Source organism: Aulonocara sp. 'chitande type north' Nkhata Bay, linkage group LG18 (assembly GCF_057382095.1).
Source record: "Aulonocara sp. 'chitande type north' Nkhata Bay isolate Kocher_YH1m ecotype deep benthic linkage group LG18, A_spYH_male_GT1.1, whole genome shotgun sequence".
In the NCBI taxonomy this organism is placed as follows: Eukaryota; Metazoa; Chordata; class Actinopteri; order Cichliformes; family Cichlidae; genus Aulonocara; species Aulonocara sp. 'chitande type north' Nkhata Bay.
In genome coordinates this window covers 33,434,558-33,578,736 of record NC_141361.1, presented here as the reverse complement: position 1 = coordinate 33,578,736, position 144,179 = coordinate 33,434,558, and the positions used below count along the sequence as shown (strand labels likewise).

General features: G+C 42.6%; 3 protein-coding genes across 10 annotated transcripts in view; 1 reads left to right on the top strand and 2 right to left on the bottom strand.

The window, feature by feature from the left end:
- The window catches only part of jmjd1cb (jumonji domain containing 1Cb), a 123,703-nt gene extending 98,721 nt beyond the window's left edge, over positions 1 to 24,982 (top strand). For all 3 annotated transcript variants that reach the window (XM_086272461.1, XM_086272460.1, XM_086272462.1), the window contains 24 exons: positions 1 to 211; positions 1,018 to 1,569; positions 1,639 to 1,981; positions 3,434 to 4,346; positions 4,450 to 4,650; positions 7,572 to 7,735; positions 9,434 to 9,596; positions 10,008 to 12,432; positions 13,433 to 13,634; positions 14,244 to 14,458; positions 14,542 to 14,694; positions 14,839 to 14,928; positions 15,054 to 15,178; positions 16,688 to 16,922; positions 17,037 to 17,254; positions 18,810 to 19,148; positions 19,246 to 19,414; positions 19,502 to 19,592; positions 19,703 to 19,833; positions 20,560 to 20,682; positions 20,939 to 21,078; positions 21,182 to 21,358; positions 22,810 to 22,941; positions 23,543 to 24,982. The exon at positions 1 to 211 is cut by the window's left edge and continues 60 nt beyond it. In XM_086272461.1, the coding sequence (XP_086128587.1) occupies positions 1 to 211; positions 1,018 to 1,569; positions 1,639 to 1,981; positions 3,434 to 4,346; positions 4,450 to 4,650; positions 7,572 to 7,735; positions 9,434 to 9,596; positions 10,008 to 12,432; positions 13,433 to 13,634; positions 14,244 to 14,458; positions 14,542 to 14,694; positions 14,839 to 14,928; positions 15,054 to 15,178; positions 16,688 to 16,922; positions 17,037 to 17,254; positions 18,810 to 19,148; positions 19,246 to 19,414; positions 19,502 to 19,592; positions 19,703 to 19,833; positions 20,560 to 20,682; positions 20,939 to 21,078; positions 21,182 to 21,358; positions 22,810 to 22,941; positions 23,543 to 23,635 (7,605 nt within the window). In that variant the 3' untranslated portion in view covers positions 23,636 to 24,982. The remainder of the gene's footprint in view (positions 212 to 1,017; positions 1,570 to 1,638; positions 1,982 to 3,433; positions 4,347 to 4,449; positions 4,651 to 7,571; positions 7,736 to 9,433; positions 9,597 to 10,007; positions 12,433 to 13,432; positions 13,635 to 14,243; positions 14,459 to 14,541; positions 14,695 to 14,838; positions 14,929 to 15,053; positions 15,179 to 16,687; positions 16,923 to 17,036; positions 17,255 to 18,809; positions 19,149 to 19,245; positions 19,415 to 19,501; positions 19,593 to 19,702; positions 19,834 to 20,559; positions 20,683 to 20,938; positions 21,079 to 21,181; positions 21,359 to 22,809; positions 22,942 to 23,542) is intronic.
- A 31,308-nt stretch (positions 24,983 to 56,290) lies between these two features.
- Positions 56,291 to 62,222, bottom strand: cyp26a1 (cytochrome P450, family 26, subfamily A, polypeptide 1). The gene is made up of 7 exons (XM_086272657.1): positions 61,599 to 62,222; positions 61,168 to 61,392; positions 58,975 to 59,256; positions 58,668 to 58,817; positions 58,446 to 58,580; positions 57,072 to 57,218; positions 56,291 to 56,976 (listed from the first exon to the last, which is right to left on the bottom strand). The coding sequence occupies exons 1-7, from the start codon at positions 61,785 to 61,787 to the stop codon at positions 56,638 to 56,640; spliced, it is 1,467 nt and encodes a 488-aa protein (XP_086128783.1). The 5' UTR covers positions 61,788 to 62,222; the 3' UTR covers positions 56,291 to 56,637.
- A 10,077-nt stretch (positions 62,223 to 72,299) lies between these two features.
- Positions 72,300 to 141,790, bottom strand: exoc6 (exocyst complex component 6). 6 transcript variants are annotated; one of them, XM_086270547.1, is made up of 24 exons: positions 141,633 to 141,790; positions 120,652 to 120,823; positions 116,081 to 116,128; positions 115,852 to 115,942; positions 111,755 to 111,800; positions 108,389 to 108,442; positions 108,041 to 108,191; positions 107,795 to 107,953; positions 106,817 to 106,885; positions 105,922 to 106,005; positions 105,244 to 105,290; positions 104,958 to 105,078; positions 103,752 to 103,823; positions 103,574 to 103,671; positions 103,128 to 103,233; positions 102,893 to 103,002; positions 102,676 to 102,787; positions 102,465 to 102,599; positions 101,846 to 102,025; positions 101,103 to 101,132; positions 90,194 to 90,335; positions 88,264 to 88,337; positions 81,780 to 81,892; positions 72,300 to 78,165 (listed from the first exon to the last, which is right to left on the bottom strand). In XM_086270547.1, exons 1-24 carry the CDS (start codon positions 141,773 to 141,775, stop codon positions 78,039 to 78,041), a joined length of 2,484 nt encoding a protein of 827 aa, XP_086126673.1. In that variant the 5' UTR covers positions 141,776 to 141,790; the 3' UTR covers positions 72,300 to 78,038. The 6 variants fall into 6 exon arrangements, with proteins under 6 accessions (XP_086126673.1, XP_086126671.1, XP_086126672.1 ...); XM_086270545.1 differs by lacking the exon at positions 141,633 to 141,790 and adding an exon at positions 140,846 to 140,991; XM_086270544.1 differs by lacking the exon at positions 72,300 to 78,165 and adding an exon at positions 80,913 to 81,188.
- Between the last annotated feature and the right edge of the window lie 2,389 nt (positions 141,791 to 144,179).

Here is a 144,179-nt window from a genome sequence, read left to right as displayed (position 1 = left end):
AACTCTAAAGCCTCACAGGGCATGCTGGCCTCCCAACAACTGAGCCAATCGCAGCAGAGTCAGCAACCGGCCAGCCAATTACACCACTCGCCTGGTGGCAGCGGGCGGGAGCAGAGAGAGCAGCGCATCTCTCGTTCTTCCAGGAGGAAGGGATCAGATAGCAGCGTTCCAGAGGAGGAAAAGGACCGAAGAGAAGAGCCCGCAGGGCGAGGTGAGTCGGGTTTCATCACAAGAGAGCTAAAACATGCACACACGTGAAGGCGTTTCATGGAAGCCACTTAAAACTCCAGTTAGTGGTTGTGGTAAAAAGCCCAGTTTCATGTCATATTGAGAACAATAAATCGAGTCAAACAGAACAAATATCATGCCTGTGTCTCAGTGAAATCACAACAGCATAAATGCTCACCTTTCACAAAGTGACTTCACCAGAATGTGATGTCACGGTGGCTTTCCCCATCTTTTATGTACAGTCTATGACCTTAACCTAACCTATGGAAAAAAGAAGCAATTTTTGGTCGCTGTGCAAAGGTTAGCTTAACGTAAGACTCGGACCAGACGTTAGATGTTAGATGTATTATGCACCATCATATTTAGTTTGTAGGTTTCTGTTCAGGAAAGTTTACTTTTGCGCCTCACCCATGTGTGTGGATCTGACCCAGTTTAGTGGCTAAACCAGTCCAACCTCTCACTGGCTCTGCGGCGATTACGGTCATGGTCAGACTGAGGTTTTACCTCCAGTGCTGAATATTAAAACTGTGCATTCTGACAGCCCCTAACAACATGATGATTCAACAGTCCAACATATTAACAGAAAGTTGTGTGTGTTGTGACTGTGCAAGTGTTCTTGTCTCTTTCCTTAACATCTGAGCAGCAGCTTGCCTTTGTTTGTGATACTGAAAATGTTTCAAATGTCTGTAAAGGAACCCAGCTACACGACGATCTGTCCAAAATAAATCTGTCGCTACCACGAGTCTCACACAGGTGCAGAATGATCCCACCTGTTTGTCGTTTGTTCAGAGCCCAAGTCCAAGGTGAAGCAGTCTGCGAACAAACGCAGGAAAGGTGACGAAGATGAGAAGAAGGCGGGTCCAAAGAAGCCGAAGACCGACATGACATCCGATCTGTCCGAGAGCAGCGACTCAGAAAATCCTCACAATAAGAGAGCCGCCCACTCCTCTTGCTCATCTTCTTCCTCCACCTCCTCATCTTCCTCCTCCTCCTCCTCTTCCTCCTCCTCAGAGCCCAACTCTGAGAACGAGCTAAAGACTCGCAGCGACGTGAAACCAAGTGCCATTTCTAAAATGGAGGAGGACGAGAAGCCGCTTCTGCAGGGACCCGAGACCAACGATTCCTCGTCTGTCATTGGCCGCCTGTCTCCATGGGCGGAGCTTCAAGCAACAGAGGATGTCAAAAAGAGCGTAGTGAAGGAAACGAGCAAAATGTTATCAAAGGAAGACGAGGAACTGGTCGCCGTAACGCAGATCACCCAGTCTCCACGGCAACAGACGCCGCTGATGTCTGATGTTGTCCAGGGCGGCGTTCTGGAGAACAGCAAGAACACTGTGAAAGGTGAGCTGCTGCAAGTTTCTCATCTCTGACGACGCTTCAGTGTTCTTACTTTGTTGTGTTTTGTTTTAGCGTCGTCTCGATCCCAGACGCCGTCGCTGTCCCACCTCCACAGCGCCGGTGTGATTGACATCACAGATGACGCCCAGGCCACCGTGCACCGCGAGAGCTCAGAGGCTGTGTCGGCACTGCTCGCTTCCGAAAAGGCCGAGTCCACGGCCCTTTCACCTTACCTCTCTCTCAACCCTTCACCCGTCTCATCGCCTCCTGTAGCGCCGTCTCCCTCGCCATCGGAGGGAGGCCGCAGGACGGAGATGGAACCTCCCGTGCAGCATCAAGGCATCTTGGGAGGCGGCGTTACGGCGACTAAGAGCGTAAGCAGCAGGCTGGAGTTTGCGTCCTCTGAGGTCATCAGGTGAGTGCAGACAATGTTTTAAATATTTCAGCTCACGTGTTTTTACCTGATGCTGGGACGGCGCCCGAGCGACATGGACGCCTGTGACAGAATGAAGCGACGTACGAGTTTACATTGATACAATAGCTGTTATCTCAAGGTCAGGGGTCAGAGGTCAAGGTTTCTGAAAATCTGGTGACTGCGATAATGCGAGATCAAGGCGACATATTCTATTGAAATTCATCCCGTAGGTGTGGTGCCTGAGCTGCGGCTGTAAAAACATTAATGTGGTGGTGATCCAGCTGTGGAGTGGGACTACTTTTCCCAGGGCCTTTTCCTTACTCCAAAACCAGGAGTTGGACATATTTCCGGTGCTGTTTGATCGTAGAGCTCAACAACAACAACAACAACAACAACAACAATCTTTATTTATAGAGCACATTTAAAAGCCTTGGGCATACCAAAGTGCTTTACATAAAACAATAAAAAATAAAACAGTTCACACATCAAATACATAAAGGTAACGAATTATGTTCACAGATAAAAGCCACCAATAAGAGTAAACTGCAGCACATAGGTTATAGCAAGGTAAGACTGCACCACCATGATAAAAGACACCAATAATGGAAAGAAAGCAGAGAATTTAATACAATAGGTCAATAGGTCACTGCAAGCAAGCTCAACCACTGCTGGATTTGTGGGCCTATTTTAGGAGAGTAAAACACCTTTTTATATTAAAATATTAACACAGTGGATCTCTGGTCATCAAAACTAGAACCACATCTGGCACAGCTGTGATCGCGGCCTGCTCTGGCTCCTAGCTACTGCACATTTGTGGCTTTGTGATTCCCTAAAACCTGCAGATTGAGGGAGATACTGAACTTTGTTTTACCTGGTATGCATAAATATATATTCTTTACGTATGTGTTTATTCCTCCAGTGTGCTTTGTGTACCAAAAGTATTGCTCACTTAGCCAAGATGTAGGGCAGCGCACTGGATGGTGGATGTCACTGTTAAATAGAGCAGCCCACTAGGACCCCTCTGTGTTTGCATGTTTTTGCCATTCATGTAGACTCTTTCTGGTTACTGTAGGCTCCAGTGCAAAGACATGAATGTTAGGTTCCCACCTTCTCTCGCCTTTTGTAGCCTTGAGATAGACTAGCAGCATGTTTAGGATGCACCCTGCTGTTTCTCCTGTCACACTCGGATAGACCTGTGACTAGGCTAACAGGAAGTACATGGATAGATGGAAAATGACCTGGTCGGGTCAGGGTTAGACAAAGTGGACTGAGGATCTGAAACTGAAAAAGAAACGTGTCCCAGTCCTGGATCGTAACTGAATGCAATCACAGAAACCTGCCCTGGACCACATGGTGATCTGAGGACTTCTCTCAACGTTTAACTTTATAGTCTTTCAAATATGGTCAACATCATACTTGCTTCTTACTTTTCCTGCTGTGCTTTTTTCCCAGGCCTGTCACATCTATAGCTGAAAATGTGTTGCTGGTGGAAAAGGAGAAAAATGTCCTTCCTCACCATCATCTTCATCAGCAGCAGCACCATACACTACAGTCGTTCCACGCTGGCATGAAGAGTCCCTCTTTATCTGAAGAGACAAGAAAGCACCCTCAGCAGCAACCAGCCCCCCACAAGATGAACACGGTGCTCCCCCCTGACATATCTAAACCTCAGATCAGCTCCAGCCCAAACCCCGGCTCAGCTCACCTGGACTCCCTGAAGCAGAAATCCCGCCCCGACAGCTCTCAGAGCCCCTCCTACCCCAACGCAAGTCAAGCTGATCTCGTCAAAGCTAAGGCCCACGCAGGCCTGGCGGACATCTCTAAACCTAAACCTAACACCTCCCCCGAGGTATCTAAACATAAAATGCTGAGGTACTCGGATACTTCCCCGCCTCCACCGTCTCGTTTGCCAGTTAAAATAGAGTTGGCAGAACCTCCGCGGTCTGGCTTCAAGCCAGTGCGGCTAGAGTCGGGCGCGGTCAGTACGAGCAGCAACACAAAGAGTCCGCTGATTATCAAGAAGAATGAGCCCTTCACTGTTTACAGAGACCCAGCTCTGGTTCGCTCCGACGCAGAGAACTCCGCCTCTGCAACAGTCTCATCCAATCACGTGGCAGCCTATCTCCATCCCCACCTGCACACGTTGCACTCCCCCCACTCGCCCTGCCTTACCCCTGCGTCACACCCCCACGCAGCTTCCCATCTCCTTGCTCCTGCTCACACCTCCGCCCTGCCTCACCCACACCTTTTGCCTCCCACTGTGCTCCCAGCCATGGCCCCTCCTGCAGCATCTCTCCACCCTCGACTCGACTCTCCGGGAGGTCTGGGTCACCTTGCTCTGCCCCACCAGCAGCAGTACCTACAGGTGTGCCTCCTGTGTGCTGCAGTCCTGTACTGTGGAGAAGAGTAGTGTCTTTGTCTTTTTACCCTCATTAAAGAAAAGCTAAAGATGCGTCTGTGTGTTTCAGGGCCAGGGCCACCATTCGCCATCTCTTCTAGCCCAAGCTCACAGCGGGGCTGCAGGACTTGGTCTGTACCCAATCCTGTGGCAGTACCCCAACGGAACGCCAACGTCCTACCCACCAGGGCTCAACCTGGGTGGACCCACGGCTAAGTGGGTCCACCCTGAAAATCCTGTTACTGTGAACTCTGAGGCCTCTCTCAGGAGGGTAGGTGTACAGGAGCACCCATGTCAGCGTGTTTGTGTTCATATTTCCACTGGTGAACAAAGATAAAGGATGTGGTAAAGGCGAAGGAAAGATTTGGTTGGCAGAAAGAAGAAGTGTCACCTTTAAGCTATAGTCTGTTTCTGTTATACGACAGTTCATTCAACAGGATGACACGTGTCCATATGTCCATATTTATTTTATCGAGATGTCTGTTTCCAGCGTGCTGACGCTTACAGTGATTTACTCGTTTTGATGTTCAAAAGTTCGCTGCTGTGGTTTCTAAAGGCTGGTTTTTTCTTTAACACTGGCAGATGCTGTTGCTCCCCTGGTTTCCTATAAGCCTGTTGGCCGTGAGCATGATGTGTGACACAATAATGAAATAAGACGCTCACCTGTAAAGCCCAAATGCACGTCGCTGAGCTCTATGGATGGATCTGTGAAAGTCTGCACCTTCCTAAAAATGCCAGCACTACAACGCTACATTGATCCTAGTAATAGCAGTAGTACAGAGCTTTGTGATACCGAAGCCTGCCACCTTGTGGATTATATTTTAACAACATACAACTGGCTGGTGTGAAAGGAATTATTCTTTTAGTATTTTAATGGTGTGTAGCGCTTGTTCAGTTTTATGTTTTAGTCGTCTAAACCATAATTAACAGGTCAGGTGAGCGATCTGTTTCTGGAGCTGGTGCCAAAGTAACACCAGTTGTGTGTTCATTCAGGAACGTAGACTTTAAACTGACAGCCTTGAAATGTCCACTTTCACATTTAGCATCAGTAGAATGGGTGTAAAAGAGCGATATAGCATCTGTTTCTGAGAAATGCAGACGATTACGATGCACCTTACACCTCCAGTTATTTCTCATTTCCAGCAGGAGCTTCACTGGTGACCAGAGGTTTACGTGACCTTTTGCTGTCTTGCTCTGTGACCTCAGTAAAGACATGTGACTTATAAATCACAGGTTGTTAGCTAGTGAGCGTGCAGCGTCCCTCAGATCCACAGTTCGTGTTCCCGGGATTGTGACGCGCTGACGATGTTTGGTTTTAAAAAGCTGAGCAGACTAAAGTCCTCCCTGTGTGGAGTGGGTTCACCGGTGGGTGACATCGCAGTGACTAGTCCAATCCAGGGAGAGTTTCTGGCTTCAGGTTGCATTAGTCATTATTCGTAGTCCGTGGAGGAAACCTGGGGTCGGACCCCTTCATGTGGAGGCTGATGACATCCAGCAGCTTGTTCCCTCCATCTGTATTCCAGAGTTTGGTGTGATTGTCAGAGTTTGAGTGTGATTATTAGAAAGTGCTGTGTGTAGGTGTGCGTTGTTGAATGTGACTTAAAACACTCAAAGCAACAACACAAATATGTTTTAGGTGAGCAGAAAAGTGGAATACAAGGCCTTTATTATCAGTCCATATCAGCCCATTAACCATTTCATGTTGATTAGAGGAAACGCACAATCAGCCGACAACACCTGCCACCTTCTTCTTTTATCTTTCGGCCGCTCTCTTCATGGGTGGATCGTTACCTTCATCTCATCCTGTCCCTAGCATCCACGCCCCTCCTTTGAGCTCCTCCCCTGATCAGCCCTGTATAGTGATAATACACAACCCTGCATGTGTCTCTAAAACGAGGCGCGCTTCCAAAGGTAAAAACACATTCGTTAACCATGAAGTGAAGGATGGTCAGAGCTGAGGACGACTGACGTGACACCTTTAAACTTGACTAAATATATTCAGTAGTTTTAGTAAACAGGCTGCACAAACATGTTCCAATCATATATATGAAACATGCTGTGAGAAAAAAACTATCTAAACATTTACAGTCAGTGTGATTCATGACATGTTTTAACATTATTGCTGTTAGGTCAGACAAACTGGCTGTCTGTCAGTATCTTCATATTCATAGCATATCATGTGATACTTAACGCACGATACGATATTATTGCATTTTTTAAAAATATTTTGCGATATTCAGATTCTGTACATAAAGGTAAACTTTATCAATATTCATTTTATCTAATATCAAAGTCTCACACTCAGTCTTTCTCTCATTTCAGTTTTATTGTTGACAAACTGAACGGTTTGTATTACAGTCTAGTCCAACTTAACTGAATGCAACCATCTGGTACAATTATAGCTATTCTGAACTATGCAATATGAAAACTATGGAGCCCCTTCAGCATCTGAAGAATTTGAAAGTAAATTAAAACAAAATATAATTTTACATTAAATAAAAAAGTTTTAAACGTAATTAAAATAAAACATGTCTTAAATTAAAATAAGTAAACTGTCATGTTTATTGCTGCCAAAAAAACAGTTAAACACATTTGGACAGTGTCAGGATTCTTGCTCAGAAAAAGGATCAACGTGCTCTGAAGTCAGAGCACAAAAACCTTTTTTGTAACAAAATATCGATTTCTGCTGTCCCTGCATCGATACATTATTAGCAAACAAAATATCACGATACTACACAGTATCGATTTTCCCCCACCCCTAATGCATTTACAGTTCCTGTATCGAGTATTACTGGTTAAAAGTAATGAACTGTGTTACCCACACATGCGCCGAGAGAGCCTGAACCCTGTTCAGCTGGAACTGAAAGCTCATGTCAGGTTCGTTCACCCAAAGGTGAATTACAGCATCTGTTAAAGATACTTTCCACTCAGGACCCGAGACTTTTATTTTCATACATGTCCTGGTTGAACTGGATTGTTCGTCATACTAATCAAAGCTGAAATAAAGCTGCTTTTCCCAGCTGTGTTGTTGGACCTCTGATGAAGAAGCCTGTGTTAAAAAAGCTACCGGCCAATCAGACGCGAGTGTCTAAGGCACATAATAACCTCCCCCCATCATTGGTTGGCCACATGTTTCCTCACGTAGTTTTTTGCCATGAGCAGAATAACAGTGGTGTTTTTGTTTGTGTGTAGAATGCTGCCAGTCCATGGCTCCATAAGACTGCTGCTGCTGACAGTTTGGGAATGCTGAGCCACGTTCCTGTCCGGCCAGCCAGCGCCGATGCCCACCGCCCCCCCGTCAAGATCGCCCACACGAGCCCTCCGTTGTCAAAGACCAGCATGGATCTTCATAAAGAGTAAGCAGAAAGATCAGTGCTGTAGTTAAAGCTGCACCGTCGCTCTGTCACCAAACCCGCGTTAATACTGATGAAACCTGGAATCATTGTTTCTCTGCATTTCAGTGGAAACTGAAAATATGAACTTGTGAAAACAAAGAGCTGCTGATGTTTGATGGGTTACACCCTGCAACACCAGATGAATGAATGACGTCCGTGACACAGACCGACAGTCCCACAGTAGCTGATTTGTGTTTCCCACCTGTGTTTGTGTCCTATGGAGGGAAAAGCTCAAAACGTTAGAGGAGGTGATGGCGAGGTAAATCAGGCTCAACTTCTACAGATCAGAGGACAGATTATGGATGGTTGGATTAAGTGTTGACTTAAAAACACTTAATTAACATAAAGATCGTAGTTTGGCCACGTTGCCATTGTGACTTGTTGTTATTGAAGAGTGGAGAAAATCCACGCTGAGGAAAAGAACTACTTCCTGTCAAACCAGACGGTCTCGCAGGTCACGGTACTCTAAGGAGTCTTTAAGTTTCTTCATTCTCCGTACAACACAAATGTTTGTGTTTCACTTCTTACTGAACCTCACACATGAAATGAAAACGTGCACTGAGGGGAAGCAGGAAATTCTTTGGTGGCTTCAATATGCATTAAAAAGTTAACTACTGTGGGTAAAAAGAAGCACAAAATATAGGAGCCGCTGAATATTTGCTTTGGACATTTGAACTCCTCTTTACTTCAAAAGCTCCGTGTTCAGAGAGCTCTCACAGAGCAGACCTGAGGTGGCTCTGAGCTGCAGGGAATACCTCAGATGAAGTGGCACTAACGCCGTACTGAAGCTGTCATGAACCGTAGTTCAGCACACAAGCTGGACCCAGAAGCAGAGACACACGCCAGGGTGCACGCAAAAAACTTTATTTTAACTAAGGGTGTCCCGGAAGGGTCAAAGGAAAACACGCCAGGTAACTAGAGAACCAAGGGACCGGGAAATAACTCAGGAACGCCGTAATCGGGACTGTGGGAGGCTGCAACAGAAAGAGGAAGAGGCTTACTGGGGAACGGAGAAATAACAGCATACGTGGGTAGAGAATTAATCTTACGGTCCAGACGGGGCCGTGGGAACCGGAGGGAGGGCTGAGGGTCCGCGGGGAAACTCCAGGTGAATAGAGGAGACGAGTGCCGGTAGTGATCCAAAAACTCCAGGCGGGCAGGAGAGGGCTCCAAACACGCCGAGCTGTTACCTAAGCGCACAAGGAAAGGGTTAGCGTTTGTTCCAGCAAAAGAGAATTTCGCAACCACCTTCACGTGGAAGCATGTTACCGCTGAGAGGCGACTAACGGACTGGCGTGGAGCAGCTGGCAGAGCTGGGTTAAATGGTCCACCTGATCGCCTGGGATGGGATGCAGGTGTGGAGTCGACAGCCACACGCGTGGGCATCCCATCAGCTCCTTGGACACCAGCCGCGGACCATGACAGAAGCAGTCTACCCAGAATGCCATTCATTCAGCAGCTTGTAGCCACCTTACACAACCAACATCACTGACTACCCAACACAAAACATGGCTGAGGTTAAACCATCCATCAGTTGTTTCTGAGTCATGAACACTGACCTGCACACACACAGTTAGATCTTTCCAGTAGGAGCAGTTGTTGAAAAAGATGGTAAAAGCTTGTTTCATGAAGTTGAATATCTGTCCTGTCCGTGTGCAGAGATGTGGATAAGAAAGGCTACGTGGATCCCATGAGGACAATGACACTGGCACAGCTGAAGCAGGAGCAGACAGACAGAAGTCGCACTCCAACAGGAAAAGACGTCCATCTGCACCGCCTTTACCTGGATCCCCACAGCAAGGCCCGTCTGACGAGTCCACAGGTACGTGGCTGCTCGCACACTCTCCTGATAAACACTCACTTTTAAAGCAGATGGAAGAAAGGCGGGTTGAGAGTAGCGGACACATTCAGGCATCAGAGTCGTATATTTGTCTGTCATGTGTAAATATTAAAGCACATGGGCCATATCAGCGCGCTACCCTGTTGTTATCACTTTGTTAAGAAGCAAAGCTGATGCTGCACAGACACTTTCAGCTAAGCTTACATGTCAAATGCCTTTGCAGACATTTATTTTCCACTTGATTAAAGTCTATGGATCGTCTGGCCCTTGCTTCCCGTTTCTCAGTGTAGCCCTCATTTAAACTGACTGTGATGGCCGTGGTCTCTGTTTTAGTGACAAATGTAGGAGAAAGTGTGAGAAGCGTTTCTTGCAGCGTTTCTGTTTTCTTCTCAGGAGGCGCTCCAGGCAGCAGACCGCGCCTGCAAATACAAAGAGGAAAACCGTCAAATCCTGAAGGAGAGCATTGAGGTCGCTCCCTTCACGGCTAAAATACAGCGCTCCGTCGACCCTGCGATGGACAGGGACAGAGAGAGAAGCAGAGATTCGAGCTTTTGTGTTCGGATGCCGGGTCTTCCCTCGCCAAGCCCCAAGACTAGCCACGCCCTCACTCATACCATGCAGTCAGAAAAGAGCAACTATTACACCACGCTGTCTAACAGTGTGGTGAATGAGCCTCCCAGACTCTACCCCTCCAAAGATGTCGGTCCTTACTATGACAAAGTGTCGATGGGGGTCCCGGGGGTCGTGGCCGGTGTTGGGGCCGCCGTGCAGAGCCCAGGAGCTCTGTCGATGAGCAGCTACCACACCAGCTCCAAAAACTCCCTCTCCAAGCCCCCTCCTCTCATCAAGCACCAGCCGGAGGGAGGAGAAGGTTTAGCGGGGAAAATCACGGAGCAGCTCAGTCAGCAGGTGACCCTCGTTCAGCCGCAGCATCAGCTCCACGCAGGCGTAGACAGGATAGACCGTCGCAGCCCTGCTATTTCTCCTCCTTCCTCCACGTTGTCCTCTTCATCTTCAGCCTCTAACCAACACCATCACCATCATCACCTGCAGCAGCAGCAACAGCTCAGGGCAATGCCATCTCTCCACCGAGCACCTGTCTTCCATCCACCCACACAGCACGCGCTGGAACGCAAAGAGGCTGCAGAGAGGGAAAGAGCCGCGCACGGTGGACGCCTCTCTCCTCCAACCCTCACTCCCATTCAGCCAGTAACTGGTAGCAAAACATCAGCAGAGCAGCAGAAGCCCCCCACGTTGCTGCCAGAGCTCAGGGACATCAAAGGTCACGGGACTGCTGCTGCCATCACCTTTGTGGCCTCTGCCACCCCCGGAGAGATGGCGGCTCCATCCGCAGATGGGTGCAAAGGCAGAGACTTGATCGAGGAACGAGGAGGGGTGTGCTCTGGAGATAAGGGGTTCTCTAAAAATAAGCCCCAGTCGGCAATGGCATCGGTCATTGTGCGATCGTCTATAAAGTACGACAGTCCCGTTGGTGCTAAGAAATCTGGTGCTCTTATCCACAAAGAGCTCCCCCAGGGGAGGTTCTACACATCGAAGTTTCAGGACGAATGTCCACGAGAACCTGCAGCAGGTAGGGTCATCCAGCCTAACTTGAACCTGGAGGGTTATAAAAAGACTCCTGTGCCAGGTGTGTCAGGACCTGTGGGAGCCGGTGCTACAAACTCTGTGTGCAGGACTGCCATTTTAGTCTCCTCAGCTTTTGGCTCTCAGAGTAAAACCAGGAGCGCTACTCCTGAGCCAGTTTACTCGGCTCGATGTGACTTTGCAGCGCTCAAACCTGGCACTGGGGGTCGGGTGCTCTGCCATATAAGACCAGAGACGGAAAAGGAGCTCCAGGAGGGCTTTGGCTCACACGCATCTCCAGGCGTCTCTCTGAATCCTGCGAGTGTAGCAGGAGCACCCCGCCCCAGCCCAAGCCTTACCCCAACACCTAGCTCAATCTCTGGCTCGAGTCAGCCTTACGCCTCTTCGTTTATCCACCTCAAGAAGCACAAAGCTGCTTTAGCTGCGGCACAGTCCAGAAGCAACCTTTCTACTCCTCCCTCGTCAGTCACAGCTGAAAATTCTTCCTTAACTGTGGATTCCACTGAGAAAACCCCCATTTCCAGCTCCCCGCCTCCACCTGCTACTAGTCAGGCCTCCTCGGTCTCGTTTGACAGCAGCAGCAATAGCTCAGCGAGCAGGAGTACCACACCAGGCAAGTCAAGTCCCCTGCTTAATGGCCAGTCCCTGGGATCAGCCTTACCGAGCTCTGCGCAGCCCAACAACTACCACAAGCTGAAGAAAGCCTGGTTAACCCGGCACTCCGAGGAGGACAGGAACACCGCTACCACTACAAGCTCCAGTATGAAAGTGGAGAAAAGTCCGAGCACCACTACCACAAGCAACACAGCAGCCATGTCAGAAATGATCAAGCCCTGTACCGTCAATCTCAGCGCCTCCACCTCCAACGAGGTCGAGATGAGCAAAGACATTGGAAGCAAAGGTGACAGAGACAGACAGCCTGAGGACAAGTTGGCCGGAGCTCCAGGAGGCGGGGAGGAGAGAAAAGTGGGGTCAAGGAGGGTGAACAAACGCACATACGAGTCTGGTTCGGAGAGCGGGGGAGATGATTCTGACACCAGCGAGAGCAAGATGGAGGGCCGAGCCAAGCGTCAGCCTAAACCGACCTACAAGAAGAAGCAGAACGACATGGCCAAGAAGAAAGGAGACAACGACAGAGAGGAAGACGACGTGAAGCCCAACGGCATCTTCAGATCAGCCCGAGAGAAGACTAAACTCAAACTGGCCAGCAGCAGTAAGTCCTCGCTCGTGTCTCGCTGTAGGTTTGTGTCACTGCTGTTAGGGAGCATGCAACAGTGTTTTTGTCACAGCAGTGCAACTGGGAGCTGTGGGGGTAACATTTACACAATGAATCAGTGTTAGCCAGAGTCTCTCACGTGTTCTCGGGAAGCTCGAAGGAACAAAACTGTGTAACAGATCAATGAATCCTCCTCCTCCTGAACATAACACGGGCTATATTTGCAAAATGAGCAGCTGCGATCATAAACTCAGGGAGTAGTTTCGCCGTGCTCATACTCACGCACACTCTAAAGAGTCTGAATATTCTTTCTGAGCACAGCTTTAGTATTTCTGCATGGCTTCACTTTCCAGAAGCATCATCGTGCATGTTATACAGAGTCCAGGTGAAGGTGTTGTTTGATGTAACAATTACATTTATAAATGAGTATAGGTGTCTGACACAGCCTGCAGCTCAGCCTGGCAGGTGCAGTAAGGTTTCCTTCATTATGAGCTTCTGCCTCTTTTCTGTTATTATTCTTTTGTAAGTATATTTAAACTTTCGTGGCACTGCAGGGACTGCTCTTAATTCTGTTGTTACAGTGACAGTGAAGATATTCTGATACACAGGAGTGACAGTTATGACCTCCCAGCTTTAGCTTCATTATCACATAAAAGGTTGTTTGTGTAGATGCTAAACAGCATGTGTGGCATGAAGCACCCATGTGACTGCTGGTCTCATATGTTCTATCAGAGGATATAATATTCATTCTGCTTGGATGCTTTTCTTAATCAAATGTTATTTATTGAAGTCACATTACTCAGAGTGATTTCTGTAACTTCAGATGAGAGAAAATGTGGCAAAGACGTGAGCGCGTCTCCATCTACGCCCTGCTTATAAAGAAAATGTCCTCTTTTATCTGATGTATTTTCTGTGTTTCTCTTGACGAGCAACTCTATGTTAATATTTAAAAATGAAGCGTAGTCACAGTTAATGATTATGATGTTATGCATGTTAGATGGGATCCCTCGCTCTGTGCTCAAGGACTGGAGGAAAGTGAAGAAGCTGAAGCAGACGGGAGAGTCCTTCCTGCAGGATGATTCATGTTCAGAAATTGGCCCCAACCTGCAGAAGTGTAGGGAGTGCAGGGTGGTCCGCAGCAAGAAAGGGGAGGAGCCCGCTCACTCCCCCGTCTTCTGTCGTTTCTACTATTTCAGACGGTAAAGCACTCACTCTATGAACTCTCCTGCTTTATCTGTGCACTGGCTCCTTCGTAGAGTGCCACACCTGCTGAGATTTACCTGAAATGATCCGTCCAGGTCATATTGATGTTGTTGTTTCCTCTGTGGTAATAAAGTCTTTGTTTGAAGCAGGCTGCCTGGGTGTTAGACAGTTTCACCCATCCTGGCTAACACGAGTCAGACTATTGAACTTTGTGTGTAACAAGTTAACAGTTGTTTGTGACATCAGGCCTCTTTCGTGCTTCTGTTTGAGAGTAAAAGCGGCTTTAGTGCGTGTGTCTGTTTCTGGAGTCTGGCACTTTAATGCTGGATTCAGAGTAACGTCATGTTTAAAACTACATGCGCTTTAAAAACATGTCACACTTTTGGTTTTTTCTCAGCTATTTGATTAAGACTGTAAGGACAAAATAAGCAACATTTGTTTTTTTGTCACCAAAAACACGTCCGAAACCAAAATACAGTCACGCACAACCTTGTTTGAACATTTTTATAGTAGATGCGCTTCTTTCATCAGCTTCCTCTTTGGACAGCCAGCCTACACGTGTGCACCACCTTACTGAGATAGCCTTCATGTTTCTTCTCATCTAGGCTTTCCTACAGCAAGAATGGCGTCATCCGGATGGATGGCTTCTCCACTCCAGACCAGTTTGACGATGAGGCCCTCAGCCTGTGGGTCCCGGGGCCGATGGAGCAGAGCCACCTGGACCAAAGCACAGCCAAGTACATCCTGAGCTTCATAGGAGACAAGTTCTGTCAGATGGTAGTAACAGAGAATACTGCATCCAGCTGGATTAAGAAGGATGGTAAGTTTTCTCAAAAATAGTGTCAGCGTTTAGATGAACACGTCTTAGCGTGTTTTCCTCTGAACCTTTATCGTGTGTTTCAGCCAAGCTGGCGTGGAAGCGAGCAGTGAGAGGGGTGAGGGAGATGTGTGACGCATGTGAAGCCACACTTTTCAACATCCACTGGGTCTGTCAGAAATGTGGCTTTGTCGTCTGCCTAGACTGCTACAAGGCCAAGGAGAGAAAGAGCTCCAAAGGTCAGTGTGGCTATTTGGACAGTTCACCAAAAGTCAGAAGCGGTTGAACCGGAGTCTTTTTCAGCAACATGCGCGTGTATGTAACCTTTCTCTCCACTGTGTCTGAGTGTGTTCACTGCGGGACTTTTTTCTCTCTATGATCAGATAAAGAGCTGTATGGATGGCTAAAGTGTGTTAAAGGCCAAGCCCACGACCACAAACACCTCATGCCCACCCAGATCATCCCTGGCTCAGGTACAGTCCATCCTAGCTCTTTGTGTTGCTATTTCCCTGAACAACAGCTGGTGTGTAGTTTTATGACTGAATGATACTTTGCAGCACAATTATTTAATATTGTGTGTTTGATTTTGATGTTTCAGTGCTGACAGACTTGGTGACGTCCATGCACGCCCTGAGAGAAAAACACAACATAAGCTCTCACTGTCCCTGTGCCAGCAAACAGAACCTTCTCACCAAACTGCCTGCCACCAACGGAGTCTCACAGGTACCACACCCTCTTCCAGTCAATGACATCCTGACTCACTGTCAAGACTTTCTGAAGAGGTGCTGAATTTAAAATGTGCAGAGTTCAGGTCAGAAAAACCTGTTAGCTGTGCTTTTGTGGCAGGTCGCTCACTGCTGAAAAGCAGCATAGTGCGATGCTGCCTGTGATTGTTAGTGGTGGTAATGTAGAGTGAGATGGGTGCATGGCCCAACACGCTGAAATGATCATGACATGTATGTTGTTCAGTATCACAGGACCCCGGGCTTTGGATTTCTTCAGGTTTGTAGTCACATTTCGATATAGAGATAAAGGCCTGTGTGTTTGCTCAGCAGTGCGTACACACTGCAGATCTACTTCCTCTGACATTGGATTTGTGTTACATTGAAAACGCTTGTTCTCTGCCTCTGACTCATTTCATTAATTTCCATGATACAGAGCAGAACATGTAATTCCACAGGATGGTGCAGCAAGTCAGTCTGGCCTTGACTGCAACACAAAATGATGAATCGCAGATGGTTTATTTATACAACAGCAGGCGCCTCAAGGTGCTTTATACTGTAAGGTAGACCCCACAATAATACATACAGAGAAAAACCCAACAATCATATGACCCCCTATGAGCAGCACTTTGGCGACAGTGGGAAGGAAAAACTCCCTTTTAACAGGAAGAAACCTCCAGCAGGACCAGGCTCAGGGAGGGGCGGGGCCATCTGCTGTGATTGGTTGGGGTGAGAGAAGGAAGACGGGATACAGACATGCGCTGGAATGATAGCTCATAAGACAGATATGTTAAGTGGGACCACTGGAACATGAGTGCTGTCACCAGTAAACCACATTTGCAAAGAAAAGAAAAGATAAAATGGGATCAAGAGAAAAGAATAGCTTTCACCAGTGGGCATGACTCGTAAAGCAAAACAATAGATGATAGATATCGATCGGGCCATTCACAGCTGTAAGCACTGACCGTGTAACGTCATTGACAACGTTTTCTAAGTGATAGGTAGGGTGGGGGCAGTCTTTTATGACATTGTTATGATGCTACCTTTGTGGCACAGACTAGATCAACATGTGTGGGTCGCTGTGGTCCACTGCTGAGTGAGAGACACAGGACCTGCAGCCGACACCAGCCACATCATGGTTAATAGCTTTTACATACAGAAATGGCATCATCGGTCCATCAGTTCCTGCACTAGAGTTAATCATAGACTGTGGTTTAGTAGTAAGTGAACCGAAAACAGGTGCTATTATCTGGGCTCTTCTATCTAATGAATGGTGGACTTTAAGCAGGCTTAACAGTAGTTTTCTAACAGCTTTGTGGTTGAACTAATAATACAGTAGCTGTGTGTGGTGATCATAGCTATCTATTAACCCGTAACCCAGGGGATATCAATACTGTGGACAGGCATTTTGCTTGGTCACTGTTTAAATAAAGTTTATTCTTCCTCTGACATGAAGGCTTTGTGATTTCATGCAGTTAAGTGAGTTCATCCAACTGTTCCTTCTGTCCAGGTTCTGCAGAATGTTCTGAATCACAGCAACAAGCTGTCCCTGGTGAAAGCTGAGCCAGGCTCTCTGCAGACCTCTGACCTAGGAGGAGTTAAGTCAGAAACTAACGGAGGAGGTGGTGGAGGAACCAGTCCAGGTAACGACGGTGCAAATGCTCCCATCACCCCGCCAGAGTCCCAGTCGCCTCTGCACTTCCTGGCAGACTTGGCAGAGCGGAAATCCAGGGAGGAAAAGAAAGGTGAGAGGAACAGAAGCCACAAATTATTATTAATAATCCGTCCACACCATTAACTCTTTAAGTTTAAATGTTTCGCTGAATGTGTAGTTTGGCTCCGTCCTCTTTTTGTAACAGAAAACAAAGAGTCGGTGGTGCTGGGTAAATCTGTGAAGGAGGACAAAGAAGGGGACAGCCTGGAAGTCCTGCAGCAGTGCAAAACCCCCTCACTGGGTAACAGTACAGAGCAGGGCTCCACACTCAGAGATCTCCTCACCAGCACAGCAGGGAAGCTGAAGCTGGGCTCCACTGACGCAGGAATTGCCTTTGCACCGGTCTACTCCACTGCTTCACAGGTACACAGAGTCTGCTGTGTTCAGTGTTTAAATATGATTCATACAGGTATAGCCACTTAAAATGGCCTAAACAGCAGATATGGCGATGTCTTGTGTAGCCACCAGGGGGAGCTGTGTGGAGGCACATGCATTTATGTAGCTTGTAAAGTGTACAGGCATTCTGTAATTATACCAGAATCATAACATTGAGCCTAAATACTGATACAGACATCTGTGTGTAGCAGATCAAATACAGATTGTGCAAACTGAACAAGCAGGATAGGAGACAGGAAGTGATGCGTGCACTCTGATTATTGGTGACTTCTGATAATGAAAGCATAAAGTGATTATTTAACTGCACTGCTAATGTTCTTGCATAAAATGCAGAAACTAAATGTGAATCATTCATTTCTGGATCCTGAATGCAGCAAGTTTTTTTCTGCACATCTCTGATAAATCGCTGCAATAATTTTAAGGCCAATATTTTTCAGGGACAGATAAGAGCCCAGACTATCATTAGGTCAGTGACAAATATGCTCTCCATGCCTGGCAGTGGTTCTGAACACTCGTACACAGCCCTCTTTGCAGGAAGTATTTACAGAACACTGTTATAAAAATCATTTTCCCAAACTTTATGACGTTTTTAAAATTAGGCCTGTATAGATCCTCAGTCATCCAGGTCATGGTAGTCTGAGGAGCTTGGAGCAAAAAGTGACTGGACTGGAAGTTTCAGCCGAGAAGCTTCTTTAGTTCTAATCGGTTCTCTGACAGCGGTTTCACCCCAGACCTCTGCTGATAGTGACCCATGACTTTCACGTCGTGGTTCATTGGATGAGCCACATGATCAACAGTGGGTCAGCCACCCTCTGAAGAGAGGGCTCCCACTAGGACCTAAATACCCCGGAACTCTCCACCATTTGGTCTTAGAACTGAAGAAGCTTTCTGGATCAGAGATGAGACGCCTTCAAGAAACTTAAAGAAGTCAGTTCTCTTTTCTTTTCAAGCTCCTTCTTTCAGGAACTGAATCAGAGAAAGACCAACCTTCAAACTCTCTTATAGAAAGTTACAGTGACAGTCTCCCCTCGCTTAGTCACAATATAGACAAATGATGGGTGGCTCAAGACTTTTGCACAGTTTAAAGAAATTTAAAGGATACATTAAGTTGTAACCCAAAAAACAAATGCAGGACATGCTCACAATTCAAACAGGAGTCTGAACAAGTAACAAAGCAGCAAACGGTAGGATAACTGATCACCTCCACTTCTGTTTTTGGATGTAAGAGGATGTTTGTGTGCAATCATTTATTTTTTTATTTATTTAAGCTGCACCTATTCTTTTAGATTTTTGCTCCAAGGAGCCAGACTTTTGTGTAATTGTCTAAAGCGGCCTCGAGCCATAGTTCTCCCGTCTTTCTGAAACTCTTTAAAGTTTATCTTTGGACATGGGCTGCTTTTTCAGTCCAGTCCTACCCGACCACTTCCCATGTCCCAGCATAATGTAAAGAAAGGAAAAAGAAACAGAAGCCACAGGTTTTTATTTCCTGTAATATGTGTGATCCTCTTTCCTTTTTCTGTAGACTGGGAAGGGTGGGCGGAGCATGCCCAATATCCTCGATGACATCATTGCTTCGGTTGTAGAGAATAAAATCCCCGCCAGCCGCCAGAACATCACCACTAAGTTGTCAGTGAAGCAAGAGCCCATCACCCTAAGTATCAACAATAACGCCCCAGCTGAGGAAGCCAAAGCAGAGAAGAAGAAGTCAGCACCTGTTACTGCAGCAGAAGCGGAGGACTCGAGCAGTCAGCATCCAGACATCCCTCACTGCTGGCTGAACAACAGACGGCTACTGTGGCTCAGAGATCACCGCAACCAGAACAACTGGAAGCTCTTCAGAGAGTGTTGGAAGCTCGGACAGGTGCACATCCGTGTACAGCAAGTCGGTTTAGCAGTGCTCCACTAAGCTTCATCACCCTGGTGTTGAGATGCATTGTGTGTCTTGTGTGTTTGTGTAGCCTGTGCTGGTGTCTGGGATCCATAAGCGACTGAATGCCAGTCTGTGGAAGGCCGACTCCTTCAACCAGGAGTTTGCAGACCATCAGGGAGACCTCCTGAACTGCAAAGACCAGGTGCTGTCCAACTCTGGGATCAAGGAGTTCTGGGATGGATTTGAAGACATCACCAGTAAGTTCATCTGCATTTAGTCTTGTGAGCATTACTATGGTAAACCATCAGTGACCGAGTCTGACTGGATCCTTTGCAACTGTTCAGAGCGACCAAAGTCCAAAGATGGCGAGCCCATGGTTTACCGACTGATGGACTGGCCATCTGGAGAAGAGTTTATGGCCCTCATGCCTTCAAGGTACACAGCACCGGTGTTGATCCTCAGACTGCTTTTAAAAACAGGTCTGAAGGTACGTAAATGACTCAGTAGTGACGACGAAGCCGTCTAAATACAAGTATTCATTGCAGATATGATGACTTGATGAAGAACCTGCCTCTGCCAGAGTACTCTGATCCAGAAGGGAACCTCAACCTGGCTTCTCACCTGCCTTCATTCTTTGTCAGGCCAGATCTGGGGCCAAGACTCTGTTGTGCCTATGGTAAGAGGAGCCGTCAGTTTATATCTAGCAGTGCCAGATTCTGCTCATCAGAATCAACTTTCTGGGGCTCATCGTGACATTGATTTCTTTGTTCCTACAAAGAAACTTGAAAATGATGCTGAGTGTGTCAAGGTTGCCTCCACGTTCCCAGTTGGAGTCGAGGTTTCCCAGAAAACCATTTTCTTTGAGTTGAAAGCCCTCCCACCAACACTAGCTGTTATTTTGAGTTTCAGTCCCCAGGACATAAAAACTACACATTTAAAGGTCTTAAATCGCATCTTATTTACCAGCTCATTACTTTTTTGGCATAGGAGCAGGATGACCACATATATAATATAATGTGGGCGATCGTGGCTCAAGAGTTGGGAGTTCGCCTTGTAATTGGAAGGTTGCTGGTTTGAGCCCCGACTCAGACAGTCCTGGTCGTTGTGTCCTTGGGCAAGACACTTCACCTACCGCCTACTGGTGTTGGCCAGAAGGGCCGATGGCACGATATGGCAGCCTGGCTTCTGTCAGTGCGCCCCAGGGCAGCTGTGGCTACAACCCTAGCTGCCTCCACCAGTGTGTGAATGGGTGGATGACTGGGTGTGTAAAGCGCTTTGGGGTCCTTAGGGGGGACTCGTAAAAGCGCTATACAAATACAGGCCATTTACCATAATACTCAGAACTATGTGTATAAAGTTCCACACATGCATTATTTTAAGTGCTCTTATGGTGTCACTGTAGGTGTAGCTGCATCTCAGGACCAGGACTTTGGGACTGCAAAACTCCACGTGGAAGTGTCCGATGTGGTCTCTGTTCTGGTCTATGTTGGAATAGCCAAAGGCAATGGAGTCCTGTCCAAAACTGGTAAGGCTGGTGAAACGTGTGAGGGCTAACAGGAGCTGTTAGCATTACCTGAATCGCTGGCTGAGAGAAACTTTGTCAAAGAGTCAAAATGGAGAAAACTAAACATGAGTTAATCTGTGGTTTGTTTACTGTATTATGTCATAAACTAAACGACTGTTAGTTTAGATTTTTGAGAGCTGAATGACATAGATACAGTTTGACAAAGGTCGTTGTTAAAAAATGATAATACATGAACGACGAGTTTGTTTTTCTGAAGGAGTGTTGAAGCGTCTGGAAGAGGAGGATCTAGATGAGGGGGTTCGAAAGAGATTAAAAGACTCGAGTGAAACACCAGGGGCGCTGTGGCACATCTACCTCAACAGAGACATGGACAAAGTCCGAGACTTCCTGCACAAGGTCGGCACTCGCAGAAACACACTCAAAACGTGAATTTAGTGAATTTCAGCGTAGCGCTGACCTAGAAAACCCTTTTCCTCCCCTTCAACAACAACCACCTCAGCTCTCTAAGGAGCAGGGTTTGGACGTGTCGCTGGACCAGGACTCCATCAGAAAGCACGCATGGTACCTGAGCAGGAAGCAGCGTCAGCGGCTGCTGGATGAGCATGGCGTCCAGGGCTGGACAGTCGTTCAATTCCTGGGAGACTCTGTCCTTATACCTGCAGGGGCCATGCATCAGGTATTTACCACACACACACACACACACACACACACACACACACACACACACACTGATCACTAACTGATAAGGACAACACGTCCAACTCTACCAAATGTAATGCAGCAGAAATGAAATCAGTCTAATAGTCGGCGGCCTCTTTGTGAAGCGCACAATTAAAATAGAGGAAGTGATGGTGTTTGATGTTTCATAGTTTAAACTGAATGCAGCGTAGTTGACATTATTTCTTATTATTCTTATTGCACAGTGGAGCTTTCACACAGTTTCACACAGTTTGGGTGATGGTGTGATTGTACGTAATATTGTGGCAGCAGATGGTTTACACAAACTAGTCATTTTGAGTGTGCCTGAGCTGCTGCTGGGTCAGGTTTCAAAGACGTCAGGCTCTGCGTGCGTGGCGTTTAGGGCTGCCACGATTAGTCGACTAGTCACGATTACGTCGACTATCAGAATAATCGTTTGTGGCAGCCCTAGTGGCGTTTCAAACAGTCATCAGCTGTGAGGACTGGTTACTATAGTAACTAACTAACTAGAAACGCACACTCAGACACACAGCTGCCAAACAAGATTCAAGTTTTGAAACAACTGCTTCCCTACAGAAAACTCTCAGGAAACGTCTTTCACCGTGAGTGAAAGACGTTTCCAGTCTACAAAATATCCCGTTGTTACATTATCATATCTGTAGTGTTTATCATGGTGGTAACAGTGTAAAGACACATGGTTGCCTGTGGGGGAGAGACGGGGAGGAGGCTGCGCTTCATCTCTGAGAGATCCATACATGCTGTCTCAAACGTGACTGGGTGAAAGAGGACAATGGAGCTACGCTCTGATGTATATAATATACATGTAGAGCAAAAGGTTTGGGCGGGAAAGAAAGACTTCTGTTTCAAATGATTCTCCACGCCGTCTTTAGAGCAGGTCACATGATCATTCCGTGGCAGGAAAAATCTAATTTTTCTTAAAATTTATACTGATGTTGTGAAAAAACCATAAAAGCTATCGAAGCATGGTTTTAGTCAATAACAGTCCAAAGTCTTGTGACCCATGTGATGTTTGAATGATGTTTCTGTGATCAACTCTGGCCGAGCAGTAGGCCTTCAAAGTGGCCTGCGTTTGTGCCTTTTTCAGATGTGTTCCCATTCAAATGAATGGGGAACAATTAAAAATCTATTCGTTTTGGGGAATTTTGCAAAAACCACCAAAATCCCCGGCACACCGTACCCAATCGAGCCGCTTGAAACGATATATGGAAGCGTTGTCTCAAAGCTACGACGCGTTTCGCTGCAAAGGTTTAGGCAGACTTTTGTTGTGATTTGGCGCTATATAAATAAAATTGAATTGAATTGAATTGAAAGAAGAAAAATAAGAAGAAGAATATTAAATCTGCATAGGCACACTCAATTATCGATGTGTTTGGCTTATTTTTACTTGATATTCTGTGATTGTTGCAGGTCCAAAACCTCCACAGCTGTGTTCAAGTCATCAATGACTTTGTGTCTCCTGAGCACGTGGCTAACTCCTTCCACCTGACCCAGGAGCTACGACCCAACAACGAGGAGGTCAACTATGAAGACAAACTACAGGTAATACAATACACGCCACACAAAAAGCGTCAGCAGAACACCGAGCACAGCAGTCTCGTTGTGGTTAAAGCTCTGTGGCTGAGTTAGACTCCGTCTCGTCTGTATTCTGCTGCGTTTGTGTTTGAAAACCAAAGCGAAGTCTGTCAGAGGGGCAGTCATCATCAGAGGGATCTTATTGTGTCAGATAACGACATGAAAATGCTCCACAGTGGGAGGTCAAGTTCAGTGACTCTTGGTGAAGCCTAGCAGCTAGCAGTTCTACACGAGTCAGTCAGAGCAGCCATACCTTCACTGCTGCTGCACGCTTGTTATGAAATATCCACACAGGGGAAAAAAACATTTTGGGGGGGCAGACTGTGAACACAGCTTTTAATGCTGGTTGGTTATATGGCAACCTATGGGAATGGACTTGTTTGTGGAGCCTCAAGGGGTCCTCAGAGGAACGGCAGCTTCTCAGGTCCAAAGGTTGCTGCTTGGCAGTACTGGGTGTGTGTCTGCGATTTGACAGGCTGCTTGACGTTTGAGATTTGAACATAAGTCTTGTAAAAGAAATGGATGAGGTCCAGCACTTACACCGTGTCGCCTTGCTGTTTCCCTGCAGGTGAAGAACATCCTGTATCATTGTGTGAAGGAGGCAGCGAGTTCCCTTAGAAAGAGCGGCTCTGAGAAAGACGACGAGGAACACAACTCATGATGCCCTCTCAGCCTCGTTCATGCCTTCCACAGATGGCTGCGACTCCCATCAGCACCTCGCCCTTTCCACACCCTCCTCCTTCTGCCATGGAGGGCTGTGTCACGTGACCACAATAAATGGCTGGCTCAAAGCTGGTCATGTGATCCAGAGGACCTCACAGTGTGACCCACATTCATGTCACACATCCAGTGGCCAGTGAGAGGCACTGCCGCCCTTGTCATCACCCCAAACCTTTAGTGCCAAGAGGAGACAAATTGAAGAGCAGCTGGGCTGAGAGGGCTGAAAGCCCCACAGGCTCCAAACACAAAGCGAACGCTGGCTGGGAGCCTCACTAGAGCCAGTGTGATGGAGTGAATCAGCACTACAAACCTCCAAACGCGTCTGCATCCAGCTGAAATGCAGTTTCCACGGAGGCTCAGACTGTCGTAGCAGCACTGGTGGAGCCGCGCTCACTGCTTTGGACGATAAAGGCCAGGAACTCTAACCTATGGCAGCAGCTAACACAGCTGATGGCGTCAGCATCACCAGCAGCATTAGGATCAAAACTGGCATCTCTGATGTTTCGAAAGGCAAAAAGACACACGAGGGCGGAAAATGCAAACCAGAAATCTCAGCTGTTTTAGTCAGTAGCCTCTGCTGCTCCCTCGTTTCTCGTTCCTTCGTGTCGTTCTTGTCCTTTTTTCTAGTTTTGTTGTGCTTTTTTTTCAGGATTTCTTTCATCTAACCTTGTTTTATCTCCTCTGTGAAGATGTATTTATTTCATAGCTCTATTAAATGCAGTGTTATTGAAACAAAATGCATTATGTAAATGTGAGTTGTACAGTTTGTTTTCTTTTGCTGTTTTTCAGTTGTAATACGGCTCTACTGTGATGGAGGACACACACACACACACACACACCAGCTAATGCCTGTACTTTGGGAAATGTTGACGCTCTACAGTCCTCATGCCATAAATACATTTTCTGAAAATGACCTGCCAAACTATTGTAGACTGTGTAAAGTTGTATTATGTAAAGGAAAAAACAAACGAAATGGCTTATACACGTCAGCATTTTATGAAATAAGTATTTGCTGTAAAAATGAGACATTTACAGAAAAGATGTAATTTATTTAAGAAAAGAATTGATTGTCTTGTTTTTGTTAGGATTTACTATGGTGACATTTTGAAGTTAAAACATAAAATAAAGAAAAAATGAACTATAATATGTACATATATACATCCACTGAGGTATTTTTTTAAAACATGGCTTGCTTCAATTTCAAATTTTAACTTGCAAGTGTTACATGCTTTGTACATTGAAGTTCAAAAGGGTTTTACATTTTCCATTAAAATGGATTTATCTAAGATTTGCTTTTGTGTTTTTGATTGAGGGCTGAGGGTGAACGGGAGCTGTTCACTGGGTGCCGTCTCCTTTTCCCGACCTCTGGGTGGGAGAACTGATAAGGACAAACGACGTCACAGCGGTTTCCTTAATGTGACACAGATGTGTTGAAACTACAATGTGCAGAAGATGTGCATCTTAATTCGTTAATTCATTTTATGCAGGTCATTCAATCCAAGCAGCCTGTGAATATTTCACTGCTATGCTGATGACACCCAGCTCTATCTGTCCATGAAGCCAGATAACACACACCAATGAGTTAAACTGCAGGAATGTCTTAAAGACATAAAGACCTGGATGGCCGCTAACTTTCTGCTTCTTAGTTCAGATCAAACTGAGGTTATTGTACTCGGCCCTGAAAAGCCTAGAAATAAGGGCGTAGATTTGGTGTTGGCGTTGGTGGGGACGGATGATTCGACCACCCAACCTGCCCCGTTTCTCTTTTTCCTTTTTGTCTTTGCTTCTTGATAAAAGGAGAAATATACTTGCCTACATATGCTATTCTACCTGCTTTTAAACCATTTAAAATTACAATTCATAGTTTTATGTGAATTATATAATGTTAAGTTACTATTAAACAAATGACTAAGTATTTTAGGCTTTAGTTTATTTCAGCCACATTCCATATAAATCAGGTATCATACAAAAGTAAAAATAGCTTCAAATACAGTCGTGACAATAAAAGAATATGACTTTAAGACTTAACAGCATTACTTCAGTTACACCAACATCTCTGACACATCAGCACTAAGGCAACACTGAGTGACCTGCTGGGTTTGGTCCATAAAACTGCTCGTCTAAGATGACCACAGAGTCAAAGATCTCTCAGCAAAGTTATGCAACATTTTGGGCTAGTGCATTTTTAAAACAATTTGTGCAAACTGCACTACAAGGTGGAATATTTGCAAAATCATGACTATTCATGACATTTTGTCTCAAAGATGAACCCTATGAATACGTCAGTGCCATTAGGATGAAATTATTGTGTCAGCAACATTAGACATATAATTCTAACAGCCTCTGTAAACTAATATCCGGGCTGCTCGAGGCTCCGTTTTCTCTGACAGCTTCAATCAAAATGAGAAACGCTGCTCTGAGACTGAGAGAACGAACAGTGCTGCCTGCTGTGCAGGTAGTTTCCCAAACACGTTCTTCATGGTTACATACAGTTTCAGACTGATGTGGGCCAAAGCCTGGCACAGCCTGTAACGTTATTGTGACACATTTTATGAGTGAGCTTGGCTTTAAGTGACTCACAGGTTTCTTTGAAAAACACTTTCTTGTATCCAGGTTCTTTGCTGCCGTCCTCCTCTCCTCCTCCTCGCAGAGCAGGTTTGCCGCTGCTGAAACAAAACAGAGCTCCCTGAAAGGCTCAGCCAATCACATTGGCCATATTTGTCACATGACGTAGGACTCCAGTAGAGAAGTAATTTCACTCTTTCTGCACCGCTGGGTGACTGAGACGCTGACAGATCGGTTTTTCTTTCTATCGGGTTTGTTTTTCTTTATTCGAGGAGATCAAATTATGGGTGGGGACATGTCCCTTCCGTCCACGCCAAATCTACGCCCATGAAATATGGTATCTAAGCAGATTCTTACTCTGGATGGCATTACCTTGGCCTCCAGTAACGCTGTGAGGAACCTTGGAGTCATTTTTGACCAGGACATGTCCTTCAAAGCACATATTAAACAAATATGTCAGACTGCTTTCTTCCATTTGTGCAACATCTCTAAAGTTAGAAATATCCTGTCTCAGAGTGACGCTGAAAAACTAGTTCATGCATTTATGAAAAGCCTTCAGCTGATCCAAAATGCTGCAGCAAGAGTTCAACTTCTGATGCAGTTGCAGGACGCATGGTGCAGCTAGTAAGACAGAAGCATGAGCATACACCCTGTGCGCATTAGTATACAGTACTTCCATTTCACCAGAAGAGGACGCTACGGGTCAATCCTGAAGTTATTTGGAGGTTACAACTGGATTTATGGAGGGTAACTGTACTTTTTATTTTACTCTTTACTATGGAGTGAAACCCACAAAGACACGGAGAATGTGGGAACCACAAACCCTTTGTTGTGAGGTGACACTGCACATGCTCAGTGGCACACGGCTCCACTGAGCACGATGAGAGTCTACAGAACTCTGTGTTCAGTAATTCTAGCAACTACAGAAGAACATTTGATTTCCACAAATCAGAATAAAGGGAATGAAATAAATTCATGAATCTTCACTAAATGAGGCTGAATGTCAGCACTGGGTAAGTAATTACCACAGTGATTACCATCGCAGCTAACTGCCCTGAGAGCGCAGACACGAGGAATCCCACACTCAGGTTCACAGTGGGAGCAGTGTCTTTTAGAGATAGTTATACTCATGCATATTCCTGATTAGGAAGGTGTTAAAATAAATTACTGCAGGTAAGAGCTTTGTCCTGGGTTAAACCTCTGCAGCTCTGATTAACATGTGGGTGCTCGTCCTCAGCCCGAGCCATGATTTCTACTCTGTGACCAGTTTAGTTTGAAAACTGAAGGTCACATTTGTGCTGAAACCAGTAGTGTGTGTGCGTGTGTGCGTGTACGTGCATGTGCGTGTGTGTGAGAGAGGAACAGTGCTGACTTGACTGATGCTGGGATCACCTCCTATTCATACTGAAGTGGAAACACACACGCGATCCTGCTCTCCATTACATAAGCTGAAAATGTGCTGTGTGTGTGTGTGTGTGTGTGTGTGTGTGTGTGTGTGGAGTACACTGAGGCAGAAGTTCATCACTGGGTTCAGAGAAAGGTCACTGTCTCTCTTGCCTTTTTGCTTTTCGTTTCTCGCTCTGTTTTTTTAAATTATTCTTTTAAAACGTTTTTTCCATTTGCAGTTTTTGGGGCATGCGTGTCATTACGGAGCTTTACTTCTTTCTTTCTTGTTTTGAAGCCTTTCCAAAGAGTCGGCCCTGTAACCAGAGGAAGTGTGTTCAGGGTTCAGCCACAGGTTACTTGTAACACAACTCCCCCCCAAAAGTGAGTCGTCCCCTATAGACAGCACTGTCAAAGTGCCTGAACAGCATTAAAAAGCACGTTTGCACACACAGATGAACAATGGTCGGGATTTTGTTTTCTTTTTCCAAATGATGAGTAAGACTTAAAAGTAACCACGAGTCATAACTTCCACTAATTCCGGTTACTGTCCGGACTTTTCCAACAGGATTGTGCTGCTGAGTGTCTGTCGTTACAAACAACATGCTGTGTGGTACAGACTATCAAGGAAGATTTTTACTGAGTGAAGCTATTGTGTTTTGTTAGTGTCTGTGCTCTACAGCTGATAATTTCCACCCCAGTTTATATCCAAATATGCTTGTTTCAACGTCATAAATGTTAACGTTCACCGCTGCCGGTACTTTAACGCCGAGGCTACACAAAGCAATAGGTGACGTTACAGTTGTTACATCCATGCTCTATATACTCAGCTGCTTCACATAGTTTGTTACATGTATAAATAAACATGATGCATTTCTATCAGCTGGTTCACAAACATTTGATCAGAGTTTAGTAGTTTCCAGTTCCTTATGCTCTGACCCTGAGCTTGTCAGGACTCATACTCCTAGATGTTAGTATTCGTAGCATAAGTGAAGGACTTTTAGTTTGATTTTGTGTCAAACTTTCTGGCTTTTGTTCCACAGAACTTTTTTATTCTGTTTTTCTTTAATAACTGCATTTGTATTTAAGCAGAAGTACATTATTCTTTTAAGTCTCCATGGTTTCCTCTTTTGTCACATGCACCCACAACAGAAAACCCTTTTTACTTACATTTCCATCTCCCCTCCAATCCCCAAACCCACAGATGTATTTAATGAAACAACATTTTAAGACTTATTTTCATAGTGTTTGGCCAAAACACTGTGACTTGTTTTTCCTTTGCTTTCTGTGTGTATCTGTGTGTGAAGTGCTTCCAACTGTCAGTGTGTACAAATAGCAGCTGTTCCTCAAAGTGAGGTGAGGTATCATAAATTGTGAGTGTTGACAGCAGGCAGCCTGCTGCTCCCCCCGTCTGTGCCTGCAGCACACACATGTACCTGAACATGAGGTCATCTCATACAGGCTGCTTCAGTCTGACTGTGAAAGCAGCAGGTAACAAAACCAAATCAGAGACGATGCAGATTAAAAAAGAGATGATTCAACCAAAACCAACCAATCATTGCTGAGGAGCCTTAATCGAGGCTCTGAACCCACCCGAGGCTCTGCTTGATATTGTAAATGTGGGCACTTCACCTGTGATTGTCTGTCCTTTCACTCCTCACCACGTTTTAACCTTTACTCTTCAAACATTGTGAGAACCTCTGCTGTCAAGATAAGATAACACTGTGATGAATTTCTTTTAATGAGTTGGAGTGGGCGATCGTGGCTCAAGAGTTGGGTGTTCGTCTTGTAATCGGAAGGTTGCCGGTTCGAGCCCCGGCTTGGACAGTCTCGGTCGTTGTGTCCTTGGGCAAGACGCCTCACCCGTTGCCTACTGGTGGTGGTCAGAGGGCCCGGTGGCGCCAGTGTCCGGCAGCCTCGCCTCTGTCAGTGCGCCCCAGCTGTGGGTACAATGTAGCTGCCATCACCAATGGGTGGATGACTGGATATGTAAAGCGCTTTGGGGTCCTTAGGGACTAGTAAAGCGCTATATAAATACAGGTCATTTACCTTCTTTCTTTCTTTTTCTGTTTTTTTCTTTTTCTTTCTTCTATTTTTCTTTAATTTTTTATTTTCTGTTTTTTCTTCTTTTTTCTATTTTTCTTTAATTTTTTCTGTTTTTTTTTCTTTTTTCCATTTTTCTTTAATTTTTTCTGGTTTTTCTTCTTTCTTCTATTTTTCTTTAATTATTTCTGTTTTTTCTTCTTTTTTTCTTTTTTCTATTTTTCTTTCATTTTTTCTGTTTTTCCTTCTTTTTTCTTTTTTCTTTAATTTTTCTGTTTTTTTTCTTTTTCCTTTTCTCTTTTCTGTTTTCTTTTTTCTATTTTTCTTTAATTTTTTCATTTCTGTTTTTTCTTCTTTTTCTTTTTTCTATTTTTCTTTAATTTTTTCTGTTTTTTCTTCTTTTTTCTTCTTTTTTCTATTTTTCTTTAATTTTTTCTGTTTTTTCTTCTTTTTCTTTTTTCTATTTTTCTTTAATTTTTCTGTTTTTTTCTTCTTTCTTCTTTTTTCTATTTTTCTTTAATTTTTTTCTTTTCTGTTTTTTCTTCTTTTTTCTATTTTCTATTTTTCTTTAATTTTTTTCTTTTCTGTTTTTTCTTCTTTTTTCTATTTTCTATTTTTCTTTAATTTTTTTCTTTTCTGTTTTTTCTTCTTTTTTCTATTCTCTATTTTTCTTTAATTTTTTCTGTTTTTCTTCTTTTTTCTTCTTTCTTCTTTTTTCTATTTTTCTTTAATTTTTTCTGTTTTTTTTTCTTTTTTCCATTTTTCTTTAATTTTTTCTGGTTTTTTTTCTTTTTTCTTTTTTCCATTTTTCTTTAATTTTTTCTGGTTTTTCTTCTTTCTTCTATTTTTCTTTAATTTTTTCTGTTTTTTCTTCTTTTTTTCTTTTTTCTATTTTTCTTTCATTTTTTCTGTTTTTCCTTCTTTTTTCTTTTTTCTTTAATTTTTCTGTTTTTTTTCTTTTTCCTTTTCTCTTTTCTGTTTTCTTTTTTCTATTTTTCTTTAATTTTTTCATTTCTGTTTTTTCTTCTTTTTCTTTTTTCTATTTTTCTTTAATTTTTTCTGTTTTTTCTTCTTTTTTCTTCTTTTTTCTATTTTTCTTTAATTTTTTCTGTTTTTTCTTCTTTTTCTTTTTTCTATTTTTCTTTAATTTTTTCTGTTTTTTCTTCTTTTTTCTTCTTTTTTCTATTTTTCTTTAATTTTTTCTGTTTTTTCTTCTTTTTCTTTTTTCTATTTTTCTTTAATTTTTCTGTTTTTTTCTTCTTTCTTCTTTTTTCTATTTTTCTTTAATTTTTTTCTTTTCTGTTTTTTCTTCTTTTTTCTATTTTCTATTTTTCTTTAATTTTTTTCTTTTCTGTTTTTTCTTCTTTTTTCTATTCTCTATTTTTCTTTAATTTTTTCTGTTTTTCTTCTTTTTTCTTCTTTTTTCTATTTTCTATTTTTCTTTAATTTTTTCTTTTCTGTTGTTTCTTCTTTTTTCTTTTTTCCATTTTTCTTTAATTTTTTCTGTTTTTTTTTTCTTTTTTCCATTTTTCTTTAATTTTTTCTGGTTTTTCTTCTTTCTTCTATTTTTCTTTAATTTTTTCTGTTTTTTCTTCTTTTTTTCTTTTTTCTATTTTTCTTTCATTTTTTCTGTTTTTCCTTCTTTTTTCTTTTTTCTTTAATTTTTCTGTTTTTTTTCTTTTTCTTTTTCCTTTTCTCTTTTCTGTTTTCTTTTTTCTATTTTTCTTTAATTTTTTCATTTCTGTTTTTCTTTTTCTTTTTTCTATTTTTCTTTAATTTTTTCTGTTTTTTCTTCTTTTTTCTTCTTTTTTCTATTTTTCTTTAATTTTTTCTGTTTTTTCTTCTTTTTCTTTTTTCTATTTTTCTTTAATTTTTTCTGTTTTTTCTTCTTTTTTCTTCTTTTTTCTATTTTTCTTTAATTTTTTCTGTTTTTTTCTTCTTTTTCTTTTTTCTATTTTTCTTTAATTTTTCTGTTTTTTTCTTCTATTTTCTGTTTTTCTTTAATTTTTTTCTTTTCTGTTTTTTCTTCTTTTTTCTATTTTCCATTTTTCTTTAATTTTTTTCTTTTCTGTTGTTTCTTCTTTTTTCTATTTTTCTTTAATTTTTTCTGTTTTTCTTCTTTTTTCTATTTTTCTTTAATTTTTTCTTTTCTGTTTTTTCTTCTTTTTTCTATTTTTCTTTAATTTATTTCTTTTTTCCCTTTTTTTGAGCCTTTACCTGGTCCTACCTGGTCTCTTTCCTCTCATGGTTATGATGGTAAGAAAACCCTTTAAAACGTGGTGTCCACTGAAGCTTGGTGGTGTGAGATGCTGGGGTTTAGTGACACAAGACACAAATAAATCACTGTAATGTGATTCAATTCAATTCACTTTTATTGAGAACATCAGTCGCCTCAAGATGTTTTCTAAGTTCTAAATTTGGATGTGAAAGGAATAACTTGGAATGGTTTTAAATCTGGTGGTGGATTTTTGGGACACCTTCATCTTCAGTGTTATTCATCAAACCTGTCAAATTACACACCATCAGTTTGCAAAGCAGAGTTTCTTAAATTTCTCGAGCTCTAGCTGAATTAACTTTGATGACATTGCTGTGACATCACATGAGTATTTGAAGTCATTTGTCACAGGATGCCTACAACAATAGAATAAAATCATGTTTAGCCACCTTTGTAGGAGCAGTTTTACACAATAAGATTGATGACGTTTCGTAAAGGTTTAAATTATTACTTCGTTTTAGGGTTAAAATTAGAAATATTTTAGCTTATCATGGTTTGAGGTAGCACTCACATAGTTATGATGATTGAATTTTGGATAGGAAGGGATTCATTTCTTTACAAAGATAACAAAATTGTGAGTGTATTTGTGTGGCTACACTTCTCTTGGACTGTTTTTGCAGTAATCGTTGGCACATTAACCATTTGCACTGAAGCGCCTTCAGTTTTGCACCATTTCTCTCTGAATCTGAGCAGAAAGTAAAGGATTGTTCACTTCAGAATTCAATGCTGTGGAAGAGAGCCAGAGATTAATAATAAGTAATGATTCAATGCAAAGAGGTCTGTTAACACAGTGAGTGAGGAAGAAACACCCAGTGCATCATGGGAATCCCCGGCAGCCTACGTCTATTTCAGCATAACTAAGGGAGGATCCAGGGTCACCTGGTCCAGCCCTAACTATATGCTTTAGCAAAAAGGAAAGTTTGAAGCCTAATCTTGAAAGTAGAGATAGTGTCTGTCTCCTGAATCCAAACTGGAAGCTGGTTCCACAGAAGAGGGGCCTGAAAACTGAAGGCTCTGCCTCCCATTCTACTTTTAAATACTCTAGGAACAACAAGTAGGCCTGCAGAGCGAGAGCGAAGTGCTCTAATAGGGTGATATGGTACTACAAGGTCATTAAGATAAGATGGGGCCTGATTATTTAAGACCTTGTATGTGAGGAGCAGGATTTTGAATTCTGGATTTAACAGGAAGCCAAAACAGGAGAAATCTGCTCTCTTTCTCTAAACTTGTGATGTATTTACTGTTTCTTTTGAAACATCAGGGAGGTTAGAGGTGCAGTGACCTTTGGAGGCACTCCATGTCTCTCGCACTGAACTCATTTAATTGCTTTAAAAAGGTGGATTATATATATATTTACACCACCAGCTGAAATGGCACTAAAGCGCAAGAACAATGTCTGTGAGCATAAATTATCTGTCAGTTGCAGTAGGTTGATCTGTGCATGGATTCAGTATTGTGTAAATGCAGGAGCACAGAGATCCCAGACCGCTCAGTGGAAGATGCAACAAGTGGTAAAGAGAAGAAAGTCTTTGACTCTGAAAACCCTTCAGCGATGTCACAGTAACAAAAGCAGTTACTAATGGGTCAAACACAACTGGCTGGTGTGGTTGTTGCACTCGTTCTGTGGAAGCCCTGCACTGAAACATGTCAAACACAGACGCTCGCCCCACTGTTCTTGCTCTCTTTTCATAAAATGTGTTGACTCTTTGTGGCTCAGCCTCACAGATTAATATACGTGGAGGTTGCAGCCTCCCACCATGTCTTCACCAACGTGAACACGCACAAGGCTTGCCAGACACACCTGGGTGTGTGTGTGTGTGTGTGTGTGTGTGTAAGCATGCCTCCATTTGGGTCACTGAGGTTTGAACCAGAGGTGTGTTTGTCATTCATCACACAAACCAGCTCTCCAATACTCTCTGAAGCATTCCTTCTGTCACCATATTCCACAGTCCTTTAAAATTCAGCAGCATAAAACAGCATATTGGAAACATGCTAGCTGTACAGCTGTAGGTGCCAGGAAGAGCGCTGTCACATTTCAAAATGACACGATCTCCTTCCCACTGTCGCCAAAGTGCTTGCTCGTAGGCGAGGGTTTTTCTCTGTATGTATTATTCTACCTTACAATCTAAAGCTTGCCACGACCGGTTTGGTCGTGGGTCAGTGATGGTCTGGGGGGTCATATCCATGGAGGGACACCCCACAGGGCTGGGGGGACTCCAGGCCTCGAGGGCCGGTGTCCTGCAGGTTTTAGATGTGTCCTTGATCCAACACAGCTGGTTTAAGAGAGTTCTCCTGAGGCCTGGTAACGAACTCATCATGTGATTCAGGTGTGTAGACCCAGGGTGAGATCTAAAACCTGCAGGACACCGGCCCTCGAGGCCTGGAGTCCCCCCCGCGCTCTACAGGATGGGAAACAACAACACCCTGGCTGCCATTAGGTGGTGCAGTGTGTTCCTCCTGCTGAGCAACAATGTCTGACCTCATGCGGTGAGAGCATGCAGGCAGTACCTGGAGGATGAAGGGACTGATGCTGTTGACTGACCCCCACGCTCACTTACCTCACTCCAATAGAACACCACGGGGACGTTATATTTCGGTACATCTGACACCCCCGTGTGGGCCAAACATACTACTGAGGAATATTTGGATTTGTTGCAATTTCTGCAAAATGGACGAGTCGGCTGCATAATTTTGTCTATTTACTTCCCGGGTCTTTAATTCCAGTCGTCTGCAGGTTGATCATTTCATTTCCATCAAAGGATGTCGCATCCTCTCACTCCTGACACATTACTCGACATCAGTACTGACAGCATGATTTCATAATGTTTTTCACCCCATTTACATCTGATGTGTTTTCAAAGTGCCCTCCAGTGCAGCTGTTGATCGTTTCATTAATACCAAAGCAGCTGAAACTGATTAACAACCCTGCTAATGACTGCTGAGAGGTCAGTATCCCAGAGGCACGACTGACTTAATGTTATACTCTGATTATAAATTTCACACACAGATATCTGAGAGATGGTTTTACTTTCAGATTTCGGCTGCCTCGTGCATGTCAGATGAACTCTAAAGCTTCTATTGCCATCTTTTTGTTTCAGACCATGTGACCATTTAAATACAGTACAGAGGTTCGTGACAGGAGTCATCAAATACACAATATTTCATTGCAGGCATTAAAAACAAGGTACTGGTTCCTGTCATTTCTTAGCCATGTTAAGGCCAATGTCTTTGTTTTCTTCTGGGAAAGGGTGTGTGTGTGTGTGTGTGTGTGTGTGTGTGTGTGTGTGTGTGTGTGTGTGCGTGTGTGTGTGTGTGTGTGTGTGTGTGTGTGTGTGGGCAGGAGAAGCGGCAGAGGGAAAAGGCAGTGGGCGTTGGATGCTGGGTGGGGGTTAAGGTTGCGTGGAGAGGGTTGAGGTAAGATTGGGGTGAGGGTTTAAGTTGAGGGCAGAGGGGAAAGAGAGGAGAGGAGGCGTGTGCTGTAAGGGTTTAATTGGAGGGCAGACGGGAGACTGCCTGCGTGTTTCTGTCCTCTGAACGACCCCCTCGACTTCTTCACGTGAACCACGGGGGCCCGTCCCACCATGTGGAAGTATGGGTGTGTGCCTGAAAGCAGTACAGGTGTCATCATCTCATATGTGTGAATAAAAAACAGATGAAGCTGTGACAGGGTAGATATATTGTTACTGTACCCAATGTAAATGCATGTCCCAGTAATTACAGTATATTCATTTGTCCCTTGATTAAAAACATGAAAGCAGACGTTTAGTTATTTGAGTATGTCCAAGCTGGTAACTGCACCGCCTCTGTTAGGGTGTGTTAGGGTTAAGTAAGCAGAAAGTCTGAAAACCAAGTTATTGTAGGAATCATTATTATTCTGCTGAATCATTTGACATGTTTCTACCTTAATAAAAACAGGTAGGACGTTTCAAAACAAGCCACTGTTACAGGCGATAGATCCCACAGCCCACCAGCAGCGGTGTAAAGCTTTAATGCTACCATAGACAACAATAAACATGACTCATTACACCGTCTGTAATATGAAATGTATTATTGTCATGCTTGCAGTGTCATCAGTCCTAAACAATAACAAACCACAGATGCAGCACGAGTGTGAATGAGGTCAGGAGCTCATCTCTGTGATCGAGCTTTGAATAAAGCCAGTTTGTCCCCTGGAAGCCCTGCACACACACACACACACACACGCGCGCGCGCGCGCGCGCGCACGCACGCACGCGCACACACACGCGCGCGCGCGCGCACGCACGCGCGCACGCGCACACGCCACACACACACTCACTCACACGCACGCACGCACGCACGCGCACACGCCACACACACACTCACGCACGCACGCACGCACACGCCGCACGCACGCGTAATCACTCAGAGTCACCTCAGCGCCTGCTGGGCTGGCAGCCATGGAGCAGACTGTCAGTTTCATGCTCCACAATGTTTTACTGGGACTTCCTGCAGAAATGTGACTCCTGCTGGCACTGAAGCCACGAAGCACTGCAATGGCAGTGTGTGTGTGTGTGTGTGTCTTTATTTTCATTTTTATGTTTTTAGTTTTCTTCTGCTGAGTTTATAAGTTTGCTCACTTACAAAGAAATGAAGAGTCTCTACTTTTTAAGTCAGTTTCATTTAAATGGACGGAGACAGAAAATCAACCAAAAATCCAAAAAACCATTAAAGTTATAACCAGATTTTCACGTCACTGAGTGAAATTAGTGTTTGATCCCCAAACAAAACAGGACTCAGCACTTGGTGCAGAAACCCTTGTTGGCAGCACAGCACTTGTTTCTTGGTCATCAGCTTTGCTCACACATCACGATTCTGGCCACTCGTCTTTACACAAACTCTCTTAATCCTTCAGGTTTCTTATCTCGGCAACTCAAAGCTTCGGCTCCGTCCACGGGTTTCCAGGACTGAGGAATGAAGAATGGCTGGATCACTCTATGACCCAGCGTCAGAGTTCATAGCCCGTCCTGTAGTCGTCCTGTGTTTCCATCTCTGTGCCTCAGTACTGGGATGGTGGGTTTTTGAGTCTTACTCAGCATTTCTGTTTCTCCAGGCGCAGCGTGTTGTGTTGATACACAAGAGCTTGATTTTGGTTTCATCTGAGCAAAGCGCTTTCCCTCAAGCCTTCTCCTTTGATAGAAAAAGAACACAGCCTTCATATTTACACAGTAAGAGTACATTCATTAACACACTGACCGCAAAGTTCTGTTTCTTCAGCCGTTACACAGATTTCAGATTTACACAGTGAGATAGTTTGTAATAACGCAGCTCCTCTCTGGATAAATGCTGCACGCTGAGCCTCAGTGCTCATTTCTACCAGAGGTTCTCCTTTCACATGTCCTTCATCCTCCTCTCACTGTTTTCATAGAGAAGCACACGAGTAAAACCAGAGCTCGCATTGATATTATTTTGTTATTAGGCCTGCATCCCTCTCTCCATCACACTGTCTCACTTGGTCTGCTGATTTTTGAATTTGCTGCTTTTCATAGAATGCTAGTTAATTAATTAATTGGCTGGGATATGAATATATTTACATATATTATAATGTTAATAAATCACATACTTTGTAAAATACTGTCACTTTCTTTCTTTACATACATACACGGCTTTTAGAAAAGCCGTGTATGTATGTAAAGGCTGCTCCCGTCTGTCAGTGGGAAGCAGTTTTACGCTGGCTGCACTTCCTGACACAACTGCAAAAGGAAAGAAAATGTCAGCTATCACCAGGGTCTCACACCCTGTCTGTGTGTTATCATGCAATGCAGAGAGTTTCAGTTTTCACTGAGGTACAGTATTAAAGCTTAGAACTTTTATATGCCAGTACCTCGTTGAACAAAGAGCTGATATTGCTGTGATTATGCACAAGAACATATTGTCAATATTTGTGGGGACAGTGCAGTCCTGTTGCACACTGAACCATCAGCTATTATTCTGACCGCCTGTGGCAGCAGAACAGTAAAAATACATGTTGATTTTTAGACACAACTCTGTTCCTTTCACTTTGCCTGCTGCAAACAGCTCTATACGCATTAATGTCCATTCATTTTCTTTCACTTATCCGATTCAGGGCTGGAGTTTATTCAAGCTTTTATGGTACAATGTGGACAGATCGCAGATCTATTGCAAAAAGATGTGGAAGTGAAAACTTTCTGTGACAAACCCTGTTAGAGGAGATGCCAGCCCACTTCAACAGTCTTATATGCCTCACTGTAACCTCCCTGCTGCTGCCATCCACCCAAAAATCAGTCTGACTATTGAATTGTTTTTGCATATAAATTTACTGTGAAGCAGGCTGACACTGAACTACACAGTTTTCTCTTATTGTCTTTCACCAAGTTTCAGCAAATGGAGGCTAAATACACAGATTTTTAGACAGATTATAGTCATAGGAGAAAACAGGTAATATGGACGAAACCACTAACAAACGCTACAGAAAGCACCCAATTGACCTGCGAGAAGATCAGCAACACAATATGATACAGAGAGAAGCTGAACAACGAGGCAAAAGAGTGTTACTAGGAGGGACTGATCCATGTGATTCTTCAGTTTAGACTGAATTTAGGAGCCACTGAGGCTCAACTTCTCAAAAACCATTCGGGTCAGGCCAGGCTCACATTCATGCGCGTGGCACTGAGCCATGGCTCTGTGATACATGCATCTCTTGCCCTGCAAACACACTTTGCATATACTTTATTTTACTTATATTGAATACTATTATACTATATTTAATTATCCTCTAATATTTTTTGTCTTTTTCAATTTTGTATTTCACTTTATATTTTTTCATCTCACAGCACTGCACACAAATGTATAAAGCAAAACTTTGTTACCTGGTCTTTAATGTCGTAATGTAATGGTATATTTAAATATACTGTCCTTTTATTATCATCATCGGCTAATAACGTCTCTGGTTGGGCCTCAGAGGGATCATTTCCTGTGGCAGAATCACATCGCCTGCAAAACGCCAGCGTTTCTCATCAAAGGCCAGCTTAGATGAGAAGCACTGGTGTGGTACCTGTTATCACCAACTGGAAGTTTACGTTTTGTTGAGACAGCTAGCACAAAGAAAGCCTGGCTGGGATGACCATGGTTCATATTATAACCCCAGGAAAGAACAGAAAGACGGGAAACAGGTAGCGAAAAATAACAAACTTAGAGCAGGAAGTGAAGTGCAAATCAAAAATATAGAACTGGAACCTGCTGGAACAGTAAATCAACTAAGCTGATGGTTAAAGCTCCATAAAACTAAACGAATGAAATAATAAATGGACAAAAACATGGAAAAAAACTTTAAACACTAGAAAAATAAGATAATACTAACACTTTAATGAGCATGTTTGTCAAGCAGCTGGAGTGGACACTGTGTGTCACCGAATATGGGTGATTTATATTTATTTATAATGTTTTTCATTTGAACACATCAAGGTAATGTAGGTTCGTAGTGGTGTGCATGGTATTTTCCAAATAAGGTGAGAATAAACAATAAAAGACATTTAGTGAACATGTGAGATGAAGTTTGCAACATAACAGAGTAAATTATTATTATTATTATTATTATTATTATTGTTATTATTATTATTATTGTTATTATTATTATTATTATTATTATTATTATTATTATTGTTATTATTATTATTATTGTTATTATTATTATTATTATTATTGTTATTGTTATTATTATTATTATTATTATTATTATTATTATTATTGTTATTATTATTGTTGTTATTGTTGTTATTATTATTATTGTTATTATTATTATTATTATTATTATTGTTGTTGTTGTTATTATTATTATTATTATTATTATTATTATTGTTATTATTGTTATTATTATTATTATTATTATTGTTGTTGTTGTTGTTGTTGTTGTTGTTGTTATTATTATTATTATTGTTGTTGTTGTTGTTATTATTGTTATTATTATTATTATTATTATTATTATTATTTTATTAGCTTACTACTACTTTCTTACTATTTGTTACACGCTCTCGTCTTCTACCTGTACACGTACAAGTAAAAACAAACAAAGTGAAAAAGTGTTTTTTTGACTGAATAGAGAGTTGTGTGTCTTCACGTGTGCATGAACTACTTCTGAACTCACTGTGGCTGTAAATGAGCCACACACAGCATGCACGTGCATACTCACTGGCACATTTGTGTGTGTGAGAGAGAGAGAGAGAGAGAGAGAGAGACTGTTATGTACATGTGAAGTTGGTGTTTAGTGGTTGAACAAATGGTTCCTGGCCTGCTGTTCCAGGCTCTGACTGCAGTCACCACACAATCAATCACTTGGTGAATGCTGATAAAACTGCAAAGCTAACATACACTGGAACATTTCAGGTGCTATAAAATAAAACCTTTTCTTAGAATTTAGTCTTGTAGTTCTCTGAGTGGACCAACAGGCCAGCCTACTGTACCAACTGACCGACTGTACCTCAACAGTTTCATAGTGAGGGAGCTTAAACTTGCTAGTTACCGCTGTCTGAATCAGCTGTCAGTTTAGTAGCTGAGATTACTGGTCTGGTACTTTACAGTAACATGGCAGCCCCTCAGGTTATGTGTTAGATATAATTTTAAATAATTATTAAAGGTAATTATGGTATTGTCATAATTACCTCCTGCCCATCAAGAACCTTTACATATATCACTCAAAGTAATGTAGTCCCATGACGTCATTTGTGTTTGACATGAACACTCCACCAACAATGGATGGTGTACTGCTGCCTGGTGTATGGCTTTTTCTCAGTATTGACAAAATGGCGTTTTTGATTTTTGTGAACGAGACACTTGCATGAATCTTCTTCTTTTTTTCTTTTTTTTTCTTCTTTTGACTCTTCAAGTAACGCAGCTGACTAGCCAACCAGTGGCATGGAGTCTGTTGATGTTACATTATCAAATTTCCTGGGATGACTTGGAAATCTGGCCAAGTAGGAACTAAGAACCAGGTACTACCACCTGATGGAAACCCTAAAAACTGAGTGAAGCCCAGCCGACCCGAGTGGAAAGGGGCTACGTACTGGAGCCACCTACCTTCATACTGTTAAATGACTCGTACTCACCTCAACTATACCAGCATCAACTGGCTTTTACTGTTTCTCATGTCAGAAGTTTTTATTCATATCATAACAGTTTTATTACCTGAACCTAAAGGGGAAGTTGCATTACATTTCAAAATAAAAACCCTGCTGCCAGTAAGATGTATAAGTGACATTTCACAGAGACAGAATGAATTATTAATACTATGAACCTGAGGAAAGAAATATAAGAATGAACGATGCAATTGGGGAGGGCGAAAGTTGGATGAAGAACAAACACATTTCATTAGAGGGCTGCTAGTTTGAATTTCTGAGGCCTGTGGAGTCTATCCCTCCAGCTACAGCCTGCTGTTCTGCTCAGATGTGTGAAGGGTGTAAAATCACTTCCTGTGTTGGAATGGTTTTGACCCCATTGCTTCGGTGGGAGGGAGGACTGAAGGCTGAGGCCAAAACTGAGACAGACATGGACAGATGAGATGAGACGGTGGATGGTCCCAACTGGAAAACCAATCAGAGTAAAACAGACTAAAAGAGAAACGAGGAGGAAATGTTCAAACACAGGTTTAGACGCTGCAAGCTAAATGTTAAAATATGGAAGTTATGAAATCTGGAATACGTGGTGGCAAAACAGCATTTCAAAGTCCCAGGCTGCAGATGTAGGAGCTGTGAGGTCGCAGTAAGTAAAATTAGCTCATCTAATTTACTCTATTTATGTCTTTTTTTTTTTTACTAAACAAACAACAGCAACAACAAATGTGATCACTCTGTGACCTGCAGTCAACCTATGTCCTGCTAACTTGTATTTATTGGCCATTAAAGGCCAATAGTTCACACTGAGGCTGACACCTCTGATGTATAGGCAAATTGATCACACCATCCAAACCTTCCACAGTACACACACCTATTGCCCACTCCTGGCACAAAAGACAGGGATGGATGTGCGGGGAGATGGATGGATCTATGAAAGCTACAACCAGATTGGCAGTCGAGAGAATATCAGCATCAGTGACATGCTGAAGCACAGTAAATAACTCATGTAAATTCCATACATGATGGTAAATATGTGGGAATTTGTGTGTGTCCTTTTAACTGTGTGTGTCAGGGTGTGTGTGTGAGCTTTAAGTGGTGAGCCATTAGGCAGGAGTCAGGCCGTCTAGTTACTTCTATTGTTCTCTTCTTCCTGGTGACCTGGTGTGAGTGATGTAACAGCTCCTTCTTTTTATGTGCACAAGGGACAGGAAGGGTTTTTCTCTCATCTTCACTCCTCTCAGAACAGCGCTGACCTCTGTTCTGTTTGTGCACCATGTACGATCCTCCTGTGCCGTTTTACTGATTCATTCCCACCAAAACTCCTCGTCACAATGTCAAGGTCCCTTCAACTGTGCCACCGCTGACTCATAAAAGACATGAAATATACAGTATGTAGTGTTTTTCACTGTTACTGTGTTTCACTGTTACCGTGTTTCACTGTTACTGTGTTTCACTGTTACTGTGTTTCACTGTTACTCTGTTTCACTGTTACTGTGTTTCATTGTTACTCTGTTTCATTGTTACTCTGTTTCATTGTTACTGTGTTTCACTGTTACTGTGTTTCATTGTTACCGTGTTTCACTGTTACTCTGTTTCATTGTTACTCTGTTTCATTGTTACTGTGTTTCACTGTTACTGTGTTCCACTGTTACTGTGTTTCACTGTTACTCTGTTTCATTGTTACTCTGTTTCATTGTTACTGTGTTTCACTGTTACTGTGTTTCACTGATACTCTGTCTCATTGTTACCGTGTTTCATTGTTACTCTTTTTCACTGTTACTCTGTTTCACTGTTACCGTGTTTCACTGTTACCGTGTTTCACTGTTACTGTGTTTCACTGTTACTCTGTTTCATTGTTACTCTGTTTCATTGTTACTGTGTTTCACTGTTACTGTGTTTCACTGATACTCTGTTTCATTGTTACCGTGTTTCATTGTTACTCTTTTTCACTGTTACTGTGTTTCACTGTTACCGTGTTTCACTGTTACCGTGTTTCACTGTTACCGTGTTTCATTGTTACTCTTTTTCACTGTTACTGTGTTTCACTGATACTCTGTTTCACTGTTACCGTGTTTCACTGTTACCATGTTTCACTGTTACTGTGTTTCACTGTTACTGTGTTTCATTGATACTCTGTTTCGTTGTTACTGTGTTTCACTGTTACTGTGTTTCACTGCTACTGTGTTTCGTTGTTACTCTATTTCGTTGTTACTCTGTTTCATTGATACTCTGTTTCACTGTTACTGTGTTTCACTGTTACCGTGTTTCACTGTTACTCTGTTTCACTGTTACCGTGTTTCACTGCTACTGTGTTTCATTGTTACTGTGTTTCACTGTTACTGTGTTTCACTGTTACTGTGTTTCACTGCTACTGTGTTTCACTGCTACTGTGTTTCACTGTTACTCTGTTTCGTTGTTACTGTGTTTCACTGTTACTGTGTTTCACTGTTACTGTGTTTCACTGCTACTGTGTTTCACTGCTACTGTGTTTCACTGTTACTCTGTTTCGTTGTTACTGTGTTTCACTGTTACTGTGTTTCACTGCTACTGTGTTTCGTTGTTACTGTGTTTCATTGTTACTCTGTTCCATTGTTACTGTGTTTCACTGCTACTGTGTTTCATTGTTACTCTGTTTCGTTGTTACTCTGTTTCATTGTTACTCTGTTTCACTGTTACTCTGTTTCACTGTTACTGTGTTTCACTGCTACTGTGTTTCATTGTTACTCTATTTCGTTGTTACTGTTTCACTGTTACTGTGTTTCACTGCTACTGTGTTTCGTTGTTACTCTGTTTCACTGTTACTCTGTTTCACTTTTACTGTGTTTCATTGTTACTGTGTTTCGTTGTTACTCTGTTTCGTTGTTACTCTGTTTCGTTGTTACTGTTTCGTTGTTACTGTGTTTCACTGTTACTGTTTCATTGTTACTGTGTTTCATTGTTCTTGTAAAAGTGGCAATAACGATATATTTTATTCTACTCAGTATGCAAACATTTGAAACACCAGTCTAATGTTACAAAATAATAATAAAAAATGTTTTGGGTAAAAGAATGAAATTTAAGGTATTTATATTGTCAAATGCCAAAACAGGCCAAATGTGATGCGAGGTCTGTAAAGGTTAACTCTGTTAGACGAAATAAGGTGTTTTTAAAAAAATAAAACTAATATCACAGTTCAAGCAGGTGTAAAAGAAATGTCTTGCGTGTCTTGCTTGTTTTAGTTCCTGCATCTCTTTTATTCCTGATCACCTTCTAGGACCTTTTTTCCTGTCTTTGTTTCAACATCTTGTATCTCCAAACACTTCTTCCCCTTCACTTTAGTTTAATTTATTTGCATTTCGCAGCTCCAACACTGTCCTATCTTTTGTTGTTGTTGTGTATTAACAGCCTAAACCTGTGCCTGATCTTTTTATGTGTTTTTGGCAACAAAAACACACACAGTCGGGCGTGCTGCTACTCTGAGGTTAGAAGAAGGTGAGCAGGGTTCACGTGCAGGCCAAATGACAGTATGAGCTGGAGGGAGCTGAGGAGGAGGGAGGGGAGGACTGGTGTCGGCTAAAAGACTCATTTTGGTTCCTGCCTTGGATATTTGGCTGCATCTTCTTTGTACCATTAGTTTCATATATGTGAAAATAATAATATACTACATTATTTTTACACACATTTTTACACACATAAACACCAAACAACACATGCTCCATTTTGTTGTAGAATGATTCACTGGGCTGTTGTGTAGATATGAGTATGAATATGAATGTGGTTATGAAGTATCCTTATCAGGCGTTTACAAGCAAAGAATGATTTACCAGTGTGGCGTTCATATTTTACAGTGAATATTGGGATAAGGAGTGCCACACACAAAACATGACTACGTGCTAAACTTTTTTTAGGCAAGGATTCAAGGATTCAAATTGTTTATTATTATTTATTCATGTGTCACAAGAGAAAATGCATTTCTCTGTGCAATGAAGTTCTTTCTTTGCTGTCCACCCACAGATCCCAATGAATATATATAAATGCAATCCAGTTCAGCACTAATTAAGTAATATTATCATATATTAATTATAAGCATATTATTATGAACATAAGCAGCTTCCTCTGCTGCTCTGTGTGCACAAGTAGATTGCAGCAGCTCGTCCACACTGATGTGAGCCTGCTGAGGGATTTCAGGCATGACCAACTTGAAGGTCTGACTTGTCTGGGCAACTAAAGCTACATGCATCACATACTGACGTGGATTATCAGTGTTGTCACTAATCTAAGCTGGTCACCGAAGATTAGACTCACTGATTGTGGTTAGAATCTCTCTTTCTGCTCTTGATATGTGGCTGAATTTGCAGAAACATTTTTGCAAAACATTTTGTTACAATGACCTCTGACCTGTTGGATGTACTGTAAAACATGAGTCATTTTGTCAAAAATTCTTACTTCATATTTGAGTCCATGTGAATGTTATTTCCTTTTCAGAGGCCTGTATTTCAGACCAGAGACTCCACCTGAGACTAAGAGCAAAAGGTTAAAGAAACAAAGCTCAAGCCCACCAAACCAACCATGTCATACAGCTCTGTTACTTTCAGATAAGAAGAAAATGTTCTATAAAGCTTGAGACGCTCGCCTTTCATTGCTGAGCCTCTTAGTCTTATTCTGGCATCTGGCTTTCTTGCTGCAGCTCGTCCTGTCAAACCTGCAGCTCGAAGTCTTCTCTTCACAGTAGAAACTGAGACTTGCTCACTACAACCACTATTAAGCTGTGCTTGAAGCTGTTGTCCTGTGAGCTGCCTATCACACAAGCTGTTAACTCTCAGAAACTTGTCCTCTGATTCAGTCTTTGGGTCTGCAGACCTCTTCCTGTCACAGTTTGTTTCTCAGTGCGTTTGATGGTGAAGGAAACTGTACTCACTGACACTTTGACTTTCTCTGTCAGGACAGACCCACATTTATAAGTGTTATGATGGTCTCTCTCTCTTCCACTGTTAATGGTCTGTTTCTCACCATTTTTGTAGCAACACACTGCTTTCTGCAGTTGCTCATAAAGTCATATTGTTCTGTTGCAGAGCACTAGCTCTGTTGCTTGTAGTAGTTTAATGGTGCAAAAATGGGTTATGAAAAACTTCATTTTTTGTTTTCCATTTAATTTAAGGCACTTTATATTGTAAACACAATAATACAGAGAAAACCCCAACAACCAAATGACCCTCTGTGAGAACCCAACACGACACTCCACACAGTTTATGTTCATGATGTGAGTTTTCTTTTATTTACAATGTGCTTCACACACAGGCAGACTATTTTAGCCACATGTACCTAGATCCAGTCTCTTCGACTCCACGCACCACTGCACTCCAGGTCCACAAAGTTACAGTTACTGAGGTAGGGGAGGCATGATCACACAGTCAGGTCTTTGGTCTGATCCCTGGCAGTGCTTGTACGAATGAGGCATGTTGTATAAAGTGCTCTGAGTGTTCGGGCAAAGTAGAAAAGCACTGTATAAGAATCAGTACATTTACCAGCTAATCTGACCTTCTCATGTGCTAATCTGCTCACTCCCAATGAAATCTAAACATCTTCTCTGTCTTTTTTACTGTTGCTTGTTTACCTCCAGCCCATACGCAGCACAGATGTTTCTGTACACTGTGCCGGCCACTTGGTTATGGCGTTCCATGTATGCCCTGCTGCAAGCATCTTGCACCCTGCTGTTATGTGCTGGATTGTCTCATCTTTACACAGCCTGGGGTCTTGCCTGGATATATAGTTATAGATACATATGGAAAAAGTGTGAATCCAGACTCCTTAATTTCTTTGTTTGTGTGATTCTGAATAATATTACAATATTGTTTTCCTGCACTGGAGTAACTGTAAAGTGAATTTTCAGCTTACGAGAGCTGTTTTAAATTTTTACGCGTGATGTCAAATTAATCACCAGACATGAAGCCCCATGAAAATACAAACATGATCATATAAAGTACGATGTGAATGAATATACCTGCCTTTGTATATTTTACACAGAGAGAGTAGAAGATGGTAGTTAATTCCATCCCATAGTGCAGGCCCCAAACATGAACTGAATGTCTTTAAGGTGAATCCAAAGGACCGTGTGAAGATGTTACACTTTGGCTTCAGCCTGAATGAATGGTGAGGAGATGATGAGACGGAGCAGGTGAGGTGAGGTCAGGGGGTCACATCCCTGAACTTTACAAGGATTCCCTACTTCCATGAGTCCAGGAGCAATCTGACATGTAAAAGACAAAGGGAAGTAAAAGGCACAAATGGCGCTCGTTCCCCAGTGCCGTTAACGTCTCCCCAACAACATTAACATCCAAATACCACACCCTGCCTCATAAACGATGAAAGGCTCCCTGATGTCTACACTCAAAGGAGACACACACGGGACCCTCCCTGTCAGCAGCCAATCCCAGTTTAACTTTCTCATATCCTGAATCTTTCCATGCCACATTACTCCAACACACCCCATGCATAGAGCGCATCCACCTGCTCGCATAAACACTTTAGATGATCTAATTATCCAAGTAGGAGGTCGTAGGAAGGATCTAACAGGTCTATGTCACATTTCAGAGACCATCAGTCCTTTGATGAGGAAGAAAGGCTGCGGTCTGTGAACTCTGCAATAGAACCGTTGCATCAGTCTGCCAGGAAGAATCTCCCATCCCCACATATCTGCAGTCGTAACACAGCCACAGTGACGAGGTCTCAGCCTCAGGGCTCACAGGTCTACTGTAGAAGGACCTTTGCTTTAGACACACCGTCACATCCCAGCGCTGCAGCAAACGTAGCATCTAAGAAACAGATGATAAAAGTGTCAAGCACCAAACAACAGCAACACCTGCAAACGATAACAAACTATAGAGTATAGTCTATACACAGATATGTGACTGCGCTAAGGTCTTACCCAACTTAAATCCTTTCTTTTAGTTTTGATAAGAATTATTTGAAACTGTAAACTTTATTGTATCTCAGCATAATACACAACTGCTGCACATGAAGGTGCACAGGCTGCCTCCTGGGTCAACCATCGTCAGCCTCGTCTCCACTTTCTGTTGTGAGTTTCGGGTGCAGGAGAAAGCTTGCTCCAGGATCTCTGACAGAGATCTTTGAACTTGGCCCAGTGTGTTTCAGGGCAACAGGCAGCCACGGAAATCTGCACACCGCAATCTATATAACACAGTGACAAGGCGAGGCTGTCCCCATCACAGACCAAGACACTTCCACTCAGTCCACTGACAGTGTGGAGTGAGCAGGACATGCTGTAAATGTGTTACAAACCACGTCAGGAACATTAAAGTATCAGAGAACAGGTGAAAATGTTTTTTATGTAGAGTTACTGTAGTTTACTGTAGTTTTGAATTAAATGAATAAAGTAAAAATCAAAATACATGAAAATAAATGGTTTTCTTTTTTGTATGATAATTGACATTATGAATTATGAATACTTCCACTACACCTGTGTGGTGTTTGTTCTCCCCGTTGTCTGTTCCCTCGAGTTGCTGGTTTTAATGGTCTGTTCTTGTGTCAGCTGGGCCCTGCGACCCTGTGCTGGATAACCAGAAGAAACCCGATGGATGCTGAAAGTGCATTGAATCAATCAAACTGTCTAATGTGTCGCTGACTTCAGTTTGCACAAAAGATGTTCAGTGTTTCATTCACATGATGAGCAGTAAGTGTTATAGTACAGTATTTGTTTTGCTGTTGGTGAATTGGATGGCTGGGATAGCCTTTATGGATCTACTTTATCCCAAACTGTGAAGGCCCTCTGGTCCCACTGGACAACACCGATGAGACAAGGCTTCATGTTTATGCTCAGTATCCAGAAACTGAAGACTTTTATTTCTTTTAGTGCGTGGCTTCACAAAAGAAAGAAATAAATATAGGCAGCTTTAACATTTTGATATACGTTTGCTTAATAATTAAATGTAAAAATATTTAGTAACTTTTCCACTCATGTCTCCCATGGCAGTGATCTATTAACAATAATAATTACAACTTTAAGTATTTGTATTTCAATACAAAAGAATGTATAATCAAAACAACAAATAAGAGGATACATTTATAACAAGTAATCAAAGTAACTTTACAACATAAGTGGAGTATTTACCTTTTTGTATTTTTCTCTTGCAGCGTATTAAAAACATCCTGGAGACACTTCCTTTGTATCACTGTTCCACGTCTTTATTCTGATTCCTCCTGAAGCTGCTTCAGATACTCTTTGCTTTGCTGGAGGAACCAAGAAGATTTTCACAGACGACTGAATCATTATCATCAGTGTGACCACAGACTGAAACACGTGCTCATGTATCCTCTCTGTCTGCACTTCATTACGTAGGAGAAACAGAGCTGTTCTACTTGTGTATAAATGTTGACGCCACAGGCAGCTCCCAGCTCAACTCTCTGACGTGGATTCGTCAACAGTCTCACAGATTTTGAATAATCACACCGAGCCACTAACAGCCATGTTAAAGACACCATTAACATTTGTTACTGGGCACTCATACCACTCCACAGCAGGGACTGGGGGCTGTGAGACGCTATGTAAATGCAGGTCGACAAACAAAGTGCTCCCATTCTTACAATGACTTTTCCACTACAGCCTGACTCTCGGTGACCTTGGTCATCAGACCAAATGGCTGAGACAAGAAGAATATCCTAAACAGATCTGATTAAGCACATCCAATAGCACTTGAGAGTGATTTGCACTGGATAAGGTCGTTTAGACAGGCACACTGGCCCCACGTGAGTCCTAATACATTACAAATATATCACTTTTCTTTAGGTGGATGACTAACCTAAGAGTAAATAACTGTCTGGGTCTCATGTTGTTCATACGTTTCATACATGAACACAGAAGGAGATCATTTTAATAGATGTGAACGCAGAGAGAGGACGACACCTACAGTCATTCGTTTTGTGTCACTCAATGCTTCCCTCGCTGTTTCAATCCTAAGCTGCTTCTGCTCAGCTAAAGCGATGTTTGGGACTTTCAGCCAATCAGTCAATTAAAACTGATGATTTATTTATTAGTCAAGATTTAAAAATCTTACTTGGTTTTCATATGTATCTATTTTCAGTCATCTCAGCTTTAGTAGCAGGAAGTTATGATTGTAGGGTCCACCTTACAACATAAAGCACCCCGAGGAGACTGTTGTTGTCATTGGGCGCTGTGCAAATAAAACTCAATTGAACTGAAATTAATAAGGCCTGTAATTCTTTTCTTTCTTTGTTTTGTTGCCATATTTTTCATGTAGCCTGTATCTGACAACAGCATAATGAAACTGGGAATTCTGTTTTTGGTCTTCCAGCCGTAAAGATTTAGTAGCCCCCTCATGGCCACCCCTGTGTGCTCCATGGATGAGACGCTCAGCAGGAAGGATGCATGTGCGACAGCTATTTGCACTCTTCACATGGGCTCAGTAACACACTTCAGCAGTTTGTCTTTGTTTCCATTTTAGTTTCATGCCTTACAGCTGTGCCACAGTAGAACTGTACCGTGTAGCTGCTGCTCGCCATTACATCAGCACATTCACACAGAAAAGTGTTTAAATCAATTATGATTAACATGAACAATTTAAACATGTTAAGAAAAGGAACTTATTTACATGCAACTCGTGTTGGTTTCATGCAGCTTTTTCCAGCTGTCGGCCTGCTAGTGGACAAAGTCTTCCAGCTGAATGCAGCGTAACAGCCCCTGAAGATCTCGATCAAAAAGCAAATACACTCTCAAAACAGGAGCTTTTGTACCATTAGGCCTGAAACAGCTCATTAGTGGGGCAGTGACATTTAGCTGCTGTACTCGTAACAGGGGCTGTGATTTGTTCCCAGGTCAGTGACAATTCTGTACTTTCATGGTACAAAAATAGCTTCATGTCCAGAACTCTGCTGCCCGTGTTCTCCACCACATCACCCCCATCCTGAAGCAGCTTCATTGGCTTCTGGTCGTCAAACATGGCATCACTTTAAAAATACTTCTGTACACATTCAAGGCTATTCGTCTTCCCTCTGATTTGGTTCACATCACCGTCTCGGTGCCTCAGATCCTCTTCTTCTCTTTCTCTCTTCGTTGCTTCCCTTCGTCTTCGGGGGGCAGGGCTCTGCTCCTCGACCTTGGAGTCCCCTTCCTCCTGATCTGAGAAGGATCACCTCATCTTCTCTTTTTAGGTCTAGACTCAAAACCACATAAGCTTTCCACTCTGCTAACTTTTCATCTGTTCCTTCTGTTATGTTTCTCATTGTTGTGTCTATTCCCTGCTTTTATGCCGACTTTCACTACTTTGCTCCTTGAGTGTTCTGAAAGGCGCTTTTAAATAAAATGTATTATTATTATTTATAAACCACATCAATCTTCTTATTGCCTCCTCAAAGCTTTTTCTGTTTCATATACTGAAGAACCGCTACGGCCTCAGGAAGACTGAAACCCACAACCTTCCTTCTTTAATGCAACAGCACACATTTCTGCTCCACCAGGCAGGATACAAGACAGTAACAGCGCTGTGGATAAACATAGTTTGTTCATAGCAGTTTTGGGGAGTGTTGATCAAATTCCGAGTTATGTTATCCGTTTTCCTGGTAAAATCTGAAGAAAGGAGCGGTGACTGGAGATATTTGCACAGCAGTGTTCATAGTAATACGAGTAAATACAGACTCCTCCTGCCGTTCTTTGGCATTCTTTCCTGTTGTGTCCTTTTGCTTCCACACACACTCGTGTATTGTTCACGGTTGTTCAGTGTGTAAAGGTGCTGCCTTCAATAACACGACTCTACCAACTATTACAATGATTTACTTTGGACTGTTTCAGGCCTCGGGATCTAAATGAAAGCAAGCGAGCTTTAAACCTCTTTCAACGCTGTGTTGTAAATTCACTAAAATGGTCAAAAATGCAGACAAAATGCCCTTGGCCGTGCAGAGTTTTGTTTCTGCTGGGTGATGGCGAACAATGGTGGGGAGGAAACGCTCTTTAAAACGAGAAGAGGAGGCAAAGTTCAGAAAAGTTCATTCACATCGTTCGAGGGCTGGACCAGCAGCGATAGGATGGTCGGACATAAAGGTGTCAGCAACAATTTACTATTACAATTTGGCCATTAAGCTGAATCTCTTATCCACGGTGACTTACACTAAGTACAACAGTTCAGCATTTGTGGATCCAATGATTGCAAGAGGCACAGTAATAAACAAGGGCCAGGGACAACAGTACAAAGCTAAGAAGTCAACATGGTATGGAGGGAGGCTGGTTGTAAATCAGAATGGCACCAGAATAAGAATCAGCTCGTGAAAGAGGCCAAACCACATTTGCCAGTAAGGCTTCCATTGAAGTGCAAAAACTCTGGGTCTCATTTACCGAGCAAAGTGAAGACTGCAGAGTTACAGATACACGCAGCCCAAAGTTTCACACACTCGTCAGACTGACGACGCTCGTCACTGTCGTTTGTCTGACACGAACCATCAGGTTACTCAGAGAATTCGATTCCATTTGATCTACACAGCACGAAAACACAGTCGCCTCGAGGTGCTTTATATTGTAAGGTCGACAATAATACATACAGAGAAAAACCCAACAGTCATATGACCCCCTGTGAGCAGCACTTTGGTGACAGTGGGAAGGAAAAACTCCCTTTGAACAGGAAGAAACCTCCAGCAGAACCAGGCTCAGGGAGGGGCGGGGCCATCTGCTGTGATTGGTTGGGGTGAGAGAAGGAAGACGGGATAAAGACATGCTGTGGAAGAGAGACAGAGGTTAATAACAGATATGATTCAATGCAGAGAGGTCTGTTAATACATAGTGAGTGAGAAAGGTGACTGGAAAGGAAAAACTCAATGCATCATGGGAATCCCCGGCAGCCTACGTCTATTGCAGCATAACTAAGGGAGGATTCAGGGTCACCTGGTCCAGCCCTAACTATATGCTTTAGCAAAAAGGAAAGTTTGAAGCCTAATCTTAAAAGTAGAGATAGTGTCTGTCTCCTGAATCCAAACTGGAAGCTGGTTCCACAGAAGAGGGGCCTGAAAACTGAAGGCTCTGCCTCCCATTCTACTTTTAAATACTCTAGGAACAACAAGTAGGCCTGCAGAGCGAGAGCGAAGTGCTCTAATAGGGTGATATGGTACTACAAGGTCATTAAGATAAGATGGGGCCTGATTATTTAAGACCTTGTATGTAACATGTGTATGTTACACCAGAGTTTATTGTCTTTGGAGAAATTTACCTTTAACAACCAAAAGAAACACGTCGTGTAAGATAAGCGAAGGAATCGTAATTCTAGTATTAAATCAGATGACCACATCTGACTGGTAGTGATAGTGGGGATACAGAGAGAAAAGGCGAGGGGAGAGCACACGATGTGCAGTGCAGGAAAGCATTCATAGATACATGACAGGAGATATGTTTGAGGCATGGTCCTGGTCCTGTGAGCGTGATGTGAGAGGCGTTGGTCGGGTGTGTGGAAGTGTGAAAGGAGCCAGTGGCTGTGCTTCTTTTCCCCTCACGTAGTACAACATGAGAGAAAAGAGCAGCTGTAAAGCAAAGTCATGGATTAAACACATAAATGTACCAAAGTTCAAAATGTCTGCTGAGGGGTGTCAGGATCCAGGAGGTGAGGTGTGGCGATGCAAAAGAGCTCGAGGAGCTTAGAAAGAAAAGCGTCTGGACTTCTTGAAGTTTCCTTGAAGACGTTTCATCTGAGAAGCTTCTGCAGTTCTTAGAGCAGCTGGTCCAGACACTCCTCAGACTACGATCCTCTCGATCAGTGCTCAAAACGGTTAGGATTTGTTTTAAGCACAATGAACTCTCTGTGCTAACCAGATAATCTGATCATTAGCTCCTCTGCTAGCTCGTAATGTGTTCTTCGAACAATCGTCTGCAATGTCGGCTGCAGTAGCTGCTGTTTCTCACTTTTTGACATAAACACACTTAAACAGTAATCCTTTAACAGTCTGTTATCATGAGTGAAGACACATGAATGCTATGATACTGGACTGCTTTTATTCTTCTTCTGTAAATCTTTACTGGCTTGGTGCCCTGAAAGTGAACCGACCAGTATGAACTCTGGTTCACCCTCTGGCTGCTCATCTGCCAGGGTCATCAGGGCACATCGTTGCTTTGCCTGCTTGTATGGATTCCAGATTTTTCCTCTGTTGCTTTCTTCCTCGCAACAATTGATAAAGAGGTGTGTGTTTGTGTTATCACTACATTTACAATCACTCTTACATCACACTCACTGTTTTTGCCTTTAACCCAGACGTTTTACATTCCCTGGATTTCAATGTAAAAATATGCAATCTTACAATAAATTGTATCAGATGTAACTTTAAAAAATCGAGCCAAAGTAAAACTGTGTTCCTCCTGACGGCCAGCAGCAGGCAGAAACGGTCAGGTTTTAATAGAAGTCTGAAATCTGTGACTATGATAAACACTTTGCTGATAGATTTTCAGTCTCAATCATTTTGAATAATATAAGAGTAAACACACTCTGCTGGGTCCACTGCAGTAGCAAAAAAGGACAATACAGCAGGCGATGCAACACATCAGTGAAAGTTCCCGACCTCTCAGTGTGTTGTTTCATCATGTCCACTTTCAGAAGCTCTCAGCTGATGGGTGGCATTGTTGTGTCTGTGTCCATCTTTTATATACAGTCTATGAATAGAAAACACAAATAGTTAATTTTAAATAGTCAAAAAAATGTGTTTAAATAGAGATAAATAAAAATAACCACATTTTAATGAATATATAAAAATCTACATTTATTGTATGTAAAAGCAAAGCATTGAGGCAGCACTGTGTGTCAGAGGTAAACCAGCAGTGAGCTGGTATTAGTCATCAGTCTGGTTAAACCAGATGCAGAGAGCAGCTTTAAACTGTTTGTTGGAATAGGAGTGACTGGCTGTAACCTGAGGGAACTCTACAGGGTCTGCTGCAGAGCAGAGGGTACTGGAGGACCTGGTACGTGAGAATAAGTGTTGCTGCATTTGATCGCAACAGTCTACTTAGAGAGATGACACCAAGGCTCATCTCTCCAAGGGCCCCAGAATGTCCAAGACGAGGCAGGTGGGAAGTGGGCAGACAGGTAGAGAACTGGTAATACTAGTACATTAGCTGGTTTTGGCACCCAGAGAAACACTGGTTACACAGGGGGAAGCACAGGACACTGCAGAAATCCAAGGAGACCCGATTAGCACTATGTGGGAAAAGACAGGCTGGAGGAATTCTGCCTAGAAACACCATAAGTGGAAGGATGGCCATGGCAGGAGGGCTGCACCCACGGACGGAGCAGAGACTGTGTTGGCTGAGCGAAGTCACAACAGACGCTAACAAATGCAGAAAACACAAAAACTATGTTTTTAAAAAGTGTACATATCTGCCTGAACTGGGATATGTGGTGTTTCCTTTCTGTTCAAATGTCATTTCAATCACTTCTCTATGCACACGACGATTTGGAGGGTTTGGAAGAAATGACTCCATTTCTGTCTGAATGAATGACAGATGAAATCTCTTAGAAGTAAGTGTGTTTTGATGAACAGCTGATTCTACGCTGACGTCAGAGTCAAGTGTTTTCAAGGATAACAATCAGGTGTTAGAGAGAAAAGAGACTAAATCCAAAGTATGACCTAAACACGTTTAGAAAGATGATTTATGGCCACAGCATCTGGACTCCACCAGCCCAGAGTGTACGAGGAGGAAATTAATGACCACTGGACGGCAAGAAGACAGCCTCTTTGCAGTTTTTGGTGGAGAAGCATCCCAGCATAAGAGCATGTCTAACATGCTGGAGCAGGATGGCTCATCACTGAGAAAATGATGGAACATGGAAATATCCCAAAGCTGCAGAGTTTTGTTTCCAGCTCTGAGTCTCTAAATGTAAACCTTGAACCAGCACTGAGAAGTCAACCTTTACGAGACGCTGACAGAATACTGGTTTAAACGATGTAATCCCATTACATTTTAAAGTCAGACTTTTGGGCCAGGTTTTTAGTCTAACTTTATAAAAGACGAACTAAAAATCCACAGTCTACATATCCATGATGATTTTCAGTTGTGCTTCCATAGATTTATTTTCTGCCTCATTATGCACTCATGGAGGAGGCTGAACCTGTTATATAATAACTCGAAACCAGAGTTACAACCAGCATCATGGACATTACAAAAGCCCATGTAGCATAGTGAGCTTACTGGTGCACAGACACTCAACAGCATCTAACCAGACATGTGCGATCATTTTTGGTTCAGTGAAAGACGAAAAACAAACACTTCTGCAAATTTGTTTTATTAAATAAAACCCAAACATCAGCTGAGGTCCAATAGAAAGGCATATTTATATTAACAGACACATTAAATATGTACAGTCCTGTAGACACAGCTCACAGGTCCAGAGTGCCTCTCATTCATTTTGCTCAGCTCAAGAAAAAACACAAATCCAAAGTATAAATAGTAGAATATAAAATTTGCTCTTGTGTAATCTACACTATGTACAGTTAATGCTTAAACACTGACACCAAGCTAAAAGGAACATCCTCCTGTTCATGTGAGTGAGTCTGCAAACAAATCTTTTATGACTTTTGGGGAAAATAAAAATAAATCTGAGATGTTTATTCGGTTTAATTTTGTACATAGCTGGTGAACTTGGTTGGCAGATTGTCTTCGGGATAGACAGTAGGTCCTGTTTTCATGGTTGGAGGCCCGTTTAAAAGAGTCCAGTGACACTTTGTTACCACCTCCACCAGGAACACCTTCAGCAGAACCTTGGCAAATTCCTTCCCAATGCACATCCTGGAGCCACCACCAAAGGGGATGTACTGAAACCTGGAGGAGTCCGCACACGGATCGGACATGAAGCGCTCTGGCTGGAAGTCTTCTTTGTCGGGGAAGATCTCTGCCACATCATGAGTGTCGCAGATACTGTAGACGACGTTCCAGCCTTTGGGAATCTGGTAACCCTGAGGAGGCAAGTGGAAATCATTAGTGAGCCGCTTCTGTCATGAGTCTAAAAGCCTCCGTGTTCATGTTACTTATGAAATTGTTGCCAGCTTACATTGAGCTCAAAGGTCTTGAGGGCCACTCTGAAGCCTCCAGGCACAGGAGGGTTGATCCTCAGCGTCTCTTTGATGACACAGCCTGTGTATTTCAGCTGCTCCAAGGACTCGATGTTCAGGCTCTGTAGGTCCATGCCCTGCGCCGCCTGAACACAGAAAGCGATATCCAACTGTTCTGTGAAGCTGCAAAGTCAGCTGCCCGTCTTTGTTTTCCCTCAGTTTTCTAAGCTTAGTCAATGCGCACAACAAAGGAACCCACACAGCCACAGGAAGAACTCCACAGAAGAAGTCTCCAAGTGGGGTTCAAACCAGAAGCCTCGATGCTGTGAGGCAGCAGTGCTAACCACTGATGGCCACTTGAGGTTCTTCAGAAGCTTCAGTATGGATGGAGCTCCACAGTAGTTCTGTGATGTGCAAAATTATTGAAGTAACTTTATTATAGTTTAATTTAACCAGAAATACAAATCTTGGGAAATCTAAAGCATCAGACTGGACAGCAAAGACTCGGGACTGTTATTACACAACAAGTCAAAGCTGCCATATAACCTGCATCATTATACCTGCATTAATAACATTCTTTACAGCATTATTTCATCTAATAATATTTCTCACAGTATTGATACTGCATTACAGCTGTTTATTGAAGATGTCCATTTGAGGATCCTTCCATTATGTTAACTTTTATTACAGGTACGGTCAGAAGTATTTTATACACATTGCATATCTGTGCTTATTTTGAGTTGATGTTCAGTTCATTAAGGGTTTTAAGCTTCACTGGCTTGACTGTCCAGGTGATCCATGCTGAGGGAAACTAGAACATAGAAGGATAACTGCAATGCATGCTTACAGTACATATAATACATATAATCTAGGAATAGGCCTGAGCAGAGGCCCAAATGTTTCCAGCTTCTTGTTGCAAACCTGTTGCATTTTATTCTACTTGGTAACAGATGACTGGAGGCGATAACCAGCCCTCAGACGCTCTGAGGGCTTAAGATTATTACTTGTATGGAAGCTGTTATCAAAATGAGAAGTTCTATGTCTGCTTATAGCTATTAAAGATGTACGACTAACTGTGACTAATGCCTGGAACCTATTTTAATCTGTCATTGACGCCATGGGGGGCGTGTACCCCACTGCTTTATAAGTGTCCACAACATGTATTTGGGTCAGAAGACATATGTTGATGTTTTCTCCGGGCTGTTAATAAACTCATCGTTTGATTGCACTTTTCTGGGGCCTCCGTGGTTTGACACTGCTCTACATTGATCGATTTCGTGACAAAGCTCAGCACCAGGTGATAGATGGGTATGAAAGTCCAGACCTTGTTTTTACAAAATAAGCTAAAAACAGTCCCTGTAAACAAGCTTTACCTTGTCCTCGAGCTCCTGTCTCAGTTTATGCACTACTTTGGGGTTTAGACCCAGGAACATGACCAGAGAGGTGGCTGTGCTGGCTGTGGTTTCATGCCCCCCAAACAACAGCTCTGTGGCAGACTGCTTGATGGCCTGCAAACAGAAATACACTTACAGTGGCTCATATGGACAGAAATCGGTTTTGCAGACGTGCGTTGCAGCAGGTGACCTCCTCATTACCTGCATGCTGATGGGCTCTTTGTTCTTGTTGCTGCTGTCTATGAGCTGCTGCAGGGCGTCTCTGGGTTTCCACTCCTGGTCTGACTCCTGCACCTTCTTCTTGATGTTCTCCTCAATCTTAGAGTGGATGAAGTTCCTTGCTTTCAGACCCTGCAGGAGAGGAAGCAGGAAAGGTGGGAATAGAGGGGAAAACATCAGATGAGGGTAGGCGAGAGAAGACCTAAACGATTTCATCTTGTCCGTAAAGTTTTGCTATTATTTGGACTAACTGTACAATTTTAAAATATTGGCATTTCATGCTTCTTACCCTGTACAGTCCACTGAAAGGCACATCAATGGGCAAAGAGAACAGGTTCTTGATCATTTCCTCGAAAGCCTCCACCAGCTCGTGCTCATTGGTTTGAATCTGCTCCGGCTCAAAGCCCAGCAGGACCCTCATGGCAATGCGGAACATCAGCCGCTTCATCTCTGGGTAGACCAACACGCAGGAGTCACTTGCCAGCCATTCCTGCACTGCAGCCTGAACTTCCTCCTGGATAACGGGGATATAGAGCTCTAAAGCCTCCCTGGAAAAGGCGCGCAGGATAGCCTGAGGGGGCACAGGAGTGATGATGGAAGAGCAGACTTAGTGAGACCATTTCACCTCAGTGCCGGTGTCAAAGACAAGTATTCTGTCCTTAAATGTTTTTAGTTAGGCAATATGCCAGAAATAACATTACAGCTCGACAAATCAGCAGCTGACATCACTTCATTTACACTGATTCCAGGTCAGTGTGTTAGCAAAACTTGAAAAAGACGATTTGCATCTGGAACCAGTTTCAGAATAATTATGCAGACAAATGCAAAGCAGCTCAAGTCCGACTTTTAATGTTTAGATATGGTTCCAGCTCAATGCACTTTATATTGTGAAAGACTGTCACATTATTCCCCCTGCCAAGCTCCTGGCAGATGTGCAAAGAAATCTTTTAACAGGAAGAGATCGCCAACAGATCCAGGCTCACAGAAGCAGCTACGTAGAACGACCTGCGACCAAATGGGGGGTGAGGGGGAAAGACTAGAGCAAAGAGGAGAGACCACAGCGAGACTGAGGACAAAGACGTGCAGAACATGAAAGAGGAATGAGTCTATAGCAGCATAACTAAGCTGGTTCAGCATCACCTGCTAGAGTCCTGATTTTAAGCTTTATCAAAACAGAAACATTCAAGCTGGGTTTCAAGAGCAGGGTGGGTGGTGTGGGGTGCACAACTCCGTGTGGGCCTTCTGCTCGACAAAATCCAATTGGTCTAAAAATGCTATGGTCAAAAAACCTCGACCACACCTCGCTGAATAAAGCAAAAACATTTGGGGTCCAACAGCCTGCCGACCAGTTTCCAGCATTTTGCTTTATTACAGTTCTTGTGACATTCAGCACGCCTTCACCTGATCCCGGCTCAGCTGGCTTTTACTTCTCGTTACTCTTTAGTTTTACTATAATTATTTGCATGTTTTACATCACTGCTTGTTGCAGCTTTAATGCCTCAGCACATCTGAAGCTTAACCTAAATTATAAGACTCCTCCGAGGCACAGTGCGTGCCGAAATGTGGGTCGCACGTGCGATTCAACGGGTTTCAGCTATATTCAGAGACTGCTATAAACCATCTATGGACATTTTTATTTTATTTCTTGGCATATTTGCTTAAACAGAATCAATGTTAAATGAAAATTGCATTTCCCCCTCACATTTGAAAAAGTAAGCATTATTGTGAACTACAACTATAGACCTTTCAGAGACCATCACTGGGTGTCTTTTGGATTCTCTCTTTATTAGTATGTGCTCAAATGTGGGACTTTACAGGACACCAACTAGCAAAAACGTTTTGATACAGCTGTCCCAAAATACGGATCCTGATTCACTCTTTTGAGAATCTGGGGCTTTTATGTTTACAGTTTAAGATATTCATGTTCAAACACTGCCACAGATTTCAAAAACAAACAGAAACATGCAGGAAGTAGGTGGATGGAGCATTCTCTGGAGGATTTGATATGAAGCTAAGATTGCAAAAAACCAAAGTCTAAATTCTAAACGATTTTCGATTCGATTCTAAAACAAATTAGAGACAGAAAATGTTCTGAGAATGTGTTTGTATGGAATGACCCTGGTATTAGAAAGACAAACTACATTGTGTCAGGAGACATCAAGTCTCTGCTTTCATAAAATGACAGAAAGTTTCTTTAAAAAACAAAACAACAACAAAACTCACTACAATGACACTGCAGCAGTAGCTGTCAAATCTGGAGGTATAGTGTGACAGATATGACCGTGGCATGATGATATTGAGCTTCAGCACCTGGAGGTAACTGGTGCCATGTCACAAACCTGAACAGAACCGAAGTGACCGAGCTCGAGTTTCCCGGTTTTTGTAGAGAGGAGACGCATTTGTTCAGAGTTTGGACGCAAACCCGATGTAACCCCCCCGCTGTAGCCAGTGCTCCCTCTACGGAAAGGTCAAAGTAACTTACTTTTTTTTTAGTCTTGTGCTGAGCTCCGTGCATGTTGGAGAGCGTCTCCGTGCCCAGGATCGCGCGAACAGAAGCGGGCCACTGCGCGGACACCAGCCTGTGCTCCCCCAGGAGGATCTGCTTGACGTTATCCGCGCCAGTCACGCGCACCGTGCGGTTCCCGAACAGGTGTGTGCGGTAGATGTAACCGTACTTCTCCCGCTTCATCCGAAGAAATGTTTTCCTCTGTGAACATATGGCCACGCAAACAAACTGTCACGTGTGGATGGTTTTACCCTCACGCACGATACATTAAATATACATGAACACATTTATGACAGTGGGTTCATTTTAATTCTACACTTCCCATAAGCTCCGGGAAACCCAAACTTTCACGCTTAAGTTGAATATAATATTTCATCCTCCGCGTGATGACAAGAAGCAGCGTTTACCTGGAGGAGGAGTTGCAGCGTCTCTCCAATGAAAGGCAAGCCCATGGACCCGGGGGGCAGCGGGAAAGGGCAAGTCGGGTCTCTGCATCGGAGCGTGTAAATCTCCCACAGCTTCACGGCCAACAGGAATAGCAGAATGGGAAGCGCTACGGTGCACAAGAACGTGGTCAACAGTGCATTCACGACCATGTTGCAGCGTCTCGTGGGCCCGGTGAAGACTTCAGGTGGAGCTCAGTCTGCGTCTGGGACTCCGGTGTGCCAAGCCGCAGTTTTTATAGGCTGGCAAGCCCGTGGGCAGCCCATTACCTTCTCCTCCCTCCGATAAATTAGTTCACGCAAAGTTCATCTTTAATTGTGGGTGTTGCTCGGCCCCGCCTCCGACCTGTGCTGGCCGACTCGCCTCACCATTTGTTCCAGAGGCCACGGCTTTAGTCCCTACCTCCTGTTGCACGCACACAATCCACGGCGGATTTCACTGAGAAAAGGTGATGATTCCCACCGAGACAATGGAAGTCCCAAGACGCCTTTGTTGGCAATAAGCAGCTACTTTACACACTCATTACCTTGGCTTAAGCCCCGCTTGTAGGAGCGGTAATCATGCGCCGAGTATTCAGGAGCAATGACCTTTCCAATTTTCAGAAAATGTAAAAGCGGCGCTTAATCCCTCTCCCCGTGGGTGCCGTGGGTGCCATTCATAGTTAAAAGTCCGAGTTGTTTTTCTTTCATAGCCTGTGACCGCTGTGGCTTACCCTCCTGCCTTAATTATAAATCAATACGTGAATAAGGCAGCACGTGACTATCAGAGATGAAGGTGGAAGCTGCGCTGCGCGGTGACGCGCGGCTTCTCTTTCAGCCGCTTTCTAATCTCGAAGAAGACTTTAACCTGCCGTCAGTCTGTCCTGCCGTGTGCGTGTTATAAAAATGATATCTCTCTGAGTGGGTTCAAACACGGGTCACACGCAGGGTTATTCCCAGGTTACGCTGCTGCACGCAGAGTAAACACCGAGCAGAGAACGTCCTCGTCAGCCGAGCCGCTGCGTTTGGACTCTTTGTTTTTACGAGCTGCCATAACTTCACAAGGGGTGTGTGTGTGTGTGTGTGTGTGTGCGAGCGTGCGTGTGCGCGCTCAGCCTGACAGAGACAGCTTGGCTGCTGTTTTTACAGCGAAGCATTACACGGATGGATCTTTCTGTTCTGGCTGACTGTGCGCGCCCTGAGGTTCACCCCTGTGGAAGGTGCGGCAGCTATCACCATTACAGCCAGGACGTATAATCGGATCTCCCGTCACGGCCTGCTAGAAAAAAAAGACTTTTTCTTTAACTTTTGCATGGCTGTAGCGCACCAGGTAAATCTCTAGGATACAATTAAAGACATACTTGGGTTGTTTTTTCAGCCTTGTTGTGCAGTAAGACCAGGATCAGTGTCTCTCTTCCCATGTCTACAGATTCATAAAGGTGCAAAACTGATTTGTTCTACATTTCTTTACAAGTGAAGTGTGACTAGTACAAACCAGGTGACACCACCTTAGCTGCAGGTGGGGCCAACAACAGGCCCTACCTTTGTTTCTTTTGACAAACAGGACCCTTGACCTTTACATTGGGATAAAAAAAAAGGAATGCTTTATTACAGTTTCTCAAAATCAACAAGACAATATCAAATATATTGTTATACTAAAATATGAATACTAAAGACTACATTTCAAATTCAGTTCAAATTAATAAAAAACTAAAACAAACACGAGGTAATATTAGCGTATAAATAGCTGGATTTCCTGGAAGTAGCCTGTTATTTTGGGAAAAAGCTGAACAGTGAACAAGAAAATACCTGAAACAACATTTCCAGATGTTGTTTTGTGTGTCTGTGTAGTAGGGTGGGTCACATGGAATTAGGCACACAGCCTCAACAGGTCAAGTGGAGTACTTTGGATGCAAACGTAGGATCTTTATATCTGTAAAAAAATTTCATGGAAGAATATTTGTCTGTGCTGTGCACAGCTGTCACAGAGAAGTCTAGTCCAAGCCTCACCTCTCAGCTGTCATGTGCACTCTGTGCTCGGTGACAGAGTTACTGGGCACACTCTGCTGGTTTCCAGGCTCCAAGTCACATTTCCCCTGATAATAGTCTCTAATGTAAAACACTGTGACATATATCATATTGTGATGTACCTTGAGCACCAGTGTGTTGCTCAGCTTTCTGTTTAAAAGCACTGTGCAAAGCTGCTTTTAGAGTAAGTTACATTTTCATGTCATCGTTTGATCATTTGCAGAATGCTTCTGACAACCAGAGTTATCATGTATGAGAGAGAGAGCGCTTTGTGATGGACTTTCAGGGTGAATGGGTTTCCAGCTGGTCATGCTGTGGATGGTGAGTTTTTCACACGACAATGTGAATGTGTGAAACAGCATTCTGCTGTTGAGGTGTTATGAGGTGGGGAGAGGGGACAGGAGGTGAAGGGAAGTTCAAGTGTAAAGAATGATTCCTCCATGTAAACGCCCACACAGTGACTCTGCTGCTGTCAGGTAGTGCTGCATGCATAGCTCCCAGGCTAACACCTTCCATCACAGTCTGTTCTTATACACTTCAGCTTTAGCCACAACACAACTTTATACAAAGCTTCAGTTCAATTCAGTTTATATAGCACCAAATCAAACAACAGTTGCCTCAAGGTGCTTTATATCGTAAGGTAAAGACTTAAAGGATATAACTTTTAAATGTAGTTCTTCTGCTGTAGGTGGATTTTAGGCTTTCTTCTTTTGTCGTCCATTTGTGTTGTTTTTAAGGACACACTGCACAACAGGCTGAGATGTGGCAGGTTTTTATTTACTGATAGTTTTTCAACTTGTTGGTGCAAAAATGCAGTTTTATACATGCATATATCTTTGGTATTTTTCATACATTCAGCTAAAGAACTAAGTGTCTCTTTTTTCAATTAAATTGAATTTAAAGTTTTATTTATATAGCACCGAATCACAACATTAAATGCTTAGTAAATGCTTACTCTGTAACCACATGCTTAAAGAGTAAGAATCTGGTTAGATACCATGTTTCTAAGCTTTTCAGGGCCGAGTACAATAACCTCAGTTTGATCTGAATTAAGAAGCAGAAAGTTAGCGGCCATCCAGGTCTTTATGTCTTTAAGACATTCCTGCAGTTTAACTCATTGGTGTGTGTTAACTGGCTTCATGGACAGATAGAGCTGGGTGTCATCTGCATAGCAGTGAAAATGTATGCTATGTCTTCTAATGATACTGCCTAAGGGAAGCATGTATAATGTAAACAGAATTGGTCCTAGCACTGAACCCTGTGGAACTCCATAATTAACCTCAGTGTGTGAAGAGGACTCTCCATTTACATGCACAAACTGGAGTCTGTTAGATAGATATGATACAAACCACTGCAGCACAGTACCTGTAATACCTACAGCATGTTCTAATCGCTCTAATAGGATATTATGGTCGACAGTATCGAACGCTGCACTGAGGTCTAGCAGGACAAGCACAGAGATGAGTCCACTGTCAGAGGCCATAAGAAGATCATTTGTAACCTTCACTAAAGCTGTTTCTGTGCTGTGATGAGCTCTGAAACCTGACTGAAACTCTTCAAATAAGCCTCTGCAGATGATCTGTTAGCTGTTTGACAACTACTCTTTCAAGGATGTTTGATATGAAAGGAAGGTTGGAGATTGGCCTATAATTAGCTAAGACTGCTGGGTCTAGAGATGCTTTTTGAGTAAAGGTTTAACTACAGCTAGCTTGAAGGCCTGTGGTACATAGCTGATTATTAGAGATAGGTTGATCATATTTAAGATCGAAGCATTAATTAATGGCAGGACTTCTTTGAGCAGTTTTGTAGGAATGGGGTCTAAAAGACACGTTGAAGGTTTGGAGGAAGTAATTATTGAAGTTAACTCAGATGTTCACGCTTCCCTGATAAACCCCTTGGTCCCCTAAAAACATTAATATCGATAATATTTCTGCCAGAAAAATATTTAGAAACAGTATTAATAGTAAAAGTAACAATAATAAATAAACACTTGATGCATTTATTGTAATCACAGTCACACTTTGCTTCTTCCACATTCTGAAACCTGAACAGGACGATTAGCGTACGCGCCGTGGTTTTGAGGTCCAGATATATCATCATTTGCTTTTGTTCATTTAAACCTTGCAGGTCATGCACAGGCAGGGTTTTCTTCAAACTGGACCAGTGAAAATACAATAATGATAATTAGTCTACAACACTGATGATTAAACCTACTATAGAAATGTTTCAAGTTTGTCAGTCTACTGAAGAGTTGACAAATTCATGAGGAAAGTCTATTTTAAACTGTAGAATATGATTTTCAGACCTGAGTCTGGCTTGGTGAAAAGAGAACACGTTTTTTTAAACGTCTCGACGTTGTGTCTTGTCCGTAGAGCCAAACGTTGTCCCTCTTGGCTTTGCTGTTTGTGCTGTTGCAGATCATATTTAGATGATAAACCCCCAAAAACACAAATAGACTTAGCACAAGCTACTGAGACCCCTGATAGTTCAATTAATAAACTGTTGAACTGCCAGTAAGTTTTTCACGGGCGCAACCCACAAATTCATGTTCCTTACAAATGTGGCAGCATTTAAGACTTTCCAGTGGCCTCAGATTTAATGCCAAAAACACTGTTACAACAGAGGAATAACCAACCAAACATACATTTCCTCAGGTTTTGTGCAAAGTTTATTAATGTGTGTTAATGTGGCTTGGCCTTTTTGTGTGCAGTTTGTATGTTCTCTCAGTGCCTGCATGGGTTTCCTCACACAGTCCAAAGTCATGCATGCTAGCTTAACTGGTGATCGGAACATGGCCACACACACACACACACACACACACACACACACACACACACACACACACACACACACACACACACACACACACACCTATAGAAGAGAGTGCACAATCAGCGAGCACCACATTTCACATTGGCTGACCTGCTTGTGACCTCGACATCTCAGTGAACTCTGGAGCACAACCAAGTTCACTGTCCGTTAAGGGGTTAGGGTTATAATGACGGAATCATTTCACTGCTTTACATTTGTTTAATATCTCAGTAAGTCAACTGAGAAGCGCTGGAGAGCGATTCTTGAAGATACTTACAGGAATAATAAGAATGCTGCCTCAGAGAGTTCAGACTGTACTGAAGGATCAATGTGTTTCTTTACATACTGTGTGTTTGTGTTATGTTTGCACGTAATCACTGCACCTATTTCCATCATCCTGTCCAAATTTAAAGCAAATAGCATTTATTAAATTGGAGGTGCAGTAACAGGCAAAGGACCCTTGCACAAATGCTTGCAAATGTTTTCTGCATCTTCTGCACTGCTTTACAAAACAGCATCATATCATTGTTTCCTGTGATGTTAGTGCACCGCAGAAACACAAGCTACCGAGCCTCTGGTTCTGGTCCTTGTCTCCTGTGGCTGTGGGCCCACTAATACACCTTTCTTTGAACAGACGGATGTTGAATCAGTGGACTCCATCAATAAGGCTCCAGTGGTTTGCTAAAATTGCTCTGAATCTGAATCAGAGTACTTTATTAATCCAGAGGAAATTATATATGACTCTGCTGACATGTTAACCACAACATTTTATTATATGTCAGACTTTGTGTTTACAGTTCAACAAAGGATGAGTAAATGCATCTTTAATGGGAAACCTGCAGGACAGAGCTGGAAGCAGCCACTCTGGGTATCACAAAAACACTGAGTGTGAGCACAAATATTGTATTCAGTTTGAAACTACTTCAGTGAGGCGCACACTAATGGTCACTGGCGTGCTTGACTCTTGGGATTTCTAGTTTGAGGCGCAAATCAGAGGTGCATTCCCAGCAGGAGGAAGTCATAGGGAGTGTCAAGCTACTAATTCAGTATGCGCTCACTCAGTGTTTGTCCCCTGACATCATTGTTTCTGCGTCTTTGGATGTGAGACTTAAAGTCAGAGAGTACAGGAGACAGGACGAGGTCTTCTCGAGGCCTCGTCCTGTTCTTCATTAGACGTCCTCTAACACAGCAGACTTGTAGCACTTGCATGCTAATTCACTTCCATATTTGCTGTAGGAAACTCCCACTTATTGAGGTGATTTTGTGTTTCACAGTGGCTGTGTCCGGCTGGCTTAATTGATTATGCTTATAGTCTGATTATACTCCACATGGCAGCCACTGCTGTCACATATTCCCGTTTCTCCGTGCAGGCCGAAGCTTACTGCATGCTGCAGCTTGAAGGCAGCGCTGACCTGCCAAAGCTGGGGTGATTGCTGGCGACTCCACACAGGGTGGTGGGTCTAGAAGACGACTGCTGTTCCCTGTTGAGGCTGTCAGTGGATCTGAGAGTACTCCGAGCTGCAGTACATCTGGGCCTGACTTCGGACCGTGTTTTTCCTGCCTGGAAGTGTGACTCTGGAGCCCATTAACCTTTATGTGACACATATTGCAGTCAGGAGTGCTTCCCTTTTAGTATTTTGTAGAATAACGTTTTCATGAGTTGTCATCTTTTGCCCACAGAATTAACAGTGGCCATAATATGTGCACTCAGTTTGTGGAAAGGGATTATTTTATTTCCTTATTTCTAACTGTCATTAATATAAACCTGAGGAATTGTGTCAACCTTTGTTTTCAGTTCTGTCCTGCAGTTTCCCTGCATGTGCTTACAGATGGGTTCCTCCAAGCTGAACACAAGCAAATAACAAAAAGCAAACAGGATGGAGAGGAATAAAAGTAATCCATGTAGCATGTCTTTGTTGCAGTTCCAGAGCTCAGCAGCACGATGACTGTGGATGTTGACCTTTCTGACACCGACTCTGCCATGGATGCATTGTTTGAGTAGGTGAATGAACATTTCTTATTATTAGCTGCAGTCGTTCTCTGTACGTGTTGGTGGAAATGTGGTGACACTTGCACTAAAACACTTTTACAAAGATACCGTTCACTCCGGCAGCAACAAGCCAGACTGTTTGAACAGTGTCCGGGTCAGTGGAGGGATATGTGTCATCATCTCCTTTGTCTGTCTGGTTTACTGTGGTACTGAATGTAAAAATAACTTGTTGTTCCTGGGATCTGTTGGAGCCACTCGGCTAGCTTAGGAGTCACTGCACCGAGTGCTCCGATTACCACTGTTACCTTCAACCTTCACATAGGACCTCTGGATATCAGCCACCTCCTCTATCTGCCAGTGGTACATACCGTGAAGGGGCCTGTCCTTCCATGATGGTTCCTCCTCTTCCTTGGGTTGTTCTTACTGTTCAGCTGACTCCTCAGGACTTGCCTGACCCTCTGCAGGTACTTGGTGGTTGCAGCTTTTCTAGCGGCCTCTTCATGGTTCCCATTTGCCTGCGGGATCCCCAGGTACTTGTAGCTGTCCTCTATGTCTGCAATGTTGCCTTCTGGTAGTTCAATCCCCTCAGTTCTGACTACCTTCCCTCTCTTTGTTACCATCCGACTACACTTCTCCAGCCCGAACGACATCCCGATGTCATTGCTGTATAGCCTGGTAGTGTGGATCAGTGAATCGATGTCTCACTCTTGGCATACAGCTTGATGTCATCCATGATCAGAAGGTGGCTGACAACTGCTCCACGCCATAGTCGGTATCTGTAGCCAGTCTTGTCAACGATCTCACTGAGGGGCTTCAGACCAATGCAGTCTCAGGCGACTGCTCCGTCCACCAGTAGCCGTATGTATGTATTGACCCATGTGCTACACACAGACACACACTGTGTATATAATGAGAGAGTTGACAAGAAATAAGTACAACACACATATTAAAACATATTAAATCAGTGCATGTAACATTTTTTATTTGTCATTGTTACTTCATTATTGATCAGTGTGCTCGTCCTCATAAATGCTGTTATCGCTAAACAGAAATAAAAAAAGGATCAAACTGAATTTGTCCTCTCTGATTCCATCACAGGGTTTTTCTGTCAAGCCTCATGGCAAAGGTTTCGGAGTGATATTTCTGTGAGAGATTTGGAGATGGTCATTCTTCCCACTCTGACTTCTGCAGTTTACTTTGTCCAGTCTTAAGCTTGTATGAAATGCCGCAGCTTGGCTCCTCACAGGCACTTAAGGTCATATTACACCGGTTTCATCTGTGACCTTCAGAATTGATTTCAGGATTTTGTTCATCAACAAAACTTCAATCTTTTGTCACTGACCTTTTACACCCTGATGTATGAACAGGTCTGTGGATTCAGGAGAGCCTGTGCGCTCTCCATGTTTGCCCCCACATCCCTCACAGTCAGGTCTGCTCCCTCAAGTCTTTTAAAACTAGAATAAAAACGTGTTTTTGTTAACTGGCATTAAAGTTTGTTTGATCTGTTCATTGTGTCTCCCACGACTGTGACGGTTTAGCACGTATTAGCACATCAAGCCCTCTGTGTACTTTACGAAGCCTCAGTAGCTGCAACTGAAACTTGAAGAGATACAAGGATAAGCAGAATGTGGGCACTGAGCATGCTCTGTAGTGTTTGTTTAGGGCAAAGCACACGTGTCTCTGCTACAAACCACTGTCAGTGCATTTTGAGATAGCAATAATTATATATGTAAGGACCAATTAAGATCCTAACTGCAGAAATCTGCATGATAGCAAACAGCTGCAGGTGAACTGCAGTGAAGAAATAATCAAGGGAGACGAGTTATTTACAGTTCAAACATTAATATGATAGGAAAAGAAAACATTTAACAAAGCATCAACACAAACGTGACGGACACGTCATTTCAGTGCCAGTAGCATTTACCATGTCAGACACACTTAACCAGCAGTTTGTAGCTACAAATCCAGTGGACACATGATCTGCAGGCATCATTGCCCACAGCTTAATCTGAAGATTGACTAACTTATATACTTAACATACTATATATATGTAATATAAACTAATTCTATTAATTTTAAAAGTAAACACGTTAAAGTGTGTTAGAGGACTTTGCCTCTCGAAATGAATTCTTCACATAATCAATAAGAAGAAACAGTCGTCGTTTGGAAATAATTATTTATATAATAGCTCTCCCATCTTCTCCCAGTAACTCTGTGTAAAACCCAGTGAGGACTTTTTACTGGCTGACTCTTTACTCTTGGATGTGACAAACACTGGCTTGTCTGAGCAGGTGTACATTGAAAGATACACAAAAATATACAAAGTGTGTATCTGGTGAAGCGTGCACAATAACAAGAGATACAGCAGCTCGCACTGGCCGCCCTGCCAGTGCGAGCTGCTGCTGTCCAAATGTCTCTTGCCTCATTGCATCTGCAGCAACCAAGATCACTGCGGTGACACACTGACCCAGGGCAAAGTTCACTTTCTGTTTCTGACTCACAGTGTGTGTGTGTGTGTGTGAGTGTGTGTGTGAGAGAGTGTGTGAGTGTGTGTGTGTGTGAGTGTGTGTGTGAGAGAGTGTGTGAGTGTGTGTGTGTGTGAGTGTGTGTGTGAGAGAGTGTGTGAGTGTGTGTGTGTGTGTGTGTGAGTGTGTGTGTGAGAGAGTGTGTGAGTGTGTGTGTGTGTGTGAGAGAGTGTGTGTGTGTGTGTGTGTGTGTGTGTGTGTGTGAGTGTGTGTGTGTGAGAGAGTGTGTGTGTGTGAGTGTGTGTGTGTGAGAGAGTGTGTGTGTGTGTGTGTGAGAGAGTGTGTGAGTGTGTGTGTGTGTGTGTGTGTGTGTGTGTGAGAGAGTGTGTGAGTGTGTGTGTGTGTGAGTGTGTGTGTGTGTGTGCGGGGACACGCTGAGGCTCTGAGTGAAATGACAGACCCTCCCTGTAAAGGGTTGCCTGTGTGTCACTCAGTGAGTTTAAAGGGTCGGCTACCAACAGAACAAACTTGTTTATTAGTCCGAGCTAATCTGATTGATTTCCCGCTCTGTTACCGTCGACAACCTTTGCACTGCACCAAATATGTGCAGGTATCACAGAGGTGTCCAGGAACGTGAAGCAGCGTTCTGCTCTCACAAGCACCATTTTTTACAAAGTGGCCCTTTGTGGAGTTTGATAATCAGGGCCTGCTCGGCACGATGGCAGAGCCTAACACACACACCTGCCCAAGGAGAGGAATTTGGTTTTCAGGCTTGGTTCTTTCAAACTGTGTAAAGCTGGTTTGGGATTAGGCACCATTACACATCTACAGAGCAGTTTTTTTGAATGAATTGCATAAAAACACTACATCAGCATTTTCATAATCACACCCCTCTACATCACACTGTCACTGCCCATGTGAGCACTTAAGTCCCAGAACAGGACAAAGTAGTCCACAGCTGGGACAGCTTTCAGTACCCTGGGTATCTGAACTGACATCTTGTACACAAGAATAACCAGCAATCAGAACCCAGTTACCTGGAAGTGCAGGTAAACAATGCTTTTCATTTCATCTGGACGCAAATAACAGCTCCACCTCTTCCTGTGCAGCTTCCAGTGCCTGTCCAACACACTGGTTCCAGTCTTTCTTGTAAATAGACATCAAATATTAGCTTTTTCTTTCAGAAAAAGAGCCACCTTCTGTCTGCTCTTAAAGCAGCACATTACCATAATGTTACCATGGCTCAGTCTGACTTTTATCCATCACAGCAACGTGAATATTGACCAGTCAGACGCGCAAGTCTTATTGGACAATTGGACGTATCGGTCTTAAATATAACCTGCCTGCCGAGTTTTGCATCAAACAGTATGTTCAACAACAGGAAGCCATTAGTGTTGGATAACCTTTTATTACAGCACACAAAATAAAAACAACAAATTCAGGGAAACAACATCTCAGTCTGCGTTTCTTACTGAGAACAATGACAAAGCAAGGATGCCTTTGGATATTCAGACGTACCCTCTCTTTACGTCTGCAAGTGACAAGAGAAAACAAACTCGTCTGTGCTAAAACTAAATCGAAATCACCTACATTCATTAGGCCTTAATCTTAGATGTGGTAAACCAGCAGTCAGTGCCAATAACTCAAGAGTCACGCTCCCCATTCTGCTGCCCCGACCCGATCACTGTGGTCCCCGTCTTTAAAATCCGGGGTCAGACCTTGAATCCTTCAAGGACATCAGGACATGGAACAACAGCTTCTCTGTTAAAAAAGCAACGAGTTCTCCACCAGCCAATCTTTCCTTAGGTGGGATCAACTTTTTCATCAAGGAAGTCAGCAGAGTTCAGGGCGTACAGCATCCTTGTTCCTATGAAAATCAAAGTGGGGCCAGCTTCAAAATGAAGAGTGTAATGATTGTGTTTCCAGTTTGCATCAGCTATGACCAGTACAGGCTGTGTTTGTATGGAAGTTGGGTTTTATTTATATTGTGACACAGGTGCTGTAGTTACTTTCAAACCAGCAGAAGCAATGGTGTGACTGGTGTGATGAAACCCAGAGAGAAATGTGTGGGACCTTATTTACACAGTTCATATGGGATGTATGGTGGAGCAGGAGCCAGCTCTTTACATTTTAATCATGCAGTTGTGTGAAGAGAAGGTACCGACTTCAATCACTCAGGTCCTCATATTGCACTCAGCTGCATTTAACAGGAAAGGAACAAATGCAAACTCTTATTAATTACATATTTACTTTAGCTGTTGATGGAGGTTCATATGACACCGTCGACCTCACATTCTCTCTAAAGCAGACAGGCTGCTGTAAGATTTTCTTTACAAAATATCCAATATATACATTGGCATTTACAAGTAACCATTAAAAAAGGCAAATAATAAATCATAAAAGGAAAACAACTCATTTACAGTGCAAAAACACCTGCAGAGGAGGAAATAGAGCCCAAACACAAACAGAATAGAAACAGTCTTGTTACAAAATGTCAACCTGCCTGTGATGCTGTAAAGGAACAGATTCATTATTGCTGTGCTTGTGTGTTAAGTGATTCTAAAGCTTGATTTCACCCTGAGGAACAAAAAGAAGAGAATGCAACGGCCACCGAGCGATTAAATATGTGCGCTTTAAATCAACATTGCGACCCCCATGGAGCTCGTTTCCATGTGAGCGTGAATCAGATATTTTGGGTGGGTTGTATGAGAAGAGTCCACCTGACCAGCCTCAGCACCACGGACAGGCCCAGTAATGCCGGGGCATAATTTCAGCGACACCAGCTCCACGTGCTGAGGAAACGTAGCCTCCATCGCCACCTGGTATTAACATGTGCTGATGTGACACAGGCAGGCCTGCTTCACTGTCTGAGGTGTAGAGCACCAGCAACCTGGATATTAGAGCTGCTCTGCAGGTCGTTAACAGGCCAAAAGGTTGTATGAATTTGTCCTTTTCACCCACGCTCAGGTACCAGGCTCGTCTTCAACATGATAAACAGTCAATTTTAAACGTCACATTAAATCTAACATATTATTTCTATATACTCTAATGTGCAAAGCTGGTTATGGGAAAAAATCATGCTGAGCTTTTGAGGTTTTAGAATATGCTAAAGAAATCATAAAGAATAATCAAGTGATATTAAGGGGGTCGAGTGGATTTTGTATTGAATGAGCCACGTCGTTGACCTCGTGCAGTCTTGCTCCCTTGTGGACGTGCACGCGGTCAGCTGCAAACACCACAGAGTAGTAGTTACTGGCATCATACTTTTTAGGTTGCTTGGAATCAGCCTGAAGGACACGTGCATAGTTGGTTTACTGTAGTGCAGTGCCTCAGTTTGTAAAAGTTGGAGGCTGGATGTAGCCTCCAGGTCTAAAAAGAACCTCTGTGGTCAGCAGGAGATGAAATACTTGTATAGAAGTCTATGGGAAAATAACCCCCAGCCAACTTTCCTGATTAGTTTCAGTCACTAGTGTAAGTGCTCGTTCTGTTAAATATGGCGTCCTTCAGAGGCAGGCGGGAGGATGATGTTGGCTAACAAACCGTTAGCGTCCTTCTGTTTCTTAGATCTGCCCCTCGCTTATTGTGGCCAGTTTTAAAACACTGGCTTCACAATCACGTTACAGTTACACCTTCAGAGGTGATCCAGCTGATCCACTAACAGTCGGACTCGTGTGTGTTGCATTTATGCTAAACATATTGCAGACACAAGCCACATATTAATACCAGGTGTTAGTTTGCTATGACTGTAGTGAATCTCTTATATGGTGGCATCATGTGCATACACAGGGCTGTTTCTTACAGTGTCACACACATTCAGCCTAAAATCTTCATCAACCCTTATTAGGGCCTTAACAAATCCAGATGTTTACACCTGCACAATGTAATACAATCCAGTGCAACAAGCTGCAAAGACCTGACCAGCATCGATCTTGTTTTTGTGGTAACGAATCAAATTATTTGGTATCAAGCTTTGTCTTATGTTGTGCAACATATGTATCCATGTAAGACAGGTCAAATCATGTAAATATGCAGCGACTCCATGGACAGGCTTGTCCCTCTGCTGTCCTCTCATGCAAGCACACACCGAGCTCCTCCATGTTCAGTCACTGTCTCAGGGTTGTCAGGCAGAAGAAGCAAACAACAGCAAACACCAAGTTCAATAAAACATCCCTTTTCTCATGAACATCAGTCTCTGAAGACATCATCATCCACACTTCTCTCTCCTGTCACAGAACCAGCGCTACAGCAACAACAGGTGACGTATTGGGACGATGAACTTCATCTGGTCTTTGTCGGGGTCACATGACACATTCATACGCAGAAAGGTTGGAAACACGAAGCAGGGAGACGTTTTCACTACAGGAAAGTTTACTACATTTTTAATGAACTTCATTCATTCATTAAGCAGCTGCTCACCCTAACATGACACAAGCCCAACCAAACCCCTCTGCAGTTGGTCAAAGTCAGTAACGTAGTGAACCAGGCCGTACACGGCAGGCACACATGCAGCTGTAAGCCACACTGGGGAGGGTTTGCTCGTCATGTATCGCTGTGATGCTGATGGCTGGTCGCTTGCATACACTCCCCACTCTGGTTAGCTAATGTGGCTTAAATCAGTGGTAACCTGCACTCTCATTGGTAGTCCCTTCTGGTCTCTGGTCACCGCGTCGCTGCACTTACTTTGAGTGTGGCTGCAGTTTTACGCAGATGAGTGGAACGAGGCTGAAAAGTTATGATTTTCATTTATGAATGTTTAAGTGGTTGATACACCGTTAGCAGTACTGCTCAGGTGTAACGACTAAAGCACAGACCGTGTGTTCAGCACAGCTGATGGTCATAATGTGTCCTCACATAAATGACTATTTCAGCTGAAAAGTCCAACTGAAGTTCAAATCAGCACAAACTTGCTTTGAATCAATCAAAGCTTGGCCCGAGGTCTACAGTTCCAAGTGAAACCTGTGGATGGCATCGGCCCAGCTGTGATGTGGACTTCTCAGCGCAGCAGTGCTGAAAGGATTGTGGACATTAACAAAGTCAGACTCTTGAACCTCAGACTCTCACTGTGACTCCAACATGTCGTCTTTCCATTCTAACAAAGTATGAGCAGGGAGAACATGCCAGCGTCACACACACAGGGCCTGATGTGAGCCTTTCTTTGTGAGCACACAGCACTAACTGCTGCACCTTTGTTGTTGTGACGTAGTATCTAACCAGAAACACAAAGCAACACACGAAAAGATAAGCATCATCTTCATCGTTATTACAGATCTGTTCACAGTAGGATTCCCACATTTCAATTGTCTGAAATGTAAATAAAACCAGAATACAACCATTTGTACTTTATTCACAATATAACACAGAAAACGTATCAAATATTTAAACTTCAACATTTGACTATTTCAAGAACATTAGTGGCTCATTTTAAATTTGATGGCAGCAGCAAAATGTGAGACAGGGCAACAAAAGCTGAAACGTAAGAGATCCAACAGAGGAACAGCTGATTTGGTTACCTGGCAACAGGTCAGCAGCATGACCAGGTGAAGAGGATCACCAATCTGCAAGAAACTACGTGTACAATTAACAGATCAGAATAACGTGCTGCGCTGCAAAAGACTGTGAACGTCTGATCCAGAGTAATAACAGCATCAAAAGATGCAGAGAAATCTGTGTGTGCAAAGCTGAAGCTCAGCACTGAAGCTCAGCACTGAAGCTCAGCGCTGAAGCTCAGCGCTGAAGCTCAGCGCTGAAGCTCAGCACTGAAGCTCAGCGCTGAAGCTCAGCACTGAAGCTCAGCACTGGCTGCCTGTCACCTCCAGGTGTGAGTCTGAGTTTCAGCTGGAACACAGCTCGCTGTGCCATCCACAGATCACACATGTGAACACGATGCAGACACTCTGCTGTCCTCTCTGGACCAACGCTCATTTAAAATGGACTGAGGCAAAGTGGGAAACTGTTCTGAGGTCAGCCAAAACGACATGTTTGGACTAAAGACGGGAGGAAGAGTCTGCTTTGTTACCAGCACTCAGCCTTCATCGCTGATGGTGTGGAGGCGCATTAATGCCTATGGAATCAGCAGCTGGCACATCTGGCCATCAATGCAGGAAGGTGTATACAGGTTTTAGAGTATTTTTCAGGAGAGACCTGCATATTTCAGCAGGACAACACTAAAGCACACACTGCAGCTGTTCCAGCAGCACAGCTTCACACAGTGGGAAACGTCCGTCTTTTCGTTTTAAAGATGTGCCATCAAATTCAAAACGTGCTATTATTCTTAAAATGGGACATTTGTTCAGTTTAAATATCTGATCTGTCTTTAGTTCTGCTTTTCTTTACATTTTAAACAGAAGGGGCTGCATGAGTCTAAGCTCAGACTGAGTGTCTGTGGAAATCTGTTTTCAGCTAAAATAGGCTCATCTCAATGCACAACAACAAAAAGAAAGAAGAGGACTTCAGCAGGTTAGCATGGGCTGACATATTTACTCGTTAACGACCACACTCCAAACAGCTGGTTTACACTGACTAGGTTAACCAGCAGATAATCTTACTGCACAGGGCTTCGGTTTATAAATGTGTCTGACAAAGCATCAGATAGTGATTGGTGCCATTCACTGGTGTTACTGACCTTTGACCTCATCGTCCCAATAGTTGTGCCTGTCATTTCCAGCGCTCTCGCTCTGCAGCAACCATTGCACTCCCACAAAAGTACAAAACATAGTTCGTCTCATCGTCTGCATTAAAAATACTTTACAAACATTTTACTGCTTGTTCCTGTGTCAGTGAACTGCTGTATGCCGTTTATCGTCGAGTATTGAGTCAGCTAAGGAGACTTTGTGTGTTTGCAGAGTCCTGCACACTCTGAACAGTTTGTCTATTGCTTTGCCTTCATGTAAAGTGTGTGTGTGACTTGTGTGTACATGTAAGCTGTGTATCTGTCCCTCGAATTCCCCGTGTGGTTCACAAGTGTGTCTTTGCCATTTGGTGTGTTGTTTTTACATATGTGAAAAAGTCCTTCTGTTGGCAGTTCAACGCGTGCATGTGATGCCATTCATGTTTACATCTTTTAGTCTCTGTGTGTGTGTGTGTGTGTGTGTGTGTGTGTGTGTGTGTGTGTGTGTGTGTGTGTGTGGGGGTTTAAGAGGACATGCCATTGACCAGACTCCTCAGCTGCTTGACTACAGTCTCTATCAGCTTCTGTTTGTCTCTGTCATTCTTCCTGAACTGGGAGAAGATGTTGTTCTTCTTACTGGTGTCCTTCATCCTGCACACAGAGACACATGGAGAGGATCACTAACAAATGATTCAGTGAGAAAAAACAAAAACACTTCCTCATGTAGTGGAGACAAAGACGGTTTTGTCTGCAGACGGCTCAGTTGAGCTACGTTAGCTCTGGAACATTTGTATTTCAGCTCGTTTGAGTCTGGTGTGGAGTAAACAGCTGAACTTGGATCAAAGCACATCAACAAAACTTTAATGGGAATTGAAGATGCTTGACTGTGTGATGGTATTTGAACAGAGGACTGTGGGTGAGGGAACAATGGACCAGAACTAACTACGACATGTCCTGTTAAAAAGCAGAACGACTGTCCAAAGGTTTGCCTGCTCGTAAAGGATTTCTTCTAAAGAATTCCACCTTTAAATACGATGCATTAAAATAAATGTGTTATTGGACCTTAATAACAGCATTGTTTCTCCTCCGTCTCACCATGATTTGACAGCCTCTGATTCTGACTTGAATGTATTTTTTATTTGACTTTGAATTTGCTTTAAAAGTCTGATATTTACATACGTAGAACTAAAAGCTCCAGAGTATGTAGCTCAGCTTCTGTTAAACACACTCCTGCTTCCTGTCTTTGCTCAAAATCTATGACTTGCCCCACTGCACAGGGAGGGAGCAGGGTCTGTAGTTTTACTAGGATCAGAGAAAATCCACAATAAACTCAGTTCTGTTCTTTATCATCATATAATCTGTGTGCTGTACAATCACTGCACGCTGAAAACATAACAGCTCAAGATTAATGATGATCAAGATTAATCATGTCCATGATGAGTAAACTCACCACTAAATCTTTCCTATTATTATTATTATTATTATTATTATTATTATTATTATTGCCACTGTTCAGTTAGTGTAGCTCATGGTTACAATGTAATAAAACGATACTAAGAAACGTTCTTCAGATAAACAGTGAAATCTCACATGTGACATGATGTGAAGATTCAACAAAGAACATTTACAGCTTTCTGTGTCAAACAACGAAAACACAGGTGAGAATGTGCTGAAGAATGGACGCGCACACACACACAGACACTCACACAGACACTCACACAGACACTCACACACACACACACAGACACTCACACACACACACACAGACACACACACACAGACACTCACACACAGACACTCACACAGACACTCACACACAGACACACAGACACTCACACAGACACTCACACAGACACACACACACAGACACTCACACAGACACACACACACAGACACACAGACACACACACACAGACACACAGACACTCACACAGACACTCACACACAGACACACAGACACTCACACACAGACACTCACACACAGACACACACACACAGACACTCACACAGACACACACACACAGACACTCACACACAGACACTCACACACAGACACACACACACAGACACTCACACAGACACACACACACAGACACTCACACACAGACACTCACACAGACACTCACACACAGACACACAGACACACACACACAGACACACACACAGACACACAGACACAGACACACACACACAGACACTCACACACAGACACACACACACAGACACTCACACAGACACACAGACACTCACACACAGACACACACACACAGACACACAGACACACAGACACTCACACACAGACACTCACACACAGACACAGACACACACACACAGACACACACACAGACACTCACACACAGACACACACACACAGACACTCACACAGACACACAGACACTCACACACAGACACTCACACACAGACACAGACACACACACACAGACACACACACAGACACTCACACACAGACACACACACACAGACACTCACACAGACACTCACACACAGACACTCACACAGACACTCACACACACACACACAGACACTCACACAGACACACAGACACTCACACACAGACACTCACACAGACACACAGACACTCACACACAGACACACACACACAGACACTCACACAGACACTCACACACAGACACACACACACAGACACACTCACACACACAGACACACTCACACACACAGACACACGCACACAGACACACTCACACACACAGACACACTCACACACACAGACACACGCACACAGACACACTCACACACACAGACACACTCACACACACAGACACACGCACACAGACACACTCACACACACAGACACACTCACACACACACACACTCACACACTCTCACAAACTCACACACACAGACACAGACACACACACACACACACGCACACAGACACACTCACACAGACACACACACACACACACAGACACACTCACACACACAGACACAGACACACAGACACACACACACACACAGACACAGACACAGACACACACACACGCACACAGACACACTCACACAGACACACACACACACGCACACAGACACACTCACACACACAGACACAGACACACAGACACACACACACACACAGACACAGACACAGACACACACGCACACAGACACACTCACACAGACACACACACACACGCACACAGACACACTCACACACACAGACACAGACACACACACTCACACACAGACACAGACACACACACACAGACACACACACACACGCACACAGACACACACACTCACACACAGACACAGACACACACACACAGACACAGACACACACACACTCACACACAGACACACACACACAGACACAGACACACACACACAGACACACACACACTCACACACAGACACACACACTCACACACAGACACAGACACACACACACAGACACACACACACACGCACACAGACACACTCACACAGACACACACACACACGCACACAGACACACTCACACACACAGACACAGACACACAGACACACACACTCACACACAGACACAGACACACACACACACACACACACACACACACACACACACAGACACACGCGCGCACACAGGGGTTGCTATGATCTGAAACACACAGAGAATGAAGCCGTGAGGAAGCTGCACGTACCCCCTGTAGACTCTGAGCAGCAGCAGCAGAAAAAGAAACAAAGAACATTAAGAGTAAGAAGCAAAACACAGGCAAGGCTGGGAAAGCGAGCCAATCCTATGTTAGGTTCAAGAGTTATTTATGGCTAAAATCTCAAAGTCATAAATGACCATAAAACAATCGTACCAAACATTAGTGCACTCCTCATGAAAAATTTCAAAATAAATGACTTGAATAGCCTTTCTTTAACATTGAACACACTCTCAGTTATAAAGCATACATATAATAACATGTAACAGACATAGAACGAGACAAAATGTATTTAGATTTTTTGAACCCATCACAGGTTATTGGCTGGCATCTTCAGCAATCAGCATCCCCTCTGAAGCGTCCTATATACATCCTGCAGGGTGACCCACAGAGTGAAAGCTAGGTGAATGTGCTTTAACCTTTAACCCTGAAATATGGGAATTGTGCTCCAGACGAAACAGGAGTCTAGATTAAAGCTGGCTGCAGAAAGTGTCACCCTTATGGGGGGGCTCAAATATGAATTTTCACTGTTACGTCTTCTACTGGGTGGAACACCTTAACACTCGGCAGGATGTACTCAGCCCATGTACTTACTTTTCCAGCAGAGCCAGGGCAGTGGCTGGATTTACTCTCAGGTATTTGGATGTTGGCTGGCCATAGTCTGCCAAGTACGTTGACCAGTCCCACACCATGAAGAGGTCCAGGAGCTACAAGACACAGAAAGGTATTCAGTGTATCCTCAGAGTGCACGTGAAGATGGACGAGGGAGAATTTCAACAGCAACAGATGCCACACTTGCCAACCTTGAGACCTCAGAATTAGGGAGACATTCAAAAGGGCTTCTGGAGGGGGGGGTACATATACATATATATATATACAAAAAACTTGAATTTTACAATGTTGATTTATCAGATAAAATAAGTTAAATGACACTGTTATTATTGGCTGGCCGGAAACAGTGGGGGTGTCCAAATTCAGAGGCTGCATCCACCTGAGGACCCGGCCTTTGCAGTCTAAGTGGGCGGGTCCTCTGAAAGCCGGATAGGCCAGAAGTGAGCGACTGTGACGGTCTAGCCTTCAGAATTACGTCACGAGCTCTCTCGGGGGAGTGAAACTCTGCCGCCTGCTCCTCGCTGTCTAAAATATAACCAGACGCTGGCATAAACTCTCGACCGTCTCACACTTTGTTTAATCAGTTTTCTGTTTGACGTTTATTCAGCTGTGTGAAAACCCCGGAGGAGCCCACCCGAGGGATTAATAACGTTTTATTTAATCTAATCTAATAACTTTAATCTCAGCCAAACCGATTTACTCACGAACCAAAAAAACACTGAAAAAGGCCAAACAACAACATGTTTAAGTTATTTAAGTGACTTATATATCATGTTTAACCCGAGTAGCCAAAGACTGCGGGGGTTTGAGAACGATGTGCTGGGGGTTCGCTGTTCTCGCCGGCTCAGATATTTGAAGTTTACACGGCTACATTCTTACCTGAAAATGTGTTAAAAGTGTATTTTGTGACTCACAAAGAGTAATAAGAGTAATATTAAAACTAAGTGGCTGCTGCCATTGTTGGAAACTGGGCCGAGCTATGAATTCTGGGATATGGTTTTTCAATTTTGTTGTCCGGGTGGAAAATCGAAGCTAGTGCTACATAATTACAGATAGTAAAAGGTATAAATCAAAAGTATGTTACTATTTTACACTGCTAGACAACTTGTGCCAATAAGTGTTGGTTATTGCAGATTACACTGTTGTCATAGTCTGAGACACAACACCAACTGTTTACTGATTTTCTTGCAATGAAAATTTAATGCAACTTGCGTTTTAGATAGATTTATATTCAAGTCTTGAATCTAATGTGCTGACAACAGGTCCAGTGGTACAGCACAGCCTTTTGTTGTTGGCTGACGTACATCAGAAGTGTTACTAAAAGTCAGAGACCAACATGTTTTTTCTGTGAAAGGAAACATGCAGTAGGATTTAACCGTTTCTAGCTGGCTAATGTTTTTGGCTACACGACTGTCGTGTTTCTATAGAGGCTCCTTCCCTGACTCGCACAGTCTGCATGTTACAGTCCAACATATTAGACCTGTAAGTCATGACGAGCGTTACTAATTGTGTTGTGACCTGCGGTGAAGACTAGAAAATGTCATATAAACCTCTATAACTGCATTCTAGCAACTTGCAGCTCTTTCTCTGGTGTAATTAGGCAAAAGATCTCTCCCCCATTTCCCCCTTTTCTCTTCTCTCTATTGCTTTTGCGTTTGTTTTTTCCTTTTGATTACACTGAGCAGTTTTCTCCAAGTTTAACCAAACAGCATCAAGCACCACCCTTTACTATTGAGGACTGCGCCTCCTGGGTCGCTGCACCACTCTGACAGATACAGTCGATTAAGGAGAGAGAAGAAAGGAGTAAGAAGACTTCTTCATGATGTTAAGTGTGAACATTTTAAATGACCCCACCATGACCTCTGTTTAACCAGATGGAGATGACTCCCCTGCCCCACACAGACACAGTGTATGCTAATGTCATAGGGTGAAACAGCTGGGTATTTCGGTCATGTTGAAAAAGAACAGTGCAAGAACAGCTTAGTGATAATAGCATTATTCTACTGACTGACAGACTCCAACTTACAGAGCGAGGCTTAGCAGCGATGCCATTATTCTCACCTGGGACCAAGTAGCGAGTTCTGAGAAGCCACAGTTTGCTATCTGAGCCCTCCATTACAGGACTCAAAACCTCTACTTTATGTTTTTAAGGTCTGTTGTGAACAGGATCCCGACTCCTTGACTTTGACCACTGGTTTGAACAGCTGTGTGCACACAGTTTGCCTGTGGATTAAAACCTAAAGACTGAATTCAAGTCAAATGATAAGAATGGGTATTTTTCCTTAACATGACAAGTATTTTCAATTCAGTTCTACTTAATTTATATATTGCAAATCACAACAGCTGCTGCCTCAAGGAAATTTATATTGTATGGTAAAGACCTGCAATTTTAGAGAGGAAACCCCCCAAATCACTCAACCCCCTGTGAGCAAACACTTGGCAACTGTAGGAAGGAAAAACTCCATTTAACAAGAAAAAACCTGCAGCAGAACCAGGCTCACCTGGGGGTGAGGGAAGAGATGAAGAGAGCAGAGGACCAAAGACAAATGTGGGAAAGAGACAGAATTTGAAATTCTCCTTCTGGATTTTGAGAATTATCAGGAAGCCAGCAAAGAGAAGCTAATATGGGAGAAGCGTCTCCTACTTCCTGTCAGCACTCTCGCTGCCACAGTCAGACTCGTACACAGTGAGGATGTAACACTGTTAACAAAATAACTGAGGGAATAAAGTTTAGGTAGCTGCTGTGTATCGTTTTAGGCAGATGCCACTGAAGAAGACAACAGCAGAGGAATCAGCTGAAAACACTGTTTACAGAAATACTAGTGTAAAAACGTCCTATAGTGAAATGTATTCATCACTGCAGTGTAGCTGATTACTGTAAACTTAAATGTTAGTAAGAAATGTTTAGACAATCTGCTACAGAGATGTGGTCAAAATCATCATCCTTGACTGCATTCAAGGGCACGTAACGCATATGACCAGCAAGGCGGTGCAGGTCTGACCCTACAGACAGTGAAGGAGGTCCGGGGGTGTAGCTTGTTTGGGTCATCTTTTCCCCTTTGGAAGAAGGGTCACTAAAAACCAACAGAAACTCAGAGAATGAGAACCATATAGAGCTGGGCGATATATCGAGTTTTTAAAAAATATCGATATATTTTTATACGAGATATAAGATGTGACAATATCGTTTATATCGATATAGTCTATGTTACGTTATAATTATACTTGCGGAGCCGCAAGTTTGCCTCTCTTTCGTCCACTTTCGTCTTTACGCAATGTTACTCGGCCTCGCCTCGCCTTCACTGAACACAACTCCCCCTCCTCCCCCATCGCTTCACCTGCAGGAAGCGACAAGATGGACACGGCAAATCCGTTAACGAGTTACTGCGCATCGCCCCGTGCGTGGGGCTGGACGGCGTCAACGTGTTAGCTAGCTAACCACGCTAACGAGCTAACCACGCTAACGCCATGCAGCCCAGAGGTGCTGCACGGACTAAAATCCTTTCATTTTCTCAAAAGTTGACAGCGCGCCTTATGTATGAATTCTGGTTGTGCTTGATGGCCGCGCACCGATTTTATGTGGAACACGGCGCTCAGCAATCTGTCAAAAAATGTTTTAGTACGACTTTGGTAAGCTACGGAGCTGCAGCGCTTGATGGATTGTCGGAGCATTACGGCTGAGCCTCGCGGAGTGATACGTACTGTGCTTCAACGTAATATTACCCTACTGTGTATAAGGACCATAAATGGCACCTGTTAAGAGACGTGGTTGCGAAGCGGATTTCAAACTCCAGGTTGTCAGTCACACAGTACAAGTTGGGAACAGAGCAGCTGTGAAATCTGTCTTTGTTATAGTGCTCGTCTTTTAGTTTACATTTTGACTGCACATTTGTGAGCTTTTTGTTATGCACAAAAACAACATTGTTTTCTTTTATTTATGGAGCATTATTATTTAATAAATGCTCATAATTTATTTTTGAGTAAATTTTATGTACATCTGCTCTATGTTAATAAAAGTGCCTGTGTGACATCTGGGACACAGCTTTGACTAAGAACTCTCTTTTTGTTCTTACTTTATGGCTTAAAAAATATATATCGAGATATATATCTTATATCGCCATCCAGCTAAAAAATATCGAGATATGAATTTTGGGTCATATCGCCCAGCCCTAGAACCATATGAATCTTATGCTATGACAGTCCCCATATCTCAATTCACCTGAACATCTACGGGAGAGTTTGGCCTGGTGTTAGCAGCACTCCACACCACCATCACTGAATCCATGGCAACAACTTATTTAAACTTCACCAGCAGCATGTTTGGCACAGCACTTAGTTTGTTAGCCTGATGTCTGTGGTTCTATTGCTGATAACACCTAACAGACGGCAAAGTCTCAGCCCATCATCCTCTTTTAGATAATCTGGCTTGTTAATAATTTGCCTGTTCATAGCAAGAAGGCTGTGCAGGCAAAAAGAAATCGTTCCATCAAGTGTGCCTTCTTGAACACACACACACACACACGCACGCGCACGCACGCACGCACGCACACACACACACACACACACACGCACACACGCACGCACACACACACACACACACGCACGCACGCACACACGCACGCACGCACGCACGCACACACACACACGCGCGCGCACACACACGCACGCACACACACACGCACACACACACACACGCGCACACACGCACGCACGCACACACACGCACACACGCACGCACACACACACACACACACACACACGCGCACACACACACGCACACACACGCGCACACACACGCACGCACACGCACGCACACACACACACGCACACGCACGCACGCACACACACACACACGCGCACACACACACACACGCACACACACTCACACACGCAGGGCACCAGCTACCCTCAGGGACACCTGACCTGTTACCCTGTGGATGGAGTGTCATCATGACAGTAACCTATCATATTTGAAAAAATGAAGGTAATGGGGGATAAAGGTAATCCCTAAGAACAGCTTTGTGTTCTATGCCTGTAAGCTACTACGAGCAGACACAGGATGCCTTAGATGGGTGTCCGGTCTATTACAGAGCTAACATCGACAGCCAGTTTAGAATTACCAGTTAACCCTACAAGCACATCTCTGCAGTATGGGAGGAAGCTGTAGCAGCTGGGAGAACATGCTCCATCATACTGCAGGTTAGAACCCACAGTACAGTAACCACTGTACCATAGTGCCATCTTTGTGTATTTTATCATGCTTTTATGTTCAGGTAACCAACAGTTAGAGTAACTAGAAGATTAGCAATGTACCAGTCACACACAGTCTACATAACTAGTAGAAGATGTGCTTCATCTCTTTCTTCAAGTATTTAACAAACATGTGCTTCATATACATAAGCAACACTGTGTTGGTGCTTTTTCCCAGCATGACTACTGCTGCTCGCTGATACTCACCTCTCTCTAACCTAGCATCATCACATCACCTTTATTCTCATCAGTATCAGTACAGTCCTTCTCCACTCCTCAGACATCCTCTCACTCGCCAAGATCGCGTTAAACTATCTGGTTAAAAAGTCCTCCGTCCTCATTCCTAGACATCTCCACACCTCCACAGGTATGTCATCTGGGCCAATCACATTTCTCCTCTTCATCCTCTTCAAAGCTGCCTTCACTTCCTACTTCCTAATCCTCTGGACTTCCTGATTCACCGACACTCCTCCATCTGTCCTCTCTCTCCCTACATCTTCTCAACACACTTTCTTTACTTGAGAGTAAATTTCCACCCCTGTCTTTAATCACTAACCTGCTGCACATCCTTTCTAGCTCGATGCTGGCAATTTCTTTAGAGTCCCAACTCACATACAACTCATTATAAGGCTTCATTGTTGTCTAGCCTCCCAGTACTCCTGTATACTTTCTACATCTCCCTGACTAACTTATTCTTAACTTCTTCCTTTAAATAATTTCTGTAACTGCTCGTTCTACTACCAAGTCTCTTTCCTCTCTGCTACCAAGCACCTTCTTGGCAGTTCGCCTCACCGTTTCAGCTGTACTTTCTCTCAGCTCCTCCTTGAACTCTTTGCAACGTTCTCCCTTCTTCAGCTTTCTCCACTGAATCTTTGCCTCCGTCTTCACTCACTTCCTCTTCTTGACTTACAAAATCCTCCCACAGACTCCACTGCCACCACATTCAGTCTCCTCTCACTTTCAGATTTTACCTTCTGTATAAGACGTAGTCCCCCGGTGTTCACCTTCCTCCACCCTTATTCCTCATTCTGTGCTCCTCCCTCTTTTTAAATACACGTTCACCGTGGTCATTTCCATCCTTTTTGTAAAATACACCAACATCTGTCCATCTGCATTTCGCTCCACCATGCCTACCCAACATGCATCGCCCCAATTCTTTTCCTTTGTCTTTGCGTTTGTGCTGTTTCTGGTTTAAGGCTTAGTGATAAAAGTTTACCTGTCGCAGATCGATGAAGGCCAGCTGAAGAGTGTCTCCTTGAAACCCAGGCACTGGCTCTGAGCTGGCAAACACTGAGAAGTTACAAAGACAACGTCACAAAACAGTCGACTCAAAGCTGGAGTTTCAGGTCTGTTTCTTACTATACAAGCACACACTGGACATTTGGAGGTCTGTGGTCAGTCAGCTAAATGCTGGATTTAGTTATGCAAGAAATAAGAATCATTTTTGTTGTAGATGAAACATTTATATGTGAACCAGTGGAGGCAACACATGCTGGTCAGCACAAAGATTCTGCACTTCTTTGGAAGAAATCACACCAGCAGTATCACACAAGAGCAGAACTGAAATGTTATATTACGCTCTGGGTGATTTGTTTTACTGAAACCATTGTATCGTTTATATAAACATTCATGTAAACTGTTTTACAAATAGCAATGTGAAATGGCTGAACTTTAGTCATCGAGGTATTTTAGGACTATCTATCTATCTGTGTAAGCAAAACAGGCATTACTGCAAGTCCATGCTGCTTTGTAAAGCATTACACATAAAACGTCACTGTCCTTAAACGCAGTAATTCGTTGTAGTACTCATTAAATTACTTTCATGTTACTCTGTAAATTTAATTGAAACGCGCTGTCACATAGGGCTGTGCGATATGACCAGAATCTCATATCCTGATATAAAACATCTATCGTCAGATAACGATATAAATCACAAAAATGTAACATTTTCTGTAAAGTCTGTGAATCTCGGGCAGCTCGACTTGTGTGAAGTGTTTCCAGCTGTGCGTTGTGTAGCTGGAGCAGAGTGTTTTAACGATGCATGAAACGATACATTTTTACACATAAGTTGTAACGGCGCCGTTTTCTTTGTGAGTATTTATTACACGGCGTGCTGCGAGGAAAAGCCTGTTCTAACGTTTGAGTCTGAGCTTTATTTTTTAGCACCTGGCGTCTTTTTTACTTCTCATCCGTAAATAATCTGCTCTTTCACGTGATTCGGTTTATTTTGAAAAGTCTCAACAGGATCTTGAGCTTTATTGTGAAAGGTTTATGTGGAACATAAACAAGCGGACACACGATGGTGTTACCGTCGTTGTTGCTAACGACAACGCATAAAAACAGGCGCTTGTCCGTCTGTAGTGTGGTTATATTAAATATAAGAGAAAGAGAAAACTTTAAGAAGTTGAAGAAGAAGCCACTACAGTGACATCAGAACCATGAACAAATATGGCTGTAAACAGTTTATTTTGCGACACCACGAAACAAACGATAGCGTAAAATGAAACGATAGATGTTTTTATATCGTCATCCGATATATATCGTTATATCGAACAGCCCTACTGTCACATAACTACCAGTTAACAATATAAACACATATCTCTGTCCTAATGAAGATGCAGCCTCCATGCTGTCTGTGCAGAGGTTTTGTTATTAGTATTATGCTCTTGTTTCTGCAGCGGAAGTAGTTTTCACTTCACCATCGCACTCTGGTCGCTGTAATCATTTCCATACATCCACTCCTCACAAGCTGCAGACTGCTCCTGCATGCATGTGTGAGTGCACACAAAGAAGAAGGTGCATTTGCTCATTTTCTTTTCATCCACCTGACGTGCAGGTAACTAAAAAACCTCTGTAATGTGATTAACAACATAATTGCAAATGTAATGTCACTACTGAATTTAGTACAATATCGTGTTACATTACCATGTTACTGAAAAATGTCTTGTGATTACAGTAATGTGTTACTTTGGAACACATTACACCCAACTGTGTTTGTAAGAACCATCATCTGACAAGTGATAAGATGATATTACGTTAAATGTCTTTGCATTTCAGTATTTTTCTTAGTTTCAATAGAATGTTATTGTATCTTATCTATATTAAAAGAAAACAAATGTTTCAACATTACAATTCTTTATACTCACATTCACACTGAATAACATCTAAGTTGAACTGCTGAATGGCCCCCATACTGATCTGTTTGAGTTCCGTGTCCAACAGCATCTGCATCAGTGATGTGGACAGATGCTTGCAGGCTGACATACAAGCTGTCTGGGCCACTTTTCCCTGCACAGGGAGAGATTCAGGGAGAAGGAAGGCACAGACAAGAAGCAAGAGGAGAGATGAAGGATGGAAAGATTAGGATGGGGACAGAGTTGGTAGAGGATGAGGATGAGAGGAGGGGAAAGCGACAGAATGAAGTCATTTGATGGGGTGAACATTTTATAAAGAGAGAACGGGCAGTATTTGAGTTTTAAAAATATGTAGGAAGACCAGGATGGGAAAAAGAAGGTGAATAATAACAGATTGAGATAAACAGTTGGGGTAAAAAGTTGAAAGAGAAGAAGGAGGAGGGTATGAGAAAAGAGGATATAGGAGTAATACAGAAATGGGGAATAAAGAGCAAGAAGGGCAAGGGATAATTCCAAGTTAGTGTTGTCTCAAAATCTTCATGAACAGGTATAAATATAGTACTGTGCAAAAGTCTTGAGTCACCACTATGTTCTGTATTTGCTAGAAAAATGGAAAAAGTGCAATGATTTATTGAAATGTTTACAGGTTATGTAAACATGAAAAAGTTAAATGAAAAATTAAAAAGTCACACACATTTGTCACACACATGGTGTTTCAGATCATCAAACTAATTTTAACAATGAACAGAGATGAACCAAGTAAATCCAAGATGCAGTTGTAATATTATTAAATAATTAGTAGCCATTAATTATATATATATACATATATATATATATATATATATATATATATATATATATATATATATATATATATATATATATATATAAAAACTGCTGTCTAAATGACTCGGGTAAAGTTTGTAGCATGGTGCTTGTTGTTTTTGTCTGCTTCCACTTGTCTTTGCACTAGGATGATGTCGGCGTAAATGTGCAGTCGTTGTGTTCCCACTAGTGCTGTCAGCGTTAATCTCGTTAAAATGACGTTAACGCCATAATGCCGCAAATCTCCGTTAGCAAGTTACCGCGGGTCGCCCCGTGCGTGGGGCTGGACGGCGTCAACACGTTAACAAGCTAACTGCGCTAACGCACTAGTTCCCACCAATTGAGCATTGCGTGGCACATCCAACATACTGTTTTACTTTAGTCCATGACTCGCTTACCATCAGGGTCATACGTCACATGAAAACCAAAATAGTTCCAAATGCCAGATCTGAATGAGGGTGGGGGAGGTTCAGTTTCACGTAGCGTTCAGGCAGTTGCCATGTTGCAATGAGCTTAGCTTCTGTCTCGCTAGCTTGCGCTGTGCTCAGTGGATCTGCACTCGACAGTGCAGCCTAGGCGGAGTAGTCGAACACAGATCCACTGAGCGCTCAACACAGACAGCATCGACAGAAGAAAAGTTGATAAAATAAATGAAAAATTTTGTATTGTTCGATACATATGTGTACCGAACCGAAAGCACTGTATCGAACGGTTCAATATCGATACGAGTATCGTTGCACCCCTAATTTACATATATATATATTTTCTTCCAATTATCCGGGACCTGTTCACAGGGGGCACTAGCAGCTTAAGCAGATGCCTGAACCACATCAACTGTCTCCTTTCAATGCGGAGGAGTAGCAACTCTACTCTGAGCCCCTCCCGAATTGCCGAGCTCCTGACCCCATCTCTGAGTGAGAAGCCAGCCACCCTTCGAAGAAAGCTGCTTGTGTCCACAATCTTGTTATTTCAGGCTACGTCCACACTGGCTCGGAAAGATTTAAAAACGGCGTTTTCGTCTGAAAATGCTCCGCGTCCACACTAGTGTTTTCAGTCGTTTTCACAGAATTGCGTGTGCACATTGAAATGGCCAAAAACGCTTACGTTCCAGTCCTGCGCATTTGTGAAATCTATCTGGAAGCTATCTGGAGCATGTACAGACTGTCAAAATTGAGAGCAAACAAGACAACTGCTGTGTAATGACCTTCACTATCTTAGTTTAATTGGTCACATGACTGCATCATATGACTAACATGCGTCATCGTTTTAGAAAGTCTGCATTTTTGCTGTCCACACTGTGACGCGAAAGCACCGTTTTCAAATGTATGCGTTTTCGAGAACGTTTTGAAAACGCTACCCATGAGTGAAAACTCTGTCTCAGTGTGGACAGGAGGCCAAAACGGAGAGAAAACAATGCATTTTCAAACGAAAACGCATTAGTGTGGATTTAGCCTCAGGCACTACCCAGAGCTTGTGACCATAGGTGAGGATAGGGACAAAGATCGATCGTTAAATCGAGAACTTCACTTTTATACTCTCCTGTCTTTTCACCACGGACTGGCGGTCGAGTCTGACTTATTGCCAGCACAGTGAACTAAGCTCTTGCAAAGGTTGTACAACGGGTCAGACACCTTATACTCCCGATGCCTCTCCCAGAGAATACTCTGAGGGACATGGTCCAGATAAAAACAGCATTGTTCCTCCTGAATCTGAGGTTTGACTAACAGACTCTCCTTTCCAGCACCCTGGGATAGACTTTCCCAGGGAGGCTGACGAGTGTGAGCCCCCATAGAGTTGGAGCACCCTCTGGTACCCCTTGTTCAAATTGGCAACCACCATCTGTCAATCCAGGTACTGCCCCAGATTTCCATGCAACACTTTCGAGGTGTTTTAACCAAGACAGCCCTACAACATCCAGAGCCTTCAGAATCTCAGGGCTAACCTCAGCCCCCCGAGGGGCCGTGGCACCAAGGAGTTGTTTAACTGCCTCAGTGTTCTAATTATCGGTGATGTATGAGCCATCCCCTGCTTCCACTATGGAAGACGTGTCAGTGGAATTAAAGAGGCCTTCAAAGTTTTCCTTCCACTACTCAACAATGTCCTCAGTTGTAATCAGCAGCACTCCACTTGCAGTATACACAGTGTAGGTAGAGCACCGCTTTCCCCTCCTGAGTTGCCTGACAGTTTGCCAGAATCACTTCAAGGCAATCTACAAATATTTTTCCATGGCCTCACTGAACTCCGACACCCGTTTTTACTTCAGCCACAGGCTAATCAAGCCTGATAGGAATCCGTCTTTGGCCTGATGGCTCCCTTCACCTCTGGTGTGCACCAGCTGGTTTGGGGTTTACCACGATAGGCACCGACCAGCTTGCAGCCACAGCTCAGTGAAGTGCAGCCTTAGCTGGAGGCGCTGAACATGTTCCCCAGTCCTCCTTAGAATGCTGTTGAAGCTTTGAAGGAGGCAAGAGTTGACCATCTTGCAGACTGGGGCCTCTGCTACACGTTCCCAGTACACCCTGGGCAATCAGTTGACAGCTCAGTCCCTCTCTTTACCCGAGTGTCCAGAACATACGGCCGCAGATATGATGATCTGATTACCAAGTGGATTATCGACCTGTGGCCTAGGGCAGCAGTCCCCAACCCCCAGGCCACAGACCGGTACTGGCCCATGAGTCGTTTGGTACCGTGCCGCGAGAGTTGAGGCTCGGGTGTGGTTTTCAGGGTTTTTAAGCGTTATTTTTTTTTAATCATTTTTATTGTTAACTCTGTTTCCATGGATGTTGTGTTATGAATCATCTTTTTTTTGGTACCCGTACTAGTTTTATTTTGTTGTATTAATCTGTGACACTTCAAAGGCCGGTCCATGAAAATATTGTCGGACATAAAGGGGTCCGTGGCACAAAAAAGGTTGGGGACCGCTGGCATAGGATGCCACGTGCAGTTATGGGCACCCTTACAGTGGGGCAAAAAAGTATTTAGTCAGCCACCGATTGTTCAAGTTCCCCCACCTAAAATGATGACAGAGGTCAGTAATTTGCACCAGAGGTACACTTCAACTGTGAGAGACAGAATGTGAAAAAAAAAATCCATGAATCCACATAGTAGGATTTGTAAAGAATTTATTTGTAAATCAGGGTGGAAAATAAGTATTTGGTCAATAACAAAAATACAACTCAATACTTTGTAACATAACCTTTGTTGGCAATAACAGAGGTCAAACGTTTACTATAGGTCTTCACCAGGTTTGCACACACAGTAGCTGGTATTTTGGCCCATTCCTCCATGCAGATCTTCTCGAGAGCAGTGATGTTTTGGGGCTGTCGCCAAGCAACACGGACTTTCAACTCCCGCCACAGATTTTCTATGGGGTTGAGGTCTGGAGACTGGCTAGGCCACTCCAGGACTTTCAAATGCTTCTTACGGAGCCACTCCTTTGTTGCCCGGGCGGTGTGTTTTGGATCATTGTCATGTTGGAAGACCCAGCCTGGTTTCATCTTCAAAGTTCTCACTGATGGAAGGAGGTTTTGGCTCAAAATCTCACGATACATGGCCCCATTCATTCTGTCCTTAACACGGATCAGTCGTCCTGTCCCCTTGGCAGAAAAACAGCCCCATAGCATGATGTTTCCACCCCCATGCTTCACAGTAGGTATGGTGTTCTTGGGATGCAACTCAGTATTCTTCTTCCTCCAAACACGACGAGTTGAGTTTATACCAAAAAGTTCTACTTTGGTTTCATCTGACCACATGACATTCTCCCAATCCTCTGCTGTATCATCCATGTGCTCTCTGGCAAACTTCAGACGGGCCTGGACATGCACTGGCTTCAGCAGCGGGACACGTCTGGCACTGCGGGATTTGATTCCCTGCCGTTGTAGTGTGTTACTGATGGTGACCTTTGTTACTTTGGTCCCAGCTCTCTGCAGGTCATTCACCAGGTCCCCCCGTGTGGTTCTGGGATCTTTGCTCACCGTTCTCATGATCATTTTGACCCCACGGGATGAGATCTTGCGTGGAGCCCCAGATCGAGGGAGATTATCAGTGGTCTTGTATGTCTTCCATTTTCTGATGATTGCTCCCACAGTTGATTTTTTCACACCAAGCTGCTCGCCTATTGTAGATTCACTCTTCCCAGTCTGGTGCAGGTCTACAATACTTTTCCTGGTGTCCTTCGAAAGCTCTTTGGTCTTGGCCATGGCGGAGTTTGGAGTCTGACTGTTTGAGGCTGTGGACAGGTGTCTTTTATACAGATGATGAGTTCAAACAGGTGCCATTCATACAGGTAACGAGTGGGGGACAGAAAAGCTTCTTACAGAAGACGTTACAGGTCTGTGAGAGCCAGAGATTTTCCTTGTTTGAGGTGACCAAATACTTATTTTCCACCCTGATTTACCAATAAATTCTTTACAAATCCTACCATGTGGATTCATGGATTTTTTTTTCACATTCTGTCTCTCACAGTTGAAGTGTACCTCTGGTGCAAATTACTGACCTCTGTCATCATTTGAAGTGGGGGAACTTGCACAATCGGTGGCTGACTAAATACTTTTTTGCCCCACTGTATGTTCGAATATGGTATTCGTTATGTCAACTAACAGAACACCGCTCGGGTTAAGGTGGGACTAGGGCAGGGCAATATGGCCAAAAATATTTATCACGGCATACATTTGAAAATTTGCGATAACAATATAACTGACGATATAATTGACGTGAGACAAAATACTTTACAACTCCACAGCTTTATTAGTGAAAAAAAACCCCATCAATGTATTTTCACTTAAACAAGCAGCTGTTTTTTATGTGCATTAAAGTTATATAAAAATTTAACAGTGCAAATGCAAATTCTTTGCTGACAGTTTAACCAAAAGGCATTTCCAGTGGAAACTGGCCGACACATCCTCAGCATAACCATGTAGAATATCCACAAAACTTAAAAAGAGGTTAAACACACACAACACGGTAACATTATGTTGAAGCACAGTACGTATCACTCCGCGAGGCTCCGCCTACGATAGCCGTAATGCTCCGACAATCCATCAAGCGGTGCGGCTTCGTAGCTTAGCAAAGTCGTACTGAAACATTTTTTGAGAGATTTTATTTTTATGTACCACATAAAATCGTTTCGGTAATAACGACGGCCCGCTTGCATGCTCTACCAAAAATAGTGCTTTGTTGTGTATCTGACGGACGAAAGCTAAACCAGTTCCACACCACTGAAGTTGCAGCATTTTTACAAACCAGTTCTGGTTCATCTGTTTCACTCAACGATCCGCTTTCACCCTTCTCATTCTCCGTCGCCGCCATGCTTTTTCTGCCATGTGCGTATGAAAACAAAGGCACTGCACATGCGCGTTTTATCCATATTCTATCGCGATATTTCATTTTCTTATCGTTGCCTAACATTATACCGGTATTACCGTGAACGGTATGATATGGGCCAGCCCTAGGTGGGAGAGGCCGTTTCTCCCAATCACACCCTATCAGGTCTCACTGTTGTTGTCGTGCTGCTCATGTGGAGAGAGTCCCCGGGTGGAGTATCTCAAGCTCCTCACCCAGGGACTCCGAGAAGGAGGGTGGTCTCATGTCCCTTGATGTTGTACTCATAAGAGTCTTCTGAATCGCTCTTGACTGGTCCCACACCCAGGACCAATTTGTAGGGAGAATGTACCATCGGATCCCTAGGACACACGAGCAACTCCACCACAATTAGGTAGTGATTCACGGAGGGGATATAAATGTAAAGTTTACAATAAATGAACATCGATAGTAAGTTGTTAACTGTATAAAATAGTGCATTTCACAATATCTTTTACAATATATGTGAATAGCACATGAAGTGATTAATTACCACTCCATCATGGACATCTTGCGGCCCTCCCAGTATACTTTTAGACTGTGTCATCATCGATGGATCTGCTATGCTGGCCAGCAAGCCCACTCGGTCTTACCAGTTGAGTGCCCTGTATGGAGCTGGAAGCGGGTCTCTGGAGGTGTGGATTATAGCAATGTTCGCCGGCTGGAACGGCATTGGTATTGTTGTATTGACTGGATATTTGCATCATGGACATTAATGATGCTGGGATTTCGGACCATTTCCCAGTTATGTTTGATGTTCAGTTATGCAATATGGAACTGAACTCTGAGGGTCCACTGAGCCTATCGCGTATGATTAATCCTGAGGTTGTTGCCCATTTCTCTGCGGCCTTTGCTAACTCTGTCTGTTACGATGACATCAGTAATGCACCTCTCTTGGTTGATGGCCTAGTCAACTCTTTCATTTCTAGATGCTCTTCAGCTTTGGACACTGTGGCTCCAGTAAAGACTAAACGCCCTAAAACCTCTCGCCAACTCTGGCTAAATGAATCCACCCTCGCTCTTAGGCATGAATGTCGTCGAGCTGAGAGGAGATGGAAAAAAGATCAACTTCAGGTGTCCCTTGACATCCTGCATATGAGCCGATCTAAATTTCAGAAGGCTGCCAAAATGGCAAAAACTTCTTTTTTGTCGAACATCATTGCAACTAATAGTCACAATCCTTGAGTTCTGTTCAAAATCTTTAACTCAGTGGTTAATCCCTGCTCTGATGTTTCGATGGGTGCCTCCCCGGCCCTCTGCGAAAAATTTCTAAATCATTTTATAGATAAAATCTCAGTGTTAAGGGCCACACATTCCCCGGCAGTAAATCAAGCCCCAGTTTCCGAATGTTCAACGGTTTTTCAACAGTTTGAACCTGTGTCATCCTCGACTTTAAAGGAAATAATTAATAACCTGAGAAGCTCAAATACTTTGCATGACATTATTCCCGCTCGTATCATTAAGGATGCATTAAATACAATCGGGTCCTGTATCTTATTTTTAATGAACTCATCACTGTCATCTGGCTGTGTTCCGACTGTCTTTAAACATGCAGTCGTGCAACCTGTTACCAAGAAAAGCAGCCTTGATCATAACATTCGATCTGATTTCTAAACTCCCTTTCATGTCAAAAACTTTAGAGAAAATAGTGCTTCAGCAACTACAGACCCATTTAGAGATAAACGGTATAAGTGATAAATTCCAGTCTGGATTTAAACCGCGTCACAGCACCGAAACTGCCCTATTAAGAGTTTTCAATGACCTTCTTCTCATCGCTGACTCTGGGCGCACTGCGGTCTCAGTTCTATTAGATCTGACGTCACCTTTGACACGGTTGACCATGATATTCTTTTGGCAAGGTTAGAACAAGTAGTAGGCCTTAAAGGAAAAGTTCTCTCATGGTTTAAATCATATTTCTCTGAGAGGTCGTTCTCTGTCATGATGGGAAAATATTCCTTTTCTTCTGCCCCTCTTTGCTGTGGAGTGCCCCAGGGCTCGGTGCTCGGTCCTGTGTTGTTCTCCCTGTACATGCTGCCCTTGGGCTCCATTTTTGAAAAACATAATGTCTCTTTTCACTGCTATGCTGATGATATTCAAATCTACCTCCACCTGACTGGGGATGTTTCATCTTCACTACATCCTCTGTTTGATTGTCTGAGGGATGTGAAAGACTGGTTATCACGTAACTCTCTTACTTTAAATGAAAAGAAGACAGAAATTATTGTTTTTGATAGAAATATGCCTCTGAGACAACTGACTGGCACACTCGGGCCTGTTGCTAACCACCTCACTGATGCTGCTAGGAATCTTGGAGTTTTCATGGATAGTTCCTTCAAACTAGATAAACAGGTGTCTACTGTGGTAAAAACCAGCTTCCACCAACTACGCCAAATTTCTAAGGCTAAACCTTATATACCACACAAAGATCTGGAGAAACTCATTCATGCTTTCATCACTTCAAGACTAGATTATTGTAATTCTCTTTACTTGGGCCTCCAATCTTCCCTCCTCCAGCGATTGCAGCTGGTCCAAAATGCCACAGCAAGTCTCTTAACCGGCACTAGAAAGTATGATACTATCACTCCTGTTCTGGCCAACTTACATTGGCTTCCTATTAAATATCGAATTGATTTTAAAATGTTATTGTTTACTTATAAAATCCTAAATAATATGGCACCTGATTACTGATCTCCTCTGTCTGTATAGCCCTCAGATCACCGGGCCAACTGCTCTTAGTGCAACCTGGTCTCAGCTGAAGACCAGAGGAGGCTGTGCCTTTGCCATTGCCGCACCCAAATTATGGAATAATCTTCCTCTCGACATTCACGCATCAGATTCTATTGAATCTTTTAAATCACGTCTAAAAACGTACTTGTTTAACCTGGCATTCGAGGCTAATTAGGGTAATTTACATCTGGCTCTGCATTTAGATTATGTAATTATTTTATATCTGTAATTTATATTTTATATTGTGATTTTTATCTGTATCATGGTTTTACTGGAAAGCACTTTGGTGTACTTCGGTCTTTAAATGTGCTACATAAATAAATTTGATTTTTTGTTTTGGATTTGATTTGAATATCTGGTACCTGGATTTTGTTTCACATGGGCACCTTGAACAAATTGGAAGTGCTTCATGTTAAATCTCCTTCAAGTGTTAGAAATGCAACTTTGAACGAACTTTGAATTGATCCATAAAGTATAGTACAGCTAGTATAAAACAATCTATTCCCTGGAGTTTAGAAGTTTTATTTATGTAAAGTGTGCCGAGTGTAGCTGCTAGGTGTGGCCCCAAAGAAGTTTCCAGGTTCACTATATAAACACCAGTCAGCTGGTGTTCCTGGTTAGCAGTGACTGGCATCAAGTTCAGAGTTACATGTAGTTTACTGTAGCACTGAAAGTGAGGCCAGAACACAACATTTTTACACCTTGCAGATGGGCCTGAATTATGCTCCCTTGCTAACAAACTCACAGACAGCTGCAGAGACCTTAGTTGTTCTTAATTTCCTACCTTCCTCTAAGCAGGCATCCGTACTGAAGGTAATATCCACCCTGCACTCAGATCCCAGTGGACTCTAATTTCCAACCATTACAACTCTATTTTTAGAGCAGTTTAAAAAACACAACGTAGTTGACCAAAGTTATTTCCAGACAGCAAGAAAATATAAAACAGGTATTAAACAATAATGAAAACTAAATAATAGTAAAACAAAATAAGAATAATAGACAATAAAATAAAACTAGAATAAACAAACTCCACACAGAAAGGCCCTGGCCAGGATGTTGTGAGGCAACAGTGCTAACCACTGTGCCACTGTTTATAAAGCTAACAGGACATTCAACATTCAACAGCAGAGATAAAAATGAAACCTTGGCTTCAAAAGCAAATGGAGTCAAGAAACACACCGAAACAATTTGCATGAAAAAACTGGGATTTCCATGATGTAGTTTTTCTTCTTCTTCAGTCACCTCTTTCACTCACTCACATCTCTCTTCATTTAATTATTAGTTATTATAAATGTCTGGCTCTGTCTTTGTGCTTCCTCCCCTAACCCCAACCGGCTGTGCCGCCCCTCCCTGAGCCTGGTCCTGCTGGAGGTTTCTTCCTGTTAAAGGGAGTTTTTCCCTTCCATTGTTGCCAAGGTAAAGACTGATTGCAGGGTCTTTACTTTACAGTACAGCATCTTGAGGCATCTGCTGTTGGGATTTGGTGCTGTATAAATAAAGGTGAGCTGAATTGCAGTATTCTGGCCTTAGCTTTCATATGCAGTGGATGTTACGTCATCCTTGGTCTCACAGCTTTCCCGCAGATAAAAGTATCTGTTGCTCAAGTTTGAATGTAATTATGGTCTGTGAATGTTTTCATTAGCAACAGTTCCAGATTGTATATTAAAGATAGCTTTCATGTCTGAAAAGTGAAGCCAAAGCAAAAGTGCTGAGTTGCAGACTTGTCAAGTCTTGAGCCAGTTAGCCTGCAGTGTCCCCCTGTGCCACAGTAAGGTCCGCCTATCCTGTAATGTCCCGTTTCAAAGAGCTAAAATGGAAACAAAATGCTCACAATGGGAATACCTCATAGGTGATGTCATGGTGGCTACATCAATCTTTTATATTCAGTCTATGGCAGAACCACAAGCTTAGAGTTGTGGGACTTCTGAAGGCAAACATTAGCATGCATTGTATCGCCATTCTGCCTGTAGCTTAGCAGCAAAGTGTTATAAATCCAGGCAGGGATACTCACCGACATTGATGCATGATCATTGTTGTTATTCTGAGCAGAGAACCCCCAAACCAACCAAAAATGGAAGAAGGAGAGGGAAAGAGGGAAAGGACAGGAAAAGAAATGTGGCAACAATAAATGGACAGCTAGAGATATCTTGCATGCTTGACATGTCAAATTAATCAAGGAGTAAAAAATTCAGTTACAAAGCTGTGCATTACAGAAGGTGTGGATGGAGACACAGCAGGAGATAATAAGGAGAAATAGTCGCACATGCAGGTGAGAAGGGCAGGTACAGCCAACAGACCAATCAGGCTGTGAGCTCAAATAACAGTTTCTGATCAAATCCTTTACACTTTGCTATCTAATGTGCTCCGTTGGGTTGGAGATGATGTCAGTTTGCAAAAACATTGCACAAGCCAGTAACAGCACATCATGCAGAAATCAGCACTGCAACGTGTACATAGCTCAACGTGATATCCACAGTATAAACCTTTTTCAGACAGCACCTACAATCTGACAGAAATGCTATGAGGGCGTAAAAAACAACAGAGTGATGGTGGGAAGTCAGGGAAGGAAAACAAACAAACAAAAATAATCATGCGTTCGTATTATCAACAAAAGATCAACCTCACAGCACGCCATACAGCTAGTGTGTGAACAGAAAGGACAACAACAACACAACCCCACACTGTTCATGTTCCACAGCTCCCAGACAGAGGTGCTGAGCTAACGTGTAGAGGTTGGAGGCGGCTCACACTCACCGGGAGGTGTGTGAACACCTGGAAGGTAGATCGTAGGAAGTTGATCAGGTCCATGAGATACCCTGAGGCGCGGCCGTCAGACTCGGCCATGCCCCATTCGTAGTCTGCTAGCTGGATGAACTCATCGATCTTCTGGTTCAGTTTGGTATAAATCTCTCCCTCTGCAGCATGACGAGCATCCTGGAACAATGTTTTCACAAGAGTTAATGGGAGCAAATATTATTGTTCTTCCTACACGCATTCATTTTTGGAATGGAGACACAGATCTTCAACTTCTGCCACTTCATTAAGTACACCCGTTTAACATCTCATTAATCAGCCAATCACATGGCAGCAACTGAATGTAATCAGGGATGGAAGCAGAGACGACCTGCTGAAGAACTGAGCATCAGAACAATGAACAAAGGTGTTTCTGAACGTGGCTGGCCTTGTCTCAATAACTGCTGATTTACTGGGATTCTCTTATATCAGTTTCTAGACTAAAAAAGTGAATCTGTTCACCGGATGAAAATGCAAGAAGTCAGAAAAGAATGGCCAGACTGCTCAGAGGTAAGAAAGCTAACAGTAAACTCATCACAACCGAGGTATGAAGAAGGTGACTGCTAAAGGCACAAATCACCTTGAAGGTCGACAGTCCGTAGAGTCTTGTGGTGTGAACTGTTTCTGGGGAGACGTTGGTGATGTTTGTTATGAATTCCTCCAGATACCTGCAGGCCTGCTCCAGGTGGGTGGTATTAATGATGATCTGTACCAGCTACAGAGACAAGGTTACAGTTGTAGCCTGAATCCTGAATGCTTTTCACGACTGTGTGTGTGTGAGCAGTTCTAACCTCGGTCAGTCCTATGTGAGGTTTCTTGATAAGGTTTTGCAGACAACTGCTGAGAGTTCTTGTCAGCAACAGGTTGGTAGATTTTCGCAACATGTCATCAATCTCTGTTGAACTGGACACACAACAAACTTGACAGTTGCAAAGTGAAGAGACGGCAGTCCGGGGAGATTAGATATGTATAAGTGTTCGTGTGGCGAGTGAACACAGAGTAGTGTACCTGCGGTGTAGTGACTCGGAGAACTTGAGGCTGGCGTAAATGAACTCTTTGACCTGGGTGTAGATCTGAGGGACAGACTGGGACATTGGCAGCTTCTTAGGAAAGTCCTGCTGCTTATGCACACAGAAAAACTGTATTAATATTCATCCAACACTAGTTGTCTTTTAGGAAATCTTTCTTTTACGTGGATGCAACCGTGCCAGATTGGGGAGACGGTGGTACTTGAACACATTACCTTCTCTATCTCAGCATCGTGGAAGGGAAAGCGGCTGACAACCAGTTTATATTCCTCCTCTGTCTCCACTGGGATGGGACTGTAGTTGTCCAGTTCAAAGATCTCTCTATGGGAACACAGATCAGAGTTATCTTTGGTCTCCACTGTTTGTTCAGTTCAGTTTAATGTCGTCTCAGTGCCATTTTCAGCATCAATGATGTGAAAAAAAGAACAACTTCCCTCACACGGTGCTGATGCTTTGCTGAAACAGTACGAACAAAGCTGATTCTGGTTTTAGTTGTGTGTTTTTAGCTGCTCTGCTTTGTTCAAACAAAATATGCAGGCTGCATACAGACGGGGATGTCACAGCAGAAAGCCTTACCGCAAACACAGTTGTTATTGTCAAATTGTCATTTGTGTTTCTGCACGTCCTACTGTGGCAGACGCCACACGTGAGTGAAGCCCACCTGAAAACCAGTGCCCATTTCTTCAGCAGGGTTTCGTTGTACTGGTCTCTAACCTCAAACAGCAGGTCAAACAAACGGTTTACCGGGAAGCCGAACCCCTGCACAAACATCACACAGTCAGAAAACACGTTTTCACACGGCAGAGTCACAAACAAGTCAAGTCCCACTCTTAACCAACCTGTAGTGTGTCAGCAAAGATGACTATGAGATTCTTCAGCTCCAGCACCAAGTCTGGGTCGTCACAGTATGACTGCAGAAAGAGAGTCATCACCACACACTGGTCTAACGTCGCATTACCTGCTTTGCTTCCTAAATCTATGTTCATGTGAGTCTTTGCAGTCCTCTGAAAACTGAGCACCCTGTCATTCAAAAGCGTGTCCGACCACCTTTAGCAGTAACTGAACTTGTAATTGTGAGAAGTTCTCATGTTGACAACATTGTTTCAGTTCACTGAGCTCTGTTTAGGCGTAGCACACTTCAGATTCTTTTTCTTTCCTGACACTCTGCAGCACATTTGCTTATGTGCTTAGGATCATCGTCCTGCTCCATGACCCACTTTGGGCCTTTGAATACATATGAAGTAACTGCACTGTATACTGTGTAGAGTTTTAACTAGGTATATTTTTATAGGAAGTCTGCCTACATGACAAACAAGTTAAGCCAGTGCATTAACAAAGGCCCTCGTTTTTCCAGAGAGTAGGGCGATTTATCACCCTGAGAGCAGCACAGCTGTATATGAACACAGCCTGAGACTGGACACTCAGCACTCAGACTTGTTGTCTATTGAAAGCATATTGTATTTATTTAACCCGCACTGGGAGAATTTTACTCATTAAGTATATCATCTGCATGTCTTAGTTTTGCTTTTTTTTTTAAACAATCTGATGCAGCCTTGTTACTTTTAGCTGACCATGCACTCGCTGTAAGTGCAGGAGCCCGACAATGTGGACTTGCTTTTGTCAGAGCACAGCAGAGGGGCACAGAGGACACCAGGTCTTTGTTAGTCTTCTCACCCATGCTGTGCGGCCTATTCTCCAGCCTGTTAGCATAATCCTCGGGGTCATTTACAACTGACAGGGCTCCAGCGGGCAGGAATATGCCTTCTTTATCTGCTGTTATTGTTGCAATCTGTCTCTCATTAAGGTCACAATGGCCTCCTCTTTGCCTGCATGTGTATGTGTGTTTTGACCTCTGCTCTTAATAGTGACATCATTAGTGTGTTTGTGGGTGTGCTGACCTGTGAGGGGTGTATCATCCACTGAATGAAGGAACTATCATTTCTATTAACTCTCAACAGCATCTTTTCCATTCACAGTCAATGCTCTGCAGACATTAGAGGTGTGTGTGTGTGTGTGTGTGTGTGTGTGTGTGTGTGTGCTCCTACAGAGTGTGTCCGGAGTACAGCGATGATCTTGGACAGCGCCATGTTCCACAGTTCATCAGTATAAGCTCTGGTCACCAGCCCTTGAGTGGCATGGAGGATATGGTCCTCTACAACAAAGAACCTGACCCCACACACACACACACACACACACACACACACACACACACACACACACACACACACACACACACACACACACACACACACACACACACACACACACACACAGATTTAGGTTCACAGTGAAACAAAACAGCCAGATGAGCATTTGAAAGGAACATCTTACCCCACAATCTGATTGAAGTATCTTCTGTAGCCTTCCACTGTCTCATGCTAAACACACACAAATAGACACAAAGCCATGTTAATACAGATGCAAACGTAACAGTCACCAGTAAGGCAAATATTGAAATAGGAGGGAGAAAAAATAAGTTAAAAGTTGTATTTCTGCAGCTCTTGTCTGACATGGCTTTTGCTTTGTGACTTCATCCCAGGAACCACCGAGGCTCAAGCCTGCTGGGACCTGGAAGCTGATGAACCAGCACCACTCTCCATAGTAAAGATATGGACTGAGATGGTGCCGCCTATCTGTGCACCGAGCATGCTGGTGGTAGCATCTTGCTCTGGGGCTGTTTTGCTTTTTCCTAATGTTATCCTAAAACTTTAAAACATCCTTTATAACTTTTTAAATACAAAGTACAGCTGTTTATTTCCCCCCTGAAAAAACAGTAACAGTCATGGTTTTCTAAGCTTTGCCAGAGCTGGATCGCAGCTGCTGTACGATCTGTGAGTAATCTATTTAGTCATAGTAAGAAATACACAGGTTCTAGGAAAAATTAATACAAGGCAGACTGTGTTTAGTGCCATGTAGTCACAATGAAAGGCCCACTGAAAACCCCCCGAGCGCTTGTCTGAATTTCATTCATATGCTTTACACGTATGTTTAAGCGCTTGTGTTGCTCACCATGTTAGCCTGCGGCTGCAGAACTAGCCGGGCCTGTTTTTTCCTCTGTTTCCTGTAGTAGTTCTCAAATGTTTCTCGGTCACCCTGCACACACACAGAATACAGACATAGATCAATTAACTATGATACATGATGTTACAAACCAGAACACTCAGGTACTATCAAATCCCAGACTGTCCTGGTCCTGGGTCTGGAGACTCGGTGGCTTTTAGTTTGTATTTCTTGCTTCTTTAGTGTTTTGGTGATTTCTAGTTGTTGTGTTTTGTTGTTAGGTCCCTTGTGTTACCTACAGTCATCCTTGTCTCTATGTTCATGTATTTCCTGTTTTACTTTGACAGTCCCGTGTCCTGTTAGCGTTTATAGCTTTGCTCTCCTCCCCGTCTCGTCATGCCTGATTAGTCTCGGCTGCGTTCCCCTCCTGTTTCCTATTTCCTCATTATCCTCTGTGTATGTATGGCGTGTGTTTTCCTTTGTTCTGTCAGGTTTCATGTAGTCGTCCTTTGCTTTTGTTTGTTGTTGTGTTCGCTAAAATAAAGGCTCGCTTTCTATTCAACATCCACCTTCATCTTCGTTGTCTGCGTTTGGGTCCACACTTCACCTTCCTGTGTCTGAATCCCCGTCCTTTTTACCTGCTCTGGGCTTCATGGGGCTTAGGTAATAAACAGATCTTAGGTGACCCAGAGAGGAGAGCTGAGACTCTGATGTAATCACAAGCATTGGAGCTGATCATGAAACAGCTGTGCTGTATTTCAGGGGTAACGTTGGATGTTAGCACTATAACCTTGATTCCACTTAATTAGCATAGCTGTCATTAGATAATCAAAATCCAATGAACAGAGAAATAAGGCAGACCAATGGATAGCATTAGTTATTAGCTTTCGCCACAGACACCTACCAACACAGTATAGATGTGTAGACACCTGTAGACGGGCGAGAAGTCCACCAGATCCTGAGCTGTAAGAATCTGTAAGAACACAAATGGAATGTTTTTAACTGCTTCTTCATATGCTGGTTATTTGGTCATGGTAAATGGACTCGTTCCTGCTCTGAGCACTCAAAGTGATTTACACAGTGCCTCATTCAGCCATTCACAGAAGCACGTTTAGCTATGTGCTTTCTATTTAACATAGAGCTTCACATACATTCATACTCTGATGGATGCATTGGAGAGCAACTGGGAATCATTATGGCACGCAGACTTGAGCAGCCAGGGATCGAACCACGAACCTTAGCAGGTGACCTGCTTACAAAACTGTCTTATGTAATTATAGAAACTTAGTTACAGAATTCCTGATTATGCAGCATGACAAATGGATCACTCTGTAACTAATGACTGACTAACATCCACCTGCACATTTGTTATGTCTGATGAAAATATAATAACAGAAAACTAGAGAAGAAGGAAGAACGATTGAGCAGCCAGGCAGCAGAATCTCAGGCGTTCACCTGTGGGTTAGCCTCACATGGAGCAGAGCTGCACATCACAGCAGCACGAAGGAAAATTAACAGTAAAAAAAAAAAAAGAGGGTCGATGCACTGTTACCTGCTGAATTTAAAAATTATATAAGTATATACATGTACCTGAGTTTGTTTTGTTAGATGAATCTGCTTTTATTTGGTAAGTAAAGGTGGACGTACTCAAGTTTATTATTTGTATCTCTGTCCAGAAGCAAAGCACTTTACTTTCAGTCGTTTAAGGAAAAGACGATCCTGTAACAGTGGAAACTTTCATAATCTCTTCTTTTATGAAAAAAAAAGATTTGCATTGGAAAAAAGTTAATTTTGTATCTTTATGCTGTCAGCCATGGTTCTTTAAAAGACATCAGTATCTGATCATCACCGCCACGTCAGCTACACACACGTCTTATCTCACCTCTTCATCAGCCTCATCATCTCCAGTGTCATCATCCATCAGCAGGCCGTTGGGAGTGTGAGCATGAGTTCGCTCATTGAGAGAGTACACGGGCTTGATGTAGTGGCCCATACTGGCCTGCTTGGCTACTGCACTGTTAAAGGTCCTATGCTGCTGTGCCTGAAGACAAAAACACACACGTCAGCAATTTGACTTATTTTTTCCCTGCTATGACCTGAATTATTTAAAAAGGAAAAAGCTCTATACCTGTCTCATGGCAGTCTCTCCAACCTTGTCTGAATGCTTTCGAATGCTCTCCAGGAAGTCTTTGAGGTCTGACATGGAGATGTCTTTGATCTCCTCTCTCAGTCTGGGCAGATTTTCAGCCATGATCTGACAGAACCTGTACTGACTGACCCTGCAAGGGATACATCAGAACTATGAAAAAAGAAAAGCAGTCCGATCCAACATTCATTCAAAAAATCAATAAAGAAATACATTTTAAAAAGCAGTGCAGTGCAACAGCTGGCAGACTAACAGTCTGACACCTGTTAGCTTCTCATGTCGAGCCAACATTACTGTGACATTCTTTCAGCAGCCTTCGTCTGATCCTACCTTGGGATATAGACCTTCTCCAACTGCTCCATGGTTTTTAGTGCGGCATAATATCTGTAGACGTAAACAGCACAGCATTAGTAATAACAACTCCGAACTACTGCTACTTATTAGAACCATTTAACATTAAATCTTCAAATGGACTTGGAAACTTAGTAGCAACACAAGGAATGATTAAACTAAGAAAACACTGTTTCTGTTGTCAAATGAATACACAGTAAGAAAGCCTCAGATCCTCCAGCTACACCTGGGGGACCCCCAGTGCTTTCAGGCCATCTGAACTATATACAGTGGGGCAAAAAAGTATTTAGTCAGCCACCGATTGTGCAAGTTCCCACACCTAAAATGATGACAGAGGTCAGTAATTTGCACCAGAGGTACACTTCAACTGTGAGAGACAGAATGTGAAAAAAAAATCCATGAATTCACATGGTAGGATTTGTAAAGAATTTATTCGTAAATCAGGGTGGAAAATAAGTATTTGGTCACCTCAAACAAGGAAAATCTCTGGCTCTCACAGACCTGTAACGTCTTCTGTAAGAAGCTTTTCTGTCCCCCACTCGTTACCTGTATGAATGGCACCTGTTTGAACTCATCATCTGTATAAAAGACACCTGTCCACAGCCTCAAACAGTCAGACTCCAAACTCCGCCATGGCCAAGACCAAAGAGCTTTCGAAGGACACCAGGAAAAGTATTGTAGACCTGCACCAGACTGGGAAGAGTGAATCTACAATAGGCAAGCAGCTTGGTGTGAAAAAATCAACTGTGGGAGCAATCATCAGAAAATGGGAGACATACAAGACCACTGATAATCTCCCTCGATCTGGGGCTCCACGCAAGATCTCATCCCGTGGGGTCAAAATGATCATGAGAACGGTGAGCAAAGATCCCAGAACCACACGGGGGGACCTGGTGAATGACCTGCAGAGAGCTGGGACCAAAGTAACAAAGGTCACCATCAGTAACACACTACAACGGCAGGGAATCAAATCCCGCAGTGCCAGACGTGTTCCGCTGCTGAAGCCAGTGCATGTCCAGGCCCGTCTGAAGTTTGCCAGAGAGCACATGGATGATACAGCAGAGGATTGGGAGAATGTCATGTGGTCAGATGAAACCAAAGTAGAACTTTTTGGTATAAACTCAACTCGTCGTGTTTGGAGGAAGAAGAATACTGAGTTGCATCCCAAGAACACCATACCTACTGTGAAGCATGGGGGTGGAAACATCATGCTATGGGGCTGTTCTTCTGCCAAGGGGACAGGACGACTGATCCGTGTTAAGGACAGAATGAATGGGGCCATGTATCGTGAGATTTTGAGCCAAAACCTCCTTCCATCAGTGAGAACTTTGAAGATGAAACGAGGCTGGGTCTTCCAACATGACAATGATCCAAAACACACCGCCCGGGCAACAAAGGAGTGGCTCCGTAAGAAGCATTTGAAAGTCCTGGAGTGGCCTAGCCAGTCTCCAGACCTCAACCCCATAGAAAATCTGTGGCGGGAGTTGAAAGTCCGTGTTGCTCGGCGACAGCCCCAAAACATCACTGCTCTCGAGAAGATCTGCATGGAGGAATGGGCCAAAATACCAGCTACTGTGTGTGCAAACCTGGTAAAGACCTATAGTAAACGTTTGACCTCTGTTATTGCCAACAAAGGTTATGTTACAAAGTATTGAGTTGTATTTTTGTTATTGACCAAATACTTATTTTCCACCCTGATTTACAAATAAATTCTTTACAAATCCTACCATGTGGATTCATGGATTTTTTTTCACATTCTGTCTCTCACAGTTGAAGTGTAGCTCTGGTGCAAATTACTGACCTCTGTCATCATTTTAGGTGGGGGAACTTGCACAATCGGTGGCTGACTAAATACTTTTTTGCCCCACTGTAACCCCTCCACTGAGCCCAGGGCCAACAGTAAATGTCTGAGGGAAACACCCATCCCAATATAATGATAGTAAATAATAAATAACAACAAAGTATGACCTATATCTGCATGTACATACACTGTACATCTATATTTGGTATTTTCTTTTTATTGTCTATTCTGTAACCACAAAGTATTTGTGTTTTTTTAATTCTGGGCACAAATGACAAGAGTTCAGTGAACGGTCAGCGTGCTGAGCTCCCATCATGATGCTGATAAGCATGATCTAATTGATCTAATGGATCTAATTGGTGGTTCAAACTGTATTGTACACAAATGAACAGAAGACACTCATCAACTGTAAACGCTGTCAGGAGGAAGGAGAAAGTGCCAGGACGACAGCTTTCAGCACTGATGGCGTGTGTGCGTACGTGCCGTCGGGTGCAGCAAATTAAAATCGTTTTGAATCAGGAAATCTTTTTTTTAAACCCACCCCTGCTAAGCCGTGACAGAGCAGCAGCAAGGGGGGCCTTCCTGTGAGCAAGGGCACTTCCTTCCAGTCTCTTAATTGGTACATGGTAATGAACAAGAAAGGGTCAATATTTCCTGTCCAAAGTGAACACCCCTCCCCTCTTTACAGAGACAGGCTTGTAAAGTTTAGACAAGCTAGCAGAACATGAGCTGAAAAGTCGGTGAGATTTTAAACTGGAAAGAGAAATTAGAAATGTTTAGAATTAACAATAAAGGATGACTTCCTGAATCTTATTTTGGAAGGTTCAGGCTTGGTTTCGGCATGGTGTTGGCAGGGTGTCGCAGACAGGAAGTGACAGAGAGAGAAAAGGAATGCAAATACAACAACATGTCAATTAATCAGTCGATAATCACATGTTTAATTTGCTGGCAAGAAGGTCACAGTTACAAGCTAGCTAACTTGTTACAGTTTTAAGGCTTCCCAGATTGATTTATGATAACAAACTCAACTTTTGGGAGTCTTTATAAACTCTCAACTTATTCCAGGCCACACTGTCACTACGTATGCAAGAATGAATGTAAAGCTGACTATTTCCTACATCTTGGCAGCCCAGTTTTAACCAGTTAGCATGTCATGTGATCATATGTCACTGTCACAGGGTCTCTGCTGGTAACATAAAAGCTGACGCACCACGATGTCCCCGTCTGACCATAACTGAGACGTCAGTCCACCTCTAACCCACAGCAGGTGTGTACACCCTGTGCTCTGACAGGCTGCTAACAAAAAGGAACTACTACATCCTGCATTGATAACATCTTTTTCTGACATGTCTTTATCTTTATTTATTTATCTTTACCAGTGACACATCAGGTGAAACTACAACACACAGCTGTGTTTAAATGATTGGACCATGATGTATCGAGTTGATTGTATTTATCGCTCTCTACTTGTGATTTTATTGCCAAAGAAAGACTTAAAACTGTAAACAAGGTCACACTGTGGTGAAATGCTTTATGATGGTTACCTTTTGGATTCCAGCTGCTCCTTTAACTTGCTGTACATTTCTAGCACTGCAAAGGGAGCAATGACAGGAAGCAGGATTAGTTTGATAGTTCACACATTTCAGTCAGTTTTGCTCATCACACATCACATTTACAGTGATAACATGTTTAGTTACCAGTAGGCTCCACTGCACTGCAGACCTCCACACTGATGCATCACTGTTGCAGCAGCTTAGGTGCTATACAAGTTCCAATATTACACATGCCAGATAAAAGCATGCATAAATAATTTTTACTTGATACCCAAAAACTAAGGTTATAATCAGCTTCTTCAGCTTATGACGCTGGGAAGGCTGGAGGCAGTCACAGGACGCAAGATTAAAGTCTAAACAAACTGACTCAGTATCCACACACTGATAAAGAGTCAGTGAGGAATTTTACAAAACTCACCACAGTGGATTATAAACTACAGATGTGACTGAAGTGCAGATTTTTAGCTTTACTTCAAGGAGTCTAAAACTAAGTATTGAATTAACTGCTTATGAGTTAAAGCCATTTTTATCTATATTCTCTCATTTTCAGAGGATCAAATGTAACTGAACTAGGGCTGCAACGATTCATCGAGTAATTTAAATAATTATATGATTATAAAAATTTCTTGACACAATTCTTTGCTTTGATGCTTCGTTTAACGCACAGCTCTGTAGCGTGCCACTGTCACCACAGAACTGAAAACAGACCTGCAAAACAAACGTTTTTAGAAGCAGCGTACAAATAAACCCTTTTACATAGAGAAAAATCTGCAGTAATCCTCCAGAAGTTGAATTAAAATATGCAGATGAACTGATTACTTAGTCTGACACCAAGTTTAAATGTTACAGCTTGCTGCATAAGCTAACGAACGGTATTTTACATGGAAGTGATACCTGCAGCGAACAGGGGTGAGTCTAAAGGGGGGCATGGGGGGTACTAGACCATGTTCATTTTAAGACTTCCATAATATTTTTCAGATTGAAATTGAAATATTTTGTTTTAATTAACAGCATTAATATTTAAAAATAAAAGCATTTTTACAAGCCAAGAGAAATGTAAATGGGCCACTAACACTCAGAGTTTATGCCTTGGTTTAGGTTTCATATATATCTCATATTATTGACTTTGACAGATGATGTATGTAGTTAAAGTTCACAACATGACTCATTAATGAGAGAAAAGTATTTCTTATCTGATTACTTGATTAATCGATAGAATAATCAATAGATTATGCAATTACTAAAATAATCAATAGCTTCAACAAGCAATAAGCAGCCTGAGTTGATTCTAAATGTTTTTTGGTAGATGTTCACTGAACTCATTCACTAATATTTGGATATAAATATTTTATCCTGCACAAAAAACAACCGCGTATTCATGGAATGTGCACTGACCTATATTATTCTAACATTGCATGCATGTTATTAAAGACAAAATCTAAACCAGCAGGCTTATGCAATCTGCATCCAGTCTGCATCCAGTCTGCATTCACTACATCCAGTCTGCATTCAATCTGCATCCAGTCTGTATTCAATCTGCATCCAGTCTGCATTCAATCTGCATCCAGTCTGCATTCAATCTGCATCCAGTCTGCATTCAATCTGCATCCAGTCTGCATTCAGTCTGCATTCAATCTGCATCCAGTCTGCATTCAATCTGCATTCAGTCTGCATCCAGTCTGCATTCAGTCTGCATTCAGCCTGCATTCAATCTGCATTCAGTCTGCATCCAGTCTGCATTCACTGCATTCACTGCATTCAATATGCATCCAGTCTGCATCCAGTCTGCATTCAATCTGCATTCACTGCATTCAATATGCATCCAGTCTGCATCCAGTCTGCATCCAGTCTGCATTCAATCTGCATCCAGTCTGCATCCAGTCTGCATTCACTGCATTCAATCTGCATCCAGCCTGCATTCAATATGCATCCAGTCTGCATTTAATCTGCATCCAGTCTGCATCCAATCTGCATCCAGTCTGCATTCAATCTGCAACCAGTCTGCATTCAGTCTGCATTCAATCTGCATTCAGTCTGCATTCAATCTGCATGCAGTCTGCATTCAATCTGCATTCAGTCTGCATTCAATCTGCATTCAGTCTGCATCCAGTCTTCATTCAATCTGCATCCAGTCTGCATCATGCCACATCTCCATTCCTTTATATAAGGAATCACATGTAGCAGTGGAAACAGTGTTGTGACAGCTCATACTCAAACTATGATATATATATATATATATATATTAGGGGTGCAACGATATTCGTATCGATATTGAACCGTTCGATACAGTGCTTTCGGTTCGGTACGCATATGTATCGAACAATACAACATTTGTAATTTATTTTATCAACTTTCCTTCTGACGATGCTGTCTGTGTTGAGCGCTCAGTGAATCTGCGTTCGACTACTCCGCCTAGGCTGCACTGTCGAGCGCAGATCCACTGAGCGCTCAACACAGACAGCATCGTCAGAAGGAAGAGCGCAGGGCAAGCTAGCAAGACAGAAGTTAAGCTCTCCTTGCAACATGGACCTCCCCCACCCTCATTCAGATCTGGCGTTTGGAATTATTTTGGTTTTCATGTGACGTATGACCCTGAAGGTAAGCGAGTCATGGACTAAAGTAAAACAGTGTGTTGGATGTGCCACGCAATGCTCAATTACATGGGTGGGAGCTAGTGTGTTAGCGCAGTTAGCTCGTTAACGTGTTGGCCGTCTAGCCCCATGCACGGGGCGATCGGCGGTAGCTCGTTAACGGAGATTTGCCGTGTTGTGGCGTTAAGGTCATTTCAACGAGATTAACCTGAAAGCACTAGTGGGAACACAACGAATATGACTGCACATTTACACCGACATCATCCTAGTGCAAAGACAAGTGGAAGCAGACAAAAACAAGCAAGCATGCTACTAACTTTAGCCGAGTCATTTAGACAGCTGTTAGCACATGATTCTCCTTATGCTGCTGAGAATATAGCCCAGAAGAAGCGGATAGTATAGCTTTTATTTTGGAAAGAGACATTTCTCTGTAATAAACTCTCTTTTCCAAAGATGAGTGATTCCTCAATCAGATACAGGGCTTGCAATATCGCTAGCCTGACGTCCTGGAGCTAGCGACTTTTTCAGTCGGGCTACCAAAATCTATCTCTTCCCTGCCCGTCGGGCTATTGTAGGAAGGAAAAATATATGTCAATGCTTTTGCATTCTTTCAGAAATGTAGCTGGGTAATTATGTCATTGGCATCGGTGAGCCACTGTCAATATGTGACATATTGAAATCGCGTTTGAATTTGCGCTTGTTTTTTTGCTTTCACTTTGCAATCTCGCGAACTGTGTATAGAGAGCGACAGCACTGATCTGTGAGTGATGATAATTTGTGCACCAATTCCTCTGACATCGTCTTATTAATCGTTAGCTTACTATGCAAACATGACAAGTGAAATCTCAGCAAGCTTAAACATGTGAGAGGTTGATCGCGCAGAGAATCGCTGAGCTTATGTGAGTGCGTGTGTAAAAGCAGCAGGATTTATATTTGACTACGATGACCTGGATGACTGAGAACCTTCACAGACAGATATATATTTTAGTTCTGCTGAGCCAAATAAGACAGGTCAGGGTGAAGAAGTGACAGCCAAAGAAAAGCTTACCACAAAACGGAGAAGTTATGACAAATCAGACTATAAGGCAAAAAGAAAGTGCAGCTTTATGGTTTCATGGACAAAATAATTTCTGTGGCTGCAATATGACGAGCTAAATAACCAGGGCTGCACATAAGTGTCCGCAGGTGCGCATTCGCTGTCAAAATAAAAAACGCGCACAAGGGTTAGGGTTAAATTTAAAAACTGTACTTTTGAGTTAAAATATATATTTATAATTTTAATAAATGACAAATTAAAAAGGCATGAACATTTTTTTTTGTATCGAAAAAATATCGAACCGTGACACCAAAGTATCGAACCGAACTGTGAATTTTGTGTATCGTTGCACCCCTAATATATATATATATATAAAGACTCCTGAGGTCAGCCAGCTGGATAACACTGTTCAAAACTGAACAACAAAATCTTTCTCACTGAAGCAGAGGCAGCATTAGTACCTGGTATACAGAGTTGGAGTTTCTCCACAGTGGTCGCCATGTTCCTCTGCTGGACCCGACAGCGAATCACCTCCTCTGTCTGAGCTGTCACCTGTGGGAGAGAACGCAGTGTTGGAGACAGTGAAAAAGAGGGCACCACTGGGATTAAGTACAGTCATGTCTTATAGGGAACTCTCTTTGCAGTAAATGTACATGCAGATTTCTTCACAGGGGAACAGCATGGACGTACCTCCCTGCCTGCATCTTGTAGTCTTCGATTAGTGTCTGTCACTTGACCCTTTGGAAAAAAGACACAAGTTTAATAATTTACATAACTTTAAATCATTTTACCATTGATCTTCCACAAGATTTTATAATTCCACATAATCCATCATGTTTAAAAGAGCTCCTCTGTACACAAACTCTGGGGAGCTACACTGGGTGACATGCTTCCTTCCTCAAGATGAGCATACATACCTCTATAATAGCCATAATACACACCATGTATGGAGGTCAAACAGCCTCACCCCAAAAACACCATACCAACAGTGAGGTTGGAGGCGGGAACATCATGGCGTGGGACTGTTTTTCTGTGTACGGCACTGGGACATTTCAAATAATTGCAGGAAGGATGAATGGAAAAATGTACCAAGACATTCTTGATAAATATCTGCTGTCATCTACGAGGATGATGAAGATGAAAGTTCATAGAAGGGGCCCACGAAGCATTCAGGATTTTAAGACTGTGCAGAATCATTCTGACCAACAAAGGCTTTTGTACAAAGTATTCAACAAATTGTAGTAAGCGTTTTTAATACTTTCTCCTCGTGTCATTTCTCATTATTACACATCATTTATGGACATCTGTTGATTGATTTCTTTGCATGAGTGGATTGGATGGCTTTTTACTGACATCCTGTGAGAATCTAACACCAATACCACCTGTAGAAATACATTTACCTAGAAAATTGGTGATATATTCAATATGCATTTTATGAATACTTCAGTGTTGGTTCTGGCATACTTGGTGTTGCATGTCTATTCTGCTCATCTCTTCGTGCCCTCTCTTTTCCCTTTCTACAGCTGCTCAGCCTTGTAATCAGCTCATTGTCCATGTCCATTAACCAGGCCGTGGAGAACTGAGCCTATCGACTGTGCACTGGGCCTTTCACGGAGTTTAATGGCTTGTGACAGGGTCTTTCTCACAGATTCAGTGACAAACCTTTCAATTCTAGCGCTTTACACATTCAGTCATCCACCCATTCACACACACATCCACACACTGGTGATGGCAGCTACATTGTAGCCACAGCCACCCTGGGGCGCACTGACAGAGGCGAGGCTGCCGGACACTGGCGCCACCGGGCCCTCTGACCACCACCAGTAGGCAACGGGTGAGGTGTCTTGCCCAAGGACACAACGACCGAAACTGTCCGAGACGGGGGTCGAACCGGCAACCTTCCGATTACAAGGCGAACTCCCAACTCTTGAGCCACGATTGCCCGTCTATTCCTATTCCTGTGGCCACTTGATTATCCCACCAGGTATCTGACAACCAGCAGGTGTTGACTGTCTGGATCTTTTTCTTCCCATTCAGCTGAATGACATTTCAAAGTCATTGCTGTAGGTCCTAGTGATATGAATGAACAAGTGAATGCCTCATTCACTCCTGGCATATAGCTTGATGTCATCCATGTGATGAGTGGGAGATAGCTAGCATTTCCTCTATTTCGTAGTCTTGTTGATGTCCTGGCTGAGAGGGTTCATCTCTTTGAATAATCCTGCACTTCATGCTGATTGTGTAACTGGCTTGAAGTTGCCCCCATTGAATTGCTGATGAAGTTCTAGGCATTCCAGGATCCATGTGTGATGCACTGAGTTGTATGCTTTCTTATAATCAATCAAGGCAGTGCTCAGGTTCTTCAGTTTGTCAGTCTTGAATGACTGGTGTTTGGCCCCATTCAGTGTTTCTGCTTATTCCCTTCCGGGTCCTGCTCATGTTTTGAACCATGTGCCTGTTTGTCTTAGCTGCTATGATGACTGATAGGAGCTTTCATGTTTTGGGTCTGAGGAAGGTCATTGACCGGTAGTTGGATGGGTCCCTTCTGAAGATCCTTGGGTGATCACGACTGTCCAGTCTTCAATTAGCCATCCTTGGTGTGTCTAATCTTTTAGTAGCTAGTTCATTTGTGCGACACTCATGGAGAGCAGTTAGCTTCTTTAGCCAATTTCCTGACATGACTCATATCAGGAATTGATGCTGTCCAACTCTTCATACTTGAGACTTTCTTAGATGTCTGACAGTGCGATGGTAACTGAGGCCTGTTCAGGGAGGTTACTGGAGTTTGCTCTTAGCTCCACCAACCATATGTGTGTTGCATCCTTGTCCCATATAATCCTCCAGTATTGCTCTGACTCCAGCTTTGGTAGGGCTGTTCTCATATTGTTCCCCTGCCAATGAGATACTGCGAGTCTTTGCTTGGCAGTTTCCAAGGCCTCAGGTATGTCCAACTTACTGTACTTCTTAGGAGGGAATCTGAGAGTGTAGAGATGCTATCTCCTCCCTGACCTGATGTCCTGGCTCCCCTTTGCCGTAGCATTTGTGCCGTCCTTCCTAAATCTCTAGTTGTGTTAGCAGTTGCTTCTTAAGGATGTTGAAACACTGAGCTACTAGCTGTTTTGCGGTTAGTCCAGATTTTGGGTTTCGATGTATCCATAGGTCCCACATCCTCTTTATGCAACTCCATCTTCAGGGATTACTTCCATAGTAGCATCCCAACAACGCCCTGTATAATTTTGTGTTGTATTATTTAGTAATATATGAATAATTAATTGAAACACACACCAACACACAAATATAAATATGTATGCTTTGTTGTCTTGTTGTATGGTAAAGACTGCCCAAGATGTTGATTTGGTGTGGATAAGTGAAATTCTGATATTTTAGTCTGTTACTTTGTATTAATTAGCAGATATGTGTCTGTGCTTTGCACCCATACAGTTTGGGAATGCAGCTCACTAACCTTAGCTGATAACGGAGCACAGCACCACCTCTAAATATGCTCACTAGCTCCAAAACTAACATGATACCATGACATGACTAATGTGGCCAAAAGTCTAATGTTGAGTCTTAAATGCAGAGTCCACAAAAAGTAGGTGACCTCACTACATGTTAGAAGTGGGAATCACCATACATCCCACGATACGATATTATTGCAATTTTTAAAATATTTTGCGATATTCAGATTCTGTACATAAAGGTAAACTTTATCAATATTCATTTTATCTAATATCAAAGTCTCACACTCAGTCTTTCTCTCATTTCAGTTTTATTGTTGACAAACTGAACGGTTTGTATTACAGTCTAGTCCAGCTTAACTGAATGCAACCATCTGGTACAATTATAGCTATTCTGAACTATGCAATTTATGAAAACTATGGAGCCCCTTCAGCAACTGAAGAATTTGAAAGTAAATTAAAACAAAATATAATTTTACATTAAATAAAAAAGTTTTAAACGTAATTAAAATAAAACATGTCTTAAATTAAAATAAGTAAACTGTCATGTTTATTGCTGCCAAAAAACAGTTAAACACATTTGGACAGTGTCAGGATTCTTGCTCAGAAAAAGGATCAACGTGCTCTGAAGTCAGAGCACCAAAACCTTTTTTGTAACAAAATATCGATTTCTGCTGTCGCTGTATCGATACATTATTAGCAAACAAAATATCACGATACTACATAGTATCGATTTTTTCCTCCACCCCTACTACATGTAGCAATCTACAGCCATTCCTTATATGCAGTGTGTGATATTTGGCAGCAAAGAAACAGGTGAAAAATAGAGACATTGACAGTTACAGCCAACAAGGAGGATGGCTTTTGGAACAGAGCTTGGGTCTCCTGGGCCAGAAACACCTGGTAAACCTAAGAGTGAGACGAAAGTTTAGAGGTAAGCCGTCCCAAAGACGGACTTCAACTTACCTGCCTGGGACTGCAGCCTCAGTGAGCTCAGCATGTTATTTGCAGTGTGCTGCAGCTCCCAGCTTTTACACATAAAGCAATACAGGGACTACTGTTCCCAGCTGCAGTCCAAGATAGTGCCTTTCAAGTCTGACTATCAGTGGGATGAGCCTGCAGGTAGCAAAAACATAAAAGGGCTAGGCCAGAGCTGGCTGTTTATCAAAACCGAAACTTTAAAATTGAAAAACTTGATTAGACCAGAGCTCTCCAACCTTTTTGCGCCACGGACCAGTTTATGTCCGACAATATTTCCACAGGCCGGCCTTTAAGGTGTCGCAGATAAATACAACAAAATAAAACCAGGACTGGTACCAAAAAAAAAAAAGATTTATTCATAACACACAGGAAAAGACCCAGAGAAACCGAGTTAACGATAAAAACGATAAAAATAATCATAGAACCGATAAAAACCCTGAAAACCATAAATTTCACACCAGAGCCTCAACTTTCGCATGTGACAATAAATAACTCCGAACCAAACCATCACGTTGGTCAGAATTTTCTAAATGAAATCCAAGAAAGAACTGGGAACGTTAGCCTGGATCTGAAGTCACAGACTGTGCTGAGGCATTTGTGATCACAGCTTCACTGAATCCAGTAGGAAGGTTTATGATTCAGATCATTGAGCACTGTCAGATTACCAATAATCCCAAAAAAACCTGCTGTAATTTTCTCTTCTTCACAATGCAGGAGTTCACACACCCACTGTTAAATTAAAAAGCCAATGTATAATAAAAGCGAACTCTCTTACTATCACCTCTAGGTGTCGCTAGTTATGTTTAATGTAATCTCTCTTACCATCAGTTTTTCTGCATCAGCACGGACTTTGAGGAGCTCTGTGATGGCATCCACAAACCCTTGGTGGTGAAAATTGCACATCTTTTCAATCTCACGGTCATGATTCCTGATCCTGGCATCAAGCTTTTCCATGAAGCGCTTGTGGGCATTGGGTTGGTCATCATAAATAGACCTGAAAGAGGAGTAGATGGGTAACAGTTTAACAAACAGCAGAAGAAAGAGGATAAAACATGAACAGAAAAATGAAAAAACAAACAACCCTTTCTTATGTGTGTGCCAGTTTAGCTCAGTGGGTGAGCAGGCGACCACATGGCTGAAACGCAGCGGTGCGAGTCTGATCAGTGGCCCTGTGCTGCATGTGCTCAAACCCCGGTCTCTCTCCACTAACCAATAAATGCAAACTTTTCACGGTTTTAATTGAAAAATTGTACTCGTTCACTGACAAAACTCACATAAAATGATAAGACCTGCACAGCCTTCTCAGGTCAACAGAGCCGCTCATCTTTCAGCTTCTGTCTTTTTGTTCAAACGTGAGCTGAAATTACAAACAATGTTGGATTTTTACACACTGGTCATCTTGACCATATCTACATAAATAGGTGCACTGATTTGCTGCTATTCCATTTTTATTTATATCCTTAGAAGTATATATTTGTATATTATTGGAATTTAAATTCCCATCTTATCAGTCAGATGTACCAAGAGACACCTAAAGCAGAGTGTTAGTACTGTATCAAAGCTGATACAGATTAGATTCCTTCATCCTTCATGAAACATTAGGAGCCTCCCTGTAAATGCTGGCTCTGGACAAGGGCTGTGCGATATGTCCAGAATCTCATATCCCGATATAAGACATCTATCGTCCGATAACGATATAAATCACAAAAATGTAACATTTTCTGTAAAGTCTGTGAATCTCGGGCAGCTCGACTTGTGTGAAGTGTTTCCAGCTGGGCGTCGTGTAGCTGGAGTCGAGTGTTTTAACCGACGCATGAAACGATACAGTTTTAGACATAAGTTGTAACGGCGCCGTTTTCTTTGTATTTTTTACACGGCGTGCTGCGGGGAGAAGCCTGTTCTAACGTTTGAGTCTAAGGGTTATTTTTTAGCACCTGGCTTCTCTTATTTACTTCTCATCGGTAGACTAAAACACAGTGGGACCAAAAACAACAGAGTGGGAGCTCAAGGTAACAATCCAAAGAAAGCACAAAGAGCTGGAGTAACAATACTGCAACAGGTGTAGAACTTTCCATTTCAGAACATACAGAATATTTCATATTTGTTTTAACGGGCAGTCAGCTTTCCTTTAATGAAATAAACGTTTCCTGATTGCTTCTTGCACTGATCAGTTTTTGTTACTGTACATGGTGAATGTAAACATGTCATACATACTTTTCTATGACATGTTTTGACAAATAAACTGAATTATTTCAGCCTTTGTATGAAAATCTAGCATGAGCACAACTGCATCATTTGTAAAAATAATTACGAGGAAGAGATCAGGAACATAACAAGGCAACTACAAAGTATTGTATGTTTCTGATCTTTCCTGAACCAGGAGTGATAATAGCCATGCAGAATGCTTCTACAAACACTTGTGAGAGAAATGTGGGGCACTCTCCGGAGCTCAGTGAAGTCGACAGGATGCCACATGTGCAACAAGTACAGCTGTGAAATTTCCTCACTAAATATTCCACAGTCAACTGTTAGAGGTATTATAATGAAGTGGAAGCAAATAGAAATGACAGCAACTCAGCCACAAAGTGGAAGGCCACGTGAAATCACAAAGGGAGGTGCATAGTGCAGAGAGGTCGATCGCTACAGACCTCTAAACTTCACTTGGTGGAGAGTTTCATGGCCGAGCAGCTACATCCCAGCCTACAATACTGGCATAACCTTCCATTTAATGGAATTACTACGCCATCTAGTGACACTGAAGAGGAATAGCATGAGTATTGTTGTGAACCTACCAGTGACTCACTCAAGTCACAACAACAGTCACCTCAAGGTGCTTTATATTGTAAGGTAGACCGTACAATAATACATACAGAGAAAAACCCAACAATCATATGACCCCCTATGAGCAGCACTTTGGTGACAGTGGGAAGGAAAAACTCCCTTTTAACAGGAAGAAACCTCCAGCAGAACCAGGCTCAGGGAGGGGCGGGGCCATCTGCTGTGACCATTTGGGGTGAGAGAAGGAAGACAGGATAAAGACATGCTGTGGAAGAGACAGAGATTAAATGCAGAGAGGTGTATACACACATACTGAGTGGAAATCCGAATTACTCCATGAATTGCGAATCACCAAGACCTCAAATAATAATTGTTCTGCAAAACTACTGTCAACCTGCAGCAACATGAACTGCCATTGTTTAGAAAACCAAACACCTGTGTATAAAGGCTCCCACAGTTTACACTGCACGCCAAGACAAACACCAGTCCATGAAGTGCTGAGAAAGAATCTGTGTAGATAACAAACTGCAGTGAGGCAAAGATGAGAAGAGTCTCATGGAAGCCTTAAATAATGTGACAGGAAGTTACTCCAGCTCATTCTGCCAAAAACATTTTCTCACAGTTGTAGGGTTTATTATCTTTGACACATACAGTTCTTAGCTTTTAGATTTTTCCATATTTCCAATAAAAACAAGGAATACTTTGAACCTGTTTTTAATTGAATTTCCCTGGTAAATACTTCTATGCACATATGTATACTGAATCCACATTTTTGCACAGATTTGGCCTTGTAAAGATAAGATTAGTTAAGATAACCTTTATTAGTCCCAGGCTAATAGGCTGCCGACCTTTGCCAGCGCACGTGGTACTAAGCTTTTGATCAGCTGTAAAACAGCCTGTTTCAGTGTAAGCACTGTTTTCAGTAAACTGCATGCTCAAAAAGTGTTTTGTCTCACTCCCATTTCTTCTTGTTGCATGTTGAAGCTCAATCAAAAAGATCAAAATGTGATTTTTGACATTTCTTAAGTGATCTTAAACTTTTGATTGGGACTGTATGAAAGGAAAGGTGCGTAAAGCATTGTGAGGGCTCAGGTATAAAAGAACCAGTCCAGTCCAACAAGGCTATCTGACAGGACATTATATTAGTACATGTTGTGGTAAAAATTAAATAATGATCCTTAAACCCTACTGCTCAAAGTACTGCTTGCACAAAAACACCTTGATATAATGCAATATTATTTTGAAGCCACCTCACCCGGGTCTACGTTGCCTTGAGAAGTAACTGTAACAGTATTTAAACATCTGTCAAAAACTTCCCATCAGCAAATCAATCAAATATCTCTGATGGATAAAAAACAGCATTTAGCCTTTCATCCGTGACTTGTCTCCGCTGGGCTTATTTGTAAGTGTGATAAACATGTATTTAAATTAAGCTTGAAATTTATGGCATTGCAACATCGGCCATGAAGCAAAGCTGCAGCTGTGCCAAAAAAAGCAACGCAACAACGAAAATTATCTTCAGCAAAAGCAAACTGCAGTCAGATACTGATCTGGACACAGACATCCATCATTTTAAATGAAACTTTCATCCAAGGATTTGAATTTGATAATTGCAGCAACTGTCACAGATTCACATTTAGGTGCTTTTCTTATGAAGACCTGAGCTGTTTATCTGCTTTCCACAGAGCCAGGATAACAACAGTCTGATGGCTTTTTGCTATATTAAGTGCTACAGTTTCTTAAAAAACCATTTAGAAATTTTAATCAACAACTTTCAGTCTAATTTAATCCAAGGGATCGTGTAGGGTTTGTATCCAGCTGTCTCACTATAATGAGACTCATGCAAGTAACAGTTTGCTTCATTTTATTTATTTATTTCATTTATGTGGAGGAATACACACGAATTATTTTGCCAGTGACACAGGAGTGGGAACTTTGTGCCTTTGAGATATGCTGCTCCCCACAATACAGTATATCACCATCTGCCATGGAACAATGGAGAAAGATCAGCCAACTGACATGTGACAGTTTACGGCTGCCGCGATTACATCGACTATCAAAATCGCCTAAACCAGTTTAATAGTCGACCCGTTGTCTGAAGCTTTGCAAAATCCTGAACAACACAGGAATAAGTAGTAGCACTTAAGTGTATAATAACAGACTGAAACAGAAGATTCAAGTCAATTTAATTTACACAGCGCCACATCACAACAGCAGTCACCTCAAGGTGCTTTATATTGATAGACCCTACAATAATACATACAGAGAAAACCCAACAATCATATGGACCCCATATGAGCAAGGTGACAGTGCGAAGGAAAAACTCCCTCTTAACAGGAAGAAGATGGCCCACCATATCCCAGAATTCATAGCACGGCACAGCCAATTCCAGTTTCCAACAATGGTGGCAGCTACTTAGTTTTAATATTACTCTTTCTGGGTCACAAAATAAACTTTTAATATATTTTCAGGCGAGAATGTAGCTGTGCAAACTTCAAATATCTGCTCGGTTTATCAAGACATCACACATTTGCAAAATATGTTACCCACCAGCTCAATAGGTGACCGTCCTGTTATATGTTAGATAGCAAGGAGCAGACGGCGGAGTTCATCAAACTCCACCGAGACGATCTCCAAATTTCATTAAAACTTTAATAAACTATCATCTTGTCTTTATTTTTAGTTGGCACACACCTGAAACACTTCCAGCTGTAAGCTAATGATAGTTATATAAGAGCAGATGCTGCTGGTGCAATAAGCTGTACGTTTTACATCCGATGGATCTGATTAGTCGACTAATCGCAAAAATAATCGGTGACTAGTCAACTATGAAAATAATCGTCTGTGGCAGCCCTGATGGACAACCATCACAATTTTGCTCGGAGGAATCTCAAACGTTTCTACAGTCTGCTCATCTGATGTTAGTGCTACGCTGTTCTTCATTAGTACGATGAGATTAACACATCCTGTTTGTTCTTTGGTTTTTAAATGAGACTTTATCCTGGACAAACTCATGGGCTGTTTTTGTATTTGGCCAGTAACCATTTTCTTTTTTGTGATCAACATTTTATTGATTTAAAATGGGGTTGGGGGGGGGGGGGGGTACAGACATATACAGCACAACTGTAAACTGCAGTAGCAAAGCAAACATTAGCAAACAAGGCATAGGGACACCAGTAACCATTTTCCAGTGTGGTGGATAAGTTCTAGGGGTGGGGGAAAAATCGATACTATGTAGTATCGTGATATTTTGCTTGCTAATAATGTATCGATACAGCGACAGCAGAAATCGATATTTTGTTACAAAAAAGGTTTTCGTGCTCTGACTTCAGAGCATGTTGATCCTTTTTCTGAGCAAGAATCCTGACACTGTCCAAATGTGTTTAACTTGTTTTTTTGGCAGCAATAAACATGACAGTTTACTTATTTTAATTTAAAACTTTTTTATTTAACGTAAAATTATATTTTGTTTTAATTTACTTTCAAATTCTTCAGTTGCTGAATGGGCTGCATAGTTTTCATAAATTGCATAGTTCAGAATAGCTGTAATTGTACCAGATGTACCTGATGCATTCAGTTAAGTTGGACTAGACTGTAATACAAACCGTTCAGTTTGTCAACAATAAAACTGAAATGAGAGAAAGACTGAGTGTGAGACTTTGATATTAGATAAAATGAATATTGATAAAGTTTAACTTTATGTTCAGAATCTGAATATTGCAATATATTTTTAAAAAATCGCAATAATATCGTATCGTGCGTTAAGTATTGTGATAATATCGTATCGCGAGTTGTATGGTGATTCAGAATCAGAATCAGAATCAGAATCAGAAAGGGGTTTATTGCCAAATGTTGAGCAGGTTTACAACATTAGGAAATTGCTGCGGTGCTTCAGTGCAAACATAGTGTCATAAATAGCACTTAAATAGACATGAAAAAATAAAAGTAGGGATAAGAATTAAAAGTGCTACGTAGAAAGATATGTGCATGAGATATACATGAGATATATACATGAGAATAAGAATTAAGAGTGCTACGTAGAAAGATATATACATGAGTGCAGGTGGTGATCAGTGCCAAACATGGAATGATGCAGTGACACAGCGTAGGGTCATGTGTTAGTGGCGGGTACAGTCATATGGTTATTGTTCATGTGTCCAACAGCAGAGGGGAAGAAACTGTTCTTATGGCGAGAGGTTCTGGTGCGAATGGACCGGAGCCTCCTGCCTGAGGGGAGCAGGTCAAACAGACTGTGTCCAGGGTGAGAAGGGTCAGCTGAGATCCGAGCTGCACGCCGCAATGTCCTGGAGGTGTACAGGTCCTGCAGAGATGGGAGTCTGCAGCCAATCACCTTCTCAGCAGAGCGCACAACACGCTGCAGTCTCTGTTTGTCCCTGATAGTGGCTCCAGCGTACCACACGGTGATGGAGGAGGTGAGGATGGACTCGATGATTGCAGTGTAGAACTGCATCATCGTCCGTGTTGGCAGGTTGAATTTCTTCAGCTGCCTCAGGAAGTACATCCTCTGCTGGGCTTTCTTGATGACGGAGGTGATGGTGGGCTCCCACTTCAGGTCCTGGGTGATGGTGGTACCCAGGAAGCGGAATGAGTCCACAGAGGTGATGGGGGTGTCAGTCAGGATGATGGGGGGGAGTGGGGCTGTGTGCTTCCTGAAGTCCACAATAATCTCCACTGTCTTCTGGGCATTCAGCACCAGGTTGTTGTGGCTGCACCAGGACACCAGACGTTCAACCTCCCTCCTGTAGGCAGACTCGTCCCCGTCCGAGATGAGTCCAATAACGGTGGTGTCATCTGTAAACTTGATTAGCTTGACAGACTGGTGGGTGGAGGTGCAGCAGTTGGTGTACAGGGAGAAGAACAGAGGAGAAAGAACACAGCCCTGAGGGGAGCCGGTGCTGATGGTCCGGGAGTCCGAGACATTCTTTCCCAGCCTCACGTGCTGCTTCCTGTCCGTCAGGAAGTCAGTGATCCACCGGCAGATGGGATCAGGCACATTCATCTGGGAAAGCTTGCCTCGGAGATGGTCTGGAAGGATGGTGTTGAAGGCAGAGCTGAAGTCCACAAACAGGATCCTGGCGTAGGTTCCTGGGGAGTCCAGATGCTGCAGGATGAAGTGTAGGGCCATGTTGATGGCGTCATCTACAGACCTGTTGGCTCTATATGCAAACTGCAGGGGGTCCAGGAGGGGGGCCGTGAGGGTCCTGAGATGGGAGAGAACTAGGCGCTCAAAAGACTTCATGACCACAGATGTCAGAGCCACGGGTCTGTAGTCATTTAGTCCAGTGATCCTAGGTTTCTTGGGGACAGGGATTATGGTAGAGGACTTGAAGCAGGCAGGCACATGACATGCCTGCAGTGAGGAGTTGAAGATGCCAGAAAACACTGGGGCCAGCTCGTTTGCACAGTGTCTGAGGGTGGCAGGAGACACACCGTCTGGGCCGGGAGCTTTCCGATCATTCAGACTCTTAAACTGCTTCCTCACATCTGCTTCATGAATATGAAGAGTTGTGGTCGGAGGAGGTGGTGTGAAATCCTCTTTTGTGTGGGGTGAGGAGGGGGGTGTTGTAGGTGAACGGTTTGAAGGTGGTGATGGCTCTATGGAGGGGGGAGAGGTGGGGGAATGAGTGTCCAAAGTGCCTCTATTGTTGGGGCCGTTGGAGGTGTGAAGGCTGCCTGATGGCTCGTCAAAACGGCAGTAAAAGTCGTTAAGGGTGTTGGCCAAGAGCAAGTCATCAGTGGAGTGGGGGGTTTTAGGCTTGTAGTTGGTGATATTCCTAAAACCTTTCCACACAGAGGCCGAGTCATTCTCTGAGATCTGCTGCTGCATCTTCTCAGAGTGCTGATGTTTAGCAATGTCCACTTCTTTAGTGAACCTGTACTTGGCCTCTCTGTAGCAGTCCCTGTCTCCGCTTCTGAACGCCTTTCTCTTTTCCAGCCACAGCTTTTTGAGTTTAGGAGTAAACCAGGGTTTGTCATTGTTATAACTCACCCTGGTGCGTGATGGCACAATGCTGTCCTCACAGAAGTGGATATAGGAGGTGACAGTGTCCGTAAACTCGTCCAAGCTGTTAGAAGCAGCCTTCAATGTGTCCCAGTCTGTAGACTCCAAACACGTGCGAAGCTCCTCCACAGCCTCGTTGCTCCACAGTTTTTTAGTCCTCACGACAGGTTTGGAGAGCTTCAGCCTCTGTCTGTACGCGGGGATTAGGTGGATCATGACGTGGTCAGAAAGTCCGAGTGAAGCGCGGGGCACCGCGCGATAGGCCCCACCTCTAATAAGTTCTGTTCTTCTTTGTCTGAGAAATCAATTCTGCATTTTCTGTCACCCCCAGAGTTCAAAATACTGGTTCATTATTATTTTAAAAAACAGATATTTGGTCTTATAGTTTAAAAAAAATCCTTTACTGCCCAGGCTTTTTCCCAACAATTTAAGGTGAAGGGAGAACAAAGACAAGCAATGCACTCATTTTCAAACTGCTCCTTTCTTTAACTGTCAAAGATTTATGTGCGGGTGCTTTTCTTGTGCAGACTTGAGCAGTTAAGCAAAGTGAGAGAGTATCAGCATCTAAATTATTTTATGTGGAACACAGCAGGCTAGTGCTGATACACAGGCATGGAAATCAACTGAAACACAGGTGCACAGGGCTGCTTTACATACACCCACACACAGAAAAATCCCTTTTAACTGAAAACCTAATAGGTCAGAGAATCATTTTTTTATGTATTAAAAGAAAACTATTGAGAATATGCACTGTTGATAAACTGTCTGCTGTTTAATTTAAAAAGTCACATGAATGTAAAAATTTAGATATTTTTAAATAGAGTCACTCTCTAAACAGATTTATTAGTTTAGTCATGCAATATGGCTTATGTTTATTGTTTTATTTTTACTGCACAGTCTTCAATAAAATATATGGTTTGATGTCATTATTGTTACTAATATTCTTTAGGGCTGCAGCTGTTGGTAATTTAATTAAACGATTAAACTATAGGTTATTTCGTTAATTAATCAAGTAATTGGATAAGAAAAATGTTGGTCTTATTAATGAGAAATAATAGATATTGAAAAGAGAAAGAGTCTTTCAAAATGCTCATTGGTTTCCATTTTAGAAACTGCAATCTTTGGAGTTTCATTTTTAGTTTCAGGTTTCATTTGTCAAAAACAAAAACACCAAACCTTTTCTATTACGGGGCAAATTAAATGTTATTCTTAAAGAAAACTTTTTCTTATAAAACGCATAAAACATAAATCTGTACTCTGAGTTTTTGTACACGTTTCAGTCACACAGTCCAGCGGCTCACAGTTTGGTAACCTATGTGCATTTTTATTGGCTTGTGATTTTTCACTGTGTGAAACGATAGAGCAGCTACAAAGTTTGCTTTTCTTCACATCAGACTTTTTTGATCAGGTGCTTTGATGGAGGATTCCTGCTCACATTTTCCCAGTAAATGTTTTAATGGGGATCAAAGGAACAGCGCTGCTGCTTTAGATGCTAGAAGCCTTATTCAAACAAAGCTCACCTTCTCAGTAACGGCTCCGCCCCTTTTATCTTTGCATTGCGTAAAGAGACGCTTGCAAAAAAAATTTATACTTCACACAATTTCATTGAGACAGTATTTATATTATTTCACTTTCAATCTGAAAAATGTTATGAAAACATTGACATAAATATGGTCTGGTGCACACCATGCTTCCCTTTAGACTCACCTCTCTTCCTTCCATGTAAAATAGGACGGCTGCTGTCAGCCTTTAGCAAGCTCGATAATCTAAGCTGTCTTTAATATCTCTATATTTACACGATGTCTGTGAAGGTCATCGTAGTCTAAGGAGCTTGGAAAGAAGAGCGTCTGGGCGATGTTCTTTCTTTCAATTTTGCCATTTCTCCTCAACAGCTGTCCATAGTGGACCTCATCACAGCCACAGAAACAGCCATACGGACTGATAAAATATCACAAACAGAAGCAGAGCAAATCAGGATGAAAGTTTCAGCCACCCTCTCCAGTCCCTCCGTCTAACCTCACAGTACAAGAAAAAGAAGGCCGTCGCTTCCTGAGCAAAGACCACAACATCACACGCGCACACACACAACAGGTTACCACACAAAGATTACTACACTCCTCAGTGACTCCTACGAAGCCTTAAAGCGAGACCCCACAAGCAGCTACAAAAAGAAAGTTATCACTTAGACCTTGAAAAGGACAAAATCATTGACCATCCGACATATTTCAAAACACTCTTGTACTTCTCACTGTCCCTTCTGATTTTCTTTTCCTGCATCGTTCTTTCTCCCTTTCCTGTCCCTCAGTCATGTCTGTCCCGTCTGTAACAACTGAAAATAAAATAAATAATAACAACAAAGGTCGATCAAATGGACCAATACAGCAAAGCTGTGATGATCCATTTGGCAAAGTAAATCCATCGGGTCTCCTTGTTGGTCTTCAGACAACAATTCTGACGGCTAAAGAACCAAATGGGACAGGCAAAAAAAACCAAAACTCTTGTACACATTTAAGGCTTTTCATCATCTCTCCCCTCCATATCTCTCTGATGTGGTTCAGATCACCACCCCATCCCGGTGTCTCTCCCCGTCTTGCCACCATGGGGAGCAGGGCTTTCAGCTGCTCCTCCACTCTGGAATTCCCTTCCTCCTGATTTAAGAAATATCGCTTCCTTGTCTCTCTTTAAGTCCCAACTCAGAACTCACTTGTTCAAAACAGCTTATCACACATAAACTCTCCACTCTGCCATTTTTAAATGTGTTTTATGTCTTATGCTTTTATGATTGTGTAAACTGCTGGCTTCATGTTGCTTTTATTGTTCTGCTGAGTGCAGTGTCCTTGAGTGTTCAGAAAGGAGCTTTCAAATAAAATGTATTATTATTATTATTATTATATCATTGTCTATACCCAGGGGATGCCATACGCTGTATTTACAGACTTCCTGAGATCCATAAAGAAGGTGTCCCACTCAGACCCATTGTCAGCAGCATAAACTCAGCCACCAAACACCTTGCTGGCATCCTAGCCACCCTGGTGGGGAACACCACATCGAATCAAGAACTCCACCGACTTCACCAACTTCACCAGTGTTGAGATCCCTTCCTACTCACATTCCCCCCACTGTCCCTCTGGGGGGAAACTCCCACAGGGCTTAAATCTGGGACTCTCCACCATTTGACCCTAGAACTGAAGAAGCTTCTTGGATGAGAGTCTTCGAACAACTTCAAGTCCAGACGCTTTTCTTTCCAAGCTCCTTAGATATCTACATGATGTTTATGCTTGAAAAGCAGTAGCAAGTTAACGCGTTAGCTCGTTAGCACCATGCAGCCCTCACACGGGGCGATCCGTGTTAACTCGCTAACGGGGATTTGCCACGTTAATGCGGTTATGGCGTTAACGTCGTATTAACGAGCACTCGTTTTTTTTACATCAGAGTTTGTTGATCAAGTGCTTTGATGAACGACTGCTGCTAGCTTTTTCCCAGTCAAGGCTTTAATGCTGGTTACTGGGACAGTGCTGCTGCTTTGGACACTAGGAAAAAAACCTGTTTTCTATCACTCAACCTGAGCTTATCTTCTCACTAACGGCACCACCTCTTTGCTCTTCGCAGTGTGACTCCAGTTCCACGGGCATCGTGGGCTTAATGTTGTATGTATTCCTGACAACTCATTTCTTAATTGACTAAATGGGGAAAAACTATTTAGATTAACAGACTAGTTTAAAGGTAACAGACACTTAAATTTGGGGCACGTTTCTCCAAAACTGCCTGAACGACTGCATTTCAAACTTTAAAAGTTGCAAAGGTCTGTTTTGAATCACAGATGTGGGTGAAACGTTACAGCTAAATGAAACATGCTTTGAGAATTTTTTATTATCGAATTACTCGATGAATCATTGCAGCCCTACACACACACACACACACACACATATATTTTTTGTTGTTGTTTTTTAAACTTTTACTTTGCGTATGCAAACAATCTTTTATCTGCTATGTTTGTTTTTGTGCTTGTTTTTTGTTTTTCGAGAGCAAATTTTTGTTTTGGCAGAACTCTTGGCATAACGGGTTATATAAACACCCGCACATGATTGTGTCAAATACATGCAGCTTCTTGACAATAACAGAACTGATAAAGGATTTAAATAAGTCAGAATTTCAGGTGAAGGGTGGGCACAGTGAAAGCGAACGCATATCAAAATATTCAAATTTAAACCGTCTTCCCATTTTTATGTGTGGCATTAGATTACAATAACGGTTCATGTGGCAAACACAACACTCATGACTGTCATAATGTAACGAACTGAGAAAATCCTTCACACACTATGAAATGTTAATGTGTTAATGTTAGTGTGACACTGTTTTTTACATCCCTCGAACAGCACGCTTGTTCAAGTCTAAGAAACAACTAAAGATATCATTTAACTCCATAATTTAACACTGTAGATCAAAATAAAAGGAATTTCATTTCCTTTAGCTCTGATCATAACAAACGAATCGAAGGAGTAGACATTTTTTAATAAATATGGCTAAAAATCAGCACAAAGAACACATGACAGGAAACATCAGCACGTCTACTACAGCAAACAGGTATCTGTAGACATGGAGCCTGTAGTGCCACAAGCCTGACTCACCTGCAGAAAATCAGAGTTGTCATAGTTTTGCATTTTCAAACAAGTTTTTATATTTATTTCAGTTTCAGTTCAAGAGTGATTTTTCTTTTTAGTTTTTAAAACTAAACATTTTCATAGTTTCAGTGTTAGTTTGAGTCTTTTTAATTATTAATGTGTGAAGGGCTTATGTCAGAGGCAAGACTTTTACAGATATTAAAATTAAAAACATTTTGTAGACACCCAAAGTATCAAGAAGTATGTCCAATAACCCTTCAACAGTAAAGTTGCACTTTTTGTTTTAGCAAACTAAACAATAAAACCAAGCATATTACCTCAATATTTGTATTTTATTTATTTTAGTTTATTCAAGTTTATAACATTTCTCAGTCAGTTTTTTTTTTTCAAAATGTTTGGCTTTCATTACAGTTAACATTTTTTAACTATATTTTTAGTGTAGTTTTAGTTAACTATAACAACCTTAGTGGAAAGCAAGCTTTAGCTGCTTGTCTGGGGTCAACTGGTGGTTAGTAATGCGTAACTCAGTATGAGTTACAATAAACACCAGACAAACTACTTAACGAGGACATGAAACACTACACGTATCGAAGCTAACGCACATCATGGAAAACTGACAGTTTATGAAGCTGGATTTCAGAAATAAATTTGGACTTTTATTGAAGTGATTGTCATAATTGCAGAACAACGTGCATCATTGCTAATGCAGGGCACAAAGCTGCACACCTTTCAGCCACGATTTATTTATTTTTCTGATGTTAATTTTTTTAGTTTTTCTTCTTCTTTGTTGTCAGTTTGGAGTAAAATGTTCAATGTTCATGATGCTCGATTTGAGGCGCCAGCATGATTAACGACTGAAGAATGTGATCAGTGGCTTTAAATGCTGCTGTTTGGAGAGTCTTTGACATTTTTAATGAAACAGTTCTAGTGTTTGAATTCACATCTGAGTGTTTCTTAGTTTTAGACTAGTCGGTTGGTCTAAATTGTTTTTAGGAACATTCCTAATTAGAGCAGGGCGATATGGCCAAAAATATTTATCACGATATATATTTGAAAATTTGCGATAACGATATAACAGACGATATAATTGATGCGAGACAAAATACAACTCCACAACATTACTAGTGCAAAAAGACAACCTTCCATTTATTTTCACTTAAACAAGAAGCTGGTTTTTATGTACATTAAAGCTTTATAAAAATGTAACAGTGCAAATGCAAATTCCTTGCTGAAAGTTTAACCAAAAGGCATTTCCAGTAGAAATGGGCTGACATATCCTGAGCATAACCATGTATAATATCCACTGAAGTTAAAAAGAGGTGCTTTGCAACATTAAACTGCAGTGTGCAGTACGCATTTTTCGGACCATAAGGTGCACGGGATTATAAGGCACATTAAGCGAAACAAAGCAGTCAGATAAGTCAAACTTTATTAAACTCATTCTTCTTGCTTCCTCCACTTCTGTACCATTGATTCATTAATGTTGAATTCTCTGGCAGCTGTTCTATTCCCATGTTGTTGCAGTATATTAATGACTAACCTCGTATTGTGGATGGATTATCTCAGTTGTTCTCCTGACTGAAGTTTGGTCCGTTTACAGCATCCTGCCATGCGATTGCATTTGTCTCTAACCATCAGGAACCTTAACGTTAACTTTTATAAGTGGAAAAGTGTTAGTGTTCGTCCTCCAGCTTCACTGTTTATGTTATGCTAACATAGCTGTGTCGCTAGCGATCACGTAGCACATCATTATATACCAGCTAGCCCAACTTCAGTAACCCTACAAACGTCACTGCTGTTTAGTTTCCTGTCTTCATTTATGTTGGAAGTGATAGCAGAGCTGTGCGTTTGAATTTTTTCAGAAATCTCTCAGTCAGAACATGCAATATCATGCTTAGGTAACTAGCGAAACTAGCGAGCTAACTTCCGCTAGCTTCCTGCTAACTTCTAACTCCGTTAAATGTAATAAATTTTGTTTTCATGGATGCCTGGAAGTTAAACTTCATAGTTACACCTGGTAAAGCAGCAATGCTGATCGTTTTATTAAAGATGAAAGAATTGAGACAGTTTTTAACTCTCAGTGATGCTGCAGTGTTGTTTGACCTGAAGTCAAATATACGGAGTTTAGGACCCAGATTACTCCCAGATTTAAGAGCATCTTAGTTCGACAAATACGACAATAACAACGGCCGCTTGCATGTTCTGCAAAAAAATGTGCTTTGTTGTGTATCTGACGGACAAACACCAAACCAGTTCCACATCACTGAAGTTGCACCATTTTTACAAACCAATTCTGGTTCATCTGTTTCACTCAACAATTGGCCATGTGCATGAAAACAAAGGCACTGCGCATGCGCGTTTTACTCCCATTCTATCGCGATATTTCATTTTCCTATCGTTGCCTAACATTATACCGGTATTACCGTGAACGGTATAATATGGCCCAGCCCTATTCCTAATACACTCTCACACATATACACACGACCATCTATGATTTGTCTGGAGTTAGGACACATGTAATGAGCTTCATATAACAAATACTTTTTTTAATCTGAGGCAAAGGTTGGTTACATTTTCTCTGAATTTGAATGTCTGGTTCACTCTTGACTTAATATACTAAAGTCCCCTCAGACATGACTTCTGTGGAGCGACAGACTGACCTGCAGTTGGAGTTACTTTGTTAAACAAATCAGCTGCTTCACCTAATCAAATTTAAATCCTCCGCCAGCTCAACTACCAAGGGTGAAGTCAAAGTTCGTATCTGGCACAAGACGGTAAAACCAGGGGCAGAAACATGAGACAAAACAACTACGCTGCCAGTTTATGAGTGTTGGAGTCAATGGAACACACCCTACGGTGTTGCAATGGGAGGACTGTCAGTTACACTGAAATTCTTGCTAAATAGTTTCTGGTCTGGTAATGTGCCAAACATTTATCACACTTATCAACACTTACAGTGAAAGAGAGCCTCTGATGCACGAATCTGATAAGACTACTACAGGAGAAGGACTCGTGCACTCATCTAAATTTGGCCTTTGACAAAAACAGCTCATAATATTACAAAAACAAAACTAATACTGAAGCTAACACAAACTAAACTTAAAAATACATGTAAAGCAATATGAGCAAACCAATTTCATACACTAACCTAAACTAAACTTAAATGAATAAAAATCGAAATTAACTAGATGTTGTAATATACCTCTGTGCTACTCATAGATTCAATTTTGATTCATAGATTCATCTACACAATTTTGTATTTGTGTGTGTGCGCCTGTGTTTGGGGGGCTTTCATTAGAACAATCCTTCAACAAAAGCACTTAATCCTGCTCTACAGGTTAACGCTGGATGGAACCGTTGATAGGCTTCTGCAGCTTTTGGCCGTGGGTCTGCGCAGAATGACAGACATTGCACAGACTCTGCTGTCACAAAATACGCAGTTACTGCAATACTTTTTCATCGCTTTGGATGACAGTTTGCAACAGAAACATCAGCAGTACAAAAGAACCAGCCAAAAGAAAATGGGGTGTCCATTCCTAAACAAGGGGCTTCCTCTGTAGCATCGACACTGTTATGAAAAATCTGATACGGATCAGAAAATTTAACTGTGCAAATTCAAATCAACTTTACAAAAATCACTGATTCCAGATACAAAGGACTCAGCTGCATTTATATTATGAGTGCAACAACAGATATGAAGACAAGCTAAACAGCACACTGATTGATGGACTGGTTCTTTTACAGCACTTTTCTAATTTATCTGCGCACTCAAAGTGCTTTATGCAACTTGCCTAAGATTCACACACGGAGAGCAACTTGGGGTTATTATCTTATATTATCTGCTCAAGGATATTTGACATAGACTGGATGGAACTGCTAACGTTCAGATTAGCAGATGACCTGCTCGACCATCTCAGCTACAGCAGCCCCAACTCATTGAACCAAGACTGGACACTTTGTGACCACCACAGAGAGACATCATAATAGCCAGAGGTTTGAATCATAAGAACTGCGTGACTGTCATCTGGTGTGTGTCACTACGTATGATGCAACATAACTGGTGTTTGGTACTAATATTAGTAGTTATTTGTTAGGGCTGTGCGTTATGACCAAAATCTCATATCCCGATATAAAACATTGATCGTCCCGACAACGATATAAATCACAAACATTTTACATTTTCTGTAAATTCTGTGAATCTCGGGCAGCTCGACTTGCATGAAGTGTTTTCAGCTGGGCGTCGTGTACCTGCAATCGAGTGTTACGTTAATTAAAACAGCCATAATTTTGTTTGTGAGTATCGATTACATGGCACGCTGCGGGAAAAAGCCTGTTCGAAGGTTTATTTTTTAACATCTGACGGCTCTTTTTAGCTTCTCGTCCGTAAACACACTGCATACAACTTCACGTGATTCAGTTTATTTTGAAAAATCTCAACAGGATCTTCAGCTTTATTATGAAAGGTTTATGTGGAAAATAAACAAGCGGACGGCGGAGCCACGCAATGGTTTTACCGACGTTGTTGCTAACGACAACGCATAAGAACAGTCGCTTCTGCGTCCATAGTGTGGTTATTTTAAATATAAGAGGAAGAGAGAAGTTAATTCCACAGTGACCGTCAAATCCTTGAAAAAATGTTGCCGTAAACAGTTTATTTTGTGACACCACAAAACAAACGACAGCGTAAAATGAAACGACAGACGTTTTCTTATCATCAGCCGATATATATCGTTATACTGAACAAACCTATTATTTGGTACTAGTTATTTTGTGTTTTTGTACTGCACTTTGGTCCAGGCTGCTGTTGTAATTAAATGTGCCATATAAATAAGTAAATGATAACTCCCATATTTATTTTCTTTAAGTGTTTATTAGCCTTATATAGTTGTAAGTGTTTTGATATTTTTATATTAAATATATGCTGTGAGCCTTATATTGCTATAGTTTCTATTTCATTGGCATTTGGCATCTTATGTTGGGCCTTTGGTCATTTTGTTATTGAAAAGTGTTTTAGATTTTATACACTCATGTTTTATATTTACATTGCTAGTCACCAAGTGCTTTTGATAATTTAACTGAAATGTAAAAAAGAAACAGTACTTTCCATGTTGTAATTATATAGACTATTCACTGAATTTACAAAAATGCACTATATTATGATATACAGTGGGTAAAATAAGTCTTGAACACGTCACCAATTTTCTAAGTAAATTATTTTGAAATGCTGCTTACTTGAAATTCTCACCAGATGTCACTGTGTATATCGTTATCGGGATAAGAACTGGCTTTTAACAGGATAAGAGATTTTGGTCAGGGACAAAGAAATCAGCCAAAAGATTATGGACCACCATATGCAAGAACAGGGTCCTTGTTTCTTCTAGTATGTTTACTGTGTTATCTACAAGAACGTCAAAAGAAATCTTGCATTATAGAATATTACTGATCAACAGAACCTGCAAGATTACACGAGAGGAAAGCAACCACAGCCATTTCTGGATCTAACATTTGTTTTTGGTGCGCACACACATAAGTTCATGCTTTTGAAGTTAACATGTATGTGAGGGAGCAGCTACACTGATCACTACTGAACTCATAAAAATGGATGGCAGGCATTTTTGGACGTTGGCTAGATTTTAATTTCAGGTTTAATTAAAGTATGATTTGCAGAGATGACAGTTTATTCTCTCAACTTTCATCCACCCATTCCATCCTGGAGCCTTTCCCAGCTGTCTTGGGGTGAGAGGCAGGGTACTCCCTGGTCAGACAACCAATCGCACTCACATTCACTCCCACATCCACACCTATGGGCAATTTAGTGTTTCCAGTTAACCTATCTCCACTCAACTTTCTATTACATCAATTGTTTTGGTGGATTAAAGAACGCTGTGTTAATGAGGACATTACTAAGAATGCAGGAGTCAAGCCATTTTACACAAACTAGACTAAACATGTTAGTAAAATTATTAAAAGTCATAAGAACCAAACAAATATGATAACTGTTTTAGCTGTTCCTGTGTGTCTGAAAGTGGGACATTACCTCCCCAGTGTCTATTTTGCATTCTTTGTATTTCACTTGCACAGTATGTATTATGGAGGGCAGCCAGTGCTGCCTTAATGGTTAGCATGTTTGCCCCCCTGCTTCACAAAAATGGTCTTGGATATTTGCAATCTCAAGCAGGACAACAGAATAATTATGGACATGACGCCCAACACTAAAGGAGACGTGCCCTCCCACCTAGGAGCAAATGCACTCCGAAACAAGTGAATCTATGCTAGCACAAAAGAAGAAGACCTTGTGAAGATGCTGAAGGAAACAGGTACAAATGTTTCATTGAAACAAATATGCCAACATAACCTGCATTCCTCAGCAAGGTCAGATTGTCTTTTTTATCTACAAAAAAAGACATAGTGAGGACATGTCTTTGCCTAAGTCCTCTGGTTTATCCTTAACGACTGTTGTACTGACTGGAACTACAAGGACGATGCTTTCAGGCTGGCACAGCTCCAATGGTGATTTATAAGACTGAACATGAGTGCCAAGTGGTAATGTTAATACTGGAGTAACTGACTCGCTGTTACCATCATGAAAAGAGAAGTCAGTCCACCACACAACACCCAGTGTTTATGACTCTGTCCACTGAGCCATATAATAGTCCACACCCAGGAAAGGCCTATGCACTGCACCAGAGCTGCATTTGCACGTGTTATTATCCAGGAAATATTCACTAATATTAGCTATAAGAAAAATCCCGTTTTTAGCCCGACCCTTTCAATTAGTATTCTTATTATTAGTAAGCTCTACAGTAAGCAAAGCAAACCCCTATGATCACTGACAGCACGTCACTGTCATTTTACAACACCCGACCAAGCTGCCAAGAGATGAAGAAAAGACAGCGTCACCCTAGAGATAAGAGATGAAGACACGCGCTGAGAAAGCTAGATAGCATTGTTACCTGGAGGGTATACACTCATCACTCTCCCCAGGTATGAGAAACAACCACGGCCTACAGGAACGTCTACAGGACAGGTGTGACAGGTGGAAGCATTCAGCTAATGTTATTCACTGTGGCCTCGGAAGCTACTTTGGCATCTAATTGCCTAAAATAACCAGCGCGGTGTGTTGGGGAACGTCAGGCTGAGCAAACCGGCATCCTGTGTCACTACTGTCGCCCACATAACACAACACCACAGGGTCAGTGTTCTTATCCGCTCGTGGCATTCGTTTTATTTTAGCCAACAACTATCCAAAATCGTTACCTGTTAGCCGTTAGCTAACTCAAGCTGCACAACGACGTAAGGATGTGAAGTCCCACAGCCACACCCACAAATGATGTTGACATTTTTGACAGGTCACTAGTCATCCATCCTTACACATAACCTAAAAGATTACCTCACAGTCACTGCTGCTAACACGACAGCTAGCCCCATTCCTCATTTCAACACTATCTTGACTGTTGGCTAAAATAGCCAGCGCTAGCCTGCTACTGGGTAAGGCTAAGCTAGGTCTTAAACAAAAGGTGTGATCATGTAATACACAGTGAAAAACACAGGACCTATGTTGCTAAGGGCGTTTTTAGAAGCTATATATTCTTACCGAAGAGTCGGACCGACACAAGCTGTGTCGGTGCTTTCAATTTCCTGTAAAATCCGCTCGTGCTCCGTTATGCACTCCAGGGTTTCACTGTCCGCCATGATTGTTATGTGCATATTACGGCTATCACTGCAGCTACAGCGGAGCATAGGTCAGTGTGAGGTCCGGCCTGTGGGAGGCGCACTACGGTCGTGTTGACCCCGGTGATTGCGGCTTTGTTTCCGCATAGCCTGTGCCTGGTTCCTCAAACATTGTACCACATGGAAAACCACACGGGTTTTGACTGTTTATGATCTTATCATAAATACTGTATAGCGAGTGGTTTGCATGGTTAGCAGTAAAAAACAGGAAAATAATTTGTACTGTCATTCACACGGTACTTGTAATAATAAAGATGCCTGCTATCAAATGAGCTTTAGTGGCTTCTATTTGATTCATCTCAGTTCTGCTGTAGATACATTTTAAATAACAACATGCAGAGGAGGCTATTTACATCTTTATGGTTTGTTTGTTTTTTTTTGTTAAATCAAGATACAATTCTGGTAAAGCCTGACAAGTGATACACACTGACGCTAATAATACTAAGCTTTTTTCACATTAAATGTCTGTAATTGAACTCACAGTTTAATCAAAGCAAACACAGTTTGCATGTGTCCGCTAGCTTCTAAGTGCGTTTTTTCCTGGTCTTGGTAATAAGATAAACCAGCGTTTTAAATGTTGTAATTTAGCTAAATCAGTCCACCTTCAGTTGTGTTCAGCAGATAAATCTTGGGTGTGTTTTGGAGTTTACCTTAAGGTGGTTCCAAGAGGTAAGTCCACAGATTCCAACTCTGCAAAAATATTCCCAAAAGCCTTCTTTTCTTCTTCTTTGCTTTCTGCTTGGCTTTGACGAGGCGGCTCAGGTAAAGCAGCATAGATCCTGTCACTGGCCATTCTCTCTTAGTGAAGTATGTCTTGAGTATGAAGACTAAAAATCTGTACGTGTAAGAGAGGATTTTTTTTTTTTTGTGTGTGTGTGTGTGTGTGTGTGTGTGTGTGTGTGTGTGTGTGTGTGTGTGTGTGTGTGTGTGTGTGTGTGTGTGTGTGTGTGTGTCGTGCAGGACACCTGCTGTGGTCAGCAGAAAAAAGGGTGCAACAGGAAAAAGAGACCTTGTGATTCACTGAACTTTGAAGCCAACAAAACTAATTTCAGCAGTTCTGTGTTAGTAGCTGTGGCTTTATTCACCTCTGAAAAGTAAAACCACAGCCATCAAGCTGCAGTTGATGTTGCAGATACAGGGCCTGATTTCTTAGTGATTTGTCACACATGAATACTGATCAAAGTGTAATATTATAAAGAGGAAATACAAAAATACAAAATGCAGTTTGATGATGATTTTATCTATTATGGAAAAGAATCTGTCCAAACCTCCCTGGCCTGATGTGACAACGTCATTTTGCCTAAACCTAACACAGAACTGTGATCACTGGAATTTATTATTATTTAATAATAATAATAATAGTATTAATAATATAATAACATCCATGAGGGGAAACCACTTGTTCAGTGACCTGTAAACCACAGAGCTCCCTTTTCTGTCAGTTTGTTCAGTCTGTTGTTGTCAGCAGACTAACAACTAACTGACAGAAAAACGTCTCCAGTATCTGCTGCGCATGTTAAAGAAAGATAGACTTCCAGTTCAGCCTGGCCTCAGAGTGCAGAGGTGGCAAAAGTACGTAAGGAGAAATACACAGACTTGATTCAACTTCTTTACTGAAGATTACATAAGATTAAAAAGATTAAAAATTATAACATGTCATCTGTAAATCTGCAGTTTATCAAGTGTCACGAGCAGTCATTACCTTTAATATAACCTCTCTTGTTCCTCTCATGTCTTTTCTTACATTTTTCTCCATCTATGATTGAAATTTGCTCTCTTTCGTTTCCCTCTCTGGAAATCCAACATCTGGACCGTTAGCAACACACTTTGTGACAAACTGTAGTAAATAAACCGTAGTAAATGAGCACAAAAACAATTGAACCTGCTTAGCTATACCATACCGTCACTGCCATTATATTATGCTGCAGTGTGACGTGGGTGGTAGGATAAGGTGGGAGGCTGGGCATGTGGACCCCCAGTATCGCAGAATGGTTTTTGGGATGTGAGCTGGAGCACTACTGACTAGATGTAGTTTGTCTCACCTCCACAGGTACCAAGGGTTTTGGAACAAAAGTCTGGCAGATGGGACTCTGGATTTGTCCTTTTCTGGAGTATCCGATGGTGTTAGGTGCTGAGGGGATGCTTTTGGACTTCTGTCCTACACAGACTGCAACATCTGATCTGAGGCTGTATGCTTTGGACACTTGGGTAAAGAGAGCTCCCTGTTGGCAAGACGACAGGTTTAGATGAAGGTCACCCTGAGATGCTAAAGGCTCTGGATACTGCCTTGGTTGACATACGCCTTTAATGAGACGTGGAGGTCTGACACAGCGCCTGTGGACTGGCAAACCAGGATGGTGATTCCCATTTTCAAAAAGGGGGACCAGAGAGTGAGCTCCAGTTGTCAGGGTATTACATGCTGTTGGAGAAGGTTTGTTCCAGGAAAGGAGGTCAGTTGTTGAAACTTGGACCCAGGTGCAGCAAAGCAGGTTCTGTCCTGGTTGGTTCGTTTGGCTTCATCAGAATGTGACCTTCACTGGAGTGGTTTGCAGCTGAGCCTGGTTCTGCCAGACGTTTCTTCCTGTTAAAAGGGAGTTTTTCCTTCCCACTGTCACCAAAGTGCTTGCTCATAGGGGGCATCCAACTGTTGGGGTTTTCTCTTTTCGCTCTGTATTGTTACAGGGTCTTTATCTTACATTATAAAGCCCCTTGAATAAAATTGAATTGATTGAATTATGTTGACAATAGCCTATTTAACAATATAAGCAAAGGTCTTGCACATTAAAAACAACCTAAAACAAACAAACATTACTTTTTTGGCAGATTGTCACTTCTCTGCGCTGCACTTGCAGGAGAGCAGCATGACTCCTAACACTGTGGATGCTTTTTTCTTGTTTTTTAACTAAACCTGACGTGAGTGTTTATTGAAGCACAGTCTGACAGTTGGTCTGTTTACCACATATAACGTAAAGTCCACAAACTTGTCAGACTGGCACACCCTTTAATTAATGTGATGGCAGTTAAGTGTGGCACACATACACCACACCACCTCTCTCCACAAGTGCGCTCTGGAAACCATGTGACCAATAAAATAAGGAAAACACCAAAACATGCAGCTTACAGGTGTGACATCTGTTAGGTTAACGATAAAGAGCCTGTATTAGATGTTACAGTTTTTTACAGACGCTAGGACACAT

Coding starts and splice junctions, on each gene's coding strand:
- cyp26a1 (XM_086272657.1), bottom strand. CDS start 61,787: ATGGTCGTGAATGCACTGTTGACCACGTTCTTGTGCACCGTAGCGCTT. Junction 59,257..61,167: donor AGCACAAGACTAAAAAAAAA/GTAAGTTACTTT, acceptor GTGCCCCCTCAG/GCTATCCTGCGCGCCTTTTC. Junction 57,219..58,445: donor GACAGGAGCTCGAGGACAAG/GTAAAGCTTGTT, acceptor TTCTGTGTTCAG/GCGGCGCAGGGCATGGACCT.
- exoc6 (XM_086270543.1), bottom strand. CDS start 140,991: ATGCTCCGCTGTAGCTGCAGTGATAGCCGTAATATGCACATAACAATC. Junction 105,079..105,243: donor TACTTCAATCAGATTGTGGG/GTAAGATGTTCC, acceptor GTGTGGGGTCAG/GTTCTTTGTTGTAGAGGACC. Junction 81,893..88,263: donor CCTTCATCGATCTGCGACAG/GTAAACTTTTAT, acceptor TGTGTCTTGTAG/CTCCTGGACCTCTTCATGGT.